This window comes from Cajanus cajan, chromosome 6 (genome assembly GCF_000230855.2).
Source record: "Cajanus cajan strain Asha chromosome 6, NIPB_CcT2T_4, whole genome shotgun sequence".
NCBI classification, from domain to species: domain Eukaryota; kingdom Viridiplantae; phylum Streptophyta; class Magnoliopsida; order Fabales; family Fabaceae; genus Cajanus; species Cajanus cajan.
Window position 1 is genome coordinate 53,200,818 of NC_138522.1, and position 121,896 is coordinate 53,322,713.

Below are 121,896 nucleotides of genomic sequence, written 5' to 3' on the forward strand. Positions count from 1 at the left end.
TCTCTAGAAAAAGGGATACTCACCGCTTACCGTTGTCACAAAGGTACTTAGCTTCCGGCTCAAACAAAGAGTGAAGCTAAGCCTGGAGAGATGGTACTTACAGCTTCCAGCTTGGGCAACAAGCAAAGCAAGGCCTGGAGAGGCAAAACTCACACTGCTACCGTTTTCACAAGGGTACTTAGCTTCCGGCTCGAACAAAGAGTGAAGCTAAGCCTGGAGAGGCGGGTACTCACAGCTTCCAGCTTGGGCAGCAAGCAAAGCAAGGCCTGGAGAGGCAAAACTCACACTGCTTACCGTTGTCACAAGGGTACTTAGCTTCCGGCTCAAACAAAGAGTGAAGCTAAGCCTGGAGAGGCGGTACTCAACCATCAGCGTCATCAGAGGCGCATTGATGTCCAACTTCCGGCTCGAGCGTCGAGTGAAGTTGACCTTGGAGAAGGTAAACTCAGCTACCGAGGATGTCAGAAGCGCCAAGGTATGCACCCACCTGGAGAGGCTACTCAACAATTTTCCGCCGGAAGACGCTACAAGTCAGAAGGTCGGCACAACACCCGGACAATTGGGTCAACTCCTTTACTTGTCAGCCGATACACCAAAAGGCCGTCCGACTAAGTAAAGGGGGGGCAGCTGTAGACCCCTAAAATTGTCCGGGTCGGAAATAAAGCTTAAAGACTCTCGAAGACTGAAGGATAATCAGCCAGAAGGACTCCGCGAAGGTCCTAGGAGGGTTCTCTGTAGGTCTAGAGGTCTTAGAATAGCTCAAAATAAAGAAGTGGAGGGAAAAAGCCCAATACGGCCGTACTGAACTTAATACGGCCGTATTGAAGCTTCAATACGGCCATACTGAAGTCAGTACGACCGTATTGACACTTCAATACAACCGCAGCGAACTCAATACGGGCGTATTGAAATTTCTGAACTTCAATACGACCGTACTGAACTTCAATACGACCGTATTGAAGTTCAAAAATTTCAATACGGCCGTATTGCCCCTGTAGGCCGTATTGCGCCTATTCCCTATAAATATGACGACAATTGGACGTCATTCCACACTTTTTCACTCAGTTTTGACTCCCTCCTTGAGTATTCTGGGGTTTTTGAGCAGTGTTCTGCCCTAGAAATCTCTCTGGGAGTCGATCCGACGAAGTTCTGGAATTCCGAGCACTTAGCTTGAAGATTCGAACCTAGTCGAAGGGAAATCCTCCGGATTTCCATAGTCAAAATTTTATAGGAGAGAGCGAGCGAGCTTGTAGAGCGAGGGAACGCCAAAAAGCTTCCCAGTTTTACTCAATATATAAAAGCACGCTTCAAGAGGTTTCTTCTTAAATCCTTCCTTTTACTGCTTTCTGTGTGCATATTTAAACTGTCATCATGTAGATAGTTAATTTATAATCGCTTATAATAAATAGGGGTAATTTAGTAATTTTACGCTATTATTTTAGAAATAATCTGTCATAGGGAACCCGAAAGGGGCGCTGTGGGGTGCTAACACCTTCCCCACGCGTAACCGACTCCCTTACCCGACTCTGGTTGTAATGGCCAAAGTTGATTTATAAAATCAATTGCCTTATCCCTTTTTCCAATGTTTTGAGTAAAACATTGGTGGCGACTCCACGAACCCTCCTTTTGCGAAAACCACTAATCCATGGAGGGTCCCGCTTGGGATTAATATGGATTGGTGAGCCTTTTAATAAAATTGCTCGTTTGACGAGGTCTCAGTTTGAGAATAAGTCATTCTAGCAATCCACATTTTCAAACAAATAAAACGAGTCCAACCATCCTTCGCGAATGCCGAAAGCCCGTTTCGGGCCGGTGGCGACAATTATTCTCGTGACTGTCCTAACAAAGCTAATCTCTTCACTAGGGATGCTGAACTAATAAAAAGTTGTAGGATGAATCTTATTCCTATAGACGAAACAGTTTCTACTGATTCTGAAATTTACTCTGTAGTCAGCTGGTCTGATTACACTTCAGAAGAAGAAGAAACTAATAAAGATTACAAGATTATAAATGATTTTACAAAAAATGAGTATAATCATTGTCGCCACCCCGCCGAAACGGACCTTGGCAATCGCGACGATGGTCGGACTCTTTTTAAATGTTTGAAAATTGGTGGATTGATAGAACGACTTATTCTCAAACTGAGACCTTGTCGAGCTACCAATTTTATTAAATGATTCACCAATCCATGTTAATCCCAAGTGGGACCCTCCATGGATTAGCGGTTTTCATAAAAAGGAAGGGTTCATGGAGTCGCCACCAATGTTTTACTCAAAACATTGGAAAAAGAAGTTTAAGGCAATCGATTCAAAAATCGACTTCGGCCATGACAACCAGAGTCGGGTAAGGGAGTCGGTTACGCGTGGGGAAGGTGTTAGCACCCCACAGCGCCCCTTTCGGGTTCCCTATGACAGATTATTTCTAAAAATAATAGTGCAAAATTACTAAATTACCCCTATTTATTATAAGCGATTGTAAATTAAATATCTACATGATGATAAATTTAAATATGCAACAATCAGAAAGCGGTAAAAGAAGGGATTTTTAGAAAAGAAACCTCTTGAAGCGTGCTTTTTATATATCAATGAAGTCTAGGAGGCTTTTTGGCACTCCCTCCCTCTACAAGCTCGCTCGCTCCTTCCTAAAAAATAATTTTTGACTATGGAAATCCAAAAGATTTCCCTTCGACTAAGTCCGAATCTCCAAGCTAAATGCTCGGAATTCCAGAACTTCGTCGGATCGACTCCCAGAGAGATTTCTAGGGCAGAACACTGCTCAAAAACCCCAGAATACTCAAGGAGGGAGTCAAAACTGTGTGGAAAAGTGTGGAATGACGTCCAAATGACGTCCTATTTATAGGGATGAGGCGCAGTACGGCCCCTGGGTTCAATACGGCCCGTATTGAGTTTTTGTACTTCAATACGGCCGTATTGAATTCAGTACGGCCGTATTGAAATACAGAAACTTCAATACGGCCGTATTGGTTTCAGTACGGCCGTATTGTAGTACAAAATGTTCAGTACGGCCGTACTGAACTCCAAGGAGGCCGTATTGAGCTCCAAACCTCCCACTTTCTTATTTTTGGCTACTCTAAGACCTCTAAACCTACAGATAGTCATCCTATGGTCTTCTGGGAGTCCTTCTGGCTGACTTTCCTTTGATCTTTGAGAGTCTTCGAGTCTTATTTCCGACCCGGACAATTTTAGGGGTCTACAGCTGCCCCCCCTTTACTTAGTCGGACGGCCTTTTGGTGTACCGGCTGACAAGTAAAGGAGTTGACCCAATTGTCCGGGTGATGTGCCATCCTTCTGACTTGTAGCGTCTTCCGGTGGAAAATTGTTGAGTAGCCTCTCCAGGTTGAGTATTAGTCGTCGCCTCTCCAGGCTCTGCCTCTCAACATGAGGCAGTTGAGTATCGCCTCTCCAGGCCCTGCCTCTCAACATGAGGCAGTTGAGTATCGCCTCTCCAGGCCCTGCCTCTCAACATGAGGCAGTTGAGTATCGCCTCTCCAGGCCCTGCCTCTCAACATGAGGCAGTTGAGTATCGCCTCTCCAGGCCCTGCCTCTCAACATGAGGCAGTTGAGTATCGCCTCTCCAGGTCCTGCCTCTCAACATGAGGCAGTTGAGTATCGCCTCTCCAGGGTTTGCCTCTCAACATGAGGCAGTTGAGTATCGCCTCTCCAGGCCCTGCCTCTCAACATGAGGCAGTTGAGTTTTCCCTCTCCAGGTTTTGCCTCTCAACATGAGGCAGTTGAGTATCGCCTCTCCAGGGTTTGCCTCTCAACATGAGGCAGTTGAGTTTTCCCTCTCCAGGTTTTGCCTCTCAACATGAGGCAGTTGAGTATCACCTCTCCAGGCCCTGCCTCTCAACATGAGGCAGTTGAGTTTTCCCTCTCCAGGTTTTGCCTCTCAACATGAGGCAGTTGAGTTTGCCCTCTCCAGGGTTTTGCCTCTCAACATGGGCAGCTGAGTTTACCCTCTCCAGGGTTTTGCCTCTCAACATGGGCAGCTGAGTTTACCCTCTCCAGGGTTTTGCCTCTCAACATGGGTAGCTGAGTTTACCCTCTCCAAGGTTTTGCCTCTCAACATGGGCAGCTGAGTTTACCCTCTCCAGGGTTTTGCCTCTCAACATGGGCAGCTGAGTTTACCCTCTCCAGGGTTTTGAGATAAGTTTGTCTCCACAGTCCACAATGCTGCTTCGACGGTTTGTTTTTCTGATTTTGTGCCGCTGAGGGCTGGATAACGCAGGGATCCGTCTAGGGGATGTGCAGTCATTCATAGGTTTTTGTGCCCCAACTTGCATTGCTTAGTTGGTACCCATGGGGAATTTCTGACTCCTTGGGGTGTAGACACAGATGCTCTCTCTCTCTGAGTTGAGCGATGCCTTATGTTTGGCTGACGTCCTTTTGACGTAAGTGGAGTATCCCGGTTGTCCTTATTCGGGTGTCTCTTTTGATTTTCTGATTTTTGTAGCCTCTGTGTAGGCTGTTATCCGCTGGGGGATTCTGTCATTCAATTCTTGACTGGCCTCTTCTGTTAGGCAAATCATCTTGATGTTCGGTGTTTGGCTGGATGCCGAATTCCGCTTGGGGAATATTTATTGATATATTTTTTATTTTTCTCCTTTTGTAGGGGTGCCTCTTGAGTAGGCGACTGGGGATTTGGGGATCTTATGTATCCCAGAGTATTATTTAGGAAGCCTCTGCAGGCTTAGCCTCACTCAGCGCTTGAGTCAGAGAGCTATCTTCCACTGAGGAAGTTTCAAGTCCTTTGACTGAATATTTTGCTTGGATGATCGCGCTTCCATTGGGGATTTTGACGATCTTGCTTTGATAGCTCTCGCTGGGGATTTGTTCCATGAGCTTAAGCTGAGGTTTCTCTGGGGAGTATTATTTCTGCGAGCCTCTCCAGGCTCAGTTATTCTGAGAGAGTATTATTTCGGCGAGCCTCTCCAGGCTCAATTATTCTAAGAGGGAGTATTGTTTCGGCAAGCCTCTCCAGGCTCAATTATTCTGAGAGAGTATTATTTCGGCGAGCCTCTCCAGGCTCAGTTATTCTGAGAGAGTATTATTTCAGCAAGCCTCTCCAGGCTCAGTTATTCTGAGAGAGTATTATTTCGGCAAGCCTCTCCAGGCTCAGTTATTCTGTGGGAGTATTATTTCGGCAAGCCTCTCCAGGCTCAGTTATTCTGAGAGAGTATTATTTCGGCAAGCCTCTCCAGGCTCAGTTATTCTGTGAGAGTATTATTTCGGCAAGCCTCTCCAGGCTCAGTTATTCTGATGAGGGAGTATTATTTCGGCGAGCCTCTCCAGGCTCAGTTATTCTGTACAATTTGTTGGGTTTTCTGTATTTTACCTTTTTTGTTGATTTTTGGCTTTTTCTGTATTTTTGCCTTTTTTGTCGATTTTTTGGCTTTTTCTGTATTTTTGCCTTTTTGTCGTTTTTTTTGGCCTTTTCTGTTGACTGTTGTCATACACAAGCAATTTTTCTATTTTTCTATTTTATGCAATTGCCTCATGGTAAGGTCTTTAAATGTGCAACTAATGTGTGTGATGCACGAAAATGCAAGTTAATTTTGTTGATGTTTTTTTTAGAAAATGAATGGCTCTCCCTATCCTCTTCTTCTTTGGAGGAATTTCTGTCGTCGACGTGAGGGAATATTTTTGTGAGCCTTTTATGCAGGAGATTACGGATTTTATAGGAACCCCTCCAATTTTCTTTATTGACCGATTATTAAAGGAATTTCGTACAATTTTTATGAAATACCAATTTTAGAGGCATAATCACATGGTCAAGAGAGAAGAGAAACGAATAGATATTTTATTGATATTTACAAGTGTTTTTACAGAAAGATATACAGAAGGAATTTCTGAAGAATGGCTGGCCAGGGTAGGCTATATACATTGGGCTTAACAATTATATCTGTAATTGTTGCTCTTTACATTCCCCTAGTTGCTTCGGGTGAGATGCATGAGCCAGGAGCGTAGATGCTGCAAGACGCTTGCTTCTAGAAGATAATCACTTGAACCGCCTTTCGGTTTTCGATTCAAGTGACCGTTGCTTGCTTTGCTTTTACATCTTATTCTTTTGCCCCTAACTTTTGCCTAGGACGTATCCTAGCGGGGATAATTTTGCCTTTGTTTTGCCTAGTACCCTTGTACTGGCGGGCTTTTTGTTTTGCCCTAACTTTTGCCTAGGATGCCCTTTTTCGGGTTTTCATCCTAGCGGGCTTATGCAAGCAACGTCTTCAAGCATAATACTTCTTTACCACATCGGCGTTGACTGGGTATCGAAGTTCTTCTCCATCTATGTCTGTGAGGATCAATGCTCCTCCGGAGAAGGCTCGCTTCACCACGTATGGTCCTCCGTGATTTGGGGCCCACTTTCCGATTTTGTCCTTTCGAGTTGGTAGCAATTTCTTCATTACCAACTCTCCCTCATGGTAGACTCGAGGGTGGACTTTCTTGTCAAAAGCCTTTTTGATCTTCCTCTGATAGGCTTGACCATGGCATATGGCGTTCCGCCGTTTCTTTTTGATAAGGTTCAACTGGTCGTATCGGCTTTGAACCCATTCTACCTCGGAAAGTTTTGTTTCCAAGATTACCCTTAGAGAAGGTATCTCGACTTCGACGGGTAGAACTGCCTCCATCCCATAAACGAGGGAAAATGGAGTAGCTCCTGTAGATGTACGTACTGAAGTCCTATAGCCATGAGGAGCGAAGGGTAACATCTCGTGCCAGTCTTTAAATGAGACAACCATCTTTTGCACTATTTTCTTGATGTTCTTATTGGTTGCCTCGACTGCCCCATTCATCTTTGGCCGATATGGGGAAGAGTTATGGTGTTGGATCTTGAATTCTTGGCACAGTTCTTCCACCATTTTGTTGTTCAGATTAGATCCATTATCAGTGATGATTTATTTCTCCATGCTTCCACTAGATTATTCTAAAATCATTTGGGACAAGAGAGAAAAGAAAAGAAAGATATTTTTTGTTCTGAAGTTTGTGTTTTAGAGGGGATTTATTTTTCAAAAATGGTTTTTATAAGAATGGTTGGCCAAGGTAGGCTTATGTGTTTAGGCTTGTTTGATTAAACACTTATGAAGTTAAGAAAATCTTTATTTATTGACGTTGTGATTTGACAACTTAGATAGCTTCCCTTGAACCTTTCTTGAATTCGGCTCGGGGTACCATCATGGATTTCTTTTGTTTTTTTGATTGTCCTTATTTTTGCCTAAAATACCCTTTTGTGGCGTTTTAGCGGACTTTTGTTTTTGTTCATTTTTGCAACCCTAACTTTTGCCTAGGTCACCCTTTTGTGGGATTCCTAGCGGGTCTTTTGCTCTTATTTTTGCGCAGCCCCCTTTTTGGGTTTCCTGCCGAGCTTCTTTTATAGAGGATTTCTTTTTATCCATGATGGCACTTGTCGAGGCCAAGGGAAGGTGCTCCAAGTTGTCACACACACTTCCACATAAAAATGATGTGGGTTTATTATTATTAAGATGATTTTAACCTCATTCATGTTTATTCAAACAGGGTTAAAAATAATGTGGTTTAGAATTTTATTATAAGCAAGAAAAGAAGCAATGAGAAAGAATAAAGAATGATTTTATCATAATCATAGCGGAAACATGTGTCCTTCTTTCATCACTGATATGGGTCCCAATGTTGACCTTTTTATCTCTCGGCCCTGCCCCAAATTCACAGTCTCCAATTTCTCTTGATACGGTTGGAGTAGACGAGCTTCTTGATTTAGCAGTCTTTGCAGATCCGGAGAGATGGCCTCCTCATCACTGTCCAACTCAACCCATTCATCCTCAACTTTCGGATCCCGGTCAGAGCGAACAATTACAGACATAATTATTTTATTGGTTCTGTTTAGGTTTAGAATTATTAATGTTAATGAGGAAAGAGAGAAAAGAATAAAAGAGAGAGTGATGTGTGAAAAATGCCTCTTTATTGATATATGTAAAATGTACAAAACCCTTATTTATATGAAAGGTCCTCATGATCTCGGGTACTGATCATGAGTCCCAAAAAGAAAAAGAAAATTAAGGAGGGGCCCTATCGTGGCTTGCCCTTCTCTCTACTCCTGCTTTGGCAGAGGGTTCTTGCTCACGTCGGGCGCTGTCGAATCGAAAGTGACCCACCCAGCATCAATAAGGCTTTGGACCTTGTGTTTGAGAGCTAGGCAGTTCTCTGTTGAATGCCCTGGTGCCCCCGAATGGTATACACATTTGTCTTGTGGCTTGTACCAATCAGGGTAAGGTGGATCCATATTCCTTGGTGGAACGTAAGCTAGAAGATGAGCTTCCACTAGCTTCGGCAGGAGGTCGCTATATGTGGTCGGAAGTTTATCAAGCTTCCTCACAGGGTTATACTGCGACTTTCCTGACTTCGAAGTGGAAAAAGATGAAGAAATGGTTATGGCGTTGACTCCTCCCTCCTTCTTCTTCCCGAAGGTCTTCTTAGCTTCGAATGATTGGGAGGGCTTAGCTAGCTTCCCACTTTTCAGCCCTTGTTCCACCCTTTCTCCAATGGTGATGATGTCCGAGAAGAGTGTTGTCGTGTTCCCTATCATTTTGTCATAATAGGGACCGGTCAACGAGTTTATGAACAAGGACACCGTCTCTTTATCCGACAGCGGAGGCTCTATCTGTGCCGCCAACTCCCTCCATCGTTGGGCGTACGCCTTGAAGGATTCATCATTTGTCTTACTCAAGGCTTGAAGATCGAACCTATCGGGTGTTAGGTCGATGTTGTATTTATAGCGCTTGAGAAAGGCGTCGGCCAACTGCCTCCATGTATGTACTAGATTTCCATCTAGCTGCATATACCAATTGAGCGCAGTATCGGCTAAGCTCTCTTGGAAGCAATGGATCAAGAGCTTTTCATTTGTGGCATATGCAGCCATTTTGCGACAGTACATGGTGAGATGACTCTTAGGGCAAGTCGATCCCACGTACTTTGGGAAATCCGGCACTTTAAATTTAGGAGGGAATTGGATGTCCCTCACTAAACACATGTCGGCGGCATCTTTAATATCGAAGTCATGCCCCTCCATAGCCCTTAGCCGATCCTCTAGGGCGTGGAATTGTTCCTTTGAAACCTCGGGCTCTTTAATCATGATCCCCGCCCCAAGGGGTACAACTCGTGGAGGTTCTTCCTCGTGCTCCTCCTCCTCATGATGATGGGACTCATGGTCACTGTGGTGAGACCCATGTACATTATGATGACGCATGAGCTCCATCATTTGCGCCATTTGTTCTTTGAGCTGCGAGAGCTCGGCTGTAAGCTTCTTATTTTGGTCCTCCAGCGCTTCCATCTTCTTGATTTTCTGCGCGCGTGTGAGGACAGAGAGATGACCAGCCACTTTCTAAAAATGAATATTTAATCTAATTAATTTATGGAATGAATACGCTCTTGACATGAGCTTGATAACCCTCCATTTTTAAGGCGCTGCCTTTTTAAAACAGAGTGTTACTACCCTCCTTGACTTATGATCTCTCCTCAACGGAGAATCTCGATAATTATGGGTCTCTTTTACTCATGTCAAGAGGTATTGGTGAACCTAAAATGCATGGTTTATGAGGATGCATGATGCCTTATTGGTAATGATGCACATGCTCCTCACTTTTATTATATTTTCGCACATGGTCTTTCTTCTCATGTCATGGTATTTTCATGCATGGGGATTATTCTTTAGACCTTATCACGAGGTTTTATTAATGCACAAACAATATCACATAAACCTATACACAAACAATTCACTCATCCACGAACAGTCACGAGCGAATCACGAGGTAGGGGTATCCTGCAGAAAAGTGCATATTCAAGGTGGTTCTAACTGTTCTCACCGGTCTGAGGCCCCCAAGGTGCCCCCATTATAGGGACCCAATTCCTCTCGTCGTAAGTCGATGGAAAGCTCCAACGCACTGTCGGACTTGAGTTCATGGTTATCACCTTGAGTGATGTTTTCCGACAACGGTCTACGGGCACCTATAGACCCATTCGACAACCGGCCGTACTAACATCCACTCCCTATGGCTTTCCACTCATGCCCCCGGGTATAGAGGGAACTGTTGTGTGCAAAGGTTTGTGTGCAATTTTTATTTCAAACAATTGCGACAATTTAAACATACAACAATTATTAAAGCCAAATAGATAAACATGTTATCATACAAGTGAGGGGTAATGAAGTAATTTTAAACTATTATTTTAGAAATAATCCATCACTAAATGGGACTGACTCTCGAGGCTTCCCCAGTGGAGTCGCCATCTGTCGCCACCCGCCGAAACGGACCTTGGCAATCGCGACGATGGTCGGACTCTTTTTAAATGTTTGAAAAGTGGTGGATTGATAGAACGACTTATTCTCAAACTGAGACCTTGTCGAGCTACCAATTTTATTAAATGATTCACCAATCCATGTTAATCCCAAGCGGGACCCTCCATGGATTAGCGGTTTTCATAAAAAGGAAGGGTTCATGGAGTCGCCACCAATGTTTTACTCAAAATATTGGAAAAAGAAGTTTAAGGCAATCGATTCAAAAATCGACTTCGGCCATGACAACCAGAGTCGGGTAAGGGAGTCGGTTACGTGTGGGGAAGGTGTTAGCACCCCACAGCGCCCCTTTCGGGTTCCCTATGACAGATTATTTCTAAAAATAATAGTGCAAAATTACTAAATTACCCCTATTTATTATAAGCGATTGTAAATTAAATATCTACATGATGATAAATTTAAATATGCAACAATCAGAAAGCGGTAAAAGAAGGGATTTTTAGAAAAGAAACCTCTTGAAGCGTGCTTTTTATATATCAATGAAGTCTAGGAGGCTTTTTGGCACTCCCTCCCTCTACAAGCTCGCTCGCTCCTTCCTAAAAAATAATTTTTGACTATGGAAATCCAAAAGATTTCCCTTCGACTAAGTCCGAATCTCCAAGCTAAATGCTCGGAATTCCAAAACTTCGTTGGATCGACTCCCAGAGAGATTTCTAGGGCAGAACACTGCTCAAAAACCCCAGAATACTCAAGGAGGGAGTCAAAACTGTGTGGAAAAGTGTGGAATGACGTCCAAATGACGTCCTATTTATAGGGATGAGGCGCAGTACGGCCCCTGGGTTCAATACGGCCCGTATTGAGTTTTTGTACTTCAATACGGCCGTATTGAATTCAGTACGGCCGTATTGAAATACAGAAACTTCAATACGGCCGTATTGGTTTCAGTACAGCCGTATCGTAGTACAAAATGTTCAGTACGGCCGTACTGAACTCCAAGGAGGCCGTATTGAGCTCCAAACCTCCCACTTTCTTATTTTTGGCTACTCTAAGACCTCTAAACCTACAGATAGTCATCCTATGGTCTTCTGGGAGTCCTTCTGGCTGACTTTCCTTTGATCTTTGAGAGTCTTCGAGTCTTATTTCCGACCCGGACAATTTTAGGGGTCTACAATCATTTATATCCTTCAATAAATGAAAAATATAACAAATATGGTGAAATCCTTGATGATCTAGGATATAGCCCGATGAATATCAGTGAAGAACAAAACATTTGTAACCATGAAATACAATTTTTTGCAGGACCCGAACACATTGAGTGTTACCATTGCAAAAGATTTTTTCATAAGACTTTAAGGGCGCACTGCCCTCTGTGTTACAAAAATTTTTGCAGAACTTGTTTAGAAGTTTTTCATAAAATAAAATTTCCTGAAAATGATAACAAAGAAATGAACAACTTAGATAACAAATTGGTCAATAATCGCTTATCTGTTTTAGAAACTAGACTAAACCAGATCGAAAAAATAGTTGATTTTCTTTACGAAAATTATGAAAACCAAAACAAAATTTCTCATTATGAAGAAGGCCAATCTAGTGGCTTGATGGCTTTACAAAACAAAGATTGTATACCAATCATTTGTAATAAAAACCCTAACACTAGTCTTCATATTTTACTAAAAATCAATTTTCCAAAAATTGATAAACAAAACAAAACTAAAATGGTCATTCAAGCACTTGTTGATACAGGAGCTTCTTTCACATGTTTATGCGACAGCATTGTTCCAAAACAAAATGTTTGCCAAAGTGAAAAAACTACTAAAACAAGAACAATGTCAGGAGATATCATTATCAACAATAAAGAAACAAAAAATTTCACAATTCAGCTTTCCACTAATTGTGATATTTTTGGTTCAAAAATATTTATGACAAAAGCAGACGTTATTAATCTTCGCCCTGCTAATGAAAAAATGATTTTAGGCCTTGATTTTATAATTGCAAAAAATAGGTCTATAACAATAACAAAAGATTACTTGATTATTTCTAATCAAGCACAAATGTCGCCAATCTTAGATGAACTTTCATCAGAGTTGCGAACTGAGCGTGGTGATACCCCTCAAAAAACTACTGAATGTCTTTGCGAAATTTCAGGAAATTGTAAAATAAAAGAAGTCGAACAAATGCTAGTTGATAACTACAAAAACTCTGAATTTTCTGAAGAAATTGATAATTCTTATGAGTTGGCTTTAACAAACCTAGATGTTGATTGTTATAACTGTATTAGAATTAATAAGGTTATAACATTTGATAATATTCAACAAATTATTGACAGGTTAAACAAATCCAGTATAATAGGAGAAGATCCTACAAAGTATTGGGAAAAAGACCCTGTTATTTGCAAACTTGATATAATAAATCCTGATCTTATCATCAAAACTAAAGATATTCTTTACGGGAATTTCGAACAAGATGAATGTAGATCCCATATAAAAGCCCTTCTAGATCTAAAAGTTATTGTACCCAGTACAAGCCCTCATAGGAGTCCGGCTTTTATAGTAAATAAACACTCCGAACAAAAAAGAGGTAAGACTAGGATGGTATACAACTATAAACGTCTAAATGATAATACTCATATAGATGGTTATACTATACCCTCAAAAGAAGTCTTAATAAATAGAATTCAGAAAGCAAAATGGTTTTCTAAGTTCGACTTAAAATCAGGGTTTCATCAAGTTAAGATGCATCCTGGTTCTATAAAATGGACTGCATTTTCTTGCTCTGAAGGACTTTTCGAATGGAAAGTCATGCCTTTCGGACTAAAAAATGCACCACAAATTTTCCAAAGAAAAATGGATAATATTTTTGGAGAATATAAAAATTTTACTTGTACATATATAGATGATGTACTAGTATTTTCAAAAACAAAAGAAGAACATTTTCTTCACTTGAAACAAGTACTTCACCTTTTTGAAAAATTTGGTTTAATTGTTTCAAAATCCAAAATGGAAATATGTAAAACTCATATCTCCTTTTTAGGAACAGAAATTGGGAATGGTAAAATAAAACTCCAACCCCACATATCACAAAAAATTCTTGCTTTTCCAAATAAAATGGAAGATGTAAAAACTCTCCGAGCATTTTTGGGATTACTTAACTATGCAAGAAATTTTATAAAGGACCTAGGAAAATTTACTGCCCCTTTATATAATAAAACAAGTTTAACCGGACAAAGGAATTTCAATTCTGAAGACATAAAATTGGTTAAGCAGATAAAAGAAATGGTAAAAACCCTCCCTTCTTTATCTTTACCCCTCGATTCAGACTACCTAGTAGTTGAATGTGATGGTTGTGAAATGGGATGGGGTGGTATCCTCAAAAAGAAAAAGAATAAATTTGAAAATATTTCCGAAGAACAAATATGTAGATATGCTTCTGGGAAATATCATACAAAACCACAAATATATTCTACCTCAACAGATTACGAGGTAAATGCTGTCATCAATAGTCTAAAATCTTTTGAACTATTTTTGATAAATAAAGAAGAAATTACCATTAGAACTGACTGTGAAGCAATTGTGGCTTATGGCAATTCACAAATAAATTCTGATAAAAAACCTCATAAAAGATGGCTTTTGTTCCAAGAGTTTATCTACCATAATGGGGTAAAAATAAATTTTGAACATATAAAAGGAATAAAAAACATTGCTGCTGATATTCTCTCCCGTTTTGCAGGAATGGTAGACAATGAAACCATCCAAGGTTTCATACCCCGGCGTACGACAAAAAATGAAATTTGGTAACCAAGAGTTGCCAATATTAACAAATGAATTTCTCTACCCTGGTAGGGAAAGTACAAATGAAAAATTCAACTGCATAATTGATAACATCTGGAACATTCCCAGGTGCACTGAAACAAATGAACAATTAATTTGTTCAATAAAGAAAGGTATTATTTGTGCCTTGTACAAATTTTGTATAACAGACAACCAAGGAGTCCCGCTCCTAAACAAAGCCTCTCCTTCTGGAAAAGGATTCACTTATTTTGTCTTGTTATCTGGCCCTTATAAGGGTGTTTATACAAATTTTACCGACTTGTGCACTGCCAAGGAAGGTTTACAAAATCCTCGTTACAAAGGCTTTTACTCTCGAGAAGAGGCAAAAAAGGCTTTGGAACTGGACACTACTGATATGACAAAAATAAAAAAGGCTCTAAATCCAGAACCTGAAACAAATGTCATTCACACAAATTTGCGAAAACCCCAGCCAAATTCGTTTAAGGAGGCTGTGAGACAAAACCCAAATTCTCCTCAGGAATTGAACCTGAAGAAGTTTTTGGTATTACAAAATTTTTTATCAAAAGCACACAGAAATCCTCACTCAGTTACAGGATTATATGTAGCAGTCAAAAGCTACTTCAACCAAAGATTTGCCTGTATTGAAGAATCTCTTCTTTGCAAGGAAATCAAAAATGGAAGATGTCCTTGTAAAATCAAGTTTTTGTTCAGAAAGGCAAAACTTGACCTAGAAAATTTCAGGCCTGTCAATTTTGAAGATTTGCCTGTAAATATCAAGACATTACTGGACTATGGATGTTTAGACTCTGTTCTTATCCATCCTACCGAGAAATTTGATGGTTTCGATCCCTCAATCAATGAAGCCATCAACTCAATACAAGCAATTTTCATGTCTAACCGTGAAGATTGTTACTTGTCCAAGTAATTTCTCAACAAACCAGTATCCAACTCATGTAATGAAGCTGCTTACTGAAGGTCACAAAGAATATCCAGGAGTCTTATACCATGATGGGTATGAATCTTGGGATGTTCAAGGCAATTCTCATTACCAGTATTGCCTATACAGAGCTCAAATAATGGGTTACAATTGGTTTTTCTCAACAACTGATGAAGAAGATTTTAACCTGATAAAAGAGTCTCATAACACAAAGCTTTTTCTCCCAGAAGAAAACGGAAAGTTCTTTATTCCCTTTCCAGCGGAGAACAACAACAAACTTGTGCAGTTTTTCCAAAGAGAAAAGAAGCACAAAGAAATCTATGAAGATGATGGATGTTTTGGTCAACAAACACCCACCGAAACACAGTCTATGGCCGGATCATCAAAAATGCAGGATGCCGGAGAAGACGAAGAAGTAATAGTCTCAAAATAAAAGACTATGACTCAACAAAAGGACAAACACTGTCTGCAAAGACAGTTGTTATGATAAAAACCTTATCTTAAAGGAATCTGCTTTAAAGATAAGGCACGTTGTAATTTTATCTTTTAGTCAGAGTCTGTAGCCCTGTGACAGAGTAAATGTGTGGTTATGACAACCTCACTTGACTGAAGGGGCATTTGTGTCTTTATTTCCTCTTTTGTCTTCTAGTTTCTAGTTTTCCTATAAAAGGACCCTCTTGCTCTACTTGTAAGCACGCAGAAGTTGATATCAAATATATCCAGTGAAAAGAGGTTTCTCTTGGAGTGTTCAGTGTGTCTTGCTCTTACTTCTTTCATATAAAATTTTGTAAGTATTGTTTTTAAAGATGGTAGGCTAAACCATCCTTTTGGTAGTTTTTAGAATGCCGTAGTTATTTCTTTTAACACATGCGAATATAATTTAGAATACTGGATCTCTATTGAAAAGATAATATGGTTTACAAAAACCTGGGATTTGTAAGCCTGAAATTTTTCAGGTGTGCCCTTGATAAGTGTTTTGAGAAAGAATAGTTAGGTTGCAGGTAGAAATGAGGCAATGGTAAGACCCAAAAGAGTGGGCTGAAGTAAGACCTCTAAGTTGCCAGAAGATGCAAGGAAATTATTTTTCTCCTATTATTAAATCCTTATTGTTATTTTAATAAAGATCCAGGTTTTTCATTATATTCTATACTGTGTTAAAGGTAATAACTCATTGTGTATTCCTAAAAACTATCATATTTATCTCTCTGCTTCCCGCATCATCTACTCTGATTTCATACTTTTGTATTAAAATCCCTAACTAGGAGGCTCTGCCACCTTTCCTGGGGTATCTTTATAGTTTATGATACTTTATTTTCCTAACGGTCATTTACATTTAGTTTTTTATAATTATCCTTTTCCCCATTTATATATTGCAATCTATATTCATAATCAATATATTAGTAGAATTACTGTTCCTTTATATTAGTTATAGCCCTTAAGGGCATTTTAAAACACAAAATTTCTCAGATACCAGTTTTTGCTGGTATCTAACCGTGAAGATTGTTACTTGTCCAAGTAATTTCTCAACAAACCAGTATCCAACTCATGTAGTGAAGCTGCTTACTGAAGGTCACAAAGAATATCCAGGAGTCTTATACCATGATGGGTATGAATCTTGGGATGTTCAAGGCAATTCTCATTACCAGTATTGCCTATACAGAGCTCAAATAATGGGTTACAATTGGTTTTTCTCAACAACTGATGAAGAAAGCCGAGCCAACAAAAAACTCGGGAAATAAAAGAAGAAAAATCAGAAGCTGGTCCAGTGGATGATTTACTTCAAAACAAAAAGCCATACTGCATTTTTGATGGACCTTTTCGAGGAGTATACCGAAAATGGGCAATCGTGAAGCAGCATGTTATGGGCAAAAATATCCGATATAAAGGATATAGTTCTTTTGAAGAAGCAGATCAAGCTTTCAAGTCTGCCTTCAAGGAAGTAACAGAAGCGAAAGACCTTCTGCAAGATAAGTCGCGGGGAATGCGAATTGCGTCTATCAACAAAATCAGACAGCAACTGTTTGAGAAATTTGAGAGTAACTATTTCATTTTTTCAAATAAATGGAAGATGTTAACTCGTTATACAGAAGAAATGTCCAAAGAATGTTTCTTCCCAAGAAACGGCCGCACAGGTGCAAAAGCAGCATTCTATGCCGGAGCCGAGTCAAAAACACTATATTCATTTTTTGTTAATGGATTAGTGTCAGATATCTATGTCCAGCAGGAACCATTCAAGGGAGTCTTTCCAGAACTTAGAGACTTTCCTCAGAAATTCCAAAAGGTCATAGAAAAATTCAACAACTTCTGCACAAAGGGTAGAGAGATCTTTTTTAAGGTCACATCTTTATATCCTTTGTTCGATGAAGATGGAAAACTCATTTGCAAGCTTAAGCATTTGATAAAAATGGATCAAGCTATCCAAGATGTCTATGTTGAACCAAACACAAATTGTGTAGAGTTCACTAGAAAAATGTTCACACACCAATATGTTGATTAGGACTACACCATCAATGCTTTGGGAACAAAAACAAAAGGCTTCACCGCCCAATTCGTGGATGAAGATATTTTGTTATACACTTGGAGCAACAAGGAAGCATCCGAACAGATGATAGAAAAGGTAGCCTTGTTCGAGGAACCCATTATCAAGCACCAAGGGTAATATGGTGAAATTCCAGACGACTTGTTGGGACGCATCCACGACAAGTTGTACAAATTCAAGCTCACATTTATTTGTAAATATATATTTTTTCACATTTATTTGTAAATATATATTTTTTACAAATATATAGTTCATATATACAAAATTGACACATAACATAAAATGTATTTTATAAAATTATAAATTACTAAAAAAATATTTTTCTCTTTAGATATACGATATAATATTTAAAGGTATTTTATAAATTTATAAACTATTAAACTAAATTTTAGAATGAAAGATTATGACTTATTTATAATGTTTAACAATTTTTTTAAGTGACAAATTATATATAAGAAAAAATATTTAATATGATAATTAAAATTTTATTAAAAAATATTTTTATTAAAATAACAAGATAAGAATTGGTGTTAAAGTGTTCATGTAAATATACTATTTAATTAAAAAATTATACTTAATTGCATTTTTTTATGTATTTATTATAGTTGAAATTCAAATTTTGGTCTCTCTTTTTTACAAACTTGATTCCCTGCTAATTTATTCGATCACTTTATATCAATCTATTCACTTGATATCTAAAATATATTTAACAGAAATATCAATGTTTCTTGACAAGAAAAATATAGAAGAGTGTTATGTTAGTGTTTTTATTAGAACAGAAGTTAACTAATCAACCAAGACCCTAAATTATAAGTTAGCTTATTTTATAAGTTATTTTAAGTAATTAGTGAATATAAGCTATTATAATAAATTTGCGTATGTGTCGTTAAACACGTTTTAATTTTTTCTTTTTCAATTTTATTTTCATTAATTTATTTAACTTTTATTTTAAATAAATAAACATATTTTTTTTATGTCATTTAATATTTATCAATTAGCTTATCATGTCAACCACTAATAATTCAACGAGTTAACTTGCAATTTTTCATCTCTTAATTAATAGTTTATAAATTAATTTTACCAAATACATTCATAAGTTAAGAATTGAAATATAGAAAATTAATAAACTAATTAATTGAATTGAAAGCATTTGGTAAAATTAATTAATAAGTTAAATGATAAATATAAAATAAAATAACATGAAATAACATATTTTATGAGTTTGTTTAGATGGATTTCTTTAAAAGTACTCTAGAGAAAAAATAAAATAATTTTTTTAAATTAAAGTTAAGATTAAAATTGACTTATATATAAACCAGTTTTAGGTTTTGAAAAGATTTATTTCGCTCTAAAAAAGTTTATTTCATTTTTTTCTATAAATATTTTTGGAAAAGTTTATTCAGATAAAATTTATGTTATTTAACATTAATGAATTAATTGATTAGTCAATTTAATAAATTATTTTATAATTCTTAACTTATAAGCAATAAGGTTAGGGTACTATAGGGTAGTTTACAAGTTACAAAAGTGAAATTTATTTCTGCCGTGAGCTATACCGAAGCAGCATCAAAATCGTTCGAAGAAAGAACTTACATTAAGCATATATTTGCTACGTCTATCTTCCATTAATTCTCCTTTTTGGGTGGGGCTTTCAATTCACAAAAAAAGCATATATTTGAAAATATTATGTAATTTATTGAATTAACCACGAGACTTTACAGACCAATTATATATAAAAATAAATAAGAAACTAACTTAATGTGTGGTGTGATCTCACGTGAGTCCCTCACTTTGCTTAACCACCATAGTGACTAGTGACGTGCCCTTATGATTATGAATTTATGATTTCTTATATTAGTTATTCGTTTGTTACCACATCCTCATAATATGCCTTATCTTCAATCAATATAGTACTTAGGCTATGACCTTTACTTTTTTAAGCGCACAGATATAAATAATTGATTTAAAATTTAGATCTTAATATACTATATTAATCTGAATATATCATTCCTTTTTTCTTTTGCGTAATCCTTAATAAATTATAATTTATATTTAATTTTAAATTCTAAGATATCATATATATAAATAAAAATGATGGAGGTTTCTTATCTGTTTAATTCATTTGTGTATAATAAAATGGAATTGTGAGTATTAATATAAAAAAAAAACTTATGATGTGAGGTGAGTGGAAAAAGTAGGAAGATAAAGGGTGAGGATTTGAGTTGATGGAATGGGGGACCTATCAAAATGTCTTACTCACTTCCCCGCCCACTTAGGAAAGAGAATATAACGAATGGTTGAGATTGTGGGAAGAGATAAGTGGAAGTGCATATGCCGCAGAGGATCCGAATTGCCTATCTTTATCAATTAATAATTATCACCCACAAATGCCTCTTTTAGGGAATTAAATCACTTAATTATCAATCATCTGACGCCATGCTCTCACTCTCATGCTAACCATTCATTTCTTTTATTTGTACAAGAAAAATAAATTAGAGACAGAATCAAATTTTTCAATGATAGAAAAGAGACAGAAGAAGAAAAAAAGGGCCAAGATTCCAAAACAAAAATTATCCTAAAGAGAGAAAATAGTTATGAAGTAACTGATTACTGTCAGCGTTAGACAGGATCCAAATCTATGTATACTACATTACTAGTGAGGTTCATCAATCCCATGTTCTTCTTTTCCTTGGGTGGAGGAGAAATCATTGTATGTACCAAATTATCATACCTTTTAAAATTTTAGCCTAATTTTTTATGATAAGTAATTAATTATTATTATTTTATAAATAAAAAGAGAAAATTGGTCACCATTAATATTTGATCATTTTAAACCGTACAACAATTTCTTGTTCATGGTGGAACAAGAATTTCTCACAATAGATTTATTTATCATTCCTATTAAGAGAGGATACCACTTGTAGCCTTGTAGGTGTACTCACCAAGAAGAAACAGTAAAGAAAGTAAATTTAATGATTAGGTGACGTTTTAGGACATTTTTTGGGCCCCTGTTCTGGATTTTTTTTTCTTTCTAGTTACCAGTTTATGACTTCTTGTCACGTGATAAAAGTTTAACTATTACTCATTATAAGTTATTTTTAATTAAATTATACATATTAATATAAATAATTATGTTAATTAGATTTTTGTTAGATTTATAAAATAAAATTATGATATATATTAATTTTACTTTTTCGTTATTATTAAACTTTTATGAAAAAAAAATATTACTTCATATTAAAACTTACATATCAATATCAATAAAACTGATAAATGATAATTGAAAAAGTTAAGAGGTAAAAAAAAATATTTACTTATGAAAATTTTCTCATTATTCAACAACAAAAAATATTATTCTCACAATCTTTAATAGAGATAAAAACTAAAAATTAAAATTAATACTTTATAGAAAGCATAAAGTGTCTTATAAAAAGAACTATCTTTTTTAAATTGTGTCTTATTAAAAGATCGAAGAAAGTATTATATAATGTTTTTCATGTTTTTTAAATTGTGTCTTATTAAAAGATCGAAGAAAGTATTATACAATGTTTTTCATGTTTATTAGTGTGTGACTAATTAATAGGGTTAGTCCAACTTAATATTAGACTTAAAGCAAATTTTAAAGTGATTTTTTAAATTGATAATAATATCTTTTGATAAAAAATTAAAATATTTTAGAGATGGATCTTAAAAAAAATTATATTTATATATATTTTAAATATGAATCTTTTATAGTGAACTTTTGAAAAATAAAAAATGTAATATTTGAATTATAAGTTTTGAAAAAATTATATAAATATTAATGTAAAATATATATTTTTAAGATAACTTAAAATAAGGGTTTTACTATATATTCTTATACTTGGACAAATCCTACTAATTAATATTCATTGGAGTGTTTATGTAAATGCCTGTAGGTTTTGTTTTTCACCCGAAGTCACTTCTAGGATAACTTTTTTAGTGTATGGAGCATCCACCTATAATACAACAAAAAGTCATGATGAAGTATTTGTATTTCTTAATTTAAGATTAAGATGTTTAATTCCCAATTTAGAAATAAAATTGAAAATACCAAGAATTTAATTATTAAAAAAGAAGAGGTTATTTATTAAAAAAGGAGTTACTAGCTAGCTTTGTCCCGACTTCAATCTTAGAAAGTTATTTTGAATAAGTTGAGTCTCATAAAACATTGAATTGAGAAAGGTTAAGTTAGAGAGACATGGGTACATTCAATTATTCAAATTCGATCTTACCTGTAACCTTGACGCTTGACGCTCAAGGGTGGCGGTGGCGAAATCTAAAGCGTTGGATTTGGCATTTTTGGCAATCCCAGTTTCCCATGGATTCCCGGCTCTTTTCCGATAGTGGCAGATGGAGGACCACCACTTAGAGTGCTAGTCATTTTCTCCATTCGTATAATTGCACATACCACAAAATTCTCAATTATGATACCACTGCACTTCATTTCCTAAATCACTCAGTCAAACCATAATCATTTATTCCGTCTGCAACTTTCTTTTCCTCGCTTGTAGGGATGCAAAATCCACAAGTTTGGTATAACTCTATCCCTCTCCTCACATATCTATACTAATATATTAAGAGATACCATTTTTTAGTAACTATCTTGAATCCACACTATCTATATGGAAAAGATTCTTAGAACCTAACAAATATAAGCACCCAAACAAAAATAAAAATAAATAAATAAAAGAGCATAAGTAATCAAATACCATTAGTAATGTGGTATAATAAGACATAAAATTAAAGAGAAAGAATATTTTCAAAGTTTCAATGTCAATAATCATAACTTTATCCATATTTTCTTATACTGGAAATCTCCTTTTAACTTAAGTTTTTTGTATTTTAAAATATAAGACTTGAACTTCAATCATTCAGTTATATAACACGAGATCCTCATCAATTGTACCGATACAAGTTGGTATAACTCTATCCTTCTCTCCACATATATATAGAAGAGATTCACTTATTTCAAGAGTAAGACTTGATAAATTTGTTTTACTCAATAATTTATATTCTATATTAAATTTTAATGATCTAACTATTATATTAAAAATTCTTAATGCATGAATTATATCTATATTTTTTAAAATTTTAAAATTATATGATATGCCATTATATAAATTTGAGTAAATTTATAAAATATTTTTATGATTATTTATCAATTTAATAGTTTCCAAAATTTTAAAATTTTTCCTGTTTCTCTCTCTCTTCCTCGTTATATATATATAACCCACTCATAAGAAATTAATATATGATCATATAAAAAATACCATTAGTAATGATGTATAATAAGAGATAAAATTAAAGAGAGAGAATATTTATAAGTGTTTCAATGTCAAAAAATATAACCCTATCCATATTTATATATATATATTTTTTATTAAGGAGTAACCTTCGCTGATCACATGACTAATCTTGAAAAAGACATTGAATATGTTAACAACTCTTTTTAACTTAAAAATTTGTATTTCGAAAATACAAGATTCAAACATTAATCAGTCATTTAATTAAATAATGTGAACTTCTTACAAGTTACGTCAATATAAATTGGTATAACTCTATCCATATATACATATATTAAATCCACTCAAATATAAAAAAAATTATATAGATTCATGATTTATGTGGTGGAGACTAATGTTCACATCATAATTATTAACTCTTTTTCATAAAGTGAAAAATGTGATTTTGTAAGATAAAGATTGGTGAGATTAGGTTTCATATCATAATTTCTCTATATATACGAGGTTTTGTATAGCCTCACTTTAGCATCATTCCCCAACACAATTAGAGAGTTTGGTCCAAAATACAACATAGTAAAATGGTGGTGGCAGAGTTCAATAGTGGTGGTTTGAGAGGTATGAGGGGCTTCAGCTACCATGTTCTCACCGGTCGGTGGTTCATGCTATTTGCTTCTCTACTCATCATGTCCGTTGCAGGAGCAACCTACATGTTCGGAATATACTCTAACGAAGTCAAAACCTCGTTGGGGTACGACCAATCCACTCTCAACTTGCTAGGCTTCTTCAAAGACCTTGGTGCCAACGTTGGAGTGATATCCGGGTTGGTGAATGAGATAACCCCACCGTGGGTTGTACTCTCAATTGGGGTCATCATGAACTTCTTTGGCTACTTCATGATATGGCTCGCTGTCTCGGGTCGCATTGCCAAACCCCAAGTTTGGCAAATGTGTCTCTACATTTGCATTGGTGCAAATTCTCAAACTTTTGCCAACACCGGTGCTTTGGTCACGTGTGTCAAGAACTTCCCAGGAAGCCGTGGCAGTATTCTAGGCCTTCTCAAAGGTTATGTTGGTCTAAGTGGTGCCATCATTGCACAACTCTACCATGCATTCTATGGTGATCACAACCCTCAGGCTCTTATCTTGCTCATTGCTTGGCTCCCTGCTGCTGTTTCCTTCCTTTTCCTTCCAACAATAAGGATAATGAACACAATACACCAACCCAAAGACAACAGAGTTTTCTACCACCTTTTATATATTTCACTTGGCCTTGCTGTGTTTCTCATGGTTTTGATTGTTGTGCAAAACAAGGTTAGTTTCTCGAGGATCGAGTACATTGTCGATGGCCTTGTGGTTTTCTCCTTTCTCCTTCTCCCTCTTGCTTTGGTATTTAGAGAGGAGATAAACCAATTGAAATCCAAAACCATGGCTGATTCAGAACCTCAGTTGAAAGTAGTAACTGAAGTGATGCCACATCCAAACGTGCAACAAGAAGTAAAAGCTACCACAAGCTCGCACGAGGAAAGTTGTTGTGCAGGGAACATACTGAAACCTCCAAAGAGGGGAGAAGACTACACCATTTTGCAAGCCTTGTTCAGCATAGACATGCTGATTCTGTTCATTGCAACAACATTTGGTGCCGGTGGAACATTAACAGCCATAGACAACTTGGGACAGATTGGACACTCATTGGGGTACCCTAGTAAGAGCACTACCACCTTTGTGTCCTTAGTGAGCATATGGAACTACTTGGGACGCGTGGCTGCAGGTTATGCCTCTGAAATCTTCTTGACCAAATACAAAGTCCCTCGTCCCTACATGCTCACTCTAGTATTGCTTCTCTCATGTGTTGGCCATGTTCTGATCGCGCTTGGTGTCCCAAACTCTCTCTACTTGGCTTCGGTGATTATTGGGTTTTGTTTTGGGGCTCAATGGCCGCTAATGTTTGCAATCATATCAGAAGTATTTGGGCTTAAATACTACTCCACGTTGTACAACTTTGGAGCTGCAGCAAGCCCTGTTGGGTCTTACATTCTGAACGTGAAAGTGGCTGGTGTTTTGTATGATAAAGAGGCTTTGAAACAATTGAAGGCCAAAGGCCTCAAGCGAGAAGCAGGGAAGGACCTGACTTGCGTGGGAGTGGAATGCTACAGAATGGCTTTTATCATAATCACTGCTTCAACGTTGGTTGGTTGTTTTGCTTCGTTCGTTTTGGCAATGAGGACTAGAAAATTTTACAAAGGGGATATCTATAGAAAGTTCAGAGTGGAACATGAAACAACAGAGAATGAGATGGAAGTTACCAAGACTGGTAATTAATGTTTTGTTTGAAACATAAGGTCACGTAACACTCAAAAAATGAGTGGCACCAGGGGTACTCCTGCCACCACTACTGCCTTAGAGGAACCACACACAACTGAAATCAAGTATAAGTGTGTTTAAGTTTTAGCTAAGGTTAATGTTTCGCTTTTTCTTGGTCAATATTAATAAGTATAATTGTGTAAAATTAGTCAATGCTGAATGATAAGAAGTGTTATCAATTAGAGCACTTATGTCTGTAAATTATTGTACGGTATAGGATAATTATATTTTCATTGTTTTGACTCTTTTGATCAATCTTCACGCGATATAATAATGAGACACTTAGACGAGTTTTTTAATTTACGAAAAAATTTAATAAAACTTGGTGACATGATGATGTTGAGATCCATTCATTAGGAACAGAGTGAAAGTTTTAGATTTTTTGCAATAATTTCTTGTGTAATAGAGACAAAATTAGCTTATAAGTTAATGGAAAATTTAAAAGTTATAAATTAGGAATTGAAAATTCAAAGTTTTAAAAAGTTAATCGGTTAGATCGAAAGAATTTAGTAAAATAAACAAATAAATTAGTTGGTTAATTGTAATTTTTGGAGAAATTATATGAAATCTTTTTACAAATTAACTTATGTACATAAATTAATTTTAATTTATAAAAAAAATTATATTTTTTCTCCAAAAAATATTTTTGGGGAAGTTTATTTCAATTAAAGTCATGAACTATTTCAATTAACTTATGAAAATAAGTTACAAACTAAATTTTTAAAACAAGCTATCTTATCAAACAAACTTATTTTTGGTTAAAAGAACTTATAAACTTATTAAGAAAACTTATATAAATTTCTCAAATGTCCTACGGAACATACTCATAAAAATAAAGGGGCATGGAGGGATTATTCTCAATCATACAAATCTACATAAATAGTAAATTAAATTAAATATATTTTTAGTTCCTAATTTTTTTTGTCAATTTTTGTATTTAGCCTTTAAACAAAATTTATTTCAATTTAGTCACTGAAATTATTTTCCATTAACAAAAAACTTTTACGTCAAGGACAAAATGTTAATTAACTAAAAAGTTCAAGACTAAAAGTAAAAATTGGCAAAATTTAGAGACTAAAATTAGTAAAAAAATTTGTTAAAAAGTAAAAGCAAAAATTCAGAGGCTAAAAATATATATAATTCATAATTAATATTTTTTTAATTAATTTTAATCTTAACCATACTTTAACCATGCTTTAAAATTATGAGTTAGATTAATTCATCTCACATGCTTCTCACCTAATGACAAATAATTTTTTAGTACATATGGTCGTGTAATTTCAGGCGATCTCAATATGATGTATATTTCAAGAAACTTAGAAAAAAAGATTAAAGTCATAAAGTTCTTTTTAAATTCTTATGTTCCTCGTCGTTTAGACTTTCAAGTGGACCACTTGTGGGTCTCTTTCTCTCTTTTTAATGCAATTTCTTTTCTCTTTCAAATATTTATTTTTAATTTAAACATATTTGTATTTTTCTTAAACTTTAAGAATTCCATCATTAATTAATAAGCTGATTATTTCATTAGACATTTATATCAAGGAAATTAACATTTTATATATGTATTATAATTTTGTCACTATAAAATTATATATAGAGAGAAAAAATAAGATAAGTATAAGAAATATTTAATAAATGAATGAATTTGTTTAGTTTACACATGGTGATAGACACAAGCATTAATCTGGTGATGATTGTGGACAAGAATTGAGAAGGTGCATCCAAATTGATTTGGGGGAGACGTTGGGAATTAGGAATGATAGTGAAGCACATGCACATGCACTATCTCTGTGATCTGTATACCTGTCGAAATGACAAAGGCAAAGATCATTACGACAAACATGAATGGCCTCGCTTTTGCAGAGCCAATATGTAACCCACATTCATTCATCACCCACCACAACATCCTATTCCTGTACAATACCCATTTCTACCTAAGGTGGTATTCATCCAGAATGATAATGTGGATATGGGACCAAACCAGATTGTGGCTGTGACTTATTATTATTTTTTTCTTTTCATTCCTAGAGTATTTAGGACCAATGGCACTAATTAATCTTCTCACTACGAGGGAGACATTTCAAAGAGTGGAATAACTGATCCTAAGATTTAACGCAGTTACATACACAAGGCAGATTCAAATTTCTGACCTTGTTTAAGCGTAGATCAATCCCTACAACTGAACCATTCGCATGGAGCTTTGTGGCTGTGACTTATTATTATACTAACATTCGCTACTAACTCACTGTTGTCGCTCATGTCAACCCGTACATGCGGCGGAGAATGTTTTCCTAACTAGATACTAATAAATGTTTTGTCACGTCTTAAACTAAAAATTCATTTATTTTCTAGAAAAGGTTAAATATTATTTTAATAACCAAAATTGGAAATGTAGTAAAAATCAGGTGAATTTTTTGAGATATGCTAAATACTGTCCTAATAGACTTATCTACAATATTTATGCAAGCTCTCACATGAAATAGTATTATCTCAGTTTATGAATGGATGGCCACAAAACTAGTAAAAAAAAATTCTAGAACCCTAAGTGGAGAAAGAGAGGAGATATGTATGAAAGAAGAGAGTTTTAGTCGATAATTCCTAATTAAAAGAGACGATTATTCATAAGAGGTTGTGGACATTATTAAATGTAAGAAGTCCACTTACATTTTATGTGGCAAGCCAAATCAATTGATTTGCACTACAATAGATTCATTAGATACATGTACATGAACACAATTTTTTTCACTCTTACTAATCATTTTGTATGTCTATATCACAATGCAACTTGATATATAAATTATTCTCCAAAGTTAATATTAACCAATGTAAAATTTACCTTATTTTATAATACTTATATATAACATGAATTACTGTATTGACCTCTCAATCGCAAAATAGGCCTTATAACAATTTTAATAAAATGTCATTATTTAATGTCTCAATAAATATGATAAGATTTTTTTTTTTGGACTAATATATTTTTTTATTAGGAAGCCAAATTAGGAATTACCCTCTTTGTATATATATAATATTTTATATATCACATAATACTATATAATATACAATATATAAATTATATTATGTATGCTTTTTAAAAAAAAAAGATATTATATATATTTGATAGAAATAGATAATTTATATCTCTATATATTTATTTAAAAGATAAAAATAAAGTTAAAAATTACTCTTTTAAATAAAAGATGAAACAATAGTCGAGGACAGATTACTTTGTGAAAAGTGGGACAATTGCCTCAACAAATTTTAGATTTGTTCTTAATATAATGTAATATGTAATTATAAATTGTTCTCATAATTTGAAATGTATTATAACATCTTAATTTAAATAATATATAGAAGTATGAAGTGTGTTTAATACACTTTTATATATAAAAAGTAACTTAATCCTATTTAAGGTCCAAAACAAATAACTACTAGGGTAAGCCTAGTGGTTGGGTGGGAGGGGTTGGGATAATTAAAAGTACGAGGACCTAGGTTCAATCTTCACTGCGACCATCTTTGTAAGCTTTCCTATCTTTACAAAAAAAAAGGTCCAAAACAAAGACATGGCCCTAAATCTGAATGTCCATCAGACATTCGAACCCAACAAGAAACAAAATGTGTAAAAGTTTTTTTTTTTTTTTTAGTACAACTCCTTTTATTTCTTAAAAAAAATAATTTTTTTTTGATTTTTTATTCTTTAATTTTTTTTTAATTTTACATCTTTAACTATCAATTTAACACTTTTTTTTCCACACACACTTCTTTTCATTTTCTTATTCATTTTCACATATGTCAATTTATCTTTTCTTCACTTCTTATTTATTTTAGTAAGTAGTTTTAATTTTTTTAATTTTAATTAATTTTTTTTCTTTTCACCTATTTTAGTTTTCACATGCACATACTAAAGAACTAGTGTATGATGACGTTGTAGGCACGACTTCTTCAACAATTTCAAAAGTTCCGTGTGAGACGCATGTTTTTTCTTCAAACACTTCTTCTCCTCTATACTTATAAAAATCTTAACATTAAATTTAGTGTTCTGAATTTTTTTTTTCATAATGATATTTTTTTACATACTTCAAAAAATTAATTTTTGAAATACTAAATTTATTGTTTCAATTTTTTTTATAGAATTATGTAAAATAACACGATTTTTAAAATTACTTTTTGGAATACTAATTTTATTATTTTGAAATAGTAATTTTACTAATTTAGAAAGTATTTTCCAGAAATATGTTATTTTACATGAATTCAAAAAATTCATTCCAAAACAATAAATTTAATTTTTCAAAAAGTACTTTTTGGAAGTATTTTAAAAATATAATTTTAAAAAATACTTTCTAGAACACTAATTTCATTATTTAAAAAACAATTCTTCGGAACACCAAAATTATTTGTAATATTAAATTTGTTGTGTGAAAACTAAAAGAGAAAGAAATGGTAATAATATGAAAACTAAAAAAGGTGAGAGAAAATAATAATATAAAAATCATTAGAATTCAAATTATCTATTTAAATAGGTAGGGAGTGAGGAAAAAATAGAAAAAACATTTGTGAGAATTGATAAAAGATGGGAAAGAGATGTGTGAAAAAGAAAGAGAAAATATTAAATTGAATATTAAAGATGTAAAATTTAAAAATAAAAAAATAAAAAATCAAGAATATTTAAATTTGTTTTGAAAAAGGAAGTTTACTTATATATAAAAAATGCATATATGATGAGACTTGAAGTAAAAACAGACCCGATTTTTTTGTTGACACTTGACAGCCCAAGAACAATGAAATGCAAAAAACAAAAAATCCAATACGACTAAACACAAAACGTGGGGGCATGAGTTGTATTAAAAAGACCAAGCATTTAATTTGCTGATGGATTGCATCATGATTCTTGAAAGAGCGTACAGGACTTATAAATAAAAATATTAATATATAATAAAAAAGTATAAATATAATTTTTTTTGAAAGTTAATAAAAGATAATATAGATTATTTGTAAATCATCATTTAAATATAATTTTATCATTCATGTGAAAAATATATTCCATAAATAATAAAAAATAAATATTATTTAAAAAATTTGATTTTCATCATGTTTATATAACAATTTTGATTTAAACTTTAATTGTATTTAATAATTTTTATACAAATAAATTTTATAAGATAAGTTTTAAATTTTAAATTAACTAAAAAATTCAAAAGAACTAAATTAATCCAAACTTAAGAGATAAATGAATGAAATGAACATTTTAAAGACTAGATGATAAAATGAATATAAAAAAAAAAAAAAAAAAAAAAAAAACTTAAAATATAATTTATTTATTTTTAATATAATGCAGGCAACACCAACACGTGGTGTTTTTTTTCTTCAGCTAATTGATATTATAGTAATTCTACTATCAACTGTTCTTAACCCATTATTATTATTATTAATTCTTCCCGTCTCATTAATAGCCGAAATTTTAAGGAGTTTATTTTCTATGGTTAGGTTAATGTAAATATTTTGGACTAAGACATTATTTAAAGGAACGTGTTTAATGAAAAAAAATAAAATAAATGTAGTGTAGGTTGTAGGAAGCATAGAGTAAAAAAAAAAGATTGCAATTTGCAAGGGTTGAATTATTTAAAAATGCAATTAATAAGATGATTAAAAACGGAGAAATGGGTCTGAATATGGAAAGAGTGGTTGTTTATAAAATTGATTAAGGTTCGTAATCTATAATCCCTCACTTTTTCCAAACCTGAATTAATTATCATTGTCATTGATTGTCCCTCACTCACTCACTCTCACGCTCTCTCCCTCCGACCAATCAGCCACCGCCATTCAGATCGCTCGTTGGGATGCGAAAGTCCAACCCTCGCCATCCGCGGATTAGGAAGACCAACACCGCGCTTCCCTAGGGTTAGGGTTTCCGAATATCGCAAACTAGAAAAATAAAATGTTCAAGCGAATCATGAAGGGAGGCCAGAAGAAGCCCTCCAAGCCGGAGGACGCCTCCGCCTTCGGCCCCACGCCGCCCGCCGCCCCCGCCCCGCCCGTCACAGTGCCGCCGCCCTCGGGGACCATAGAGCCGCTGCCGCCGCTCCGCGACGCGGCGGTGTCGGAGCGGCAGAGCCTCTTCATCCGGAAGCTCCAGATATGCTGCCACGTGTTGGACTTCTCGGACACGCTGAAATCCGTGCGCGAGAAGGAAATCAAGCGGCAGACGCTGATGGAGCTGGTGGATTTCATCCAATCGGGCTCCGGCAAGATCACGGAGACTTGCCAGGAGGAGATGATCAAGATGGTGTCGGCGAACATTTTCCGGTGCCTCCCGCCGGCGTCGCACGAGAACACCGGCCAGGAAGCCACCGATCCGGAGGAGGAGGAGCCGTGCCTCGAGCCGGCTTGGCCGCACTTGCAGCTTGTCTACGAGCTTCTCCTCAGATACGTCGTTTCCTCCGACACTGACACAAAGGTTGCGAAACGGTATATCGATCATTCCTTTGTACTCAAATTACTTGATTTGTTCGACTCTGAGGACCCTCGTGAACGTGAATATCTGAAAACCATATTGCACCGTGTGTACGGGAAATTCATGGTTCATCGCCCCTTCATTAGGAAGGCCATTAACAACATATTTTTTCGGTTTATATATGAGACTGAGAGGCATAGTGGTATTGGGGAGCTTCTGGAGATTCTGGGGAGCATTATTAATGGGTTTGCTCTGCCGATGAAGGAGGAGCATAAGTTGTTTCTTGCCAGGGCGCTTCTGCCTCTGCATAAGCCCAAGCCCGTGGCTGTGTACCACCAGCAGTTGTCGTATTGCATTGCGCAGTTTGTGGAGAAGGATTTCAAGCTGGCGGATACGGTGATTAGGGGGTTGATAAAGTATTGGCCTTTGACTAATTGCCAGAAGGAGGTTCTCTTCCTTGGGGAACTCGAGGAGGTGCTGGAGGCCACGCAGGCGGCGGAATTCCAACGCTGCATGGTCCCTCTTTTTAGACAGGTTGCCCGCTGCCTCAATAGTTCTCACTTTCAGGTTAGTGCAAAATTGTTTTTAATCAATTTTTGTAGAATTAATGCAAGCTACTTTTTTAACATTTTCTTTTCTTTGAGTAATTGGGTTGTGAGTTTGCAATGCTTCTTGTTGAACTGTTTCTTTATAAAGATACATCTAATCTGGCCTGTATAATAAGGATAGTAATAGTATAATGTTCAGCTACCTATGTACTAGTTAGTATACTAATCTGACACATCCTTTAGGTCCTAAACTATACTGTGATTACTGAATCCATTTTTCCCCCTAGTTACTTTTGGGGATGGTTCAGTTTTAGTTTTGCAATTTGCATTTTTTAATGTAATGGTTGATGAAAAAAGAAAAAATGAACAAAAGCATTTTGTATCTACGTAGTCTATATGACTTACTTGGCTTCTACCCTAACATGTAGAAATGCTAAAATAGGTATTCAAATTGTTTGAAATCTCACATCAATTATAGATATGACCAAAGTAGAGCTTATAAAAGGCTTGGACAATCCTCATGTCATGAATTTGCTTTTGGGGTTGAGTTAGACCCAAGTATCCAACTCAAATTCAAGATGGTCTTGGATGTTAGAAATTCTAAACGGGTAAAACTGTCCAAAAATCTGCCTAGCCCCATAGCTTTCCTTTTGCTACATGAAAAATCAGTCCTAACTGGCCTTGTGGCTTTCCTGGTTCAATAAAAAGTATCAATCCTATAATGTCCATGTCACAGATGTCCAATCTTGAATATGAGGGAGGCATATTGAGATCCCTCCTTAAATATAGATATGGCCAAAGTAGGGCTTATAAAGGTTTCGACAATCTTCATCTAATGAACTAGCTTTTGAGGTAGAAGTAGGCTCAACCCAAATTCAAGAACATGCATATCTTTTCTTGCATACTGAGGTTCTAAATTCATTTTTGTTTTGCTTGAAATCTTAGTGTTGAACTGGCAAAGGAAGTTCAACTGATAACCACTATTTAACTATTGGCTTAAATATGTTTTAGTCCCTCAAATTTAGGATGAATTTGCTTTTGGTCCCTCAAATTTATAATTGATTTTTTTAATCTTTATAATTTAAAAGTCTTATTTTAGTCCCTTAGATTGCCGGTAACATAATTGACAGTGACAAATTGAGACAATTTGGGAGAGTTAGCGGTGCTTAAAAACCACAGTTTAGGAAAAAAATTTGTGGTTAATGGCTTATACTGTGATTGCGGTAAATTTTGTTTAAGAACTGTGATAGTGAAGTTTGTGATTTGACTTGTACATTATTTAAGAAATCTTGAGTTATAGATTTTTGTTGTTGTTGCTATTATTTTTATTTTGGTGAGGTTCATATTATGATGTTTTAAGAATTGCATTTGCTCTTCTAATTTATTGGGTCCTGTGCAATGTTCTTTGTGATGTACAAAATTGAATACATTTCCCTAAAATTGTGGGCCAACTCGTATCCAAACTGGTGTTAACTTTGATCAAATGAGAGTTGCATGCAGGTCATATGGTGAATGGGATGGGGGGAAAAAGGCTCTTGGGAAAAATGTATTTTTGGTCCCTCAAAACTCGGTTTAAGTCTAAAAATATTTAATACATTTTTAGTCACTGCATTTTAACATATAAACCCATGTTTTTAAGTCTATGATGAGAGACTAAATCCACGTCACTTTTGGTAAATGTAGGGACTGAAAACATTAAAATTTTATTGAGACTGTAATTCTGAGGGACCAAAATCATTTTACCCAAAATTCTTTATTAAAATTGTTTTTTGGGAAAAGCTTTCGTAGTGTGTCATCATTTATAACCACTATTTCTTCCTCAAGCGAAGGGAAATGGGGAATATTTCAATAGATAATAATCTGTATGTGTAAGCTGCCTGGCATCACCTAACATCTTCATCAAGTCCCCACAAGCACACACATAAAATTCCTATATTTACTTTTCAATTTTAGAAAGCTTGATATATAACGAGGCTAATATATGTGAATATTTGTCATGCTACTAAAGGTCTGCACTAGAGAAGGAAATGTAGCACCTGATTTACTTAACTTTTAAGCAAAAGAATTATAGCAGATATTTAATGATGGATTTTGCTGAAACTTTAAACCCATCTGCTAATTGTTCAATATGTGAATGCCTTCACTTCCAAGTTTGGGAAGCAAATAGAATTCTAGCACTTGAATCAGAATGCTTGATGGAAAAATTTGGACGCGTAAAGGATGTTTGGGTTTGGGAGAGATTAAAATCTTCAAATTCGGCTGTTTTTTGGGATAAAAGCTGGTTGCAAAAAAAAAAAAAAAACTGTGATTGGGACAACTAAAATTTGTAAACAACTTTTTTTGTTGAAAAATAAGTTGTTTTCATGAACCTGAAAATTTGAAACTTATATAATTATTTTTCATCAGCTTTTTTCATTTTAAGCTGATTAACTACATAAAAACTGATTTTTTTGTTGAATTCAAATGAAATTATACATCTTAAAATCACTTTTTGGTTAACTTACCCAGACCAAATTTTATTTTGATTATAATCGATTATAGCAATAATTGATTATTGAAATAATTTAATTTTCACAGTTTTTCCAAACATACCCAAAAAAGAAAATGTGACGTGAACTGACTTATCAGATAATTTATTTTAAGCCCATGAATCATATAATTTGTATGTAACTGCCAAACTATCAAATTCAATATATGATTTGAATTGTTAGTAGCCCATTGTAATTTATGTTGTTAAACCAAGGTAAAATACATAATTTCTTAACTCAGGAGGTCGTGATAATCAAGCCAATAAATGTGGGTGTAAAAAGCACAAATTACCCTTTAAACTCATTTTTCTCTTCATTTACCTTGTTTTCGAAAAGGTACCGCTGTTTGTAAATTTGTTAACTTTTCCAACCATGTGTTTTCATCCTACTAACATTATATTGAATTTTTAAACTATTGTCTCTTGGTTTCTTATAAATACTTGGTTGGCAATATTGTTTTTGGTGTAAATGCAAATAACATTTGCTTTAACTTTGACCCTCTGCAGCCCACTTAAAACTCTTGGCATTTGGCAAATATCCTCAAATTTTGTTAATTACCAAAATTGTCAGAGTGTCAAAGCATAACATGAAATGCGATTATTCAGACCTCAAAACTCATAAAATTGAGAGAAATTTACCCAAGGGTACACTTATTTAGTCAAAGCTCCAGTAAACTCTTGCTCAATTGACTTTCTTTCCTTCCTTTTAGTGAATTATAACCCCTTATATGCTGGAGATGAGTTGAGGCTGGTTCTTTGCATTTTAGCCACAATGTTAGTGTATTATCATGCTTTGAGTAAAAACTTTAATAGGTGTCTGTTCAAAATTCTTACATTATATATTGAGTTAACCTCTTGGCTTAAAATTTTGTGCACTTCTCTTTCTCATTGAGATCATTAAGCAGCAGTATCAGCATTTGTTTTTATGTGCATATCATACTTTTAGTGCATTGCATCCTGTGACCTGTCTGCAGTTGAAAAGTTATTGATGTAGAATTTTGTCTTGGAAAACTTTCTAGGTTCTAAAAGTTTACTATAATTTTTATTAATGTGAATGGTATTAAGGTGTGTTCAATACTTCAATTTAAGTTTGCACCATGTGAGGAACATTGGTTCTTTAGACATTAACTTGTTCTTATTTGGTAAAATTAGAAATATATTAAAGAAATAAACGAAAGAAAAACCTAAGGGGTTGTTTACTTTGAGAGAATTTTTTATTTTATTTTATTTCTTATTTAAAAAATATCAGTTTGCTTTCATTTTATTTTCATTTTTAAAGGTTGTGTAGAAAACAGTGAAAACAATTTTTTTTATTGTTTTTACCATTTCCTATACAAACCTTTGAAAATAAAGAAACAAGTGCAAACAAGGTGTCATTTTTTGTAATTAAAAGTAAAAACAAAAAAAAAACAGAACAGATTTTTAAAAAACCAAACAAGCCTTTTTGTGTGTTATTTTCAATTTTCACCATTTCCTTAATTTGTTGAAAACAATGTAACATTTTTGTAATTATAATTAAATTATATCATGTGATAATAAAACAAGAAAACTAATCAAATAAGCTCTGAACACGTAAATCCTAAGAAAAAGAGAAGAAAGAGCATATACCAATTAAAGCTCACAAGTCTCTTTTACGTGTCTTAACTCAAACCATTAGTGTATTTTGATTTCTCGAGTCCAAATCTTGCGCAGACTTGAAATATTTTTGTTTCACATGTCCAGTGGAAAAATTATTTTCAATTAAGTGAATTGATACACTTTTTTAGACTTCTAAATGCCTGCAGAATGCTCAGGGAGAGAGAATTTGATTGAATAGCATTTCTATGGATATGCCTTTCATGTCATATTGGTACTGCAGCTTGGCAATAATCAAAGTTACACAGAAAGCTAGCAGAAAATCATGGGGTGTTTATTATTATTTACTTTGTAAAAATCAAGACATGGAGGGAGTGACATGGTTCTCCTATTTTAATATTTCAAGCACTTGATGTTTGAGGTCAAGATTCCAATTTCCAAATGTTGTCTTGGTCATTGATGATAATTTGAGCTTAAAGCTCATCAGAAGAGAGAAACTTGAAGGTTTTAGGGTCTTGATCACAAAAATTTAATGCTTGAGGAAATTAAAATAGTGTACATTTGCTAGGATGTAGGTTTCTCACCTTAAAAGGATACTTAAGGTGATATTTGTATAATTCTTTCATTAAAATAGTCTACAGGTTCATTTTTTATTTATTTAATTTTTTGAACTGATTGATTATCTTTACAAATCTTATCTTTCAAGCCATAAACAAAATACGGGAGTGAGAATCCTGATCGCTTGGAATTGTCTTTTCTGTTGATGTAATTAGTTTTAGATCATCTTTTAAAAGTGTATGCTTAGGCACACCTTGCAATGCAGGTTGCAGAACGAGCTTTATTTTTATGGAATAATGAGCACATTGTCAGCTTAATTGCACAAAACAGGACTGTAGTATTACCCATAATATTTGAAGCATTGGAGAAAAATATCCAGTCTCATTGGAATCGGGCTGTTCACGGACTGACTGTGAACGTTCGGAAAATGTTCCAAGAAATGGATGCAGAATTGTTTGAAGAGTGTCAGAGACAATATGCAGAGAGGGAGGCTAAAGCAAAAGAATTAGAAGAGCAGCGGGAATTGAATTGGAAGAGGTTGGCAGATGCGGCTGCGCAGAATGGGGCAGATATGGTCACAGCTTAGTCAAATTACTATTGGGAGTGTGGATTGGATAGGTGGATTATATGTGCTCCACGCCATTTTGGTGCCATTATTTATTGGTTTCTTTCTTTCCCACTTAATTTCTTTTTCCTCTCTATTTTCTCAGTTGGATAATCAGCAAGTTGAAGAAAGCAGTGATTAATGTAACTTAAAAGTGCAGTTGGATAATCAGTTGGACATTGTTAGCAATGTCTGCAGATTAAGAATGTTTAATGAAATACTTTCTTGTATTTTTTTTACAGAGAGAAATACGGATTCTTTTTTCCCTTCTGGAAACAAACTCTAGTGCCCTTTTTGTTGATGGTACAAGAGAAGTAGTGCCTCTATTTTGTGCTTGATTTGCACCTGGTTGGGAGCATTTTATAGTAAAACTAGGGCAGGTTTGGTTTGGTACTAAGTTTTGGGACGTCACGTCGCCCTTGTATGAGGTTGTATTGAATATCCTTGTTTCTTAGACAGTTATGTACGTATGATGTAAAAGGGCTGGTGACTTACATATAATCTGGTTATTAGAGGCACAATTTCTAGCATTTCACAAATGGTGCAAAGAAACATTGTAACGGTGCACAATCTGGAAAATCTGATAAATTGAGTACTATTTTAGTATAGGAAACAGTAAAACTTGTTTCATTATTCGATTTGGTATTTTCCTGTTGGTCGCCCTGTTTATTTCTCATTATAGTTGATTTTTCTGTTTCAGTTTGGTATTTTCTCCCTTTTTAGCTCATGCTTTGTGCTACAAAGAACATGATTTTTATATATGATTGTCAGGTCAGTATATTGCAATGGTGTTCTCAGAGAACCTACTCCAATGATGCGCACATTGACACAGGGAAGAACTGACTCTTGCTCCTAACAACCATACAAATAACTCCTATATTAGATAATTTTTACTTGACTTTTTATTAAAGGTGAGTAATCGGGTTGAATATATAATTTAATTAAACTTTTAAAAATAATAATAATAAAATAATTGAAAAATGTTAATCGAAGAAACTTCAACTTACAAGAATATTTAAAATTATTAGTTTTACAGTTTAGAATATTTAAAAAAAAAGTTTAAAATATCAAATAGTTTTAATATTATTTTGAAAAGTATTAATTTATTTAAACCGCAATTTTTAAGAATAAAAAGTTCCGATAAAACATTTATTAAATTTTACTGCAAATCTCAATAAATTCTAGTGGCAATGGATGTGGATGATTTGACTTATACATACGGGAATGCTATATATACTAACATTTATAGTGTTCTGTATTTTCTATATCTAGACAATGATTAAGTATTGGATTTATGTGTTAAGAGGCGTGAATCTAGAATTATCTCGAGAATTCTCACCTTAGAATAATAAATAAATATGTAGCAATTTAATTCTTAGTATTGTGTATTTTTTTTAAACATTATATTAGAATAAGATACGATTCATGCAAAATAAAAATCAACCAACAATTTTTAATTTGATAACTGAATTATAATAGTTGGGTTATTTTTTGCAAAAAAAAATTTAGGATTGTTTTTTCTTATTCATTTTTAGTATTGTTTTAAATATACAATTTAATTTTTAAATTTATTTTTTAAATTTAATTGTATAGATGACTAATTCATATTAACTCATTTATTATTAGGTTTAAAGTGAAAATAAAACCGATTAAATTGACATAAAGTTATTTTATTTTTGTGAATTATTGATTTTACGAAACACGAGTTAGTTCGCATGATATAACATTAAACTTACTCACGAAATGTTAAGAAAATGACAATCTCAGGAAAAAAAAAAAAAAAAAAAAAGATTGGTGATAGAATTATATAAATAAAAAATGGATTTTTTTGTTCATCGAACCGTAACTAACAATTCGTGGTTGATGACCTGATATGGCGTTTATTAGGTTATGCCAAAAAAAAAAGAATTAAAAAGAGATTTTAAGAAAATCCAATATTTGTGTCTCTGAGAGCGTCATTTATCGCATGTTTGAAGAGGAGGAAGAGAAGAGTTAAGGTTGAAGTAGATTACTAATACTAATGTCGAAAAAAGGAGGTTCGTTTCAGAAGGATGTTCCATGGAGAGCATCATCTTCTTCCTTGAAACCTTTCCCCAAAATTCACCACTCTCCACTTCTTCGCGTTTCCCACTCACCCCTATCCGATTACGCCGTTTCCGTTATGAGGGTCTCTCTCTCTCTCTCTACCTTTCATCTTTGCATTCTCTTGTGTTTCATTAACTTTATATTCATATTTTGGGATTTCATTTCTCAGCATCCGGACCCTATTGGAAATGGATTGGGCGATGAGGCCATAGTGGAAGCGGCTGGTCCTGACTGCATCGTACCTGGCCAGAAGGTGCCCCTCAAATTACTTGGCCTTCAGGTTCTCCTCCTCCTCTTCTTCTCGCTCTTCCATTTTTCTATTACAACTCAAATTATGTTAGTTAAGTGCTTTTTGGGTTCTTATCACTTTCTGTTATTTTAACCTTATTGCTGATTGTTTAGGGGGATTTAGCATCACTCCTTTTACAAAGGACATAAAAAAATTGAAATAACAAATTTTCACACTAGGTTTTAATTTGTAAAGGGTCCCCCGTGTAATTGAATTTTGTATCTGGAAATATCTTGATTGCAAATTGGAAGTTCGAGCTTTGCATTTGAAACTAACTAGTCTCTGCAAACCTATGAGAAGGGCTCTCAGTCACTAAGGGATACATGCTCGTCGCCTAGCAAAATCTTTGACTGGTTTTTACTGCTGATATATTAACATTGGGGTCCAAGTCGAGCAAGTATTTGGCCCCAAAATCTCGACTATTGAAATTATTCTTCAATCTAAATAGCCGCTCAGTTGATGCTCTTCTTTGAGTTTTTGAACTCATAACTCTTTGATTTGGTTTGGTTGTTTTCTATTTCATAAGCGAGTTTGACTTTTGTTTAGGGTGCTGAACTTGTGAGCTACACCACAGTATTTATAACATTGATGCATATGCTCGGATATTCGGAATATGCTGTACAAATTTTGTTTTCCCATTTGTCCTTTCAATCGCTTTATGGTGCTTGCTCCACATGTGGCATATTCTTCTATGTTATCAATCTTAGCTTTTCTTTTCATATTTTCAAATTTGTTACGACATTGATAATTAATTACCTTTATGATTGAAAAAATACCATCACACAAAAACTCATCTCTATAAACACCATAATTCCTGCTACATTTTATTTTGACTTGTCTTATCAAAGGATGCCATTAATTAGTATCACAAAGGAAAGTATACTCCTGTTTCAAATCTGTCTCGGAAGTGAAACCAGAGTGCTTCTCTTCCATTTCTTTCAAAACCAATTTTCATAAACATCAGTGAAAAACAAAATGTGTTATGGAGTATTAATCTAGTCAGTATTATTAATCTGTCTGTTTGTGCAGATGCCAAAATTTATTTCCTGCAGTTTTTTTATTCAGAATATAATCGTACTTGTCTTTGTTAGCTTGGATTGAATTTAACCATTTCATTTTAGTTGGCCTTGGCATGTGCCCTCACATTCATGCCATTAAGCCTTGTGGGTATTTACCAAACTTTTGCTCTCTTAGATAATTGTTACTGATAATTTTGTTATTAATAATATTTTTTGTTATTTATTTTCTCCTATTATTTTAATGTTATCTTAAAATTTTTATCATTTAAATATTAATAATTTCGAAATTTTGATATTGAAGAGGTATTGAGTTGTAATGTATATAAAATAGAAAGGATTTTGTATTTATTGGGTAACCATATTATTGGTGCGAAATATTCATTGATTTTGCTAATGATCAATATTTGTTGGAAAACCTGATTGCCTGTCTTTAGTAGTGTCTCCAAAGAGGATTTTGTTTAGTGTTTAACAGTTTAAGAAATAGAAGGGATTTTGTGTAATTTTTTGCTTTCTTGTCTGGACAGGTGTGGCCAATCCATGTTGACCTGAAGTTTTTGGAACCCGTTGGGCGAGAACTTAAGTTGCTTGGAAAGGTAAATGCCTTTTTATTTATTTATTATTATTCTAAGTTTTTCATGCATGCAAGGAAAAAACTGGCACTTCCTGAAATGTAGATTATTTCATATAGATTTACTTGCATATTTGTCAACCGATTACTGCATCCAAATAGCAAATTCAAATTCAATACTTTTATGCTTCAATTTGCTGAAAGAATCAGGAACAAAACAATGTTGCTAATACTAGCCAAATGTATGTGCCCTTATACTTCTTAAAATTTAAACTATAATTGATTTGTATTGCACCATGTGATAACAACTAGAGGGAGATGGGATGGAATAGATGGAGTGACATTGCTTTCTTATGCAGTATACCTTCAATGCAGAATTTGCATATATGCGGACTACGTGGGTACTATTTCCTGGAAATTTGGCTACAGTGTCTTTTTTTTTTCTCCAGAAATTCATAGATTCTGTTTAGGTGCATTCTTTCCACTTCCCGTGAGCTAGTTAAACTGAAATTACGTAAAATAACTCTAATATTAAACATTGAAGTTGTTTATGTTTGGATTTATTTGTCTTGCCCGTGTTTGTATCACAGATTTATAATTCTCCTGTTTATTCTTTGATATTAAAGTTGATATGTTGAGGTGAGACTCAATTGTAAATATGCGATGAGCTGTTATGATTGATGTAGTTGTTTTTGTGGATGCAGTTCATGGATGACGCCGTCGAACTAATGAACAAATCATTCATAGAGCGTTGATAATATGGACTGTGTAGAGACGAAGTAGCCACTATTTGAAATTTTTTAAGGGATGAAAGCATAGACATGCAGAGTGACTGTAACATTTGGCTCATTTTGTACGTAAGAGAGAATTGTAATGTGAGATAGTTTTGTTCGGTACTCATTCCTCCCCCATCCCCCTTTAATTCCAATTGGAAACTATTTCTGGGAATCAAATTTCTTCTTTTTAGCCCCATGCATTGCTTTACTTAGAAAAACATAACATAGTCTACTTGCATCGTATACTGCGTTTTGCAGTTCAAATTTGAGACGTGCTTGCAAATTTGCTTGTGACAGTTTGTTGTAAACTAGCTTCCGTAGGTGATGGAATTTTGAGCAAAACAGCAATTTGGCTGCTAAGGAAGTCAAAAAGGCAAGATCAAGAAAAGAGGGTAAATGAAGAAGAAAGAATATATACTGTCTTAAATGATTGCCTGATCCATTGATAGACTTGAGGACAGGCAATTTTCATTCCAATGAAGAGAAATGAAACAAAAGCGTCTCGTTACATTGCGGACGCAAGATCAGTAAATGGTTAGTTTTGTCATAGAATAACCGTCAACAGTATTGTGCAAGAGAACAAGAGAAGAAAAGATGGCAGAAGCATCGTTGCAGTGAAGGACATGTCATCGGTGTATTCAAAGCTGGAATCGGGAGCATCATCCCCAGGTCCTCTGCTCCACATTCCAAGGTTGTTATCCCTGTTCATTCATCCATCCAAATAAGCAAAGTTTATTTTTTATTCTCTTATAAATGTTTCTGGAGAAATTTATCCAAACATTCATATAGTAAAACATACCTAGCATTGCCAAGAACACCTGCGGACATGGTGAGAAAAGTAATGCGATCAGCAGACTTAGGCTCAACGCTGTATGCCTTCTCATACTTAACCTCAAGTCCTTCCCCAGAAGCAACAAAGAAAGCTCCATTGAGCAGAATATCACCCTCAGACCTCCAGTTCCATCCCTTCCACTTGGACTGTTGTGTGTCAACTCTCTTAGTAACCTCCTTGGCAAAGGGGTTCTGTGGTGCGTAGTAGCGGTTGCCCTGGCTGTTAATGGTGGGCTCACCACTGCCCCCAATGGCATACATCTCCCACTGAGTGAAGTCGTTGTTGACCACATGGATGTAGCCCCTCCGGCACCGCGGCATTCGCTGGACGAGCTTCTCCCCGAAGTGGTTGAAGGCGATGGTGACCTGCATTCCTGAGTCCGGGAGGTAGTCGTCGCTGTGGCCAAGGAGCATGACCTCATTGTGGTGGGAGAGGAAGTTGTTGGAGATGGTTATTCCGGTGGAACCCATCACCGCGTCTATGAGCCCATCCTTGCACCGTGATAGCGTGCAGTGGTCAATCCATATGTCCTTTGACCCGAATATGGAAATCCCGTCACCGTCTGATTCTGTCCGAAAACCGTAGTGCTCTGGACTTGATCGAACGTTGGTGTTCCCTGCAAACCATTCAAATACATCCTTAACTCTTCGTTCAGGAGCATTGCTAGTGTCTTACTATTCTATCTTTATAATTAGGATGACAAAAATAAGTGTAGGAAATAGGTTTACATATAAGAATTCAAGTACCCCTGATATTCAAGAACATTCATGTTGTTGCTCACATGAATGTAAATTTAGAACTGAATTTTTTTTCTTTCAAATATGGTTATGAAAAAGAATGTTATAATAACTTGTCCCGTCCAATAGTGATGTCATCCTTATTTTCAGTCCCTACCTAACAATGTTGAGGGCAAATTAGTCTCTCACCTCATGATATAAAGAAAGAAAGTTTTGAGTGAGTGTTTAAAACAATTACTTTTTTTAAAGTTAGTTTAAATATAAAATATACTAATCTTGAAATACTTTCAACTTTATATATAAGAGACATTCCATTTTATTATGCACTATATCAACTTACTAATTTTTCTCTTATTTTCTCTGTTTATCATATTATATCTGTCATACATATATATAATATATAAGGTGTCCAAATATATTTTTTCTATATAAATCTCTCCGCAAACCAAGCACAGTTTTATTCTATTTTATTTTTTTATTTTCAAGCCTCAAGGACTAGGTCCGTGAGAAGGGGATTGGATAGACCACCAATGTCCCCACAGTAGGAAAAAAAAAACTAATTCATCTTTCTCAACAAAAAAGCAGTGGCTACCTTCTAATTTGTGTGTAATTATTCTTATTGAATTCACAATGGGGGTAAATTATGTTAAGGAAAAGAACAGACCTGAGGGATGACAATGATGGATATGAATATTGTGTATGATAACATTGCTTATATACTGCAAAGTAATGCAGCCTCCTCCGACAATGTGCACATCAGCGCCGCGTCCATCGATGGTCTTATAGCTGTTAAAAATAAGCTCTTGAGAGAGCTTAATCATCATGTTACTAGGGAACACGATCCACAGTGGCTCGTTCTGTATGACTGCGTATCTAAGCGTGCCAGGTCTTGGGTTAACAGGGTCATCATCAGAGGAGTCAGTGACAACATAAAACTCACCACCTTTCCCTCCCTTGGCATACTGACCAAACCCAATGGCGCAGTCTGCTAATCTCTGCCGGTTATTGGGCCAATCTGGGTCACATTTCCAACAATCATCGATGGGGTTACCCGTTAAACACGATGACTCGTCTTTCTCTGACACTGCCAGCATTTCCCTTCTTGCAATCGAAGCATTAACCTTCCTACACAAGAATAAAATACCACTCAAAACAAGATACTACTCGTAATAGAACTCAACCCTTTTGTCCAGATCTACTCTAAAGTTATGCAATGTAGGAAACTGAACTACATTAAGATCAACTATGAACACGTAGATCAACTGACAGACACAAAATTGTTATAATTTAACCGGTAGTCTCAAGTTTAAGTTTTGTTACAACTTTAAATACTTAAATATTTGTGGAGAGTACATAATAATCTTACATGACTATACTAAAAAAAAGTTATGATAATGAAGGGACTATGTAGTATATAGTGTGTGTGTGTGTGTGTATGTATACCTATGAACTTCGTGGGCAACAGCTTCTGGGTCTGGGTGTGCTCCGGGAAGAGTTAGGTTGAGCATTGCAGTTGCAAGAGGTGAAAAGGAGGTGAGGACTGAGAGCAGCAAAATGCAGGTTGTTTGGAGCATTGTTGATGTTTCAGTCACTTCACTGTGGCATGGCAAGTTGTCGAAAAGTGTTAGCCAGTGTTGGGTTAGGTCAATTAATAAGCGGAGAAAGTGAAGTGAGCGATTAGAATGATAAGGAAGGAAGGAGGTTCAGTGTGAACAGAAGCAGGGGATAATCTTTTTGTTTTTGTAGGATTAATCATATTGTTAGTATAGTATAATATACGTTGTTGTGAGTCCTAATAAAGCTACGAGTGTTAGTTTTAGTGAGTGTGGGAGTGGTATTTACGATGTTCGGTGCTGCTAAAAATAATGATTGTAGAGAAGTTCTTTTGATTAATTTATTTGTGGAAAAGGAGAAAAAGGGAAGGGTGAGGGTTGAGAGAGAGAGAGAGAGAGAGAGAGAAAGAAGGAGAAAGGAAAGGGTGGCGCATTGTCAAGGAATCGCCCTGCTCTCGAGGAAATGGTCTCTCAATTTGTTTGCGGGACAGGCAGACACACACACTCTCACTGTTCCAAATAAGGTTACGCAGACCCTATCATTCCTCATGGCCAAAACAAAAAGTGAACTTCAATCTCTCTTATTTCTACTACCACACTCGTTTTAACACACATTCTACGTTCAAATGAGGGGGAAAAGTCAAGGTTTATAATTGCAATATGGCAGTTTTATTCATTATTTAATTGCATACATGTAAAGCCTAACCCAGTAACGTGAGTTCATGAATGCATCCAAGAAATAACACAAGATAAAGGGATTGGCTAGAAAATGTAAAATGTTCTTGCAGTTGATGAACTAGGCTTTTGACTTTTTGACCTATACTACACCTACGTATCAGCACTAGTTACGACATTTTCGCATGCTTAAACTTAAAAAGCTCGAGCATCCATGTAACAAGGCGCTAATTTTGAATGAAGACAACAGATAATGTTTGTCTTACTTTCCAAATAATCCATTAACGTTTTACTATCATCATGTTTTTTTCTTCAACAACTATAATCATCCTAAATTTTTAATGGTTGAGTTGGAGTGATATACATTTAAATATTTTTTTAAAAAACAAAAGTATAATGTCATAAATATTGTAAGAGTTATTTTTTTTATTATAATTAAAATTTTATTATTTTTATTCTTATTTATAAGATCCAATTCAATCTTAAAATAATTATTTGTTTCTTCATATAAGACTTAATTCATAATATTTGATGTATTAATCATTTTTAAACTAAAATATCCTTAATTAAAATATTTTTTTCTTAATTTAATATTATGTATTAATTATAAGCTTCTTAAAAGACATGTATTTGTAAAGTAAACAACATTAATTATGATAGAAGTAGTATAGGATACGTATTTTACTCCCTCCATTTTTTTTATAGTCCTTTTGTTATATTTTTTTTATTTTTTTCATTGTCACTTTTCTAAACTCAATGACTTATTAATTTTTTTTCATTTTTACCCTTGATAATTAATGTTTGTTTACTGAACAATGTGTTTATTCATTTTCTAATATACCTATTTCTTTTCCAACCACCCAAAGGATATAACAGAAAAATATATAATAAATACTTTAAAAAACTAATATATCAATCATTGTCTTAATTCTTGTGCATAACCTTAAAGACAATGAAAAAAATGGAGGGAGTAATTGATTGTGAGTAGGAAGGTGCATATTAATTAAGAGAGAAAAGTAGTATAAGGATAATTTTGAAAATAAATAAATAAAAACATGACAAATTTATTGTTATATATCAACTAGATAAACTAACTTTTTAATATTGATGAATTAGGTATCTGAGTTTTATATATAGAAACAAAGGTGGTACCTTGATAATCTACATATATTATATTACATGAAATCTACATTAAAAATAAATTTCAAGGTGAAACTCCAATTTTGATTGGAGAATCACTAATAGTATCGAAGGTACTATGATTGTATATATGGTTTTTTTTTTCTATTAGTACTCCCTTCATCTTAAATTGATCGCAACTTTACCATTTGAAAATTGTATCGAAATAATTGATATTCTCACTCTTCAATATAATATTAATTACTTTTTTTTAATTTTCCAATTCATTAATTATTGTGAGTAATGCATTTATTGAAAGAGTGTAATTATTTTAGTATAAGTGTATAAAAAAATAATATATTTATTGTTATTCTTAATTTATGTGTAAAATCCTTAAAATATATTCATTGGAAAACAGATGAAATATATATTTAACTATTTATTATGGAGTGAGAAAGTACATTAAAAATAAAGTATATTAAGAAAGACCAAAATGTATATATCAGAAAATTACATAACTTTTATGAAATATAAGATATTATCTACATTTTTCATACACATGTAAAAATTTTAAATACGATACAAAATGACAAGAAGAGTATCTACAAAGCAATAGTGAAAAAAAACTAATATGATTGACTTAGTAGTGTAGAATAAAAGTAGTATAAATAAAGTCTTAAATTTAAATTTTATTAATGTCATTGTATTTTTTATGTATAAGAAAAGTAATGATAAAGAAGAAGAATAGAGTTGTAATTGTAACAATGAAAAAAATGAAAGAAGATTAAAGCGAGTGACACACACATGACATAATATATTTACAAATAAAAATATAATAACTAATAAACTAAAAATCATTTATCATCTTGAAAGCTTAACTTGTTATAGTTCATCATTAACTCATTTCTAAATGGAATAAAACATGGTAGGTTATTTGGGTTGATGAAACTACTTATTTACACTAAACTCACTATATATAGTGAGTTAAATGAGTTGGCTTGATTAACATAACCCACTTTGTCATCTCAATGCATTTTTTGTCGTTAAAATTTATATCCTAAATAAAGTTAATGATGATATAATGATTGGTGTAATTTATATTGTTATAATTTGATCCCTCCAAGTATGTATATCTCTCTTTTGCTCTATATCACAAATTAAATAGAGACCAAATTATCTTAAACACCAAACAAATAGTTGATTACTAAAAACTTATTTGAATATAAATTCAAAAGTTTTTTTTTTAGAGTTTTATTAAAAAAAAACTTTTCTTAATAGAAAAATTCTCAAACTTCTACTATGTATTAAAAAAAGACCCTAAATCAAATTCTAAATTAGTCCCTAAAATAAACATGGGAGTTAGCGATCAACAATTTAGAGAATGTTGAAATAGATCTCTAATTCGGTCAATAATCAATTTAGTGGCTAATTTTCTCACTTTAGTACCGCCACTTGTTTTGATTAACATATATTTCAAAATTCTAAGTTGTCGCGACTTAGTTTTGTCTAGTTTTAGTAAGTGTAATCAAATCCTTCATTTAAAGTTGAGTTCAAATAGTAATACTTTTGTATATTGGAAGTCAATTCACAAAAATTTTAGGAACACATTCTTACAGGTTATCTACTAACGTAATTTGGTAAGTTTCTAATTTAGCATCAACAATTACATGTGTGTTTGTATTACGTTTTTAAAGAAGCAATTAATCACTTTTTTTTTTCTATAGCCAAAACATGGTAACTAATTAAAAAGTCATGCTTTTCCAATAAGCAAACACTTTTTATAATGATTTTTTTTTATATGTAAGAATAGGATCCTGGCATTAAAAACTTATTCAACTCGCAAAAACCTACCTAAAAACAAAGTATATATATATATATATATATATATATATAAATAAAGTGAGATTTACTTTAAGATAAAGTTTGATAGAATTACTCTATTCAATAATTCATGTTATACTTTAAATTTCAATAATTCAATTATTAAATTAAAAATATTAATATATAAATTATATTTTATTTTATTAATTTAAATCGACGGATAATTATAATATTTATATGTTTATTTGAATTTACATATTTAAGTATCATATGACCTTTAAATTTTTATAAATTTGTAATCTTGAACTATGTATTAAATTCATTATTGAAATTTGATGTAAAATATGAGTTATTAAGTGAAGTAAGATCCTAAACTATAAACCAAGACTCTCTTAGAGAGCGTTTGATAGGGAATTTTTTTTTATACCTAGAAATCATGATTCATGAAAATTACAAATTTTGAGAATCATGATTCTTGGAAATAGTTAAACTATGTTTGGTTACAAATCTTGGAAGTATTCTTACATGATTTAAAAAAAAATTAAATATTTTCATGTTCAGTTACAATAGTATATTCTTAGGTATCTAAATACTTTTTACAAAAATATACCTTATTAAAATAAATTCATTAGATATATTTATTTACTCAAATCTTATTACAAATATGACATTAAACTATTTTAAAAAGTTGGAAAAAAAATAAAGAAAGAAAAATGTTATATAATAATTAAGAAAGATAAAAATATATTATTTTATTTCATTCAAATAAATAAGTGTTAACAAATATCATTAAATTATAAAAATAAAATAGACTTTGATAATATTATTAAAATTGACATGGTTAAGAAATAATAAAATACAAAAAAGAGAAAAACAAAATAGAGATATGAGAAGGAAAAAAAGGGGGGAGAGAGAGAAAAAAAAAAAAGAGGAAGAAAAGGTGAGTTACAGGGATGGAGAGAAAGGGGGGGGGAGATAGAGAAATAGAGAGAGAGAGAAAGAGGAAGAAGAAGATAGGGAGTGTAAGATTGAGAGTGAGAGAGACAAAGAGAAAGAGAGAGAAAGAGAAATAGAAGGGAGAAGAGAGAGAGAGGGAGAGAGAGATTTTTTGTTTAAAAGATGGATATTGTGATTTTTTCATATGTATAAAACTTTTTTTTCTAATTTACGAATGTTGAATTCTCATTCCTCACAAAAATATTTTTATGGAAAAGTAAGATAAAAATGATTTTTAAAAAATTATATTAAAAGTTTTTTTAAAATAATTATCAAATATAAAAAATTAAGATTTTTTATTTAAAATTTTCAGAAAAATAAAAATATTCTACGTATTAAATGTACCTTTAATGTAAGAATATCTCTCTTATCCTCTCTCTGTATATATATTGCTAGACTCATTTTAAATTTTAAAGTTTGTACCATTAAAGTGAAAATTTACTGAAATTCTCAACTCTTAAAAGACAATGTAGAATTTATAATGTGTTGTTGTTTGGTTGGTAAAAGAAATAAGTGGATCCCACATAAAATAATTTCATGGCAAAAGTGTGTGAAAAGTGCAATGAAATCAGGTGAACCGAAAATATGTAAGTTCCCAAAATATACTTCAAAACCCTGATTTTGTTCTCTTTCCGGCTTTTGCTCTTCTTCTTAAATCTTAATTAATTTTTTAAGCCATCGAATTCTTGATCTCTTCTCCATGCAGTTGATCCATATTTTCTAGGTAACACATCCTCATTGTCTTGCTGTGCTTCTTATATAATCCATTATATGATATTTGTAATCAATTAAAATCGTTTATTTTCTCTTGGAGCTTTCACTTGATCGATTAAACATGCAACAAAAGTCGATTAAAAACCTGATGCACAATTTGAAGTGACACCATTAAAAATTAACCAGAACCGATTCCACTTCTACTCAATCGAATGACTCCACTGACTTACAGTTTTAATTGGTTAAATAAATATTGTAATCAATTAAAGTCACTCTCCAACAATACATGGTTATTGCATTGCTATGCAATCAATTAATTATTATTTTTTACAAATTAAATTATAATCTTTACTTGTCTTCGTATTTAATCGATTACATATACAGTATAATCAATTAATAAATAGACAAAATCACGTTCATTTGTTACATTAGAACATAATATATAGGAATTTACACTATACTACTCTTTCCATCCAAATGAAATCTCTCAAATTAAATGACCCAAAGTTCGACCATATATTCTTTATCTATTTCTATCTGCCAAATGTTAGGGATGAATTTTGTATTGGAAATGGTATCAACGAAATCAGTTTTGTGGAGTTAGCCACTGTCCTACGACAAACGTTTGATCATATTCAACCTTTTCTTTTCATGGACATCGTGGCCCCAACATTAAAGAAAAAGGTCATAAGGTAGGTACCACAAAAGAAAATTGTAAGTTGTAACTATAATAATAATATACGAATCTAGGAAGTAGGAACTAGACTATAATCATACAGTTGCTTTGTAACACTAACCCACAATACCTTCAGTTTTGAAGCATAAAATAGTTTTTATTCAACGTCTGAACATGTTTAATTCGTTAAGAGAATTTTTAATTGATCCCTTAATTTATGCGGGTTCGGAAGATGTTTGAGGAAAATATCTGCTGCATATTCCATTCATGATTCATATATTCTTTTCGTCTATATCATGTAAAGTAAGGGAAAAAAAAAAGGAATACCTTTATATATATCTACGAGCTTCTTTATTATAATATTGGACAGTATGCTACCCTCTTTAGTCTTTGCCGTAGTAGAAATGCGGGCCTACCACATTTACTAAATTTCAAAACGGATAACTATTTTCTTCCATGACCCAAAATGGGTGTGTCATGATTTTGACAATTAGGTGACTCGATTTATAACTGTTGTGACGTGTAGATGCTATAAAACAATCGATGATTGAATGTAGACTGTTTTCATATATAAAGAATTTAAGATCCAAAGCGTTTTCTTCATGCACACAAGAAAGGGAATTAAGACGGTGTTTGATTTTTATGAGCATGGCTAAGACCTTTTTCGAGCTTCAAGAGGCATTAGTATATAACCACATGTACAAAAAAATATATAAATAACAAAATTCTCATTCCAAATATTTAATGTAAGTGAATATAGAGATCAATTATAGTTATTTAATTTTATATGAAGTATCTCATAGAATATTTTTTGACACCATATCTCATATAATTCATTAAAGTAAGTTAAAGATAATTTATAAACATATTACCAACCTATTTTATTAGTAATTGGTGTAAAAAAAAAACTATTTTAGTAAATTTTCTCATCACTTCCACAAATACTTACGTTATAAAATAACTCTTAATATAAAAAAAAAATGCAATAAAATAATTGTTTTAAGGAAATGTTATAGAACAAGTCACTAATTTAAGTTGCAAAATATCCTTGTCATCGTGTCTAGCTAGCTATTAGTTAAAAGATCAATCATACATTCTTTTTCATGAAAACAAATACCACTTCAATATGTGTATCTGCGTTATCACTTGTACACGTGCATGGGAAATTAAAATCAGACTAATTTTATGAGAATAAAGAAAAATGTTGGCAAAATAAGTCTGACATCGATGAATTAATAATAGATAAAGATGAACATAAATATATAAGAGAAACAAGAATTCAAATTAGTATCAAGTATTTTTAAACAAAGAAAACACTCAAAGATCCAATGGCATTTATGTAAAACATAATTGACGTGTTGACCAATCCAGGCTCCTTGATATGCATCCAACAGTAATCTTCAAATATATACTTCTTAATCTTCGATGAGGATGGACAACCATACCAACATTTGAAGCAACGTTAGTTTATGGTGACAAATGATAATCATACCCTACATTTTGTATATCACGTTGATATAATTACCACTAATCACTAGTAATTATTTATACGTTGACCATTATAAAAATGATATAGAAAATTGAGAAATATTACATTTAAAAATTGTGTATCCTAGACTATGTTATGAATATAATTCTGTAAAATTTTGCAGTAAATATGATGATAATTAAATTAATAATTGGAAATAAGGTGAGGCGAACATGCAAAGCACAAGCAGTTATGTGGACCTTTTTGACAGCGTTTTGTGAAACACCAATTTCAAGGCAGGTGGGGTCTCCCAAGCTCCTGGGGTCAAACACTCAACGTTGTCATCCACAAACCACGTTAATGTAATCACCATGATTTCATGCAATTACTTCCACTTGCTTTTCATTCGAATCATTATTTTCCAACAACAAAAGAAATAGCTTATCTTGCACTGTCACCTTATTTGAGATGAATAAAGGATTCAACCAACAAAGATAAAATGACAAGTTAATGAATTCACTTGTCCAAGTTTGCTACAAATTAAATACGAAAGAAATATTAAAAATAATTTATTTATTGTAATATTATACACATATATATTATTTTTAATATAAAAATATAAAATTATTTGCACATATCTTAACTACAAGTGGACTAAACAAATTAGATGAGACAAATTGATAACTCAACTTGTTTTATTTCGTCTTCAACTTGTTGGGTTGGTGGAGACTTGATGAATTTTGACCATCTCATATATTTTTTATGAGTTACACTAGTGTCTCTCATATAAAAAAAATTATTAACTGATCCTAGTTAACCTAATGGTTCATAATGAATCTTATATAAAATTAAGTGTTATCAATTTTTTTTTATAAATTTAAAAATATAAATACATGCTATATAAAGATGTTAAGATACTTAGATCATGAAATAAACATGATAATTTTGTATTATAATAATTTATCCACTCATGCTTGCATATGTTGTGATTACGTTATACTGTAAGTCATTTTTAACATATTTCTATCTTACTATCTTAAATACACCTATTCATCATTATATATTACTTATTCTTATTTTTTTAATTTTAATTTCTTATCTAATTCAATTTTTATTTATCAAAATTATTTATAAATTAAATATTAATATTTTAAAATAAATTATCAGTAAATAAAAATAATTTTGTATTACAATATAAATTATTCATCATAAATTTAAATATAACTTATATGTTCAAAATATTTATTTATAAATTTTTTAAATATAATTTATATATTTAAACATAATATTTATTTTTATATATAATTTATTATAAATTTATTTATATATAATAAATATGCATGTATATTCAACATACTGAAATACCAATTATCTAGTAATTTATCCACTCAATGCTTGCTTATATTGTGATTATGTTATATTGTGTCATCTTTAACACAACATCTCTATCTTATTAATTATCTTAGATACACCTCATCAACTTTATATATTACTTTTTCTTATTTTTTAAAAAAATTAAAAAATTCTTCTCTTCAACTCAATATTGTAGTATTTATTTTTACGTTTTTAAATGAGTCCCATCATTGTACGTCATTCTTTTATTATATAAATATTATTTATTATTAAAAGTTGTTTGTTGGAGCCACTAAATCACTAATAATGTTAAACATTGGTGCTTAACAAGCTGCATGTCCAACATGTTCCAAATAAGCACGTTCTTATTTGAATAACATCCTCTTTAGGATGCCCCACGGAGATGGCCTAAGATGTTAATAATTTATAGGTATATATTAAAATATGTATTTATTTAAGGATATAATATAAAAATATTTATGACAAATTGTAATATATAATTAATGTGTAAAGATATGACAAATTGTAATATATTATCTAATGAATATATCATAATATATTGTCAAATAAAAAATCATGTTTGGTTGATTCAAAAAAATATAATTTTTTAAACATTTTATTCATCTTACAAATTAAATTAATTAAATTGTCTTCAAATATAAAAAGTAAAATATCAAAATTTCATTCAATTTTTTTTTATTTTAAAAATCCTCTTCAAAATCCTATTCTCACATCTTATAAATTATCTCAAACTTTATTACTAAGTTTCTTATTTTTAACATTATTTCATATTTGAATTTCATCACAAGTCCTCAAATATTCTGATAAATATATCATTTTGAGAATTTTGAATAAAGAAATAAAAAAATGAGGGACTAAATTTACTTATTTTATAAAAAGGGAAGATTTAATATTAACTCAAAAAAATTGAAAACTAAAATCAAACACAATTTAAAGTTGGAAAACCAAAAGTGAAATTATAACTACAAGTCTTCATAACAAGTCGTGAAAAAAATATTATTAATATATGATCTTGAGATAATAAATAACAAGTCTTCATAACCATATATGATCTTGAGATAATAAATAACAAGTCGTGAAAAAAATATTATTAATATTTATTCGTCTTTTATATGTGTTTCCATTCGGAGCAGAAACACTTATTACACATAATACGAACGAATTTCAAACAAATACAGAAACAAATCAATTAAATAAAAAATACAATGATGCTCAAATTAATACAGAGGTTTATTCTTTGGCTTTGGGACGTAAAGTTGTATCTCCCGATGATTTATGGGCTGCAACGGCCTTGCATTCTTTCTGGCATACTGTGGCAGCAGAGTACATAATAAAGATTAATATATTGAAGATGAAGTTCAACAAAATCTTCAAGAAATAGAACTATAAAAGGCATCCATTTCTTAAATTGTACCGTATTTGATTCTTGTAAAGTGAAAACAAAAAATTTAGAAAATAAAATTAAGAGTTATATATTATTTATTAATTAAGTGAAAAAAAAGATTAAAATTGTTATTAAAATCAGGTGTATACCTAAAATAAATTATTTATAAATTATTATTTTTATTAAATAACTATAATTTTCCACTTTATTCTACAAATGGTTCCCTTGCTTTGAGGAGTTGAATCTAAAGAAAGGAATATAAGAATTATTATATGTTGATACTGACATTCTGAACATTTATGCTTCCATTAAAAAATATTGATTAAAAGTGGATCAAATTTAATTAAACTAATTATCATCTATTATTGGTCTTAGAAACCCTGTCGATTTGATTTTTTGTATTGAACTAAAAATTTGTTTATGGAAAATAAAATAAGTTTTATATGTGACATGATGAATTAATTTAAGTTTCTGAAGATTTAATTAAGTATAAATCAATAGGATCTGACCAGTAATAAAAGGGTTAAATATTTTTCATAAAATTCTAGATTCTAACTTCATATAGTAAATATACACACAAGATCGAATGTAGTTTACTTACATGTTCAAGTACTGTATCCATGAATAACTTCACTTGTCCCCTTGAAACGGTTCTTATCTAATGAAATCAGGTAAAAGTACATATTAATTAAAAGATAATCAAAGTTAATGGCGATGCAAATAAAATTAAAGATATTAAAGGAGTCTTGTGTGCGTGTGTAAACTTAAAAATGAATTAGAATTATGTATAGGAAAAGTATATAAACTATACCTTCTTATCAACGGTCCAAATGATGCCTTCAGTGCAAGGAGGTGCAGTGAGTGATCCCAAATACCTGTAGTACATCTTGCTACCCCTCATCATTTCTGAGGGATCAATCACTCCTACGCTTTTCTCATCATCCTCATTAGGAATGTCCTTTATGTATTTTCCCAACTGAAATAAATATACATATGCAAGATTATTTAGCTATTTTTCTTCTTTAATTTTATTCCTAAGTATTAATTATTGCATGCACGTACCTCGGAGAGAAATGGATCGGGCGAACCGTACTTGTACAAAATACCAACAACAGCGGTTTTGTTTGTTCCATCAGGCTGTGGGCTAACATGAACCATGTGCAACTCCAAGTCATACCTAATGATATCGAAAACCAATATCAGAACTTACGATCGATCACAAAATGAATCAACTACAAAACAACTTTAGTTTGTTGCTCCAAGATTATTTGAAGATATTTAGTTTATTACATATGTTGCAGGTTACATCTATATTTTATGAAAGACCACTTTGTTGACATTCACAAATTCTTTTTATATTATATAAGAATTATAATAACGATAATAAGATTCAAAGCTATCTGGATCAACATATGTTAAGATTGATTCTTATGATAATGAATTTTGTAAAATGACTTTTGGATAAATTAGGTGAGTTTCTCCTTAATAAATTGTTTCTAAAAGTTAAAATTTTATATTTGAGAAAGAAAATTAAATAACTAGAAATGGTTGTGATGAAGGCATAGAAATTAACCTTCGGCCATTGATGGTATGTTCGGCAGGCCAGTGCCAATGGGCTTGTTGGAGGAAGAAAGATGTTCCATCTATGTCTATTGAGCCAGCATCCCCTACCCAGTTTACCTGCAATCATTATATTTTATTTATATATACAGTTATACACATATATATATCAAACCAATTTAATCATTTGTGGATGAACTAGATGAGTGAGCGATTCAGATAACGTTTGCACTTACCGAAACATCTTGACCCCTGTTGGTGATAGTAGCAGGTTGAGGCTTATAGGACCAGTACTTTAACCCTCCTAACTTGGGGATCACTTCCACTCTGCTTGTTGACAAATCAATAGGAGATTGACTTTGCCCTATTTTGCAGGCTGCCCATTCTTCTTTAAGATCACCCCAGTGTTGGGGCCCTTTTGCACTCTTTTTATCATAACCATACTCTGCATATATAGCAACAATAATTAATGATCTTTATATGTAGGAATATATATATGTCATGCATATGTATATATAATCATAGGATAGGACACCGAGTAATATGTAAAACGAAGTTGTACTCTATTCTTTTACGCATTAACTGAGTTTGAATCTGTTGGTTAACAAATTATTTTATGATGAATAAGAAATAAATGTAATAAGAAGAATACATTAATGAGTCCAACAAGGTGTAGTAACAATTAAGCCAAAAATGACGAATTACTTTTGGTCGATTTCCCTCTACATATAAACGGGCCATCAAACCATTTTATAAAACTCAAGCAGTAAATTTAATATCATCTAAAAGTAAATTTACTAATTTTAGCGTAAGATTAAGTTAAAGTTTCAATAAATAAGCTTCAAAGCTTAAATGAAATTGTTGAATATGATGGTGCATTTACATGTAAACCAAAACTGACACGAAAAATTGATCGAGAGGGATTATTGCAATATACCAGGTTCTTGAAGAGCTCTAGTCAATGTGGAGCAAAATAGGACGGACATAAGTAAAATTGCAATCGAAATGTGGCTTTGACGCTGCATGTTTCAGATATAGTGGAGAGAGTTGGCCTTTGTGTGTAGAATGCTGTCAGAGAGATTATTAGTTCCTTGGTATGATGGTTGACAGATTTGTGCATGTGCTAGGGGTTTTTATATACTGCCAAGGATATAGAAGTGCTTGTGGATTTGGTCAAGTGGTAATTAGTTAAGAGGAAACATTCTTTGAAATTTTCTTTATATGAATGTCACCAACGTTTTTGTCTTTAATTAATTAATCTTTCTCCTTTCCGCTTCTCAATTTTTCTTCCCACTTCTGTGCTCGTTAATTTTTGCTGGTTTTGGATAGAAATCAACTAAATTAATTATTTTCTTATCTGGTTCTTTTAAGATACAATATGAATTATTTTAAATTTACATTATCAGACAGAAAAAAAAAAAAAAAAAAAAGTAGACTTAGTTCGACTCTCGTTTTGGCTGACCTAGTTCGATGTTTAACCTTATGGAAATATTGATATAATTAAACAAAAAGACGGAGGGTGTAATTTGGTTTCTCTTAAGGAAAGGATTTTAATATATGCCTTTGTTTGGACATGGTCATAATGATCTCAAAAGCACAGATTAACAATTTTGACTTTGATTCATTTTCATTGCACTAATTAAGTACAAAATTATTATTAAAAAGAAAAACATTAGTAATGTAATACAAGGGAAAAATTAAGTTCATGAACAAATTTTTTGGTGTGGAAGGTGATATTATATGTATATAAAAACATGTTGAAGGAATCAGACTAACGGGTAAATGTTTCTTAAATTAGCAGGCCGGATGCATGAAGAGATGTAATTGGCCAATATGATAACTTTAAAATTAGAACGAGCCTACGTATATTAGTTAATGGACAAATTTTTGTTAGGTGATTCATGCACACAGTCATAAAGATCGTTGAAGGTGTCAGATTAGCAGGTGAATAATGGATAAATATGTATTTGTTTATTAGTATGGTGAAGGGATGTAATTCACGTCTCAATATAATCATATATTATTTGCAAATGTTTGTGGGAACATCACCAACTCGTAGAAATTATCCACCTTCCCTCCGCAGACTCGACCAACTCAGTAATGAGCCTTCATGAAAACAGAAACTATATGATTCCATTGCCATCAACACCTTGAGATAATATAGTTTTGGCTTTGTTGGCTGATATTACGTCACCTTCAAAATCTGCACATTTTTTTTTTCATTCTTTCCTAAGATCTGGTTTTTTCCTTTTGGTAGTAAGATTGAACAGATCAAATTCTTAACCTATATGATATAGTATATGAACATGATACGATGTATGGTTGACGTGATGTGCTTCTAAATCAAGATAGTATATATCGATATGACTATATCATAGCTCCATATAACAGTCGAACCCCGTGAACTGCCATCGACAGTGCCAACGCGGTCAAAATGCACGTCATGGAGGTCATCAATGGCTGTGATGTCGTTGAGAATGTCTCCACCTTCGCCGCCGCCGCCAGCGAGGCGTCTACATCATGAGCGGCACCAGAACTGTCACCAACGTCACGCTCTACCGATCGACTTCTTTTGGCGCAGTCGTCACTCTCCACGAAAGGTGACTTCTCCGGTTTGACAATATACCTGGCCGGAGGACTGATTGCTTTGGGGCCAGTGGTCATCATGTCAGCTTCGTTCAGCAACGCTGTGTATGAGAGGCTTCCTTTAGAAAATGGACCACATTTTTCATTCACCAGGACTTATGTTTCATTAAGCAATGGATTATATTTGTGTATTGTATGTATTTAAAATTATATTATATACATGATTAACATTTACCATCTCTTTTTATTTATATATAATTTGGTCTATTAAAAAATAACATATAAAAAATATAGATATTTAAGTCCATTCAAAATATATCAACGGCCTAATATTTATTAATTTGGAGATTTTGTTATAAGATATTTTTAAAACAAATCAAATATTAAAAATAATTTAATACTTTTAAGATCAATTATGTCATAATTGATTTTAAAAATTTAATTTTTAAATTGGTTATGTTATAATTAGTTTTAAAAACTAAACTTTTAAAATCAGTTATTTTATAATTAATTAATATAAAATAATTAATCTTAAAAGTCTAGTTTATAATACTAATTCTTTTAAAATTAATTAAAGAATTGATTTTAAAAATAAAAATAATCAATTTTAAAAGTAAAAAAATAGTTGATTTTAGAAGTTTTTTTTCTCACTAATGCATGTTTGAGAAGTTTGTCCTAATTAACATGAGGAAGTTTGTTAGATATCTCACGTTAGAAAAAATACTTAATTTATCAAATTTGACAATTGTAATTTTAAAACATTTTATATGTAATTTTTATTAGTTATAAGGAATAAAAAAAATGCAAATTTTAGTTATTCTAGTCATGCTCAAGCTCAAATGCTTAAAAATATATGAATACAGTAGTGAAATTGAAAATAAAAAATAAGACTTTTCAATAATGAACAAGTAGTGTGAAGTAAATAACTCACCTCTAGTTCTATTATTCAACATATTATGCCATAGTTAGATTATGCCATAGATCAACAAAGAGGAAGATTCACACAAAGCTAAGATGTAAAAAAATAAAAATGGAAAACAAAAGTAGTTAAATATAAACGCCTTTATTTTAACCAATATCTCATGTGACCATCACCCTTGACCCTTCACAAGTCACCATCAGAACAACAAGCTACATAGAACTACAAAATCACCGTCACCCTCATCCCCCCATTTCAACCCCAATATGCAAATTAGGCACATTCAAACTCATTAATTACATAATCAAAGGAAAAAAAATATTGTATATTTGAGGGATAGGACAAGAACGACATTATTAAGAAGCCGTAGATGAATCTTGAAATCATCAAGACAGAGCGAGAGAAGCAAGAAAGACACTTGCCACTCACTAGGAAGAGATGAGGGGAGAAGATGTGCGATGGATGCAAGCTAAGAATACTTTACTCGAGTATCACAAATTGCATTTATTTCCTCACTTATAATTTCAATATTTTAATCTTATTTATATTTTTTTTTTGTGGTCACATTACTAATATCAACAACAAATTCCTAGTACTGGCCATGGTGTTGGATTTATTTGTTGTTGACTCTTATAATTCATAGTGTATTTTGTCTTTCATTACTTATGTCCAATCTTTTTTTTTTTTTTTTTCAAAGAGTTTTACTTCACTCATTCTTAATTACACTATCACCTCTTCATCTTATCTTTTATTCTTAAAGAAAGAAGATTAGAAATAATAAATTCAAAAAAGAATTATACATTCTTACTTTACTGAATATTTCAAAAGTTTACCTATATTCAAAATATTTATAATTTAGTTTTTATTTTTATTTCTCATTTTATTTGGTATACTATACTTAGTCTGTCGTCTAACAAAGTCTTTGTATCATTGAATAATAAACATGATTTGACTTGTTTCGGATTGTCTATTCCTTGCAATATTTTTTCTTTAACTAAACATCACAGGTTTCCATTTATTTCCATAAAAGAAAAGGTTTCTATTTATTATTCATAATAATTTTTTTTATCTTCAAATTTAATCTTGTACATTAATTGTGATGTATGAGACCCTTGTCACGAGTCAACTTGTGTAGGCCAAAGGTTTTTCCTCACTCTCATGGACCACTACGACAATTTCACCTAAACTTACTTTATGTAACATAAATTCAAGAATCTATTTTTTTTTTCTTTTTTTTCAATATGACTTTTTAAATATGAATCTTTAGTCGTACAGTATATATATATATATATATATATATATATATATATATATATATATATATATATATTGTTAAACTGTAATTTTAAAAATGAGTTTAAAATGATATATTTTAATGAAAAAAATCCTGATAGTAGACTGAACATGACATCAATTAGAAAGCCAAATACTTTTTCTGGAGAACAGAACAAAAGAAGAAAAACAGTAAAAATAATATTACAAAAGCCGATACATACTTTTATTTGTGTTTTCACTTTTACATAGGTGCATTACATTTAAAATTGTGATGTTATAAAATTGGATGATAAAATAGTATTTGTAAGTTGATATATAATTGGAGTTGACCACAAGGAGGCATTTTACCTGCAATGATAGTGGTAACCACAAATTGTGGCAGTGACCCATCCCACTTTATCTAGATTCTAGATAGTGTTACATTTAAGTTAAGCCACGTGGCAGCAAAGAGATGGACACATACAGATAATAAAGTAGTAAACTTTAGTAAAAGAGTGGAATAAGAGAGGAAAAAAAACAAAAAGAGATATTTGCAAAATGTGACTCGTCGTGGAAACGACCAAGAGAACAAGTAAAACGGCACTTGCTACAGATGCCAAGACAGGTGACAGCCACCTTGCTTTAAACTGAGCATTCGGTTGAAAAACAGGGAAGAAGGCTATTCTTATTTGCTTTGGTTTAAGAAAAGAGAAAAATAAATGAAATTAAATGTTACGTTATTTAATTTATAAACATGGAAACAGAAAATATGAATAACTTGCAACCATATTTTTATAAATAAGAATGAAGAAATGAAAAGAAATAAAATTTTGGGATAACTTAATTTGTATATTTTATAAATTATTTTTTTCTTTAGATTTCTCAATGTTAGTAGAGATTTCTTTTCTCCCTCTTCTGATGTGCATCTTATGCAAAGTAAGATTAGAAAATTTTAATACATTATTTGATTTTTTTATAGGTAAAGATAAGAAAAATTATAAAAATAGTCGTAATAAGAATTGAATATAGATCATTATAGGTCTAACTACTCCAATCATTTCTTACTGAATCACTAAACTAATCTTAGTAGTTATTTGATCTTTAAATTATAAAAAAATAATTAAATCTTTTATATTTTTAGATTTTTATAATTTAATCTTTTATATTAAAAACTTACTTACAATTTTTGAAATTTCACTAAATATTATTGATACATATAAATGATATAAAAATAATAATTTAATATAATTGTTTAGATGCAGGAATATTAAAAATATTTTTTGAAAATTTAAATATTATAAATAAATTTTTAACTGAAAAAATATAATTAAAAAAACCTAATAATTTTTTAATTTATATAATTAATTATAAAAAAATAAAAAAAAATAAAAAAAACAAAAGCAAAGGCATTTGGGTCATTCGTTTAGATTCTTGAAATTTGTAGTACGTGTCAGCACTAAAACTGCATATCCAATATCCGGTCAAAGTTCAAACTACAAGTACTATAATTTCACACTTTATCAAATTAAGATAACTTTATATTTTATATACTACAAATTTTAGGAGACATAATAGTCATAATACTCTATTTTAAACAACGGGTTGGTATAACAAAAATTCCTCTTAACTAATAATTTTTAAATTAAATCCTAAATATACAATGATGTTAAGTATTTAGAAAGAATATTTCTTCATAGTAATTTTATCTAACTTAATAAATTTATTTATCATAGAAAATATATGAATATATGTGATTTGTAAAAAATTAATACTATATTCTAAAATAAGAAAATACTAGTAATACATTTTATTTGACATGCTAATTTTAAAATATTATCTTTTATTTATTAAAATTTATCAAAAATTATAAATTTTTTAGAAGTCTATTAAATAAGGGGTAAGATTTATTAAATTTTGCAAATAAAAAATTTTAATTAATAAAAGAAGTGTATAGAGAGTATGATCCTAACTTTTTATCTATAAAAAAATTGTACTTAATAATACAAATTCATAAATATTTTTTTATAAAAGTACGCATTAACATCCAGGTAATATTAGTTAAGAAAATAAAAGTACGAAAAAATATAAAAATGTAATATTTAATGTTATTATTATGCACTTTCATCATTGCATTTAATGAAATTTTTTTAAATTATTGAAATTATTAACAAAACTCCATTTCATTTTGAAATATGAAGTTGTCCATGTGTGTTGATAATCATTACTCATTTAATACATTTAATTAAATAGTTCAGATTATTTAAAAATTACAAATAAGAAAAGTGATCACAAATTTTATCAAGTTACTCGTTAAAACGTTAAAAATAAATTTATTTTATTTTATTTTTTTGTGAATTGAAGAAGTTAAAAAATCTTCCACAAAAATCAATTAAAAGTCACAAGAGTAAGAAATTGAGATTATATCAGTCTAAGTATATACAATAAAAAAATGTAAAACAACATAAAAAAAATTTAAAAATTTTCAGAGACATTCCAAAATAAAGTAAACTATTAAAAAATATTATTAACATATTTATTATATTTTAATATAACTCCGCTGTAAAAAGAATTGTAAAGAGAATTGTTTGTTATTTCAACATAATTTTACCTTGATAATATATGTAAATATATATTATATTATAAAATTGTTTGAAAAATAATTTATAGTCCGTGGTGGCGTTGGAAGGGCGTTGTGGGTTGTGTGTGTTCCTGGACCACAAACCATGGCGAGCACCAGAAGAGAGAAAGGGTTGGTGATGATGGTGTTGGTGTTGATATCATCGTATCATGTTACCTACTCTACTTATTTACCTTCTTTAACTCTTAACTCGGTAGGTACATAAAACAAAACAGTAAAAACCCACCAATAATAAACATCAAACTACAAAAACCAAATCCAATCCAAACCATAAACCTTTTACCTGTGTGACCTTCCTTCACACAACACAATCTTCCATGGCTGCAACTTCAGCATCATTGGCTTCTCAACTCTACATTGGCCTCCGCCGCCCCTGCCCCAAGCTCGATGCTTTCAATTCACAATCTTTCCCTGCCTTCGACCCCAATCTTCGCCTCTCCCTCTCTCCTCCCAAGCCCTCACGCGCCGTCGTCGCCATGGCCGGCACTGGCAAGGTTTTTATACTTTTCTAAAATCATAACTTTATTGCTGTTCCCATTACCAAATTTATACCCTTGATCGTTAAATAAAATGGGTCGCCGTGATTTCGCCGGGGAATCTTATTCTATTTAATGGGTTGGTTAGTGTTTATGTAATTACACTCGGTGGCCGGGGCTTTTTGTCGATTTTTAATTTTTGGTCATTCATTTTTCCATTTGTATTCTGTATTGATGCTTTCCTTCCTTTTTTTGTGGTTTCAGTTCTTTGTTGGTGGCAACTGGAAGTGTGTAAGTATCTTTCCCACTGAGGTTTTTTTTATTATTATTATTATTGTTAAATTGCAGTGATTATTTCAGCTGATTGAGTAATTGAGTTTTTTTTATTATTATTATTATCACTCTTCTAGCATTAGAATCTTCTGGCAGCACACTATTGGAATGTAAATTACACATCATAACTTCGAGCATATGTTTTGGTTTGGAATAAATAGCATTTGTAATCATGTTTCTCAAGTATTGAACATACTTTATTGGATTATGCATCTGGTTTCAACTCACCACTTTTCTCTTTCTCTAACTTTCTATTGCAGTAGCAGCATAGAGCTCGTTTTCAACCCTTTGTTTTAGTTTTCTATTTTTTTTTTTAATTTCTAGGACTAGTGTCCTGCACCCCTTTCTTTCCATCAGCCATTCCTTGTTTATTCTGAGGGATCTGCTCCTCTACATTATATGACTAAAGGAACTCTTTTTCTTTCCCCTTGATCACTATGTTGAGGAGGGCGAATTTGAATGATTAATGTCATTCTTTTTCACTGTCTTAAATATTTTTAAGAAACAAAGTTTCGTGTCAGATGTCACAACATATCTGGCTGTAAGATGAATTTCCTTCCCAGTTCGTCGATGATCCTGTAAACCTATTTGTTTGTTTGAGTAAAATAACAAAATGTATTGTCTCTTACAGTCTTACCTAGTTTTTTTGAAACAGGCACTTCCTTTTTGCATTGCCAGTAGTTTTTGTTCTTTTGTTTTATTTGCTCAACCACTTATAATTATAGATGAAGCATTTGATTCTCATGGTTCAATTAATTACTAGTTCAGTTGACTCTGTGTGTATCTCTATTTGATTTTTATTACCTTTGTTGTTATCTCTCTCTAGAACGGAACAAAAGACTCCATCAGTAAGCTTGTCTCTGACTTGAACAGTGCAAAATTGGAGCCTGATGTTGGTGAGACATGTTCAACTTTTACTTATGTGTTTTTAGTTGAAAGCTGTAGAAGACTACAAAAAAATGTGGTGCTTCTTCCCAACTTCTAAATCATAAAATAATTTTTTGAGGTTGCAAATGATTTTTTCCCCATACACTGACATACTGACAAGTCTGGGTTGGGTTAGCAAAATGCTGATGAAATGATAAAAGTATATTTCAATGCCAAATCTTGTAATACCTCAGTTAGTGTTGTCTGGCATATAGGTGGTTATAAATGGTCAAATCATTTGTGGCAAAAAGAATTGGGCACATGTCTCTAGTGAGCAGTGGCCACTCCCAGTACCAAAAAAACAGCAAAATGCAAGTAGCCCCCCTCCAACTATTGGGCCATCTGCAGAAAACTCCCTTGTGCTTCAAAATTCACCAACACGATCCATTGATCTTTCCAAATAATACCTAATGATTCCTTATTGGGGATTTTCTGTACATGCATAATAGGGTCAAGATGCACTAATATGCATTGCTTGTTTAACTTAAGGAGCCATGGTGGTGAGTTTCAAATCATAAGGAGATTTGCAACACATGATCCACAATTGGAGGGGTTCCTTCTTTTTTGTCCCCAAATTTTTTTCCATCGAGTGTGTGGTTTATGTCCAAAGTTCTTTCTTAACAACCTTGTAAATTTATCTTTTATATTTAGTTGTCATCATAAGCTTTTCCATTTTGTGAGAAGTACAGATGTTGTTGTCGCACCTCCCTTTCTGTACATTGATCAAGTGAAAAACTCACTCACTGAGCGGATTGAAATATCTGCCCAGAATTCTTGGGTGGGAAAAGGTGGTGCTTTCACTGGAGAAATCAGGTTAGCTTGCTCTTTCCTATCCAATGTTAATTGATCTAGGGTTTCTTATGTTTTTTGAGTTATAATGTTTGGCTAGTTGGATGATTGCATATACTCTTCCTTTTTATGTTCACGTTCCCCTTCTCACTGTTCTTGATGTGATTCTGATGTTTAAAGCGAATATGTTTTTATTTTATGGTGGTCCTCAACTATGGTGGAATTTATCAAGTTAAATCAGTCACTTAGTTATTAAAATCTGACTCTTGTAGCGTGGAACAACTGAAAGATCTTGGAAGCAAGTGGGTTATTCTTGGACATTCTGAGCGAAGACATATTATTGGAGAAAATGATGAGGTAAAACAATTCAGAAATCATTTCTACATTAGCTTTCCTAAAGAATATGATCAGTATATTTGTAAGAGATGCAAAATATTTAAGATAATAACTGAATAATGAATATTGTCAATTCCAGTTCATAGGAAAGAAAGCTGCCTATGCTTTGAGCCAGGGTCTTGGAGTGATTGCATGCATTGGAGAATTGTTAGAAGACAAGGAAGCTGGGAAAACTTTTGACGTTTGTTTTCAGCAATTGAAGGCTTTTGCAGGTAGGTGCAAGCCATGTTTCTTATATAATCAATTTTTTTTTAATTGGAAAAACAAAAGGGGGGAGGGGTTGTTGATTGCTTTTGCTTGCATAACATCCGTTATGTAATTATATGCAGATGCAGTTCCTAGTTGGGACAATATTGTTATTGCATATGAACCTGTATGGGCCATTGGAACTGGCAAAGTGGCCACTCCCCAGCAAGCTCAGGAAGTACATGCAGCTCTTCGTGATTGGCTGAAAAAGAACGTCTCAGCTGAAGTTGCATCTAAAACGCGAATTATTTATGGCGGTAAATAGTTTATTGCACCTATAGTTGCATTATGAACTTATTCCAGTGTCATGGAAGTTTAACATACCATTCAATAAGGTTCCATGTTTTATTTGAGGTCATGTTTTCTTCAGCCAAGAAAACAACCTTTGCAACCACCCCTCATTATTTTCCATGCGTGACCTTTCTTAAGATGGCATTTTATAAGTACCAAGCAAATTCATTTTTCATTCTGGTATATAAAGGGGGACAGTACCCCTTTATTGTAGATGAATTTAATGGAATTTTAGAAGATTATTGATTAAGTAAAGGTAAAAGTGTATTCTTACAATCACTGAACTGATTGTAATGTACTTGATAGCTGTAAACTTATACATGCACAAAATTCATGTTATGATTAAGATTGTTCCTGACCTTGTCGATTGCAAAATGTTAGTTTAGGTTCAGTAAATTTAACCACTCGAGAATATAATTCTCAATGGAATGTTTTCAGGGTCCGTAAATGGAGGGAACAGTGCTGAGCTGGCAAAGCAAGAAGATATTGATGGATTTCTCGTTGGAGGTGCTTCATTAAAGGTACACATTATCTTCAAAATTTCTTTAGCAAAGTAAGCATACCATGAGTTAAGGAACTGAGGTTGTTATTTATACTTACAAGTTGATCTTGCTGAGGTGCAGGGTCCTGAGTTTGCTACAATTGTGAATTCAGTAACATCCAAGAAAGTTGCGGCTTGATTACTCATTGTGTGTGGTTTTGGCAATATGAGAGCATTAAGGATAAATTTGGCAATAATATGGGTGTATTATTATCAAACTTACTGCTTCATTTTCTTTGCAAACAGTAGGAATGGCATCCTGAGTTTTCCGAAGAGCCAGTGTTTTCATACAGCAATTAGAGATACAAAGATGGTACAATGCAATAAATTATAAATGTTTCTGAATTATTGTTGTTTTATCATTGCCCTTTCGCTTGATGTGCCATCCGGTACACACATTCACGGGGTCAGCTACATTTAATTCAAACCAAAACTTTCACGTGCAAAAAAACAAGGTATTTCACTGAAAATAATTTTTCTCGAGTATGCATGAAATCATTTAAATTATCCTTTTATAAAAGTTATTAATTTGATTGCGTAATGATTCATTTAATATAAGAATGTGATTACTTATTTTTGCTATTTTTTTAGAAAGTGTATTTTTTTAAGGAAAACTATTCTCATGATACTTTTTTTCCCCAAAATATATATTACATTCAAAAGTACAATATTTCAACAACAAAAAAAAAGCATTTCAAAACCTTAACTTCATTCCTATTTTTTAAATTCATTATTATTTTTTTACTAAATTTCTACGCTTAAAATCTCTCATATTTTACATCTTACATCTCAATAAAAATATCTAATTATTCAAATAAAATTAAAATATACAGTTTTAAATATATAAACAGAAAAAACAAATTATTTATAGCGATTAAATGAATTTATCAAGTTAGAACAAAAAATTATTAAAAATAATTTGACTAAAAAGTGAAAATTATAGTTATTAGTAAAAATAATCATTAAAATTGTAATTAAATATGTATATAAAAATTTATAATCAAATATTTAATTATTATTTTTTTGTTAATAATTAAGACTGTGAAATTTATATTTATAAATTCATCTATGAATTAAACATAACATGCATTAAACAAGCTACCTATGAATTCAATTCGCTAATTATCCTCACAATATCACACACCTCTCTAGTAATTATTTAAAGTTTAATCTTTAATTTCATACCTTACTTCACATTGATTAAGGATCTAAAATGAACTCAACAACCCACTCCAAGAAAGAACACTACCTCAATGAGAATTTTCTAACAATTGGTCTTATAAGCCAACATCGATATTTTCACAATGAGATATTCAACTTTTAAAAGCACTTTCCCCTCTAATTCTAAGTCAATCAACAACAATGCTTAAATGTTTAAAGCAGTCTTAATATCAACACCTCAATAATTCAATAGTGTAACCAACTATAATGCTTAAAACATTCTTAACATCACACCTCAACAATCTAACAATATAATCATATATATATATATATATATATATATATATATATATATATATATATGTGTGTGTGTGTGTGTGTGTGTGTGTATCACCCCATATCAATATACATAAAACAAATATCATCTATCAACATAACATATAAGTAAATTTTTAACCATTTTTGTCTTATTTAATGATACTCTTTGTAAAATATTCCTAGTAGTAAAATTTAATACAAATAACTTTTTTAATATGTCTAATAATATATATATTTTTTCTTATAATAGAGAATAGAGGGACTACTTGTTATGAAATGTTAAAATTTTCTTTACAATTTACTCATGTTACTTGCCAACTTACGACGAAACTGTGACAGAAGGATGTAGGTTGGGCATTCAGATAAGTAGTGGTGGGTGCAAGTATACCATATCAAATTTTGAGAGAAAAATGTGCCAATTACAAAATTGAAATGAATAAAGTATGAGATGAATAAATGAAATTGAAGAATATTTTTGTACCGATGTAAGTTTGTTATGGACTCAGTGGGAAGGTACTGTAATCATTGAAGGCCCACGGGCATTTTTTATATTTCTTATCAGAAGGCCCCAACTACTAGATTGAGCCCATTCAAAAGCCATTCTTCAAATTAAAAGCCATTACAATATAGGTTGATGATATATATACCTCCTTTTTTCTATAAATACAATCCCTTTTAAAAAAAAAATTTTTTAAATATTCTTAATTTTTAATTTTTAAATTTTAAATTTTACATTCACAATATTTAATTTAGTACTTTTTTTTTACAAATCTTTTATTTTTTTAATTTTTACATGTACTCCCTTACCTTTTCCTTCACCTTATTTAGGTAATTTTAATTTTTTTGGTCTTACATTACTCTTCCTCCCTCCTCTTTTAGTTTTCTTACTCTTATTTTCTCTTCCCGCTTTTAGTTTTCACACACATGTAAAACGTATAACTAGTTTTCAATAATATTATAGATGTGTGTGGCTTTTTTGACAATAGGTAAAAAATTAGAAAAAGAAGAAATAGTGCATGTGAAAACTGAAAAAAAAAAAAAAAATAAGATGTATGAAAAAGAAGAAGAAAATAATAACTTAAAAGTTGGAGATATAAAATTAAAAAAAAATAAATATTTATAATTTTTTTTTTAAATAAAGGAGGTGTACTTATAAAAAAAAGAGGTGTATATATCATGAGCCTACAATATATTAATAAGTACCTCATCGTGTCCATAGTTTAATTCAATTTTTTGCACAAATAAAAAAGTTAAATTCTATTTGTGATTTTAATAGCAAAAAAAAATGTACTTTTATTACGTCAAATTATTTGATATTCGAAACAAAAATAACAGCTGTCTTTTGGGGCATGCAAGGAAGAAAAAGCGATAGAACAGAAGAGGCTTCGATCGTAACAATTAAGGAACCGGAAATCACGAACACCACCAAAGAATTATTGACATTGCTATGTATTTTTTTTTTCTTTCTATAATTGTCAATTTAACCTAACATGTGAAACCCACGAATAAGGGCCCCTACTATCTAGTGATCTACGGCTCCTGTCTTATTCACTGTAACAATTACACACATGACACAACAGAACCGCCGAATGATTAACATTAATTAATGTGCTTAGGCACATGCAAAATCTTAATGTGCCGCTGTTATCTGTATTTTATTTTACTATTACTATTCATAAATCATAATCATTAATAGAAATTATCAAATTAATCATCACAGAGATCCGTCACCCGTTGCTTCATTGCCACTGGAGGAATCTAACACAGTAATTATAAGTGAAACTGTTCGTTTACCAAATCAATACATGAGGCCTCCAAAGTCAAATGGAGTATAGCTATAAATATATGTTTATACACTGCAAATTAGAATAGACAGCAACTACTACTTTCTTCGTTCTTTTGTACTGTGATTTATTTCAGATGGACATATATGATCTTGGAAAAGCTGGTGTAAGTATATATAAATCAATATCTAAAGTGGTTAGGGTTGTGATAATAATGTATTTATATTCAAAAAATTAAAGGCTAATTTGATTCGGTTCATCCACTTGTTAATGTTATTAGTATTCAGAGAGTTTGCAGAGCGAGTCCCGGTAACGTTATTGTTTTTCTTACCCTATGGCCTAATAGATGAGAGATTTGGGTTTGTAAATCCGTTGATTAAGTGTTGAAGGTATGGACCATATAGTTATTTCCCAACGAAAAAGTGGATAGCACAGGACTATGCATAAAGTGAGAGGCCTGTTTGGTTTGGATACTAGTCTCCCAACGCTTTCTTTCACGTGCTCTGCTGCCTCACTATCTCATCATTGATGTGGTCTGATCTATGCATAACACCCCATGCCATGCCATGAATTACCTCCATCATCCATCCACACCTATATTTAAGACAAAACCACCAAAACCATTTCTTCACAACTTGCATGCCATTTGTTTGTATATGCCTCTCCAAATAGGAAAATAATATCTTTACAACCATCTATTCTTATTTTCTTCATCCTATCTTATCAAACTACAGGTGGATCATTGGATAATTATATATACAGTGGAAAATAAGACAGTATAGGGTAATGATTCGAGTCAAAATGAATTTTATATATATTCTGGTATAGTTTTCACTTTGATCATATAAAATTCTAGCGTTTATCCAATTCTTATTTTTTTTTAATATAATTCTATTATATATTGAAATGTTTACATGTACTGCAAATAAGAAGAATTGGTATTAAAATCCTGTAAGGGATGCATTCCCTGGGTTGGACAGACATACACATACTAGTTGGTGATTAATTAGCATAGAAACACAACCAACGAGAGTCGTATAGCATAGATATGTGATATATACGGTTCAATCTGGTTTAATTTAGTCCCTTCTCTATCAAAGTTTCTAGATTCATTCTTGGTGGAATTTAATTTTTCAAGTACTGTGGTGGGTACGTTTAATTACATGTTGATTATGTTAATTAGGGGTGGACCCACTCCAGCTATTCTGTCATTAAGACATTTAGCCTTTGTCGCAGACGCATAGCATGGTAAAGCTTTATGATTAAGAATTCAATGAGAATAGAAAAAAAGAAAGAAAGAAGTGGAGTGGCACAAGAGTACAAGCAAGCAGACCCGAATGATGATACATTCAAATTTCAATGGTGGACCAAGGGAGTGAAAATAATAAAACTTAAGAGAAGAGAACACGGATTCAACAGGAATGAAAAACACAAGGAAGGAAAAGCATAGACAGAAGAAATTCAATAATACAGAATTAAGAGTCTAGTAGTCAGTGGTGGGGAGCTGCTCGTGGGTGTGGCTGATGAAGACGACCTCGTAGATAAGCCCAGCGAGCCCACCACCGATGAGAGGCCCAACCCAGTAGATCCAGTGGTTGTCCCAGGTCCAGCTGACGACTGCAGGCCCAAAAGAAACGGCCGGGTTCATGGATGCTCCATCGAAGGCCCCACCCAACAGAATGTTAGCGCCAACGATGAAACCAATTGCGATGGGAGCAATAGTTCCCAAACTGCCCTTCTTGGGGTCAACGGCTGTAGCGTACACCGTGTACACCAACCCAAAGGTCATCACGATCTCCAACACCAAAGCGTTCCCCACGCCAACTCCAGCGGAGAGCCCGAAAGCTGGAACAGACTGCATAACAAAAACTCTCGTTAATTTATATATAAAGTTACTTATTACTTATTACTTAATCATAACGGTAATAACGGTCTTACCGAAGCGGTGACGAAGGCCAGGAGCAAGGAGGCCACGATGGACCCCAGGAGCTGGGCGATGACGTACGCGATGCCGCGAAGGAAGGTGATGTTGCCGCCCACGAAGGCGCCGAAGGTCACGGCGGGGTTCACGTGGCCGCCGGAGATGTTGGCGCCCACGGACACGGCCACGAAGAGGGCGAATGCATGGGCGATGGCGGCGGAGATCAGACCAGCGGGGGTGGCGGCGCCGTTGTCGGTGAGCTTGTTGTAGGCGATGCCGGAGCCTGAACCGGCGAAGACGAAGATGAGCGTGGAGATGAACTCAGCCAACGCCGCCTTCAACGTGTCGGGGTGAGTTACCTCTTCGGGCCTTCCAACGGCGATGTTACGGATCGGCATCTTCCACTACGCTGATCGCTTCTCACTTCTCACTTCTCACTTCTCACTTCTCACTTCTCACTCAACTCTCTGTTTCGGTGCCACTGCTTTTCGCTTCCTCGCCTCTTATATATCCACTCTCAACAACACTCCACCGGCTCTACCCGGTTCCCGGTTGTTTCCTTTTTTTTTTTTCTTTCAGGTTTCTAAATTATTTGCAGTACTTCCAAAAATGACGGGAATCAAGTTTTTCAAAAACACCAAGCCGGAAAAGAAACAATCCTATTTCGTGCCAGCCTGTGACATGCTCTTCATTTCAAATTATTAATTGCTTTCCCTTTTTCTATTTTTTAATTTCTATTTTTATTTTATCCTTTTATATAAATATTATTTCCTTTTTTTATTTCGGTATATATCCCCACCACGACTCGTTGCGCTTAAGACAGCGAAGCGCTTCGGCGTTACCCGTTCCACGACTGACACGTGTCCGAGATGGATAAGAGCCACGTAGGCCGCTGATAAGTGGAATGTGGAAATGGCTTGGCCTTTTTTTTATTTCTGGATAGTTCGAAGAGAGCAATTGTGAGTGACGTTGGCTAGAGAATTATATTATGTATCGCGTGTGTAAAAAACATAATGGATGGGACTAGTGAATTATAAGTTATAACTACAAAATTTAGCAAAGTGGTAGTACTTACTTAATCTATAATTATAAGGCATAATTGATGATAATATAATGAATGAATGAGATAAGAGGATAAGCACTGTGACTCTGTCAGTGACCCACCGGAAAAAGCAGGTATAATTAGCAGAGCGCGACTGACACGTCGGCAAACTTTAGTTGTTTATTATTAAACATAAATGTTGCATGTAGGATGTACCCTCTTTTTCCAGAAAGGTAAATTTGAGATTTTGCATAAAGTTCTGCTTTAAATGGAAAGAAATTTGATTAAGAGAATTAAAATTAATCTCCCGCGCGGCATGATGGGATTAGCTTAGCTGGACCCCTCAATTATTCTGTATATTTTAGCAAACAGGTGGAACCGTGCATCTGGAATCACTGCAATATTCTGTTTCGAGGCATCGACTTGATCTACCCCCAACAACTTCAACACTTCAATAATGTATGTATGTAACAGGTTTATAAGCTTACTACTTCCTTCAACAAAAGTGAAAAGTTCATTCAATTTTGGCGTATTCTGCTCATGCTTCTGCCAGGCTTTCTCTATTCAATCTAATTACTGTAGTAATAATAACTTCAGTGGTTTTTTTCTCTCTCTCTTTTGACAGCTAGCAACTTCAATGGTTCTAGTTATAAATGAATATATGATCCCTAAACTTAAGAGGTAAGTTAAGAGTTATGAAAGAGTTAGATTGGAACTAATTATAGTAAAAGAAGATGAGCATTGGATGCATTATATTGTGTGTATCACCACTCATGAGTTTCCCTTTTGCAAAGAAAATATACAAACGAATTTGGACTATATTTTACGCATATGATCTGCCAACGTAGCCACAATCACTAGTTGTTAATGATTGCATTATTATCATCTATTTAAATCCGATATCATCCAACTATTTTATAGCCTGGCTCAGTGTAAAACTTTCTCTTTATTTAACTCTTATTTATGATCTTGATCTTGGTTTAATTCTGACTGTTTCGGGGAATTTTGAGAAATGATCAATTATTTTTTAAAGGCTTCCATAAAAATGTGCAAATTTTCCTTCTAAAATTAAATGAATCGGATTCTCATGTATAAGAGAGTTAAAGCCAATTCAATGCTTTTTTATCCAAATTATTCAACAAATGTAACAAAATAAGAATATTGTTTTTACTATATTTTCTTATTAATTATTACATTTATTAATTAAGAAGATTAATTATAAGAAAATATAACACTATTCATATTCATAAGACAATATAATTACACTACATATCAAGGCATTTCAAAATTTTTCACTTTAATTTTATTTATTAGAAACGAAGCTTTAATGTTAAAGTCTATATAGAAGTCACATAATTGATATTGTAATTGATCTTTAAGTTTTAAGATTTTAAGTTTAAATTTTAAGTTTGATAAAAAAAATGTGAAAAAAAAATCACAATACAATGAAGGAGACTAATTTTTTATAAAATAAAATAATATATATATAAAAGTGGTCAATTACAACGAATTGAGATAGGTTTTTTTTTTTTATTATTTATAAATTTCATTAGTCTAAATATGACGTGAATTAAATTAACTATGTATAGTGGACAATGTCACTTAACCATTTTATATAATACCTGATAATATATATGAGATGTCACGTCAGTATACCAAAATAAATAATATTTATTTGTCCTAAAATAAAGATGTTGGAATAAAAATAATCTATTCAAATTTTAGAGAATAAAAATTAAATAAAAATAAAATTAAGTATTCCTTCTAGACGCACACAAGTGTTTTGTACACCACATAATTTTTTTGTGTTTAGAACAAATTTTAGTAAACCTAATCAAATTAAATATATTTTTTATACTAAAGTGCTTATTCCTATCCAGTTTTAAAAACTATTGTTTTAAGGTTGAAGATTAGTCTCTTACTAATTAGAAGAGAAAAAAATATCATTAATGCTTGTACACATATTCATATTTTACAAATGGCCGGCACCGCTTTTCAAATTTTTAATTACATCTCCACCAAATCATTAGATCATTTTAGTGGTTGGAACTCCAAATTATAAATAATTAGTGGATTATGTAAACCCAGATGGCTGCAGGTCAATATGATTTGCTAATGAATATGTTGGATGTATTCAAGCTCCAACGTCTCTACTTCTCCCTTTCTATGTTATCCCTTTCAATATTAATGTTTATTTATAAATTTTTATTATTTTATGTTTATCATCTTTCATAAGAGATTATATGTGTTTTATAAAATTTTATAAACATACATTTTTTCTCATGATCTTATGATGTAGGATTTTTATTTATATCTTAACAAATTGTCTCTTAAATAAAAGATTATGTTTTAATTTCCCTTTTAGTGAAAATCATTTTTCCATTTATGAGTACTTAATGGTAATCTTTAGAGTTTTACCCATACTTACTAGCTTTATATATTTGCACAGTTGTTAACTCACATTAATGGGACGTATTGTTTGACTGCACACCATTAAAAAGACTTTCAACACAACAAATCTTATACTTAGATTCACTACCTTCCATTGTCAAATATTCATCCAAGACACTAAGTTGATCACACTTGAATCATCTCCTTTAACAAAAATCATATTTTTATCTGTGTATTGGGTGATGATCCTTAGAACTTTAGTTAGAGTTATCAACTTTAAATATTTACACCGTCATTAGCTCACATTCATGGGACACATCACATGACCTCCACATTATTAGGAAAAATTTTAACATAGGAGATTTCACAATTGGATTCACTGTCTTTTATTGTCAAATACTCATTTAAGACTCAAAATCGATCACTTAATTGAAATCATCAGCTTTAATATCACTATTAGACATTCAAAGTTCACATACATATATGTTTACATACAATATTATCCACTTTAGATCTACAAACTTGTAATTTTATTTTTAATTATTTTTCAAAAAGTATCGTTCTAATAAAAATTATGTATATTTTATAAATTTTAATTTCTTTCTTTAACTAATTGATATAAGACTTGTCAGTACCTAACAAGTTATAATTAGGCTTGGAGATGAGTGCTTTTAATTTGATATATAGTGAAAACTGAATTATTATTGGTTACAGTCATTAATTAATAGTTAGTGCATTTTGGTACAAAATACAGTTTTTTTCTTCCTTTGAGACTTTTTGCTTGCATGATTTGCGTGACGCAACTAATAAAGGAAATATCAATTTCTTTCGGTGGTAAAAGTATTCATATTCTTATATCAGACATTCAAACACAAGAATATAGCTATTTTGTTGCCGGAACTGGTAGAATATATATAATTATTTTCTTTATATATATTAGCAGGAAAAAGGCACTTGATATATGTATTATATTAAAAAAAATTATTTATAAAAAAGTAATTATTAAAAATAAATAAAGGATAAAATGATTCATATAAAAATAAAAATTAAAAATAATTATTGTAAAAAAGATTTATTAGTTTCAATTTGTTAAATTTGATTAAAAAATATTTTTTTTTTTAATTTTTTAACATAAAAGGGTATAATAATCCAATAAAATAGAGACCAAAATAGTTACCAAAAAAGAATATCTCCTTATATATTAGTATAGATATATTATCAAGAGTGAGATTAGTTAAACTTATTTTACTTAATAATTTATGTTTTATGTCTTAATGATATAACTGTTAAATTAAAAATTTTAATTTAATAATTAAATATTTAAAATTTAATATAAAATATAAATTATTAAATAAAGTAAATCTAAATAATCTTGATCTTAAAATAATTTCTTTTTCTTTTTCTCTATATATACACACAAGGAAGTGACATCAAAGTCAGTTTAACGTTATAAACCGAAGGTTTTGTCCGGTACGGTGGAAAAAAAATAAAGAAATAAGAGAAATTTTGAAATTTGAAGAGAAAGGGAAAACAAAGAAGAAAATTATTAAATTTTTTGTTTCTAAAAATTAACTTTTTTCTTCTCCTTTTTACTTCATCTCCAACTGAACATAAAAGAATGCATTGCTACTCAACATAAATATTTATCAAAAAATATTAACTCTTTAAATAAAATTTTATATTTTAAAAATTAACGTATATTAGCAATGAAATATGTCCTAGGCAGCCGAAAAAAGAATTGAACGTTAAGGATATCCGGTAGCATATGCCAGCATTAATTCTGTGTGTTTCATTATTTTTCTTAGTGAGTCTATGCATATGATGAAAGCAAAATGAGAAGAAAGATGGCCCACCCACGGGGTGGAAAGTCCAAACCTCAAATAATTGATGATCTTGCATGTCGAAACAAAGGAGCAAGAGTTATAGTTTTTACTTAATGCCTCTAACCGAAACAAAACCAACATCATATTCTATGATCTTGTCAGATGCGCATAGTATAGTTTATCAAATGATTAGGTGTTTGTGGGATAAGTTGTGAGGCTGAGATTGATTTAGCGCTTGCAAGAACAGCGATTTGTGTATAATTTATGTACGTCAACGTGTTAATACAAACAATTAACCTAATAGAAAAATAATAGATTAATACATCGACAAGAACTAAATGATTACAATTGAGCCTCCCTTTGGCACATGAAACATTGGGTGGGAATGTGGAGAAGAAGAGGACCACTACAACGTGAGGGACGGAGAGGTAATGTATATTGTCTTTGTCTCTGCCCATGTACAGCCTAACCGTCCAAAAAGCACCACAAAACCATTTCCTTCCTTCACCAACCTTTTTCTCATCTTCAATAAAACCCAAATAAACAAGCTAAGGAACCTTAGTTCATTTCACCGCCGCATAATGTTTTATTACTCGCTTTTATCGTTATTATCGAAGTCACCACTTCAAATTTATATGTTTAGAATTTACTTCTAAAACTTTATCTTAATTTTTATGATAAGATTGGAATTATGATGTGTTCTGAGTGTAATTTTGGTATATTGGTATTTTGGGTAATGATGAATGGCATGGGTGAAAATATGAAAGTAAGAAAGGGGAATAGAAGACATTACAGGCTGCCACTGTGATTGGTCAAAGCAATACTGAGAGGCAGCGAGTACAGCTGTATAGAGTGGGCCATCACGTGGGGAATAGGGATTCATGCTACGCGATGACTGGCGAGAAGGCGCGGCGCGCCAAGTAAGCTTCCAAAGTGCCTATAACAATGTGTTTGTTTCGTGGGTTATGAACAACTTTTTAATGTGAATGTCAGAATATAATTTTTGTCACACCTTCTGTACAACTATCTGGAATTTCAATAAAATTAATATTTTATAAAGATAACAGATCCCATCAAATAAAATCCTACCAGGTTCGACATTCAATAAAATAAAAATTAGAAGTGACAAAATAGGTCTCGGTTGATCTATTGTGTTAAAAATTATTAAGTCGAACTCATCATTCTAACTCGTTAAGTTCGCCTTATCAAATACACCAAACCATCGGACTAAATAATGGGCTGATTTATCACAATTTGTCAGCCTGTATAAGTAATTGGACTTCATTTGTAAATTATTAGAAAATTTATATTATTAATAATTTGTAAGCTTGTAATTTGGTTTTAATTTTGTTATAGGTGAACTAATTTCTATTTAATTTTGTTGTAAGTTTGTAATTTGTTTTTGTTAAACATATATTATGTACAATATGTATGTATTTTCAATTTCATGTGGTTATATTTATTTATTTGTAATAATTTTTTTATTTGAACATAAGATACATTTTTTTACTAATTTTTTAGTAGTATGCAGGTTGGCCCGCCGACTTGCCAGCCCACCCTTAGACAGGGGAGATCAACATTTCTAACCCATTTTTAAATGACAAGCCAGCCAGCTCGATCCATTTTTTATGGACTATTGGCGAGTTCGGCCAATGACCCTTTTTGTCACCTCTAAAAAAAAACAAAACATAAATTATATATTTGATTATCTTCCTTGTCATCATGCAACTCAAGTAACTAGAATATAAATATTTTTTATTATTATTGTATTAATATAAATATTAATTTTATTAAGTATTTTGACTACATTAAAATTATATTTTTTTAAATATCAACCACAACATTAATTAAATTTAGTATAAATATTCTTAGATAACTTTTTATTATATATATTATTTGATGAGTAATTGACAAGATAAAAAAATTAATATTAAATTTATAATTATATTTTTTAATATTAATTATCATAATAAATTATTATTTTTTAATAAAATGTAATAGTAGCAAGAATTGTTATAATTATAATGATAATGACAATAATAATAAAAATGTAGTGATAATGCATATTAGTAACAATGATAGTAAATGACAATTGTTTTCTTTTAATTTTTTTAAAGCTTCTCATAATTAATAATTAATATAATTAATATAATTAATATTTTATTTTATTTTATTATATTGTTTCAGTTTCAATTTTTTATAGTTAATATATTTGGTTGCAAATCTCATGAAGAAATACATGCTTTATAAATTATTTTAAAAGAAATAATATTTTAGAGGTTATTCTTTTTTATATTTATATTAAAACTTCTCATAATTAATAAAATTAATATTTTATTATATGGTTACAATTTCAATTTTCTATCATTAATTTTTTTTAAGTAAATCTCCATTATAATTTTCTATACGTAAAATATTATTTACTTTAATATTGTGAAAAAAAAATAGCATAACTTTTTCTTATTTATATTACATAAATTTCTATTACAATCTCTTATACGTGAAATATTTTTTACGAAAAGATTGTGAAATTTTTTTAGCATAATTTTATTATTTATATTCATTTTAAAATTACTCATAATTAATAATTTATATTAATATTTTATTATGTCATTATAATTTCAATTTTCTATAATTTTTTTTTTAAATCTCCTAAAAAATCTACTCTTATATATTAAACATGAATTTTTATCTCGTGCTAGAGTATATTTATAAAAAAAAATCAACAAAAGCATTTGAAGAAATTGTTTTAACTTATTATCTAATTCAATTTTTTTTATCATAATTATTTATAAATTAAATACTAATATTTTAAAATAAATTATGAATAAATAAAATAACTCTTTTATTATAATACAAACTATTTATCATAAATTTAAAATATAATTTATATGTTTAAAAATATTTATGTATACTAATTTTAAATATAGTTAATATATTCAAATATTATATTTTTTTGATATAATTTAATATATAGTAAACATACATGTCTATTGGATAACCTAAAATACTAATAATATTATAAAGATGAATTATTGCATGTAGAAAATATAGAAAAGGAAAAATTATTACATAGAGAATTTATGGTCAAATTGTTCGCTATATTAAAAGTAAGATTTTGATTATAGTACTTAATTTTTTTAAAAAAAATTTATATAATTATCAAATTTATTATATATTAAAATTTAGACTTAAACATATTTTTAGCCACTCATAAAGTGTTCATGGGTCAGATTGATTTGAATTTAGGTAAAAATTAAATATAAATTAATTAAATTTAATTAATTTTTTTTGAATTTCATAATTGTTTCTGCTTAACTTAAACCGAACTAATCTGATATTGATTGTGTTAGTTTATTTGAGTTATCGAATATTCAATAAATTAAAAAAAATTATTTTTCTCAAAGTAAATAGATTTTTCAATATTAACTAAATTGATATATTGTATAAAGTTTACAAAATTGATAGATTTGTAATATAGTTTCTTTTGATTTTTTTTAATTTACTTAAAGATTTTAATTGTACTACATTGTATGAAAATGACTTTCAATATATTACAATATAAATCTTTTTAATTTCTTTAAGTATTTGAAAAAAATAATAAAAAATATATATATTGATTTCTTTAAAAATTAATTTTTTTACTTATACAATTTTAAAAATTTTATTTTAATTTTTATACTCAAATTTTAATTTAGAATCTGTTCGCATAAAATCATTTTATCAGTGTCCCTGTCAATCAAAACATAATATTAAATTATATAATTATTTCAATTTGTCATGAATTATGTTTCAAATGTGGAATTTACATTTTACTATCAACCTGTCCACGATAATTTTATAACTCGAAGACTACTTCATTAATCCTGTTGATGCAACCGTAAAAAGTAGTTTAATGTGTTCGGATTTCATCATGAATATGTTTCGATACTGTTAAAAAGAGTTATTGAATTTTTATTAAATCAAAATAAAGAGCTTTTTCATGATAACATCAATAGTTTTTAAAAATATTTTTAATTTTTATCCAAAAAAATTTGAAGATGTGCGTGGATTCTAGATCTTTTGATGAACAGGTCATTGTTTTGCAGTGGTTCCTCCCAACTTGTAAGCATGATAGTCTTATAGCAAGGAAAAATATAAAGCAGAAAGTGGATTTGCATTTGTTGTGGAGATCAAAGAAAAAATTAGTTGTGGAGCAAACACAAGTGTCCCCATTTCCCACCGGCCATGGCTGCGAAAACAAAAAAGACAACGTTGCTACATTTATGTATTGTTACAATCAATCAAAGCCGTACGCTAATTAGATATAAAACTTATGTATAATATTCTATAGAATGTTTTCACCCTCTCCCTTTGTCTGCATTTCATTCTCATGAAATAAATAGCCAAGTAATTATAACCGAAAGCAGCATTATTTTTATTTTCCTGTGTGGCATAAAACGTTACCGATAGCAACATATGTTACATAAATTTACAATTCTTATATTGCTAAAATTGTGTCGTTATCGTTTGTGGTTGAATATCATCAAGAAAGGGAAAGAAGTTTACAGAACCATGTCACCACATTCAGCAGTCACTTCATTCGGCCGAAATAAAAAAAATCTATGGTTAATGATGGGCCCATTTTTTGCAAAGCGAAGATTATCCTGAGCCACAAACGTTCCATCATGAAACATGGACAGAATTAAGTGATGGAGAGGAAAACATGATTAAAATGGTTGTGCCCAACAAAAGTAATTTACGCAAAGGTGTGTGGTTGGTTCTTAGTTCTGAGAATTGGTGAAGGTGAGAGTGAGGGTGAGGGTCCTGGTCCAGGAAAAAAGGTCGGTTAGGGCGGCCACACTCACATTATGAATCTCTGGGACAGCAAGGAACCATGACTTGGGTGTACATGTTCAAGATATTTTCGGATTTGTGGGGCCTCACGTTCTAGTGTTGTTCTGTCTGTTTTTGCATTATTGTCAAATTTTTTAGGTGTAACTCAGTTTCTGTGTAATTGCCGCTACAATTCTCGTTTATTTCTCTAATTCTTCTTGTTCGACTTAAAAGTTATATGAAAATCATTGGTGTGAATTTTGAGATGAAATATAACTATCTATTGGATTTTAAAGAAAAACAGAGAGCATGCACTTTTTGTGATTAGGTTCAATCTACCGAAGCGTGGAACAATCTGGAGGTAGGGTCAAACATGCCCATGTCTTTGTCCAGTGAACAATTGAGTTTTAGTATGGAAGGGGCCCCTCTTCATTTTTGGGACTGTGTCAAAAGGAGAAAGGAATTTCAAAGTAGATAAGAATGAATGAGTTAAGTGATATATAAGTAATAAAAATTCATATACCTACCTTGTTAATGTCTTAATAGTTTTAATTGAGGTAGATTCTAACTCGAGGCAGTGAAACAAATGATTCACAAAAATATAAAGAATGTTAACTACCTTCCTAGTATATGTAAACTGTAAAGGGATATTCTAACTTGTAATTTATTTTAACCATTCAATTGTTAGATTAAAGTTTTTAGTGAATTCATGATAAGCATATAAATTTTTACAGAATTTGTAAAATATTTAACACTTCATTACGTTCAATTTGGTGTATCTATAAAAAGAATTATATTAGATGTTAATTTGAGAAATATGTAAAAAACAGATTTAAACTATTTGTATAGTTACTTCATTCAATGTCTTATTATTTATATTTTATTTAATAATCTAATTATTAAATTAAAAATTTATTAAATGGATAAAATTTACAAGTTTTTATAATATTTAAAAACATTATATATTTTAACTTGTATAATGCAAATGCTTATTGTTTATTATATAATTAAAATTTAAAATAAAAAATATATAAAAATAAATATTATATTTAAATTTTAAATAAATAAATATTTTTAAATATATAAAATTAAATTTTATATTTATAACAAATAATTTATCATATAGTATAAGATTGTTTTTATTTATTAATAATTTTATTTTAAAATATTAAAATTTAATTTATAAATAATTATAATAATAAAAATAGAATTAAATATAAAGTTATAAAAAGTCTTAAGAAAATTCTCGTCAAAGAAAAGTTTCAAAAATTACTATCGGCACGAGATAATGATTTATATTTTATATATAAAAATTAATTTAATAATTTATTACATTAATTTAAATTAAAGTATAATTACAAAAATATATTATATGTTAAATTGAATTTATATAATAAAATTTTATATAATTTCAAGGAAATGGAATAGAGTAGTGTTGGATGAAGAGTTATCAAATGAAAAATTATTAATATATATTTTAAAAATATGTAAAATATTTTATGATTACTACTTCTTTTGGTCTTTTATATAAGATAGGAGAGCATTTTTTTTGTTGCCATACTTATAAGAAACATAGACTCACTTTCAAATGTGTTATTCTTTTTGTCTCATTATTTGATATTTAACTTTTTTTATTAAAAAATGCAATCAATATTTTAGATTTTATAAAATTTATTATACAGTTTTACAATATATATTTTTCATCTTTTATATTAATTATATACTCTTTCATCTATTTTCATTTTAATATTTTCTTACTTCATTATACATAATTCAGAATATAATAGAAAAAGAATACATTTAATACCTCAATCACGTTGTGAAATGAGGATAAAAATGAAACAAAGAGAAAATATAGAGAAATATGGAGAGAAGGGGAGAGAGAAATAGAGAAAAGGTGGAGAGGGGAAGAGAAAGAAATCAAGAGGGAAACGACAACAAAAAGAAGGACAAAGTTATTACTATCAATATGTCACTAGAAAATATTATTTTGATCGGTAAGAAAAACTTCAGTAACACTATAATGATCAAACCTGAGTATTTATACAATTCTACTTTTACCCCTCCTATTGAACCGATGGATAATATAATGTGATTTTAGTCCTTTAAATAGTTCTTAAATCAATTATTTGTCTCTAAAATTATGATAGATAGTTGAGTCTAATGGGGATAATGAGACAAGATAATTATGTATAATAGTTCTTTTATACATATATATTTATATAATAACAAGTACATGTAAGTGAGTATCTATAAATTATATATATATATATAGATTTTAATTAAAATATGAAATTTTAAACAAAAGATAAGAAAATGAAACTAAAAATAAATATTTTTAAAAGCATATATTTATATAAAAAATATTTTTTTAATTATATTTATACTAAAAATAAATAATTCAATATATATATATATATGTATATGTTTATATAAATTTGAGAATTTTGCTTTATATATTATTTAGGGTAACATAAATGTTAGTAATAACTTTCACTATTATTGTTTGAGATTTATTAACAATCACAAATTTTATTGTGGGGCCTCTTATAATTTTTACCTATAATTTAATACTTGTGTGTATTTTTTTTATAACTAAAAAAATCTTGACAGCTATTTGTAAAACTATATTACAAGTTAATTTGAATTCATGTAAAAAAATTTATCAAATAATTTTTAAATTTTGAAAAAAAAATTTAAACTTAATCTCTATTCATAAAATTTTTTTAATTATATAATTGAATCATTAAAATTTAACGTAAATAATAAATTATTGTGTGAAATAACTATTGTAAAACTTATTTTTTGAATAAGTAAATTTCTCTCTTCTACACAATCAATATATATATATATATATATATATATATATATATATATATATATATATTAAGAGATCAAATTATAATTTTTACTAGTTATTATACCACTTAATAAATTTTAATTAAATATATTTTTTTAAAAATTTACCATTGGATTGAAAATTTATTTCTCTTAAATTATATATACAAATTTTTATGTGAATTTAAAATTATTTTATACTACATTTATATAAATTAAAATTGATATTGTTTAATTTTAATTTTATATATTATTATTATTATTGAGCAGCAAGAACATATTCCTTTTGCGGATGTTGTAGGCCTGATTTTTTTGTCCAAGTAGCTCACCCTGACTGAACAACACTTTTTATTGGGCTCATATAAGCCTTTTGTATGATCCACTATCTATTTTTTATTTTTTATCTTTTTTTTTATATATATATAGCCTTGTCTACGGACCAAGAAAGTCCTTCTCATTACTATTTTAAAGAATTATACCTCGTTTCTATGAGATATTGTGTCTTAAAATTTAATTTAATGTGAATTAGAGTCTTAATTTGGAAAATGAAATTTTTTCTCAAAAAAATATTTTGTAAAATACACCTTATATGAAAATATTCTACAAAAATATGATAAAATACAAACAATGATCACAATAACCAACAGCACATTACATCTACATGAAAAATCTTTCAATTCTATTATTCTAATGATATAATAATTAAAAATTGTCAATTGAAATGATTTGACATTTTATTTTTTTTAAGACTAAAATTTGATCCACATCTTGGATACCCTATAAAGATCTATTTGGTGTTTATAATATATATATATATATATATATATATATATATATATATATATATATATCATTTAAGTTCGAAATAAAGGATATAGTTGTCAAATTATGTATTTAATTGGTAAAAATGTTTCTTATTGGAAACTCTTTACTATTTATCAAAATTTAATGAAAATTGTAAATGATTTTTGTTAAAAAAGAAGTAAAATTTACATTATTTCAAGGGTTCATATAAATTGAAGTTAATAATAAAAAGATATATTATTAAAAATTTTCATAAAAAATATAACAAAACATGAAGAAAATAGCTAATTAACGAGACGGTTTTACAAAATTAACAAGAGATGGGTAAAAAACGTAAATATCTTTAACATTTTCTCATACATTTTTTTTATACAAGCATTTTAAATTTAGATTAAATTTAAAAGGAGAAAAATGTAATTCTTAGTCTTTATTTTTTAAACAAACTTTATCAACGTCCTTGTATTTTTATAGTAAAAAATTTGATCGTCAAACTTTAAAAAACATGTAGATTGTGTCCCTCTCAACTTTAAAATCTTGATAAGTTCTTAGAGATGAGAAATTAAATTCACACTTTTCTAAAGTTTGAGAACTAAATATGAAAGTATAGAGACTTGGACCGCATTTGCCAAAACTATAGAGATTAAAATACATTTTTTTAAAATATATATAAAATAAAAATTATATCCATTGTCAAACAATTAAAAATAATGAAGTATGACAAGATATGCTCTATTAGATAATATTTTATATAACTAATGAAGTAAATTAGATAATATTTTTTCATCGAGGAGTAAATTATGTGTACATACAAATTACAATAGTTGCGGTTAAAACTTATGATATCATGCAAACCATACCCAATTCTAGTAGTTCTCCGGTTAACTATTAATTAATTTGATATAACTAATGTGATAATAAAAATGAATTTATGAATCGTAAATTTATAGATATAGAAAGTTTTGGTATCAATAATTGGATAATTAAAATAATATTCACAAAGTGTAAGCATATATAATAGTTGAGAAAAATAAGAAAATAAAATCGACGAAAGAAATCTTAATATTAAAGTCATGTAGTACGTTAAAAAAGCTAGAGAGAAGTACGCAAAAAAAGTCTTGATATACACTTGTATTGTAGCTAGCTTAAGGGAATGAAGAAGGATAGTTGGCACGCCTTAACTACTATTGCTTCAGGAACAAAACAGTACACAAGAGTAGTAGTTTTGCGATGTGGATGGTTGTCGAAAACGAAGTGGCAGGAAGAAAGTGAGGATAAAAAAGATCACCAAAGTTTTGACTCCTACTCCTAATATTATATATATTCTACTGCATCGACATGTTCAGAGGCAGAGAGCTATATTAATTATACCAGTCTCGTGGGCTAGAACCTGATTAAAGTTTCTGAGGGGCACGTTCCTTTTCAATTTCCAATTTCGTTGATTGCTTCCAGTACTCCACAGCTTCACTACTTACAATATCATATATCCACACACAGCCTGTTCAACTCCTGAGAATTATATTATATACGATCCAGGACTATAATGGTTCCAATAGATGACACATAACTAAGTTTTATTTATCCTTTGAAAAACTCTGTTAGGATACATGAAGATTAAACAAGACTAAAGACACACACGATCACCTTAGACCCAACAATAATTCCCCATATGCCATGTGAGCATAATTTATTTTTTTTTGTAGAATTTTATCTTTTATCTATACAAATTATAATGATTAAAACAAGGTTTCAACTTAGAACTATATGCTTATTATCCTAATCTCCAATGGATCTTAGTGTTCACAATTTTTCTAGTTAATTTTTCAGCCGGAATTTTCCAATAATAAAGAAAACAGAATCAATGTGTGTTTGACACAGAAACTATGCAGTGCAATACGTGGGTGGGTGTGACATAAAATGAGATGTATTAGATATATTTAATTTCTATAATAGAGTTGCTTTGTCTCTTGTCTAAGTTTAAGCAACATGCATAAATGATAAATGATAGATATATTTTCTACTTAAGATATGAAAAGGTGGAGAATTAGTGCGGCTGCAGGTATTGTTGTTGCTTTGATTGATTAATAATTGAGAAGATGCAGTGAGTTGAAGATGCTTTGCTTTGAGGCACTAAGAGTAGGAAAACCTAATAACTTGATGCTGAATTGCTGGCGAAGACCTTTACGTGCCTCTCTCATTACAATTCCTTACGCTAAGAATCTCTCTTCCCTCCTTACTCTATAGTCTATACCTTACACCACGGAACCTCTATTCTACACCACCACCGCAGCAACCTCCATCTCCACTTCTCACTCATTTACCTTATTCTTTACTTTTCTTCATTCATTTTGTTTCCCTTCTCAAGAAAATTCATTCTTCTAGAACCATGTTAATTATACTTTTACATGCATTACAAAAAATTACTAAAACTAATTAGGCATTGACTTCATCTTTTTTAGCACAAAATTTCATCTTATGAAAATAATCGATTAAATTATTAATATTGTATCCTTCTGATTTTTTGTTAAGAGTGTTTAACCGAGTATTATAACACCCACACCTTTTATGCTCGAGATTGGGGGATAAGTGTATTCTCTCGATTTTTTGGCCTAGAGTGCTTGATCGAGTAATCCAACTTAACCTCTAAATCTTTCATGCTTGAGGCAGGTGGTAAGTGTATTCTTCTGACTTTTTGTCAAGAGTCGTGTTAGACTGAGTACCTCAACTTAACTCCTACATCTTTCATGTTTGGACTGATTAACAAGTGTACTCTCTTGACTTTTTGCTAAAAGAGCCTAATTGAGTACCTCCATCTTAACTACTACACCTTTCATATATTTGAGGCTGGTGGACAAATGTAGTCAATCAACTGTTTGGTCAGCCCCATACCTCAAAATAGCCTAGCATATTTTCAACTCGTGACTTATTTTCCAAAATATAGCTCGATATATTTCTAAACACGACTAATATTGGACACAATATCTAGTCACTGATGATCATGATTGAATATCAAAATACGATATTCAATAGCGAATAAATTTTCATATAACCTTAGAATTTTTGGGATCATAAAGACATAATAATTAGATATAAAATCTTCATTCTAGGATAAAGATAAACAAAAAATACTCTCTAAATGTTCTAGATCATAATAATTAATTTCTATAGTATTCATCCCAAATATTGAAATAAATATAAATATTATGAGTCTATACTAACACGTATTGTTATTAATAAAATAATTATATTGTCCTATCATCACATCATGATATAGGTCTATGATGTTTATCATAAATAATGTTTATCATAAAACTTTTATTTAAGATAAATTAAACAAGATAAAAATTATCCTAAAGCCTAAGTACATGCTTTTGTATAAATGCATGTTTGTATGAAGAGACACACGTTTCAAAGTTTTGATGAGAACTAAGAAATTGTTGCTTTAGGTTAACCATGAAATTACTGCTATTATCTTAAGACAGGTTTTTATTTATTTATTTTTTATTTTTTTACGGAGGAAAGATTTAATATATTGTTATTGCCTATGATTTGTAAGGATTGGGTACCTCTTATATCCTCTATCTTCTTTCTTATTAATATAAGTATTTTTTTTTTGTTGTCCAAAAAAAAGCCATGAAACTATATGCGTCTTGTCTGTCTTACTCTTACCATATCGAAAATAATAAAATTATGAGTAAAAATTCATTAAATAAAGTATTATACATACAATTTTTTAAAATAAATTTTACCTAATAATAAAAGAATTAATTATCTATACATTGTTGGTGTAAAAAAATTTTACACTGATAATCAATTATATTTTTTGATTATGCCATGTCACTGTTAAAAGTAAATGTGTTTACAATGATATGACACAATTAAAAGATATAATTGGTTGTCAGTGTAAAATTTTTTACACTAGTAATATATAAGTGATTAACTGATAATAAAAAGTGTGCTTAAAATATTAAGTTAGATAGTACTACGTTATTAACATGTTTTCTCTGGCTAAAAGTCATTCAAACCGTAATACTTCTTCCTATTGGTTGGTTACTACATTGATACTTTTACCAGGTTGCTTAGCAAAATTCTTTCACCAAACAGTTAGCTCACTCTGAGAACGAACAAACACACCGTTACTTTATCTCTCTCTCTCCCTTTTTTTTTTTTTTTTTCAGGTAAAGAAACAAACATTATTAATTAGATAAAAGAAACACACCCTTATAATGATGGTTTTCTTTCAGAGATGCGTATGACCCTTCAACATATAACTTTGCATAAGTAATTAAGATCGCGTGAATTTATATTTTTAGCAACAATGCTGCCTCTATATCGATCTTCTAGTTAAATCAATAAAATAACTACTTAGATTTCACAATTTCTTGTTATTTATAATGGCTATAATTTTGAAAAATATTTTTTAATAATGCCAATAAATACACAATATTATAGTCAGTACGTATTTCCTTTATGCATGCTTGAATATAGTTTATATTTGTTTATGTTAAGTTTAAGATATATCTATAAAAAAAATTAAAAGTAATAATAATATATGAACCTTTTTATTTCTGTAACTTGTTTTTGAAACAAAACAAAAATATTTGATAAAAATAAAAATAAAAACAAAATATGAAACTGATTTTAATTTTTTGTACTACACATATTTATTTATACATCAATGATTTTGGATGATGTTTATGGCCGGCTTGATTAATGTAGACTGTCCTGTGTCCACTGAAGTTGTGATTAATTTGTACAATAAAAAATATGATTGGGTCAACAGCACATGAACTTCCTCATTATTAAGCTAGTTTAGTGGCATTCCCTTAATAGCCAATCATGTAATAGAATGGCAACTACACAGCTCGAATTATATATTAATCAATGGAAGATATAATCTCGCTTCACAAGTCGTAATTAAGGATTGTGTTCATCCATATATAAAAATCCTACACTTGGAAGTGATTGGTTGTTAACTAATATATGAGGTTAAAATTAGTTAAATTAAGCTGTATATATTATATACTGCTTGAAGTAATAAACCAGTTGAAGAAGGAAAAGCTAATAAAAGTAGAGGAAAAAAAAAGGATGGTGAAAGTTTGGAAATTGTGTGTGGTTCCAGGCTTGCAAACCAATCCTCCAGAAAGGAATCGTTGCCAAAAAGTAATGGGTTTGCTTCAAAGCCAACCGAATCTCACTCGTTTCCTCGCCTCCTCATGCTTAACATTGCATCTTTCTCTCTCTCTCTCTCTCTACACTTCACATCTATAATATAACACTTCCAAGTTTGGAAACGCAACTCTGGCAAAGCCAAAACACGTTACTCTTAGGGTTACCTCAACTTGAAACCATTGTTATAATTAACTTCCACTCTCTTCATTGCTTCTTCCATTCTATCTCTCCCTCTCATAACAACATTAACCTTTGTTATCGTCTTGTCTTGGAAAAAAAACATGCATCAGGAGCAAGAGGATATGAGGAACTACGAAGCATGTAAGGAGGATTACATGCAAATCATGAAGGGCAAGCGCACGAAGCGTCAAAGGCTTCCATCACCACTTAGGTTAACCATGTCAACAACATGTTCAAGCGCAGGAAGAAGCAGCACCGACAACTCCATAGGATTTGATCATCTCCCTACAACCTCAAGGAACGAGGAGGAGGACATGGCCAATTGTTTGATTCTCTTAGCTCAGGGCCACAACGCCCCAAAACCCTCACGCAAGTCACCACCACACGTGGCAGCACCTGGTGATCACAATAACAATGAAGGGCTATATCTTTATGAGTGCAAAACCTGTAACCGATGCTTCCCTTCATTTCAAGCCCTTGGTGGCCACAGAGCCAGCCACAAGAAATCTAAGACAAGCACAGAAGAAAAGCAAGGAGTGATTACCACTTTTGGGAATGAAGTGGATCATCATAAGCACCATGGTGATTGTGACCATCCCACAAGCACCAACCTCACCTTGCAATTATCAACGGCTTTGTATAATAATAACAGCAGCACTAGGACTATTGTTAATGCTAAATCCAAAGTTCATGAGTGTTCCATATGTGGGGCAGAATTCACATCAGGGCAAGCCTTGGGGGGACACATGAGAAGGCATAGAAATCTTCTGAGCACGCCCACAACAGTATCTACAATTAGGGCAAATGGTGGTGATGGGAGTCCTGAGGTTAAACACAAAGATGTTTTGGACTTGGACCTTAATCTTCCGGCACCTGAGGATGATCACAGAGAATCCAAGCCGTTTCCTTTTCAGTCCAAAGGAAAAGTCATTGCCTTCTCAGCTACTTCTTTGGTGGATTGCCATTACTAAAGTTGAAGTCTGTCCTTTTTTTTTTTCTTTCTGTAAATTAGCCTCACTCAGAATCCACCTGTCTTTAGTATTGACCTATTCTTTATTGTTATTCCTTGTATACAATTGTTGATTCTTTCCATTCATTCTATGGTATACAATTCAATTTGAATTTATATTCATTTAGAACTTTTCAGTATATATATATATATATATATCACAAGTTTTTTTTTCATTTCTTTTATTTTAATATCATTATACTTATTAATTTGTTTTTATATAGTTCATTGGTCCTTTTTCTAAGTCAGTTAAACCGCTTTCATGCACGTGAGAAAATTAAGAGAGAATAGGGGAAATATTAAAGCAAAGGAGAAGAAAAGTGCAGGTATGAATGATAAGTTCCATCAAACCGAAAAGCAGAAAAAAAAAAAAAAAAAAAAAACAAGCAAAGTCATTGCCTGACTGACAGACCTTGAAGTTGAGTTATATCAATATGCAGTAATTAAATTAAGCCGTTTCACTCAAATCTTGACTTAATTATCCCCGCTGTTTATCGCTGTGAGATGAGTCCAGCTTGCAAATAGTTGCTTCTGTATTTACCGTTAGTTAATTAATTAAGTAAATGTTACTCTTTATTTTGTGGTTACATTCTCCGCGATCAATGCTTCAATAAATGTTACTCTTTATTTGATTTGATTTGATTTATTTTATAAATCCCACATTCTTTTTAATTTTTATTTAAATGAAAATAATAAAAATGTTTTTTTTTATTGATAATCATAAGAACAATTAGAGATTAAAAATTTAAACCATAATATCATAATATAATTTTGATAGATAAAAAAGAACTATAATAACAGTTTTTATATTATATTATCCACATCAGATTGTTTCCATGATAAAAATACAAGAATCAATTATTATATCTAAAAACGCAATTAAAAACACTCATCGGATCAATGACTTAATTTGAATAGATAGGTGCGTGCGTGCACTAAATTTGAAACCCTCCCATAACAACAACCTTCTCTAACATAATGGGAAAATAAGAAGCGAGTCACCCATCAACGTTTGCTAAAACAAAATAAATCTGCATTTTGCCAAAAAAAAAAAAAGTCTCATTCTCTCTCACTAGGGCTTAAAACTTGTGAAAGTATGATCTTGGAGCGCCTATATAACAACACGATCTTATCATCTCAGCTTTGTTTTCTTCTTCTTTTCTCTCTTAATTTCTTTTGTTAGGGTATGAAAATCGTAACCTAAACTCTGTATAATTTGTAGATATTATTTCAATCCAAGTTCATTTGGCTTAAATTAATTGCTTGCTTCTGTTCTCATTGCTTTAACGAAATGAACTAGAAAATTGGAAAAATGAATTAGAAATTTTAATGAGGTTAATTAGGCAACATTGCTAGTGATACTCTAGGAATAGGATTTATTTGTTATGAGATCTTGACAGATTAATTTTTTATCCTAATGCATGCTATAATTAAGTATTGCTAAGAAAATAGGTTTTCTGGTTAGAAAAACTGTTGATATAATTCCATTTAACTTTGTAAGATTTGTTTTCAAATATTTTTAGAACTTAGATTGGACAGAATACTATTGATCTTCAATTTCAATTTTAGAACTTGGATTGGATAGAATCTTGATTAGTTATGCGACAATTGGGAGGACTTACACCTAATATGTGCGTTATAAAATTCTTTGTTTTGCTCACTTGTTTTAGTTTCATTCGTGTAATCCAATTGCATTGATTTTGCTCAGTTTTAACAATTGTAACCAAATAATTGTTTTTTAGGTTGAATTCAAATAGTGTTAATTTATAAAAAAAATTATATTTTACAAATCTCTTAAGATAACACTTGTGCAGTTTAGTGCATTTAATTTGTCGAGTCTGCATCGATAAGTTAATTAACAAAATATTTGGTATCAAAGTTGACATGGATGAGAGCGAAATGGTATTGACCAAAATTTGTTAAGAAACATATCTTGTTATCTTCTAAATCTCCACTGATTTTATTTTTGTTGGTGTGGATTTTGCGTATACTCAATTGTGACTTGTGAGAATGTTGGACAACAACCAATGAATGATTTCCTTAAGACTATTTGTCTAGACAGATCTAGCCAGAGGCTCAATTCAACTACCTGGAAGGTACTAAGAATTCATCATGATTCATGTGTTCCCCCTCGGCCTCACATTATGAAATATAGTGTTGTATACAGTTTTCAAGTGCAAACTAGTAATTTTCTACTGATCTTGTAATTTTTCCCAAAAAAATTGTGGAAGAAACTTATCCAAGTATCTAAACAATTGATGTAGTTGGACATATGTTAAGGAGAAAAATTAAAGTTTCATTTTGTCTATTCAAACTAATTATGGGTATGTTATCATATTGAGTTATGTGATATTGCACGATCTCACTGATGTGGATGTACAACAAAATATTTCAATAGAAAGGTAATTTGGGACACACTCAATTCATGGGGAGGTATTTGCCATCTCGCGTTTATTTAAGTTAAATTGTATATTTAGTCTTCCATTTTAATTCATAATTTAGGTCTCTATAATTTTAATTAAACAATTTTAATCTCAATTTTGATTCATCTGTCTAATATATGACATATTTGAAAAAATCTTTCTAAAAACATTTCTATGAGAGAAAAAAGTAGGAAAATAAAATATAAAATGAGTTTCCCTATAAAATCTATTTGAATATAAATTTAAAAATATTTTTGAGAATTTTTCTACTAAAAATAACTCTTTATCTTCAATAGAGAAATTATATAAAAAAAAATATTTCTAACTTGTATCTAAAGAGACTCATAATCTAAAATTAACTTGTGCATAAACTAATTTGTAAAAAATTTCTCTTATTAACTTCTCCTTAGAAATGAGAGTTCATGCATAAACTATTTTTAGTTTATGAAAAAACTTATTTCAATTTTTCTTACTTACATGTCACATGCATGCTATGAAGCAACAATATGACATACCACAAAGGTCTCACTTTACACGAGTAATTTTTCTGAATTTAAACAGGAAACTTTTGCATATTTGATTGTTGTACCAATACTGCAGATTTTTTTTTTAAGATAATGATTGGGTAGTTAAAAATAAAGAAACTAAATTTACGGATTAAGAATTAAAAGAAACCAAAAAGTGTAATAGATTTCTATTTATACAGGAAAAAAGAAACCAAAAAGTGTAATAGATTTCTATTTATACAGGAAAAATCTGCGTACAAATTTGTAATGATATTTGTACATGTTCTCAAACCAGTACTGATAGCATAGCAGACTACATTATGAACTCAAAAAGATAAATCAGTAAGTGGGGCAGCATTGTATTCTTTGACAAAGACATTTATATAGTTTATAGAAGTTTGTGATTACATGATTGCACAAGTAATCATTACTCGGTTTACAAGTACATGTATCATGTATGTGCTGTACATTTACGGTCATGTCCTACCTTGCAATGCCAATCACAGGTCATATTGTGTAGAATCTCAATTTGTACTTTGAAGTTAAAATAAATAAATAAATTCTAGCAAACTTTACTTTCATTTGGTCTTTCAACGGGTTAACCAAATTGTTAGATTAATTAGGTGTAGTGTGCGTAACAGAATTGCATGAAACTGCAGTTGTTCTGTCGTAGTAACAATACTTGGAACTTGGGAGCAACACATCAATGAAAGAGTCATTCAGAGGCAAACAAATTTACACAAGCTAATACACGCCATTGTTGCCAATTTCCCCATTAATACAAGTAACTATGCAACCAAAAGACAATGGCAGTAGTAAGAAACTATGGAAGAAGCTTACATATACAAGATTTGTCCAAGATGTGCTAGTTAAGACTCAATGTTCACACCACGATGTAACATTTTAAGAGCAACAACCACTATTTTGGGATGCTTGGGGTTCTTGTTTCTGCTTTAAGACATTCCTTTTAACTGCTGTTGATCCTTCTTCCAGAAGACTAGGAGCTTCCATTATCTATGAAATGGTACAATATTAGTCATGATAGGAAAAAACAAACACAGCAAACAATCTACAATAGAATTTTATATTTTTTTCTAGCTAAAACACATACATTTCACACAAACGTTTCAATAAAAATATTATATTTAAATGTTTAAGCTTAGGTTAATTCATGACCCTACTGTCAGTTAATTGAAAAGTTGTCTTATGCACAAGACAAACAGCATTGAAGCATACTTCCAAATCTGTACCTTTAGAGCAAGTTCCTCAAAGCACTGCTCCACATTTTCCCGAGTTTTAGCACTGCATTCTAGAAGAAAACACCCCAATTCTTTGGCAAGGGCTAAACCCTCTTCTCTGCTCACAGCCCTTTCAGTATCCTATACATACAGAAATTAACCATTGCAGAAATTAATGAACTGAATAAATTAAGGGGACAATGCCCCTCAGTCATGTGAAAATCTCAAGTGAGAGGATTCATTCCTAGGAATCCTATAAAGTTGCCGGTCTATATCTTATTTTTGATAAATTTAAGCATGTTATAATCTTAACCTATGCTATATGCATTTTGCAAATGACATTAATGCAAGACAACGTCATAGAATTAGTTCATCTATCTCCACCAGATTCTTCAACAGCTTCAGAGTGTTCACTAAAATGTTAATCGCTGACTTAATTAGGTTGCTTTTTTTTTTTTACAATATGGAAGGTTCCAGATGACAGTGCTTGCATGTAATAAGCCAGATATTCATAATTCACTGAATTGGCATTGAGTGCAACAACAAATGGAACACAAGTATGAAGTGAAAGTGATGAGGATCTATCTTCATTGTCTTAATGCAGATAAGATTAGAATCACTAGTTTCAACTATTTGAATAAGGAACATTTATTTCATGACAATTACAAATTCATTCCCTTTGATCATATCTATTCGGACTCGGTACTGAAGCATAAAACTTACTCTATCAACTTTATTTCCAACTAGCATCTTCACGCAATCCTGATTAGTTGAATAGAGTTCCACTTCCTTAGACCACACTTCTGATAAGTTTGTAAAGGTTTCTCTCCTTGTGACATCATAAACTAGAAGTAAAGAAAACGAAGGACTCTATAAATAGAAATGATCAAATTTAAAGGATATTAACTAGCAAAAATTTGAACATATACTTTATCCACTTTAAGTATACTACAAAATTTATTGTTTGATGATCAGAAGGCCACCTTAAGCCCCAAGAAAATACACTCACGAAATTCTTCATACCTTAGAAGGGACATGAATGACAATGGCAAGAACCATGTTACTACCAAAAAGATAAAGCAATTGGAGATGTCCTTGAGAATGAGAAGGGTGTTGCTTCCCCAATTTGCAAATGTAAAACCTAACTAATAATTGATAAAAAAAAATGCAGAATTTTTTTTACTATAAACATTAACCCAAAACATCAAAAGCATACCCTGAAACCCAGGTTTGTAATAAATGTTATAATTCCTTGTAATTTCTTAACAGCAGTCCATCTTTACTCTTGAATAACAAATATCAAGAGTATTGATGAATGTATAATGTTGAAACAGAGTTCAAAATTAGTTGCAAACACAAATTTCTCCATAAAGAAATTCTAGAGAATTCTCTGATGTGGCTGGATAAAATAATCCTACATTCTTATGCACATAAATAAATTTAGCATACCGAGAATGATTCCTTGTGCCTTTCTATAGTAAGAGCTGGTTACAGTCCTGAACCTTTCCTGCCCAGCTGCAATACATGTAATGTTATTTTTTAAGTCAATATACCCAAATTAGTCATTTTGGTCCATAAATAACCAAAACACTATATGACAGACATTTCCTTCTATCTGTTAGAATCACATGCTGCAGGGATTGAACAAAAGGTCTAATTTGAAGGACTCTGTATTACCAGTATCCCAGATCGTTAATTTCAACCTCTTGCCACCTACTGTGAGCGTTTTGATCTTAAAATCAACACCTACATATCATAGAAACGACATTGGATCATATCAAAACTCAAGTCAGATAAACAGAATGGCCAAGGCAAGAGGAACACAAATTCAATTGCTTGTCAATTCCAGTGGCATATGAACCAAAACAATAGAGCAGTTAAATCCTCCACTAGCATTAGGCAGAGTCAATAACCGAAGACCAACAGATTCAAACTAAAAGTCATTTTTTAAAAAATCACAAATTTAACACTCTAAACATCAACAGTGTCACTGTAAACAATAGATCGACAAGCACGAGGCACAATGTACAAGAAAGAAGCGTGACACCAAAATCCGAAGCATGCAAAGGTTGAAGAATGAAGACAGAAATAACATAAGAAAAAAGGGTTAAATGTAGTGGATGAAATACCGATGGTGGGGGAAAGATCTTCCACAGAACTTGAAATGAAGCTGACAAGTAAGCTACTTTTTCCCACACCGGAATCTCCGATCAACAAGATCTTGAAAGAGAGATCATAGCCACTGCCCTGACCTGAGGATGAACTCATTCTCTCTTCCTCTGATGAATGTGTTACGTGTGCGTGGAAAAGTACAGTGAAAGAAACGTATGCAAAAAGTGGTGGAGAGACAGAGAGAGAGAGAAGGTTGGAGGGATGAACTAGGCAACTAGACAACGCTATGCTGTAAGGAAGTTTAATGGGGCAAGATCTTTCATTTATTTTATGTGCTGTGTGTAAAGACCAAAGAGCAGAGAGAGAGAGAGAGAGAGAGAGTAAAAAAGAAGATAATAGAAAAGAAAAAGAAAACGGCCACCCTATAGCTTAGTTCAGTTGAGGCACATACACATGACCACCTATCCTAAGATCACACCCCACACCAACGTATTTATTCTTTTCTTATCTGTGTTCTGAATTCTGATACGTGTAGTGTGGTGTGTTATGTGTATTGAGTTCCCAACTCCATGCCCCACGTGCGAGGTACTGATTGGTGAGGTTTACTCTCAAAGCAATGATGCTTTTCAAAATTCAAAGCACTGGTCTGGTTTCTATTACACCTTCAAACAAGATGCTTTTTCTCTCACCTTATCGTTACTCTACCTAGTTTCCTCTCATATTAAACGGTTAAACCTTCAATCAAGGTGGTTAAACAGCATAAACCAATGAACGGAATTAATCTTAACAATGGAAATAGTTTATTTTAATAGAGTAAATCAAAGTTTAAATTTTTGTTGGAAGAAATTTTTTGTCTACTAAGACGATTAAAGACTAATTTTTACCGATAAAATATGATTCAGGTGATTTTGTTAGGAAAACAATCTTTTTTTAGGGATTTTAGGTTTTTTGGGTGGTTATGTTCATGAGAAGGAAAGATTTTAGGCAAAATATTTGAGAGTTTAAGGTCTATATCATTTTTATTCCTTTACTGTGAAAGTCAATTGCAAATTGTCATGGGTATTCAAAGAAAGCATGATAATTACAAGAAAAATATAGTGATTTGAAAGAGAGGAAGGTCAACTAAATTTAACTATTGTACTTTACTATGAAGGCTTTTATCATAAAGTTATAGAGATATACAAAAAATAATTAGTGTAAAAATAAGATTTTATAAAGTATTTTTTATGTTATAACATAAAAAGGGATGCAATTACATACTTGTAAATATATCTAAATATTTTAAGATGAATAACTTACATATCATAAAATGTTCTTTTTATAACAGGTAAGTCAACACTTGTCATAAAATGTATTGGTTAGCCTTTGATTTTAACTTTTGTATGACGAGTATTGACTTATCCATCATATGGAGAAACATTTTATGATGGATAAATCGTCACCTGTCATATAATGTTTTTTATTACTTATTGTTCCATCTTCTTCGTTCAAGCAAGTGAGGCAATTCTGATGACAAGCGTTTGTACATTGTTGAACAATTTTTTGTGACATGAATGATCATTGAAATAATTTTTGGCAAAACCCTTTAATCATTCTAGTATTCTTCTCCTTTTTGTTCTCGTTCTCACAACCATTTATTTGTTCTCATGCTCTCAGGTTCGTTCTCTTCTCTTTTTCATACATTTCGTGTATGGTGTTGGTATTATTTAATATTGTTGGTCCAACAAGGGAGGAAGAGATGCAACAATAGAAAAAGAGCACGACGACAAAATACAACGAGAGAAAAAAAAATAAAACAACAAAATGTGAAGAGATGTGACAAGAGAAAAAAAGCACAACGACGAAACATGAAGAGATATGACAATGAGAAAAAAATAACGATGCATTAGCAAAATACAAAGAGATGCAACAAAAGGGAAAAAAACACAATAAAAAAGCTATTAACCAAAAAAATAAGATTTTTTATGTTGGGTATTTTTATAATGAACATATAAAGTCAAGACCTTCTATGTCAATTATTTTTACCCATCACTAAAAGTGTTGTATACATTTGTGAAAAGTCATTGAAGCTTATCATAAATAAAAACACGAAATCATTCCTTTCAAATTCATCTAAGCAACAATGCAAACATTGATTCCACAAGTGAGGAGTCATCAAACATTATTTTAACAATGATAGAAAATACTATATTGATTCTATGTTCATTAACACTCTTTCAAAAAATCATGAAACGTGATACACATCAACCAATAAAATTCAATGTAATTGATAAATAAATATTTTCATCAAAAAATCATGAAACGTGATACACATCAACCAATAAAATTCAATGTAATTGATAAATAAATATTTTCATTGTTATTATTGTCATCATGAGTTCAATTCTTAGCCATATGTATGAAAAGACTTTGTTAGGAAAAAGAAACACAAAACTCATCTCAATAATCCTTATATCTGGAAATGAATTAATTTTTAACTATTAATTAAGAATATTTTTGAAAAAAAATAACACACTTCCAAACAAAGTTATCTACGAGAAAAAGGATATAAGTAAAAAAATAAAACCATAAACTACAATTTCTTCACTTTTATTTCTATTTTTCTATAATTGATAAATAAATAAAAAAACTTATACAATATTGTATATATAAAATATTTCTTACGATAAAGGATGAACTAGCGGCCAACTAACAGAACTAATTACACAAGAAAAAAAAATAGCAAAACTAATCGGGCTATGTTTGAATAACCTTTACAAAAAGTACTTTTCTGAATTTTAATGCACAAATGAAAAAGGGAAAAGTTTTTCTTTTTTGAGTTCTCTCCACTAAAATCCAAACATACAGTTACTTATTTATCGTAAAACACCATAATTGATTAGACCATCTTCATTCCATTAACTCATGTTTTCACTTTATGAGGTTTTTAATTAAACGGGTCTCACTATTATATATTATTTATTTTTATTTTTTTAGGTTAAATTACTTATTTGATTGATTTATTTATTTAGTTTAATTTAATATCTTATTATTAAAAGGTTTAATTTAATCTCATAATTTTAGAAACGATATAATATTGTTCATTTCATCCAATTCAAACTTTAAGTTGTTAATTTTTTTTATACATGTGCTATAATATAAAATGATACATGTCACCACATGTAGGAGGTAATATCGTTAATCTAAATTAAATGAAAAAATGTATCATTTTTAAAATTAAGAAACTAAATTTTAAATTATATTAAATAAATAAAGGGACTCAATAAGTAATTTAATCTATTTTTTCTACAATTTAAAGAATTCACTTCTTGGACCAAGTAACTCTACAAATCTCAATAATACTGTGTTTAATCATAAAGAAAAGAAATTAATAAAAAATAGAATAAAGAGGAATATGTGAATTGAAATAGATTAAAAAATACAATGAAATATGTTTGATTTAAGAGAAATAGAAGAAGAAAATAATATTAAAAATTGTTTGGTTTAGATGGAATGAGAAGAAAGAAATTAAAATTAAAATAAATTTACTATTATAACTCTACTTTAATGAAGCTCAACTTATGAGAAATAAACATATTATATATATATGATCGATTAAACTTAAGTCATAATCAATTAAATGCTTTTTGTTAACCCACAATCAATTATGTAATTTCATAATTGATTACGATGAATATAAGCAAGTCAAATACAAATGAGTTGGATCATCACTTTTTATTTTTCACCCTCACCTCACCATTTCATTCATACCAAACAACTAACATTATTTCTCTTATACTCAACAATAACTTGGGATTCTTATGTAAACACCTTTTATTTCATGAGTGCGTGACAATAACTTATTTCAATAGACACCAATGCTTAATAAATTCAAAGAAAATAAGCATATCCATTGGCCCTAGCATTCCGCCATCTACCATTATCTTCTTTCTTTCTCCTTTTTAAAATGGGCACGCTCGTCCCATCTGTCAAATCTGCTAACCCCATATATTTATATATATAATTTAGATTCACATACACTTATCTAGGTGTAATAGTGTGTGTTTTTGCACCAACTAACAAATTGTTGTTGCTTTTAATGTAATGTGATTTTGGATTTCTTACACTCATAATTATGCGTGAGCACAAACATGTTATAACATGTGACTAGTAGGGAGGGAACAATCATAAATCTTTGCCATCTTTTATTTTTTATTTCGTGAATAACTTGACCTCACCTGAACTAGAAAATTCGAATTAAATTGAGATTAACACGTTAGATTAGCTTTAAAATATCGAAGTAATCAAGCTGAATATTAGGTTTGGAAAATTTACACTTCCCCACTATACTATATATTAAAAATACCTAAAGTTTAATAATCCCCAAATCTTTGATTTTATTTATTCAATTAATTATTTTTACATCTATTTTTTAGACAAAAAAAATTCTTTAAATTTTTATCATTATTAATTTTCTTTTTATGTTTTTTTTTTATTTTTTTATTATTTTATATTTAAAATATTTAATCTAATGATCAAATGCAAACGAATTACAATCAAGTTGGGCCAAGAGTTGAGTTAGCACCCACAAATTAAATAAATCGAATTTAACCATTTCTTTTATCCTTTGATTAAAAGTTACAAGTGTTGAATGACTCATACCAACAATTTTATGTGTACTTAAAAGAATTTAATTATCGGTTAAAGATGTCTTGAAGTGGCCAAAAAGAAAATTAAGAGTGATATAATTGAGTGTTAATAAAAATGAGAATAGAAAGAGGGGATGGTAGAAGGGCATAGATTGTGATAAGTTTAGTTTAGGTAGGGAATTGAGATTTGGGTGTTGTTCAGGTGTGCATTTTTTATTCCCCATGGTGACATGGGTGGAGTGTCGCTATCAAAACGGAGTGGCACCAACAATTCCAATGGCCCATGGCGAAACTTGCATTGTTGACATTGGGTAAGAGGTCCATTCCTTTCATTGCATATTTTAAACTCTCAGAAGACACTTTCTATCCTCACCACCTATTTTCATGGACAAGTGTTTTAACTCAGATTACATTTTGGGAGTACCAAGATAGGCTTTAAAATCAATGGATTATTAAGAGACTTTGTTTCTTATTTTAAAAACATTATACGGATTTTTTAAGAAATAAATATGTTTATAATTCATATACACAACTTTTTGATTTGCATATAAATTTACAAGGTAATTTTTTTCTTTTTTATGATATATCTAATTATAATTGTTACCGGCTCTGATCCTAATTAAAAACAACATATCGAATGTCATAATTATAAGCATAAATTTTTTATTTTTAAAGTTATTTAAAGATGAATTTCTTTATACCTTTAATTTATTCTTAATTCTATTATTTATTTATTTATTTATAACTAATATTAAATATAACAATCACTTAAAATAAAGAGTATTTTTAGAATAAAATTTAAATTTATGATGAATTTAGTTAATAATTATTATTTTAATCACTTTCCTTGATCTTGATATAATCTGTCTTATATTATTTTTAATTATAATTAGAAACAGATATAGTATATATTTGGTAAATTTGTTGATTTTTGTAATGATTATTTTTAAGGGTATGTTTGAAAGAGTTGTGAAAATTAAATTATTTAAATAATTAATTACGTGTATAATTGATTATTGTTATAATCATAATAAATTTTTGTTTAGACAAGGTTTGCTAAAAAAAATGGATTTTGAAATCTTTAATTTTGTTTGGATGCGACAAAAAAAATAGTAAATTAGTTTAAAAGGAGGGAAAAAACATATTTTTTTCAAAAATAAATTGTTTATAAATTTCAGCATTTTCCCAAAACAATCATTTTTTAACAAATAACTTTTTTAAAATTTCTATCAAAACAACTGAAAAGTGAGAAAACTATCCTTCCCAAACACACCCTAAAAGTTATACTTACATGAATTTTAATTAGTTGACATTTGAAAATGTAAAAAAACAAAAAAAAAAAAACACTTATGATGCATACAGTTAAATTAATGAAGTTATATGTAAAAGTGTTAATAATAAATATTGGGTAAATTATGTCTATAAATAAAAAAAAAATACAATTATGGAAGCTCGTGGATAACATACATTGTTTGATACAACCAGGAAACACTCGACAATGCAAATGGACATGTACACTTAAAAAAATTAATTGTTAAAATATTTGTAATTTTACTTGAATTTTTTAGTTTCTATAATTTAAAATAATTTTTTTAAAAAATTTTATATTTGTTTTTTAAATATGTTTTTTAAAGCTTCAATTGTTAATTTCTCTATAACACTTTCTTGCATAAGAACCTCAATCTACCGTGTTCCACCACAAAAGAAAGACAATAATATAAGACTTTTTTTCACTTGTTTCATGAACACTTCGACAAATAGAGAAAGAAACTTTTTGAATGGACTTTTTTTTTTCCTCTCAAATCAATGGTACATTATCGTCCATAAAATTAAATATATTATTATTATTATTATTATGTAGATTTAATAAGTTTATCTCATTCACACGGATGCGTTATTAAAATAAATTAACGTGCAGAGATGTGTTTAAACCAAAAAAATTATTTATTTATTTATTTATTAAGCGATGTGCGATGTTTTAATGGGCGTGTTTATTTTGACGGTGATGGGTATATCTGTATATGTTGCCCAATATTGGTACGCAATTATGGGGTCCAACCTAAATGAGATTATTTTCATTATATATTTATCAAAATGAAGATAAGAGCATGAAATCATCATGTGATTTATATACTGGATCATTGATCTGGCAGCTATTAATGCAACACTAAACAATTACAAGGCCAATTATTTGCCTAAGAGATCGCCATTCGCATGGCCAAAAACACACTTTTACGTATGTTTCTTTATTTTATTATTATTTAAAAAGTTTAAAATAATTTTAATAATTCTTTTTTAAAAAATTATCTCATTTTGTACACTTATTATAAACAATAGAAAAATAATAAGCATATCGGAAGTTACAAAATAAAAATATTAAGGTTTTTTAAGGATGAAATTATTGAGTGATTACTCATCTATTTGTCCCGAGATTTTAAGGTTATGTCCAGATTTTTTTTATACAAGCTTTACGTCGGTCTACATTAATAAAAGGGAAAAAAATGAAAGAGAGAGAATATGTTTCATTATTTAGATTTTTAAAAAAATGAAATCAAATGGGACCTAATATTATAATAAAACCTATTCCATCTCATTCCACAACTTATTCACATTTTTTCCCACTCAATCGAGAGGAGTAAGATGTAATCACTCCTCTATTTATTTATGTAATTAAAATTACCTTAGGTTATATTTTTTCATTTATGCAAGTCATTTTTCATTTTTATTAGTTTCAAATCTTTTATTTTTAGTCTTACCATCAACCAAACTTTGTAACAAAATATTATTATTGTTAATATCATAATGTGACTTGTCAATAAAAAGATGACATCATTATGATCATGTTAGTATAATGTTATTTCACTAAAAAGTATCATATCATCAATGTCACATGTAGCATCATTAAGAAGGTGATTTATAGAGCCTAGCTCAATAATTCTATATAAAATATATTTTATTTAATGGTCCAATTGATGCATTATTATCAAGAATTACTTAAATTTTGTATCAAATATTGTAAAATTGAACTAGATAAATCTTGAATCTTTCACTGAAAATGTTTTAATAGCTTTCACCTTAGACTAAAAAAAATAAATCTTAGTCATCATCTAAATACTAGTTAATTTATCGAAAAGAAACTATACTTAAATTAAATAGACCTCAACATCTTGAAAATTATTATTTTGTTATTTAAACTTATTAAATAATAACGTCTAATCGTTATGATATAATAAAAAATCTTGAATACATTTTAATATTTCTTTAACTAATGATAACATTTTCTTTATATATATATATATATATATATATATATATATATATATATATATATATACTTGTATTTTATCTTCAAAACATATACTTATTCTTGAGAATATATTTATTCACTCCTAACACTTATTAAAAAAAAATTACGGGTATAATCACCAATTCAAAAACTCAAGACTTTGAACAAGTATTTTTTTAATAAATACAAAGATGAAAACCAAATATTTCATATTTATACCTTAAAAAACACGTGTTACATTAAATTTAGTTACAAGGATCAAATAATGTTGTAAAGGAACTTTGAGTTAGGCGGTGGATTTTGAAATATTCCAGTTCAATCAAAACCCAATAATGTTGTTGGACAACCGTATAAGTTGCCCAGCCAAATTAATAGTAGTTGGACAAATTCATATTGGTAAGAGACCATTAGTGCAATAGGAAATACTGGTTTAATTAGCATGCATTTCACTTAACCCCTAAGTTATTGTTCAATAGGTAATGATATCAAGAGCAATTAATGGAGGCGTCCAAATTAACCCCAAGTAGTCGGAAATGTTGGCAAAAAGCTGTAAATGTAGTTCAACAAGAAGCACATTGATGCCCTCAAGATAGTGATGAGACCATATTCTACTATGATAGATGAGGGAGGATATAAATCTGAAGAAGAACAATTGTTAAGTTGTGGGGTACCTCTCTAGCTAATATAGGTGTAGTCACAATTATACCTAGCTGTTTGCCTCAATTGATCAACCTAATTAAATCAAATCATATTCTTGTTAACGGGGGAATTAAATCAAGTCTATCAAATGATATACACATTTACAAAATATATATTAGATAATTTACTTGAATTTGTTTTCTTTAAAGTGAACAAGTATATAAGATAAAAAAGAATTAAGATTATACCCACCGTTATTAAGATTATTAAATATATTTTTATTTAAGCCAGTAATAAAGATAAAAATTTCTTATGTTATATATTTACTTACTTTACATGAGATAAATCTATTTACCTCATTATTCACTTCCAATTACCACACGTGGCCAACTACTATAAAAATTCCGAAGCATAAAATGTGCAATATTCACACATTCTAAATAAACTTACCGGTAAGATCTTAATTAACCTGACATTGTATTTGGCGGAAACACTTTCTGAATAAATTCCAGGAAGCGACGAGAGTAGAACGTAGGGTCCACAGCTGAGATAGACAATGAATCAAACTGAAGAGATTTATAAGCATGTTCAATCTTCTTAGTCATGTTGTAATCCTGCAAAATGTCAATGATACCCAGGTACAGTACCACATCGTACACCTCATGGAACATCTGCTTTTCTCGTTTTCCTGAAATCCGTTCTGCCCTTGATGGCATGTTCACACCTAGCTGGATTTGGAGTCTGCTTAACAATTTGGAAAGAAAGAAAAGGAAAAAAAAATATCAATATTGTGGCGATAACACAATTGTGGTGTAAATTAAGGAACAATTTTAATCATTAACAACATGAATGAAATGTCTAGAATTATTAGAGATTTTCATATGAATAGCTCCAATGTAGCATGTAGCAATAATCTGGTAGTATACTTTATATCAGTAACACATGTGACCATTTGAAGAAAATGAATAGCCAATTTATGATCTCACACTTAAGCAGTTTATTAAGCACATCCCATTGATTTAACCCTCATATGCTATGATCAGGACTCTTAGAGATTTTGAGAAATTATTAGATAGTCTGAAACCGTGATGCTCTTCATTAATTTTTACGTAACATGTAACATGTAACATGTACTTAAGTGTTATTAATTTTTTTTATATAAATTAAAAATTTTAAGTACATGTAATGTAAACATTGTGACCATGAAGACTTGGCGTGCCTAAGCATTCAAAAGGTGAAATGACCAAAGCCAAAATCATCAAGAAGCCATACCTTGCTGTACCAGGTAGAAGTAGATCCACCTCCTCATCACCAGCAGATGAAGCTCGCAACCTGCTGCCTCTCATGTGTGAACCAACAACAACACTGTTATCATCTGCTCCTCGGGGAACTAGAACAAGGCCTTGTGGATAGGATACTTCATCCTCCAGTGGGTCTATCAAACGCAAAGTTTCTAATCGATCAGTTCATGCTTATAAATTTCACTAGAAAAAGCAAGAATGCAAGTCAATAAAGGAAACAACAGATTCACCTTCCTCTGCAAGCATTGCTAATCCATCCACACTTCTTCTTTGGCTGTATGATATGAGAGGACGCAGATGCTGGGGAGCTCGATAGTGAACACCTAGAAGAAGGCTGTAATCCATTATGTGCTGTGCTTCCAAAAATTTGCTGTCTATTTCGATCTGCCTACATAAAAGCATGAGTAGGAGGAAATATTCAGATTTTGCTGTCAGTAGAAAATATTACTTATATTTTAGCAGCCTGCAATCTTGAGATGTATCATGCCAATTAACACTAATATTCGATGCATACAGGATTATGAACTAGGCTTGAGTCTAACACAAGAGACTTGTTTTCTATAATGTGACGGCTTAAAGTTTAAATATCTCATGAGCGAAATGTTCACATTTAGTGCCATCGGTGTCTTGAACATGATTGTCTAGAAAGAAGCATATATGCATGAACCAAAAAAATATGTGCATGAGGATTACTTTCACCATATGTAAGAAACCCAAATGCAAAAGATGATTCATTTGTTCTACCACATACTTTAATAAAGACTCCCGCCAAGACGGTTCCAAGTAGAAGCAGTAGTTCAGATCCAAATCTTTGAGTGTGGTATTCTCGTCGATTTCTATCTTGTCTGATGATCGTCCAAGGGACGAACCTTTTAAATCAAATCTCCGATGGATCCTTAATTCCGTGCAGAACATATTTCCCATTACAACAAAGCAAAACTGCAAGAAGAAAATTATATCCAAATATATCAGCCTCCTATTTGAGGAAATGTATATTGTTTGTCTTTTCTGCATGAAATTAAAGATGCAAGTTGTGATATACTTAAATATTAGTATTAGAATTATATTAGTCTTGAAAACAGGAAGAAAGAGATCAGAGAGAAAACAGAGAGAGAGAGCAGAAATAATAGAAATGTTTGAATTATATTTCACAGGTGATAAAACACAATACAGCAATCCTATTTATATGTTTCAATAGCTTGAAGAGAGCTATTGAAGCAATGACCTGTTGAACAGGTAAAAGACAGAATCAGAAAAACAGAACCTGTTGAGCAGGTAAAAGATAAAAAACAGAGAAACCTAGCATAACCTCTGAAAAGATAGCCCTATACAATAACATATTTAATAGATATCTAATACGAGTAAAGATATACTCCAATATCCCCCCGCAAGATCAAGTGGGTTGAGGCGAGGAGTCAACCAACTTGAGCTTGGAACGAAGCTCACAAAACCGAGAGGGAGATAGAGCCTTAGTAAGGATGTCCGCATATTGATCAATGGCTGGGACATGAACAACATGAAGAGACTTAGCAGCAACTTTTTCACGAACAAAGAAAAGATCCAGCTCCATATGCTTGGTCCGAGCATGAAGAACAGGATTGTGAGCCAGAGCAACTGTGCTCATGTTGTCACAATAAACAACAGGAGTGTGATGAGAGACATGAAGTTCAGAAAGTAAAGTTTGAATCCATAAGACTTCAGCAGTGGCAAGAGCAAGACTTCTGTATTCAGCTTCAGCACTGGAGCGAGCAACAACGGTTTGCTTCTTAGACCACCAAGAAATGAGATTGGGTCCAACAAATATAGAGGCACCAGAGGTGGATCGACGGTCATCAGGGTCAGTGGCCCAATCAGCATCACAGTATGCACGGATGGACAAAGGAGAGTTAGAAGGAGCTGGTTGCAGATGTAACCCCAGGGACATAGTGCCTTTTAGGTATCTAAGAATGCGTTTGACAGCTGACCAGTGTTGTTCAAGGGGGTTAGACATGAATTGACAGACTTTATTTACAGAGAAGCTAATTTCAGGGCGAGTGATAGTGGCATATTGCAAAGCACCAACGACAGATCTGTATAAGGTCACATCAAGGAATTTCTCGGAACCTGTTTTAGAGAGTTTACACCCACTGACCATGGGTGAAGAGATAGGATTTGAGGTTTCCATGTTGGTGCGATTGAGGAGGTCACGAATGTACTTGCTTTGAGTTAAGGTGAGTGAGCCATCGGTGTTAGGCTTGACTTCAATGCCAAGAAAAAAATCGAGGCGACCAAGATCTTTGAGGGAAAAGGCAGAGTTGAGTTGAGCAATAATGGTCTGAAGGGTGGAAGAGTTATTTCCGGTGATAATAATGTCATCTACATAGACAAGGATGTAGATGACATTATTGTCATGCGAGTAGACAAATAGAGAAGGATCACACTTGCTGTTCTGAAAATTAAGATGAAACAGAGTAGCCTTAAGCTTATCAAACCAGGCACGGGGTGCCTGTTTTAGACCATAGATTGCCTTGTGGAGTTTGCAGACCAAAGTCTTGTCCGAAGACTCAAAGCCTGGAGGTTGGGACATATAGACTTCTTCTTCAAGATTGCCATTTAGGAAGGCGTTGTTGACATCCAATTGTTGAATTGACCAGTGATGGGTTAGGGCTAGGGTGAGAATGAGGCGGATGGTGACAGGTTTGACAACTGGGGAGAAGGTTTCATTGTAGTCAAACCCAAATTGTTGATGAAAGCCTTTTGCAACAAGGCGTGCCTTATACTTATTGACAGTACCATTTGAATTTTCTTTAATGCGAAACACCCACTTACAGCCAATGGCAGTTTTATTTGGAGGAAGAGACATGAGAGTCCAAGTACCATTGTTTAGCAGGGCATTATATTCCTGCTTCATAGCAGCAAGCCAGATATCACTGGCCAAGGCTTGTTTGGTAGTTTTGGGTTCAGTGTGGGTGAGTAAGAGAGTGGGTTGAAGGCGGGGTTTTACAATACCAGCTTTGGCCCGAGTAGTCATGGGGTGAATGTTAGTGATTGGAGCAGGGTCATGAGTGGATAATGAGGTTGAAGAGGTGGGGAGAATAGGAGAAGCCAAAACAGATGAGACGGTGGTAGGGATGGATTGGAGAGTGGAGTCGTGAGTTGTAGAAGAAGCAGTTTGCATAGGAGGCTGAGGATTGGTTATGACAAGAGGAACAGGAATTGAGGGAGTGAGTGGGTTGGTGGCAGGATCAGGAAATAAACTTGGATAAGGAAAACGGGTTTCACTGAAAATGACATCTTTGGAGATGAAAATTCTACCAGTTGAGGCTAGGCATTTGTAGCCTTTATGAGAAGTCGAGTACCCCAAGAACACACACTCTTGGGAACGAAATTGAAGTTTATTCTTGTTGTAGGGTCGAAGGTGAGGAAAGCAAGAGCAGCCAAAAACCCGGAGAAAATTATAGTCAGGTAATTGATGGAATAGTTTTCGGAAAGGAACATCATTCTGAATTGAGGATGATGGTAGTCTATTAATGAGGTAGACGCTGGTCAGGAATGCATGGTCCCAAAACTGCATAGGAAGATGAGCTTGAGCCAACATTGTGAGACCAAGTTCAACAATGTGACGGTGCTTGCGCTCCACAACACCATTTTGGTGATGAGTGTGGGGGCAAATGAGTCGATGTTGAATGCCATTTTGAGCTAAGTAGGAGGTGAATGAACGAAATTCTCCTCCCCAATCAGTTTGAATGGCTTTAATGGGTAGTTGAAATTGATTTTGAATCATAGCATGAAATTGTTTGAAAACATCTAGCGTGTGAGCTTTACGTTTGAGAAGAAATATCCAAGTGAATCGAGTGTGTGCATCAACAAAGGTAACATAATATTGATAACCATTATCCGATGTAATAGGTGCAGGACCCCATAGGTCACTATATATTAATTCAAACGGTGTATGGTAAACAGTTTTGGAAGAGTTTGAAGGTAATTTGTGCGATTTGCCAAGACAACAAGGAGTACAAAAATCAGAAGCTGTTTTATTGATGATGGGAAAATTACAAAGTCTGAACACAGATTTTATTACATCATTATGAGGATGTCCCAGTCGAGAATGCCAAGTGGCATAGGGAACAAAATTACAAGAAGCAGTATTAGCAGAGAGTGGGATTGCTGGTTGTTGTCTTGGCTGAAGCAGGGAGGGAAACTGGTACAGGCCATCAGGGCCAACAACTCCCATGAGGAGAGTGTCTTTAGTGTCCTGTGATTTGACCAAACAACAGGTTGAGTGAAATTCGAAGAAAACAGAATTATCTTTGCAGAATTGGCTTACACTGATGAGATTTTTAGTGATATTAGGAACATAAAGAAGATTATTGAGAGTAAGAGAGATGTGAGGTTTTAAAGGAGAAGGAAACGCAGTGAAACCTGAAGAGTTTATGGGAAGACCCTGGCCATTGCCAATGATAATCTGATCGGGACCTTCAAAGGGAGTAAGTTGTTGAATATTGTGGGACATGTTGGTGACATGATTAGATGCTCCAGAGTCAGGGTACCACAAATGGGAACTAGGGGAAAGTGCAGTCATTGCCATGGGCGAGGCCTGAGCTTGGTGGGCACCATTAGAGACTAGATATACCTGAGAAGAGTTGGAGTTGAGTGGGCGGGGACCTAAGAGACCGTTAAGAGAACTAGTGGGGCGCATGTGTTGTGAGGAGAGGAAAGAGGGATTGAACCCAGGTGCAGGGTTGGGAGTGGAGTCAGCAGCGGAGAAGGTATTATCAAATGGTAATGTTGGGACAAAGTTGCTGTCAAACCTGTAGTAGCAAGAGGATGCAATGTGGCCGTATCGATGGCAGACTTGGCACTGAAAGCCAGCAAACCTGCCACGCCCACGACCAAAGCGGTTGTTGGGTCGACCACCACGACCAAATCGCGCACCAGATCTGCCACCGCGAGAGGAAGAGGGAAGCTGAGTGTCTTGGTGGGTGAGATTGGCTTGCGGTGGTAATGGGGAAGGATTAGAATTCGAGGGGTTTTCAAGGATGTTGACAGTGAGAAGGTTCTTTTTCTTGAATTTTTCAAGACGGGATTCATGGGCAAGAAGAAGGGTTTCAACTTCTTCTATGGTCAATTCATCAAAACGGCTGCTGATGAGGGAAACAGTGGATTCATATTCTTCAGGAAGTCCTTCAAGAACAATATCAAGATGTTCTTTGGAAGAAACAGGGTTGCCAATAGCTGTGAGGGCATCAACAAGGGTTTGGATACGAAGAAGATAGTCAGAGATGGAACGGTTGTCAAGAGTTGTGCTGCGAAGATCACCACGTAATTGACGAGCTTTAGCATTGGTGTGTGCATGAAAGTAGGCATGAATCTTGTCCCAGAGTTGGAAGGAAGATTTACATCCAATGATTCGTGTGAGCATTTCTTTGGACATGGATGATTGGAGCCAAGAGAGAAGTAATTGATCTTGCTGTTCCCACGCAAGATATGCCTCGGAGATACGATCAGCATCTCTGTCAGAAATTGAAAGAAATTTGGGAGGGATTTGGGGATTGACCAAGAAGTGGTGGAGGCGGTGACCTTTGATGACTGGTTCAACTTGTTGACACCAAAGAAGGTAGTTCTTGGTGTCCAACTTTTCAGAGATAGTGTGAGAGAAGGTGAGGGAAGGGGTTGAGGAGGGTTTTTCTGGTGCAGTATGGAAGTGGGGCGGGAATGTTGCAGAGGTCGATGGTTGTTCTTCAGCCATGAAGGGAGACAGGTAGTGTAGTCAGCAGAGAGTTTGAAGGAGATAGGGATCTTTGGGAGAGGGATGAGGATCAAGAGCTCATGATACCATATTAGAATTATATTAGTCTTGAAAACAGGAAGAAAGAGATCAGAGAGAAAACAGAGAGAGAGAGCAGAAATAATAGAAATGTTTGAATTATATTTCACAGGTGATAAAACACAATACAGCAATCCTATTTATATGTTTCAATAGCTTGAAGAGAGCTATTGAAGCAATGACCTGTTGAACAGGTAAAAGACAGAATCAGAAAAACAGAACCTGTTGAGCAGGTAAAAGATAAAAAACAGAGAAACCTAGCATAACCTCTGAAAAGATAGCCCTATACAATAACATATTTAATAGATATCTAATACGAGTAAAGATATACTCCAATAATTAGATACCTTAAATTTGCTTAATGATAATTTTCATACTCAATATTTCTGATTGCAAGTATTAAAGAAAATGTCATGCCACAAAATGACTCAAGCTCTGAAAAATGCTGCCAGACAATATATACATTACCTTTTGACCACTTGAAGGTTCAATCCGGTGCAGGCCAAAAAATTTTGTGATAAGTGTATTTTCATATGACTTCACATGATGATGATAGTCTGGAAGCATTCTTAGAAGAACCTGCATGTTAATATGGAAAAGCAAATTGAAAGTAACAGGTGAATACTAAGATATCATTATTAGACATTTGTACCACATTATTTCAGTAAGTATTAGATAATTAATGCCTAATAGCTCAATTTCCTTCCGTAGTATTATCTAAAAACTTTTTCTTTTAAAAGTTGCCTCTGAAAAATGTTATTCAACAACTAACAAAAGCTCTATTGCAAAATCCGAACTCTGACACAATTATTTCGGACTCCTTGTTTCTGGGGAAATCTTTAAGCCGAGAGAACTTAATTAACATAAATTCACTCTTTCCTTTATTTATGTGAAATCACATCCTGAAATTCTACAAATAATTTGTTAGTTAGCTTCAATTTGCAATGAGTGCACTAGATGTACACAATGGAGTTCAGTCAGAATATGAGAGATTGACCTCCTGAAACATTTGAAAATGTTACTAAAATGCTAAATGCAACCTTCGACCTTCTATCGGTTCTAATACTAACTGAAACTTTTATTTCAACGCACCTTGACTTCAGATTTTCGCAGCGTCTTGATCATGAAACGATCATCCTGAGACAGGAAGAAGACACAACCACTTTTCCCCGGAGAAGACAGTTCTCTCAAAGTATCATTTCCACAAATGGACATCATGTAGTCAGCGGCATCAATCTTGAACAACTCTCTCAAATTTCTGAAACAGGTCTTTTGAAGGTTATATCTAACAAACTTATGAAAAGTGATAAGTGAAAGGAAGAAACAGAAGAGAAAGATGAGCTGTAACAGTTGTGAGGTTGTTCATGATCATATATACCTAAACTATTGTGAAACATGAAAGGTAAACCCACTATTGCAAGTAATTTTGAGTTTCCTTTCCATGTTCTTTTCCTTCATATTTGTGAAGAATAAGAATGCATCATGGTCAGTGATTATTGAAGCAGGTACTATGGCAATCAATGTTTAGATACATATAATTGTCCAGACATACAATAAAACAATAACACTACTTAATTTCCAGAGCAATAGCTACTTAAAAAATACTGGAATCATTTTTTTTTTTCTTTTTGTCAAGAAGCACAGGTATCTTCCGAAGGAGACAATTATGTTCAAGTAAGTAACATAAACTATATGATAGAGTTAATAAGGCTATCTCTATTAGTGAAGTTTTTTTCATATGCAAGACTTGAACTTAAGATCTTGCATAAATGACATATTCACACGCACACCTAGTCAATTAGAATGATACAAGCCTACAAGATCCAAGTGAAAGAAACAAATCATCCAAAATGAGAGTTAACTACTGACCTGAAAACCATGGGGCAATAATCTTTCCATTTAAAATCCTCTGATTGATGAGTAGGTGTTAATTGAGAACCTTCTTTAGGAAAATCCATCCAAAAGCTTGCTTTGGGACCAAAATCTGATGCTCTAATTTCTCGGGTTGGTATAGGTGTTATCTTGCCCACAGTATACCTAACCAAATTGAACAACATTTACATTATTAAGGAAATCCATGCAAAAGCAACCATATTGAAGAATGATAGGATAGTTATGTGAACAGCACGGCAGTTATGCATGCATTCAGTAACCATAGTGCAGTTATGTGTTTAGTAACTGTTCGATAATTATCTGTGTATCTTATGTATATGGCATGTCAGTAAGGGACTTAGTCCTGTGTTCTTCTTTTGCTGTCTGTTATCTGTTGTAATTTTATTTTTCTGGTTTAGTCCAGAATATATATAAATGAAACTACTTAGTTTGTGTGCGTAATTCTCGAGTCTAACAAATAACGTTCATATTATTAAGAAAATCCATGCAAAAGCAAATCAGGATACTCTTGGATAGCATTTAACTTCAATTTATATGGATTTTGTGCCTTCAATTCATAGTTTTGGCCTCAGGACACCCTAATCTCAAAATTGGGGTAAGAAAACAGGATAAGCTTTCTGAGTTCCACTATAAAAGCTTATCAATACAAGCAAAAAACATTTGTTGAATGAAACTGAAGCATCTTGTGATTTTCATATCGTTATTGGAGCCGCACACCCCAGATTTCTATTCTCTACTGTTGGTCCGTAGGTAAAACAAAAGAAATTTCCAGTAAGGGAAAAGGAACGTGACCTTTAATATGATTAATGAATAGAACCATCAACAAAACATTGTGGTTTTATGACTTGGTTATCACCTTTCAATATGTATTCATCTTGAAACTTTAGCATATGTCACGTGCAATAGAATAAATATAAAAGCATGTAGATACTTGCAGAGAAAAAATGTACAGCATTGTAACAAATTATAACAACTAAAGCAACTTGAGTGTGCTAACCTTATTCCAAGCTGCAAATTGAGCATTAGATCATAACTCCTGTGACCTTTAATGATTGCTTCCCCAGGTCTTTTAATATCTTTGGCAAGCTTTTTTTGAAGTCGTCGTGCCCTTCTAGACATAGATGAAAACATATTATTTAACACAACCTCACTCATCAATACACCTTGCATGTACTCCCGTTCCAAAATTGGGATCGTTGCATCAACCTCTTTGTCTCTACTTTCTTGCACAGATTCTGCCGAATCATATCCAATCACTTTCTCAATAGACACCTCAAGACTCCAACGCCTTTCAAGAGAAACATTTCTTCTATCAGATGAAACATTTCTTTCTGAGACCTTGACATCTCTCACCTGGTTTTGTTTTCTCAAATCCGGCAATAACCCTCTTTTCCTCAAGGCATTGAGGTAAATTTCTTGGACTGATGGAAGATTACTACCCCTTGGATAAAAGGTTCCTTTGCCATCTTTTAGACCAAATGTCCAAGTCCCAACATAGCATCCTCCATCACTCCAAGTATACACTCCAAACCCATGCATCACGCCATTTAACCAGTTTCCTTCATATGAGTCCCCATTTATCCAAGTGAGAGTTCCTTTTCCTGACATTGTGCCACCTTTCATATTCCCCAAATACACATTTCCATTGGTCCAAGTATACTTGCCAGGCCCCTCTGGTGTTCCTTGCATCCAAGACCCTTCAAAGGTATCTCCATTAGGATAAACTTGGTAACCCAAACCATGTTTAAGATTCAACCGCCATCTACCTTTATAAGTCAATTTATCAGAACGAATATACGTTCCCGTACCATGGATATATCCACCAGAGAATTCACCTTCATACACTGCTCCAGAAGGCCATCTTATTTTTCCATACCCATTTCTCATCCCTCTCCTCCATTCACCCTCGTATACACAACCATCACACCACACGTATGTCCCATGGCCCTCAGAAACGTTGCCATAAAGGGACCCAGAATATAACTCTCCATTGGAAAGTAAGACTTGTCCTTCACTAAACCCATCAGTTTCACCGTTTGTCAATGTAGACAGATGGTCTAATTCAGGAATGGCATCAACAGATTTTGTTCTCTCTGCACAAGAAAGTGCTCCTCCATTTGAATAATCAGCTATAGCCACGGAGCCAGACATGCATAATTACCACAAGGAAGATTTCCTTGTAGAATTGTATGGACACCAAATTCTCAACAGCTACAAGACAAGAAGGTTTGCATATATGAATTCTTAGCAAGAGATTCACCCTTGAAACTCTTTGTCTTGGGACAGAAATGTGTCATTACTCGGTAAGAATAGATAATATATGTTATATTCTAGCTATTATAAAAGAAGGAGAAGAAAAAAATTTGTCAAGAATTCAATATCATATTCTGAGTATTTTTTTTGCTTCTGTCCGAAAGACAATCCTGATTGAGCCGATAGGATTGCTATAAACTATAAACGATAAAATTCTTTTTTCAAATATTTAACGAGTTTAATTCAGTATATAAAGTAACATGTTTAATTCTAAATCGCAGTGAATAAACACACTATGCTCTTCATTGAATTTTGCAGACCACAAAAATTGCCCAAAAGGGCAAAAGGGCAGACCACAACGTATGATCATGGTATTAAAATTGAGAAGAGAAAGCAATTAAACAATATTGTCATAAAAGTTTATAAAAGTATAAAAATTAAAAAGAAAAAAAGTAACAATATATTCCTCATCATGAGGGCATTTATCAAAGAAAGTTAATGAATCAATGTAGTATACAAGACAGAGTAGGTGTTTGGAGAAAGTTATGAAACAAAGAAGACTAATAAGCACAAAACTCTTTAAAAAAAAATGGAACTCCTTAGTCCTTACATCATTACATGGCTAAAGAATACTTGGAATTCCAGTATTTAGATATGCACGCATATAAGGATAGGTTCCGTAGGCTTGAATACTGAAATAACGAGTAAAATATCATAGACACGCAAGTGACAGAAGAGATTAGAAGCTGAAGATAACAAAGATTATGAGATACGACATTAGTGAATATGACGTTGACATCCATTAACACAAGGAAGGAAGCGTGAGAGGAGATTACCACTTACCAGAGTTCAGAGAGTTATAAGCAGTGATGAAACAGTGTTGTGTGGTTGCCGGAGAATGGAAGAGATGAACTCCGTTCAAATGGAAGACTATTACTAAAAAAAATGTTAAGAAAATTATCATATAACTTACCTTGTATATGACTATATCATATATGTGACCTTGTATTTGACGTTCAAGGTTCTTTTAAAATTCTTAAAATTCAATGAGTTCAAATTTTAATAACTTATTTAATTGCTATTCAAATTATGAGAATAAGTTAGGTCAATTGATCCAAAAAAAAAAAAAAAAGATAGGTCAGCTAAAATAAAATATTTTTTTAATATTAGTACATTAAGATATTGAATTGATTATGTTGTTTAGTGTTTGAATATTAATCTTAATATTAATAAATTATGTTGGAAGGAAAATACTCATCTTACATGTATTTATAATCTCTAATAAAGATTAATTATTATTTCTGATAATGAATTTCGTACCTGTACAATAATTAAAAAAATTTAAAAATAAGAATAATTTAATTTCAATTTATTACTTGTTATGTTTATGGATATTAATTGTAACAATTAGTCAAGGAATTACTTGATTATTGGTATTGATTAGTTATATAAATAATTTATTATATACGTTGATTAGTTGATTCATTCAATAAAATAAGTTTGAGAACTTCAATGGATAGATAACTAGACTTTCTTTATTTATTTTTTATTGATTATCATAAAACTAGGTTTTCTTTATTTGACTAGAGAAATTGTATTTCGACAATATTTTTATACAAGTTTTATTACAACAAAGAGAGACATAGATGGAGGCAAAAAAAATGAATAAGATGATTAATATGATGGAAAGAAATAAAGGGAAAAGGTAATATTGTAGAAAATGTTGTAAATAATATATAACTCGTTTAATTATTTTATTTGCATAATTTTATAACTATTTGTTAGAAATTTTTATTTTAATATTTAATTATATATTTATTATTAAAAACTTTAATAAAGAAAACCAATTATAATGATATGTTAAGATTTAATAAATATATAAATTATCACAAGTAAAAAGTCAAACGTGTTATGAATAATAATTAATAGTTCAATTAGTGTAAATGTCAATATTCATTATCAATCATTATCTATATTTCTGTTATGTATTATTTTATTTTATAAATAGCTTAATGATAATACATTATTCAGATTCTTTTCTCTATCTCATAGAGTCTTGTTTCTTTTCTCTATTTTTTC

General features: G+C 31.6%; 10 protein-coding genes across 15 annotated transcripts; 5 read left to right on the top strand and 5 right to left on the bottom strand.

Moving 5' to 3' along the window:
• The first annotated feature begins 23,319 nt into the window (after positions 1–23,319).
• Positions 23,320–25,414, top strand: LOC109796908 (protein NUCLEAR FUSION DEFECTIVE 4). The gene has a single exon (XM_020356758.3). It carries the CDS (start codon positions 23,391–23,393, stop codon positions 25,128–25,130), a length of 1,740 nt encoding a protein of 579 aa, XP_020212347.1. The 5' UTR covers positions 23,320–23,390; the 3' UTR covers positions 25,131–25,414.
• Positions 25,415–30,843: 5,429 nt separating this feature from the next.
• LOC109796087 (serine/threonine protein phosphatase 2A 57 kDa regulatory subunit B' beta isoform) lies at positions 30,844–38,416 on the top strand. 5 transcript variants are annotated; one of them, XR_003804015.2, is made up of 3 exons: positions 30,850–32,190; positions 37,079–37,494; positions 38,207–38,416. XR_003804015.2 is itself a non-coding variant. In XM_029271025.2 (2 exons), the coding sequence occupies exons 1-2, from the start codon at positions 31,108–31,110 to the stop codon at positions 38,276–38,278; spliced, it is 1,155 nt and encodes a 384-aa protein (XP_029126858.1). In that variant the 5' UTR covers positions 30,844–31,107; the 3' UTR covers positions 38,279–38,416. The 5 variants fall into 5 exon arrangements, 3 of the variants coding, with proteins under 3 accessions (XP_029126858.1, XP_029126857.1, XP_020211304.1); XR_003804014.2 differs by lacking the exon at positions 38,207–38,416 and adding an exon at positions 37,678–38,068; XM_029271025.2 differs by lacking the exon at positions 37,079–37,494 and having other exon boundaries at positions 30,844–32,190.
• An 857-nt stretch (positions 38,417–39,273) lies between these two features.
• On the top strand, positions 39,274–42,368 carry LOC109796869 (uncharacterized). Its single transcript, XM_020356701.3, has 4 exons — positions 39,274–39,602; positions 39,690–39,800; positions 41,353–41,421; positions 42,101–42,368. Exons 1-4 carry the CDS (start codon positions 39,456–39,458, stop codon positions 42,149–42,151), a joined length of 378 nt encoding a protein of 125 aa, XP_020212290.1. The 5' UTR covers positions 39,274–39,455; the 3' UTR covers positions 42,152–42,368.
• Positions 42,369–42,587: 219 nt separating this feature from the next.
• Positions 42,588–45,796, bottom strand: LOC109796868 (putative pectate lyase 12). The gene is made up of 4 exons (XM_020356700.3): positions 45,185–45,796; positions 44,406–44,866; positions 42,972–43,620; positions 42,588–42,873 (listed from the first exon to the last, which is right to left on the bottom strand). The coding sequence occupies exons 1-4, from the start codon at positions 45,313–45,315 to the stop codon at positions 42,717–42,719; spliced, it is 1,398 nt and encodes a 465-aa protein (XP_020212289.1). The 5' UTR covers positions 45,316–45,796; the 3' UTR covers positions 42,588–42,716.
• A 9,422-nt stretch (positions 45,797–55,218) lies between these two features.
• LOC109796399 (carbonic anhydrase Nec1) lies at positions 55,219–58,878 on the bottom strand. Its single transcript, XM_020356074.3, has 7 exons — positions 58,019–58,878; positions 57,318–57,526; positions 57,095–57,201; positions 56,584–56,698; positions 56,333–56,497; positions 56,123–56,179; positions 55,219–55,447 (listed from the first exon to the last, which is right to left on the bottom strand). Exons 1-7 carry the CDS (start codon positions 58,104–58,106, stop codon positions 55,355–55,357), a joined length of 834 nt encoding a protein of 277 aa, XP_020211663.1. The 5' UTR covers positions 58,107–58,878; the 3' UTR covers positions 55,219–55,354.
• Positions 58,879–64,608: 5,730 nt separating this feature from the next.
• Positions 64,609–68,822, top strand: TIM (triosephosphate isomerase). Its single transcript, XM_020357844.3, has 9 exons — positions 64,609–64,972; positions 65,219–65,245; positions 66,114–66,183; positions 66,904–67,027; positions 67,276–67,360; positions 67,479–67,611; positions 67,729–67,902; positions 68,375–68,457; positions 68,560–68,822. The coding sequence occupies exons 1-9, from the start codon at positions 64,796–64,798 to the stop codon at positions 68,614–68,616; spliced, it is 930 nt and encodes a 309-aa protein (XP_020213433.1). The 5' UTR covers positions 64,609–64,795; the 3' UTR covers positions 68,617–68,822.
• Positions 68,823–73,058: 4,236 nt separating this feature from the next.
• On the bottom strand, positions 73,059–74,166 carry GAMMA-TIP (gamma tonoplast intrinsic protein). The gene is made up of 2 exons (XM_020358131.2): positions 73,679–74,166; positions 73,059–73,595 (listed from the first exon to the last, which is right to left on the bottom strand). The coding sequence occupies exons 1-2, from the start codon at positions 74,057–74,059 to the stop codon at positions 73,224–73,226; spliced, it is 753 nt and encodes a 250-aa protein (XP_020213720.1). The 5' UTR covers positions 74,060–74,166; the 3' UTR covers positions 73,059–73,223.
• Positions 74,167–92,408: 18,242 nt separating this feature from the next.
• Positions 92,409–93,882, top strand: LOC109798139 (zinc finger protein ZAT5). The gene has a single exon (XM_020358372.3). It carries the CDS (start codon positions 92,825–92,827, stop codon positions 93,692–93,694), a length of 870 nt encoding a protein of 289 aa, XP_020213961.1. The 5' UTR covers positions 92,409–92,824; the 3' UTR covers positions 93,695–93,882.
• Positions 93,883–97,364: 3,482 nt separating this feature from the next.
• Positions 97,365–100,312, bottom strand: LOC109796840 (ras-related protein RABC2a). Its single transcript, XM_020356658.3, has 6 exons — positions 100,029–100,312; positions 99,577–99,645; positions 99,349–99,414; positions 98,623–98,744; positions 97,912–98,040; positions 97,365–97,675 (listed from the first exon to the last, which is right to left on the bottom strand). The coding sequence occupies exons 1-6, from the start codon at positions 100,165–100,167 to the stop codon at positions 97,565–97,567; spliced, it is 636 nt and encodes a 211-aa protein (XP_020212247.1). The 5' UTR covers positions 100,168–100,312; the 3' UTR covers positions 97,365–97,564.
• Positions 100,313–108,858: 8,546 nt separating this feature from the next.
• Positions 108,859–120,821, bottom strand: LOC109795853 (phosphatidylinositol 4-phosphate 5-kinase 9). 2 transcript variants are annotated; one of them, XM_029271023.2, is made up of 10 exons: positions 120,661–120,797; positions 120,428–120,509; positions 118,562–119,775; positions 117,541–117,708; positions 116,764–116,929; positions 116,140–116,250; positions 110,617–110,804; positions 110,096–110,253; positions 109,837–109,999; positions 108,859–109,305 (listed from the first exon to the last, which is right to left on the bottom strand). In XM_029271023.2, exons 3-10 carry the CDS (start codon positions 119,713–119,715, stop codon positions 109,029–109,031), a joined length of 2,385 nt encoding a protein of 794 aa, XP_029126856.2. In that variant the 5' UTR covers positions 119,716–119,775; positions 120,428–120,509; positions 120,661–120,797; the 3' UTR covers positions 108,859–109,028. The 2 variants fall into 2 exon arrangements, with proteins under 2 accessions (XP_029126856.2, XP_020211000.2); XM_020355411.3 differs by lacking the exon at positions 120,428–120,509 and having other exon boundaries at positions 120,661–120,821.
• Between the last annotated feature and the right edge of the window lie 1,075 nt (positions 120,822–121,896).

Bases quoted from the DNA above. Each gene is read 5' to 3' on its own strand.
- LOC109796908 (XM_020356758.3), top strand. From the start codon at position 23,391: ATGGTGGTGGCAGAGTTCAATAGTGGTGGTTTGAGAGGTATGAGGGGC.
- LOC109796087 (XM_029271024.2), top strand. From the start codon at position 31,108: ATGTTCAAGCGAATCATGAAGGGAGGCCAGAAGAAGCCCTCCAAGCCG. The intron at 32,191-37,078 runs GTTAGTGCAAAA...GTGTATGCTTAG, and splicing joins TCAATAGTTCTCACTTTCAG to GCACACCTTGCAATGCAGGT.
- LOC109796869 (XM_020356701.3), top strand. From the start codon at position 39,456: ATGTCGAAAAAAGGAGGTTCGTTTCAGAAGGATGTTCCATGGAGAGCA. The intron at 39,603-39,689 runs GTCTCTCTCTCT...TTCATTTCTCAG, and splicing joins ACGCCGTTTCCGTTATGAGG to CATCCGGACCCTATTGGAAA. The intron at 39,801-41,352 runs GTTCTCCTCCTC...TTGTCTGGACAG, and splicing joins TCAAATTACTTGGCCTTCAG to GTGTGGCCAATCCATGTTGA.
- LOC109796868 (XM_020356700.3), bottom strand. From the start codon at position 45,315: ATGCTCCAAACAACCTGCATTTTGCTGCTCTCAGTCCTCACCTCCTTT. The intron at 44,867-45,184 runs GTATACATACAC...ATTCTTGTGTAG, and splicing joins GTTGCCCACGAAGTTCATAG to GAAGGTTAATGCTTCGATTG. The intron at 43,621-44,405 runs GTCTGTTCTTTT...AATGGTTTGCAG, and splicing joins CCATCATTGTCATCCCTCAG to GGAACACCAACGTTCGATCA.
- LOC109796399 (XM_020356074.3), bottom strand. From the start codon at position 58,106: ATGCAGCGTCAAAGCCACATTTCGATTGCAATTTTACTTATGTCCGTC. The intron at 56,498-56,583 runs GTACGTGCATGC...TATTTATTTCAG, and splicing joins CCGATCCATTTCTCTCCGAG to TTGGGAAAATACATAAAGGA. The intron at 56,180-56,332 runs GTATAGTTTATA...TGATTTCATTAG, and splicing joins TTTGGACCGTTGATAAGAAG to ATAAGAACCGTTTCAAGGGG.
- TIM (XM_020357844.3), top strand. From the start codon at position 64,796: ATGGCTGCAACTTCAGCATCATTGGCTTCTCAACTCTACATTGGCCTC. The intron at 67,361-67,478 runs GTAAAACAATTC...TGTCAATTCCAG, and splicing joins TTATTGGAGAAAATGATGAG to TTCATAGGAAAGAAAGCTGC. The intron at 68,458-68,559 runs GTACACATTATC...GCTGAGGTGCAG, and splicing joins TTGGAGGTGCTTCATTAAAG to GGTCCTGAGTTTGCTACAAT.
- GAMMA-TIP (XM_020358131.2), bottom strand. From the start codon at position 74,059: ATGCCGATCCGTAACATCGCCGTTGGAAGGCCCGAAGAGGTAACTCAC. The intron at 73,596-73,678 runs GTAAGACCGTTA...TTTGTTATGCAG, and splicing joins TGGCCTTCGTCACCGCTTCG to TCTGTTCCAGCTTTCGGGCT.
- LOC109798139 (XM_020358372.3), top strand. From the start codon at position 92,825: ATGCATCAGGAGCAAGAGGATATGAGGAACTACGAAGCATGTAAGGAG.
- LOC109796840 (XM_020356658.3), bottom strand. From the start codon at position 100,167: ATGAGTTCATCCTCAGGTCAGGGCAGTGGCTATGATCTCTCTTTCAAG. The intron at 98,041-98,622 runs GTAAGTTTTATG...CTGTATGTATAG, and splicing joins TTGGAAATAAAGTTGATAGA to GATACTGAAAGGGCTGTGAG. The intron at 97,676-97,911 runs GTACAGATTTGG...ACCATTTCATAG, and splicing joins TTGAGGAACTTGCTCTAAAG to ATAATGGAAGCTCCTAGTCT.
- LOC109795853 (XM_020355411.3), bottom strand. From the start codon at position 119,715: ATGTCTGGCTCCGTGGCTATAGCTGATTATTCAAATGGAGGAGCACTT. The intron at 117,709-118,561 runs GTTAGCACACTC...CAATTTGGTTAG, and splicing joins AATTTGCAGCTTGGAATAAG to GTATACTGTGGGCAAGATAA. The intron at 110,805-116,139 runs GTAATGTATATA...TTCTTCTTGCAG, and splicing joins AACCTTCAAGTGGTCAAAAG to TTTTGCTTTGTTGTAATGGG.